This window comes from Papaver somniferum, chromosome 3 (assembly GCF_003573695.1).
Source record: "Papaver somniferum cultivar HN1 chromosome 3, ASM357369v1, whole genome shotgun sequence".
NCBI lineage: Eukaryota > Viridiplantae > Streptophyta > Magnoliopsida > Ranunculales > Papaveraceae > Papaver > Papaver somniferum.
Genome location: NC_039360.1, coordinates 161222540 through 161366718, shown reverse-complemented (window position 1 = coordinate 161366718; position 144179 = coordinate 161222540). Strand labels below are relative to the sequence as shown.

Sequence of the window (144179 nt, the reverse complement as noted above, 5' to 3'; positions counted from 1 at the left end):
ATGTAGTGAGTTTTCCCACTTTCTGCAAGTTGAACCCATTTTTGAGGACTGCCCATTTTCTATTTTTGTTTTTTTCTTTTCTTTTTAATTAAGGCTGGTGGGATATGGTCCCGATTCGGGGACAACCGATAAAATTTGAATGGCGCAGAGAAGATTAGCATTATCCCTGTGCTGGGATAACAAGCACAAATCGAGAAATGGTCCAAACTTTTGTCGATATAAAAAAAAAAATTCAAGGATATAATCAACTATGGTAGATTGCCTTTTCACCACTACACATATATATCTGAAACCTAAATAATTTATTTTTTCTTCTTATTCAACCTTTAAACCATGTGCAACCCAAACTGCAGATGAAGTAAATGGCGGTGTCTAACTACAACAACAGTTGTTGGGGTTACAAATAGGAGTGGTCCTGGAAAGGGATCCCAAATTCCCAATAACAAATATGCCTGAATCAACCACAAGAGCAGATAACATATAACTCATGGGCGTGGCAATAATGACGTCCTGAAATCATTTTTTGAGAATTCGAATTTAATTTCAGCTAAGTGCGTTCAGCTAATTAAGGGGGCATGAAACCTACAGCAACATCACTTGTTGACAATGGTGGAAAGGCATCATTTGCCTTCTTTTAGAGGTGTAGGAAAGTAGGTTGGGAATGGGTTGAAGCTAAATGCAATAAGAATCCAATGAGTAAGAGTGGTAAAGCTGACAAAATAGGGACTCCTCAAACCAAAATCCTTTTTATCATGTTATGTAACTTCAGGGAAGAAAGTTTCTTACTACCGGAAGCAAGGTGAAATTCCGAAGATAGAGTTACAATTTCAAGATTATATGGAGGACTATCAAATATAAATATTATTTTGCATAGTTATTATTTTGCCTAGTCAATCAGGTTGTAAATCATAAAATAGGTGGCTTTCTCTTTTTTAGATTAGGCATTACCGTTTAAAGGGGTGTTGGAGCCCAATTTATAGCTCGACTACTGACCACCAATATTTAAAAGATCTTTTCTATATTTTCTTTAATAAATATGATATTTTTATTATTTTTTATTATTGGATAAAGAGTTTATGAAAAACTAGTGGGAAGTTCAATGGGCTGAACTCCGACATCATACCATTATATTAGTTGAACAGGTTGCCTACATTAGTTATTATTCAACATGATTTTTATTAAATTTATGAAAAAGATGACAAACATTGATACATAAATATTTGATACAATAAGCAGCTGCATGATTAAGAGGACAAATGTACACAAAATACCATCCACACACAAGAATTACAAGGGTATACATAACATAGACGTATAAGCGTATGAATCAGTACTATCAGTGTCCGATAGGTAATTTAAACAGTACAGCATCTTGGGCAACCACCGCAGGACGGATGAAACATCTGGTAAGAACCACTTGGGCATTCAAGCACAACCTGTTGTTCTGTGCATTCTTGGAACTGAATGCAAGCAAGGTCTTCCATATCCGGGCAGACATCTACTACTTTATAATCCCCCTTGAGTATCACTTCTGAATGATATTATTAATTAGTTGAGAATTAGATATACGAACAGAAATTGAATTAAAATCATTCCTCTGTAATAAAAACTGAAAGATTTTGGACCAGTGGAAAGTAAACTTACCGGTCGAAGAAGAGCAGGTTGGCATCGCAATCAAGACAAATAAGATGAAAATGAGGATCATACTGATCTTGGCCATGGTTGATGATTACGTACTTTTAATTAACTAACCTCTCTCTGTATATAGGTAATGCACAGATTCAATATACTAATTTTGAAAACAACTTGCAGTAGCAAATTCAACTATGGAATAGTCTTTTATCAATTGTTTGGTCTATCCGTGCACACGTTATGATAACGTATAAATGTTCCAACTCTCTGTTTAAATTTTCTTGGCTCGCCACATAACTTTGACTTTTTACGTTTGTATTATCAAATATGATCTGTGTTTAAACTGCAAAGAATCCATTCAGCAGTTGGAGTTGAATTTTGTTAATATTCACAAACTGTTTGGAGTTACATTCTATAGGACAGAGTGAGGATTATGAGCTCAAACTTAAAATTCGTAGATTCTTAGCCTCCATCAGCCTCCTTCGTTGCGAATTGCGCTGAGATATAGCAAATTAGGTGGGATCAAGATCATTCTAATGTTTAGGAAATGACTAACTTACAAGAAAAGAAATTTTGCTCATTAAGACAGGCTTTAAGATACTTGTACAAGTGGGAACTGGATAAATGATGGGATTATAGGTTACTTAGGATTAGGGTAATCTTATGGAATAGTCTTTATGTCTTTATGAAATGGGTTTATAGGTTACTTAGGATTAGGATAACTCTTATGGAATAGAGTTTATGAAATAGTCTTGTAGCTTATCGCCGGATAAGTCTAATTCAGGATGGCATTTTTATGGATTAGGACATGCTTAGGATTAGGATAACTCTTATGTTTTAGTTATCTAAAACTCTAGTTTACGTATATGTTTTCTTTTGTTCGGTAAATTATTTGATTTACTGAAAAATGCAGAAACAAAACATTCTCTGCAATAAATTTTTCTTCCGATCAAATCCTGTTTAAGCGTTAATTGCAGTATTATAAAAATTTTATTTGATGGGGACTGTCAGTTAATCTTAGGTGGTTGAAGTATTATTATTAAAATTTGATACTTCGGTGATGATAAATTGTAAGCAATTTGGAAGTTTGTGATGAAAAAATTGACCAAATATAACATAATCAGGATGAAACTGAGACAAAATTAATTCTGAGGAGAGAACCAGCCAGCACATGCATATCTTAGTCACCGTATATTGGACTTCCTTTCAGCCAGCACATGCATGACAGGACAGTATTGTTGGAAAAATTGCCGAACTCACTTCTTAAAAACAGACCGAAAATTAGAAATGAGAAAGTCAATAGCAAAAATTCCTGGCAACTTGTACTCCAACAAGGTGCTTCTCACCATTGTTTCCAGTAAGCACTGATTTCTGATGGTGCTATCGATCAAAATTGCCGCAAGTCAATCAAACATTAAATTCTATGAAATATCTGGTACTAGACGCAATTTAACACAACACAAAACGCAAGACACTTCAAATTTATGGTAGAAAATACAAACATGCATATACATAAAAACATATGATATGGTATACCACATCAAATTATTTAGAGGAGAAAAGTAAACAGTACCATCCACACACAAACAACAATTACAAAGATACATATATATATATATATATATGTCACCGTACGTAATATGTACGAAACGGAGTAGAATCAGTCGTTTCTGATAGGACAGCATGTTACGCTACAACTGCAGCACTGCTTGTAGGAGTACTGACCTAATGGGCACACAAGCAAAAGTGGTACGCAAAAAACTTGCGGGTTGCACACAACTCCGTCGCATGAGTTAACTCCTTCTGGGCAGCCACTTACATCCTCCTGAAGTATCATCCCTGGTTGATATTCAAATATTCAATTAATAGATATTTAGATTTACGAACAGAAATTAAGAAATGGTGATCATTATTTAAACTTTTAGAAAGTACACTTACTGGTAGCAGAAGAGGTCGGCATGGCAATCAAGGAAAATAAGAAGAAGCAAAGGAACAAACTGGTGGTCTTGGACATGATTGAATAAATGAGTTTTCTTTTTCGATACAGTTGATAGTCTATGTGCTTTGTATTGACAAATCTGATTATTTTTAGGTAATGCTGACTAACTTATCTCTGTCTATATATAGTACAAATTTAAAACATTAATTTCGATAACAAACACTAATTTTAAATGGAAATTCAAGGTCGGCCTGTATGAACAACATGGGTTGACACATGACAAATGTCAGTTTTATTGGAGAAAATGACAGAATCATATGGTATATCCTCTTCGAATACTAGTACGAGCTTGCCTCAACAAATTATCATATATGGATTCTGGTTTTTTGAGTTGGAATATCTCTAAAAACAAGTTTGAACTTAAGGTGTAAACACATACATGTCAAAATATGCCTTAACATAAACTGAACGAATCACGGTATCTAATTTATTCGGCCGCCAGATTGAGCCGACTGATCGAGCGAAGCATGGGATTATAAGTTTTGAGCTTGTAATCTTGACTTCGTGAGTGGCGGATAGAATGCAACTTCAAACAGTGTGTGCATATAATTGTTGTAGTTACAGGAAATTCCACAACTAACACCCATTAATAATTTCTAGATCTAAACATAAAAATGATGATTAGAGTGCTAAAATGATAAAATGGACACAAGAATTTTTTTTATATGGTTCGATCAATGTGATGTACATCCATGGTTTTTCACTATGATTGTTGTAATTACATGAATGTTACATTTAGAATGACCATTAATGATTATTTGGAGCTTTAGATCTAGTTTTAGGTGATGCAGGAAGAAGATGATGTGTCTCCCTTTCAAAATGTGTATCCCTCCTTTCTCTCTCTCATGCCTTTCTCTTTATATATGTGTTTACATAGTGGAAGACATCTAATAAAGTGCTTATTTTCGGATCTAATGTGTGATGTTCTCGCACGTGCTCTTTAACTTCACACAACTTCCACACTTTACTCGTTACGTCATCAGTTTCGTCATCCAAGGAATGTTGTGTGCGATGGAGCTCGCTCCTGTTTAATGTAGTCACTTCGCATGATAATTAAGTGTGCGATATTTTTCCCCTACAATTGAAATTCACATCAACTAAAGAATGGAAGGAGGACCCTCTATATGGTCTCTTTTTTGTAAAATATAAGTGATCATTTTCCCCTACGTATCATGAGATAAAATTCTTCAGAAACAGATGAAACTTCATTTTTGGATTTGAGTAAGTATATCCATGTAGTACGAGACCAATCATTTATAAATATAAAAAAATATTTATACCCATCATACGAATCAATGGGAGTAGGACCCCATAAGTCTGAATGAATTAACTCAAAATCCATAGTAGATCGAGACACAGAATTAGGAAATGATAAGCGAGACTGTTTTTAGGAAAATTGGCAAATGTCAGAACTTGAGAGTTAACAGAAATTGAAGGAAAAATCTTAGACAAAATAAGACCGGATGGATGCCCGAGCTGTTTATGAAAAATAGAACGTTGATTAGAGCTTTCGATAAGACACGCGTGTCACTGCAACTTAACATGTAGAGTCAACGATAATATATGCCTTTACCAATTGTTTTTCGTCTTTCGATCCTGAAAGATGACCGAAGTAGGAGTAAATGTAACATCACAATTCCGAGAATTAGTGATCTTTCCTAGAAATAGTAACTGAGTAGGAAAATATGGAACAAAAAATGCATCAAAAGGTGGACACTTAGAAAAAAAAATAATTTTCCCACTTCCTAGCACAGGAAGTGTGGTACCATTTGCAACAGAAACATGTTTATGAGAACTAGGAATAAAATGATGAACCAAAGAAGAATCAATATCCATGTGATTTGTGCTTCCGAGTAAATAATCCAAGAACCAAATTTTGAAGTAGTCGATGTAAAAAAAGCAAGCAAGTTACCTAAAGCATGGGTGGAATTTTGATATGATTTATTACCCCACTGTTGAAAAAATTCCTTCAATTGTCTCATGGTAAATGAAGTATTACCAGCAACCGCAGCTTGGGCAGTCTTGTTCTTTTCAAAATTAAATTTAAAATGATGATAAATCTACCAATATCGGTCCTTGCTGTGGCCATATTTATTACAATAATCACAATGAAAAACTTCTCACTTACCCTTACCATGAAAACCTTTTCCGTTCTACACTCTCAACGCTCTTCTCTTATATATTTTTGGATTAAAAGGGAACTAGATTCAGCTGCATCCAGATCTGATGTGCCTTTATGAATAGGATTCATGACTTTGTTTCGTGTTTCTTCACGCTGCACAGTCACACAAACACTAGACAGGCTTGGTAATTCAGCACTCGTGAGAATATTACTTCTTAGAGATTCATATTATGGTTTGAGGCTACTAACCACATCAAAGATTTTATCTTCTTCAACCCTTTTTAAATGGGATTTCGCATCAGTTGTGTGAGGACGATAACAATTTAGTTCATCCCACTTTTTCTTTAACTACCCATAATGCTCAGTAAAGATTTTATCACCTTGTTCGGCTTCAACAATTTTACGTTTCAGTTCAAACACACGAGCGACATTATTTTTTAAACCATAAAGGCTAGCAACATAAGTCCAAATCTTTCGGTGATTCAGAAAATGAAAAAATGTCTGAAATATGTGGTTTCATCGACTGAAGAAGCCATGTTCGTACGAGTTGATCATCAACAACCCAATCTTCATATTTTGGATCTTTAGCATTTGGAAAAACACTTTTCTCACCAGTATATCCAGATTTTCTCTTACCCTCGAGAGCAAGAGCAACATCCCTTGACCAACTTACACAATTAACATCGTTCAAGAGAAAATAAGTTCACCTTATACAAGTATTATTATCAGATTGTTCCATCATAAAAATAAAAAAAATAAAAAATCAAGAGAGTATTACTTGACTGTAGAATAATGACCAGGATTGTTGATAATCCCCTGATACCATGTATCAGATTAGAAGAATAAACACTCAACACAGTATTTACATGGTTCGGCAATAGCCTACGTTCACGAGAGAAGAAAGGGATTAGATTTTCTTATTATGTACAATGGAAGTTACAAGTCTTATAAGATTACAACATATCTATCAATAAGAGGACTAGAGAAAATACATGCAATATATATTCTTACAATAAGTATCAACCATATACATAGAAGTAAAATATAACCAATTACTCTTCTCTGTTCAACATATATTATTACCAAACTTCTAGACAAAGCATTTATTAAGATTAGAAGGTCAAATCAACTGTCAGGAGACACAACAAAACTTTTATGAAAATGGAAGTTACGAAGTAATAATACGAGATAAAAAATTTAAAAAATAAAGAGTATCGAAGCGAAGAGAAGTGATCTCAAAGGAAGATAAATGTTGAGAAAAAAATTCGGGAAGCTGTACATACAAACCCACGGGGTTAACGCGGAAATAAAATAGAATTTAATATATAAATTAGGAGCAGCGAAGTAAAAAGAAGATCACGTGAATTCTGTGAATATCAGCCAAGTAAAAGATGAGTTGTACTCCGCTTCACTGGTTGTGTATAAAAGGGAGCCTTAGGCTGGGTTTGTTAATGCTTTTATTTTTCCAAAAGCACTATCAAAACCTACATATGTCAATAATTTGTGAAATTTTTGTTTGGAAAAAATAAACTAAAGTGTTTTTCTTATCAAAAGCTCGGGAGGAGGAGATTTTAAAAGATACAAAAAGATAAAATTTGGTAGTGATTTCATACCAAGAATCGTCATCTGATCAAGGGAGATTTACGGAAACTAGATCTTGTATTTTATTGCTATAATTGGTATTTTTAAAATTATTTGGGTCTTGGTATTCGAAAAGAACACGCAATTGGGAGGTATCAAAACTAATTAGGGGATAGAGGTAAAAGACAAAAACTGGATCTAAATATCAAATCAGGGTCACCCCTTATCTAGGTATTTTATAAAAATTCCTAATCTACCCCGTACTAACCATGTTTAGTGGTTTATTATAATTAGAAAAATCATTAGATTATTTAATAAATGATTAGTGTGTATTTTTATTTGTATTTGGGGGAGTGAGTTGAGAGTAGAAGGAGGGGAAAAAAATGAGAGGGATTTTTTTTTGGTAAAAATGGAGGATGACTGTACAAGCACACCCAATACTCAAGTAAATGTGTCAATGTATTGAAAATTTGATTATTTTTTTTTGAATCCACCATTATTGCATCTTAAATAGCTCGGTGCCGGCATGGACGTATTATTAATACAATGTCGGCAGCAGCCATACCGGTATGGTATTCGTACCATGTCCATGCCGGCACCGAGCTTATCCCCCATTTTGAAATTCAAGCTGGCATGGTATTCAACCAAAAAACTATGTCGGTACGCTATCCAGGGGGTCTTCGAGGCGTATCCCCTCCCAGCGGTGTTCAAAATTGAAATTTTTCTGTTTTTTAAAAATCTACTGCCGGCACAGTCAGTTGATTCTCGATCATGCCGGTAATGCTAACGGCATAGTATGTTGAGTAAATTTCTTTGCCGGCACATGATGGAAAGTATCCAAAAAATTATTTTTTTTTCACTTGACTACCGGCATTGATAGATTTCAATCGAGCATGCCGGCATTAAGTTACAGCATTGAATATTAGTTGTCAAGCATTCCGGCACCATTTTACGGCATGGTCTTCATCAATTCCGGCATGGTCTTATCACTTCCGGTGATGTAAGAAAAATTTATTTCTGGCATGGTCTTCATCACTACCGGCATGGTCTTCATCACTTCTGGCATGGTATTCATGGTCTTCATCAATTCCGGCATGGTCTTCATCACTTCCGGCATGGGTATCATCACTTCCGGCATGGTCTTCATCACTCCCGAATGTAAAAAAAAAATATCGTTTTCAACGTGGAGAAAATAAAGGTTTCAAATTACTAGCCTTAACGAGAATGCCGGCATTGAAGATGAAAATGGAGGATGTGATTTTGTTTTTTGATTTTAAGTTATTAGATTTTTATTATTAGGGAAGGGTATTTTAGTATTTTTTTTTCCTCCAAAAATTACCTTAGCAAACACTATTGGTTGAGGGAAGTAATTCATATCCCCAATTAGTTTTCATATCCGCCAATTGCACGTTCATTCAAAAAGAGATTGCGCCCAGCTTGTTGCTCGGTTATGGACTAAAGCTTTATAGGAATCATAAGTTATTTTTCTATAACAAAATATAATTAATAATTATTTTTTTATATAAATAATATTTTTGGTAAAGAAAAACGAATTTTGGAATTTAATAATTAGGATAATTTTAAGAATTGTCTAAAAGTCTAAATCAAAGTTTTAATAAGTTACAAAATTGCTTCAAAGTAGTAGATAAGTTTTTTATATTTGAGGTTTTTTTATGAGAAATTATCTATATAAGGAGCTCCAAAAAAGAAACTTAGTTAACTGTTTTGATTAATTCAATTATATTTATTTATTTAAATTTGTTGAGTTTATTGATTCTGGTTTTTATTCATAATTGTGTTTACCCGAGGTTCGAATGTCAATCTCATATCTATAGTCGTTATTTATAAGGAATTAACAAGGTCCAGATAAATCATATTTATAGTCGTTATTCATAATAAACGTGGTCTAGGAAAATTCGTAGATTTTATGATATATGGCTGAAGGTCAACTAACTTCTATCAATTTATCGATTTCTATCCAATTTATTATATTTTCAATACGCTGCAAAATGATTATGTCTTTAAACGCTTCAAAACTGCATTATCATCTCTTCTTAATGATAACAATTTTTCTTTTTATCATCAGGCTTAATTGTATTGTCGTTCATATATCATTTGGGTGTGCTCTAGGAATTCGTGCAGTTACATTGATATAGTTGAGATTGCCCGCGGCATAATCACTCTCTGCATCTAATGATATTCTAGTTCAAGTTTATATCGATTATATATGTACGGATGATACTAATGATCGATATCAACTTGTATCCATTATACAATGAAATACAGTATGCAGTAGGAAATGGAATAGGCAAAACATTATCCATATCAATTAAAACTAGGAACAAGATAAGAGAATGCCCATAGCGATTAAAACATCCGCCAGGCACCTTTTCCAAGTATCGGTTCATCCTTCATTTTTATTTCTATCGTAAAAACATTATTTCCTTAAAGGATATTTAAATTGAAGTTTGGTGAAAACTTAATTACCTAGTACGTACTTTCTTTCCTGTTAGCCCGAAATTCAAATAGTACATTCTTAAAGCGCGTCAGCCTGTCACTGCTACCTCTTACGGAGGTTGAATTAACATACCATTATGTCGCATGTGAACCTTATATAAAATCCTAACTATCTTTGAAAGATCCTGTAAAGTAACATGTTCATATATAATATCTTTTCAACGGCGATGGAGGGGTAAAAAATGGAAGCGGAAATAGCAAAAATGATAAATCTTCAATCAAAGTTGACGGAAAAAATCGTGATTTGAAAGCCTAGTTTAATTGGGGCCCTCACTACAGGATAAAAAAATGGTCACTAAAATCTAATTTGAGCCATCAGTTATCCAAATTTTTTAAATGACTAATTTACCCTTATAAAATTAGTGATAATCATAATTAATTATTGATAATCTTACTTAATTAGAGTTTAACTTTTTTTTAAAAAAATTTTTGTTTGGAATTTTTTTTTTGCCCTGATTTGTATGAAAAATCGTTACGGTATTGAAGTTTTCAATGACGCCCCTAAACAATCGTTAATTTTGCAGTCCTTTCATTGACGACTTTAAATAACCGTTCTTGTCTAAAAAAGAGTCGTTATCTTCTTCGAAGTCATTAATGGCGGAAAAACGATGCATGTACGACTGTTTGGAGTCGTCATATATATAATCAATTCCTCGACGATCCTTTGAAAGGGTCGTTATTGTTTTTAAAATGTCGTCAGGGAATTGATTATGTATATAGACGACTCACAACAGTCCTTAATGTTTTAGAAGTGTCGTTCATGGACAGTCTTTATTGCCTAAAAAGGTTCGTTATGGTCGAAGAGTCATTAATGAAAGAAATGCATTAAAAGGGTCGTAATACTGTTGAATACGACAATGACGATCCTTAAAAGTCGTTATTTTCTTTGTAGGGTCGTTAATTTGAGTCGTTATTTTGAAGAAAAAATAAATTTCAAGAATAAAATAGTATTTTCATATTCGGATTAATACGACTCTAATATATTTTATATGCGGTGCAAATAAAATGTCACGGCCCCAATTAATATTTATGGCCCCCAATTAAAAGTGTGAGTGATATTTCTAGATTTTAAAAGTGTGAAAGGTACCCGGCCGCAAGCATTGGTGACCAGATTTTAAAAGTGTGAGTGATATTATTACTAGTTCCACAAGAGTAGTAGAACTAGAAATATTGTATGAGATGGGCTTGACATCTTTGTACCCGATCTTAAACCTGAATTTTATTTAAAAAGTTTGCATTTTATCAAACACAACTACACCCACACGCAGTCCACTTCAAATTTAGGGAATAAAAATACAAACATGGGTACATAAGACTATGATGTAGTAATCTACATCAAATTATTAAGAGGAGAAAACACAATACTATTGACACACAAACAACAATTATAAAGGTACATATGTATGAACTGCGGTACAATGAGCCTGAAGTCTCTAATTTGCGAGGCATCTTGATCTGCCACAGTTGCTCCTGCACGGATTCTGACCTTCTGGACATGTAAAATCTGAGTTCCAGGGGGTACCGCATCGTAGCGCTGGGTTATATTCTGCACAGAAAGGTGCCAGGCATTTTGAAATTCCACAGTTGCTCCTGCACGGATGCTGACCTGCTGGGCATGTAAATTCTGGGTCCCAGGGAGTAGCGCATCGTAAATCTGGGTTATATTCTGTGCAGAAAGGTGCTAATTCCTGAACCTCCTGGAGTAGCATCCCTGATTGATATTAAATTAACTAACGATTAGATAAATTAAAAAAAAATTGTATAATTAGTGAACTATAAATCTATCTATTTATAGTAATGTACACTTACTGGTCGAAGAAGAGGTCGGGATGGAAATCAAAGCGAATAAAAAGAAACTGAGGAACTTGCTGATGTTCTTGGCCATGGTTGAATGAATGATATTTCGAGTATTGCTGTATATAGCGTTCGTAGATGATGCAGGTATATTGATGAAGATGGTGATCAAGTAATACTAACTAACCTCTCTATATATAACATTGTGGTACCGATATTTGACCAATGTAGTGAGTTTCCCGCTTTCTCCAAGTTGAACCCATTTATGAGGACTGCTCATTTTCTATTTTTATTTATTTTCTTTTTTCTTTCAAAGGCTGGAGGATATAGTCCCGCTCTTAGTAACCAGAAACGTGAAAGGGCGTATCGAATTTTCTTAAAATTCGCGAATTTACATTACCAAATAAGTTTCGTATGAGGAACGCCATCTTAACATGTAAAAAACGCGCTCCCAACTTGTCAGAAACATGACCTCAAGTTCCAACCAATCCCAACATGAACTCAACAGAATGTATCTAGATTCCGGACCCGAACATTTTGGGTTTACAAAGTCAAGTCGGTAACAATTGATATGAATCAAACAAGCAAAGTCAACCATGGGATCATAAACTCAAAATCCATGTCTTCCCCCAAACATTACATCAACACCAACTGACATCAAAAAATATGTTACAAGGGACTAAATCATTCTTGCCAAAAAAGTGAGAATCTGGTTTGACGATGAAGATTGAGGGAATAAAATGAATTGACCCAACACACAATTTGGGAATCTAGAATAAGCATGTGCATTTCGGAGGGGGGAAAACACATATACAAGTGTGAGGCAGTAAAACTCTAATCTATCTATACACCAAAGGATCAATGTAAGATGAGAATTTCTTTGGAAAAAATAGTTTTATTAATTGTTGTTGCGGTGATTGATGTTTCCATTAAGAAACTTAATCTCCACGTAAACTTAACTCCAACGTGAAGTTAATTCTCACCGATTTCCAATATTTAGTTTCTTGTAATCAGATAAGAAATTTGATATCGTTGATATCACTTCAGATCTTACTCTATATTAGATGTGCGCCCGTGCGCTGCACGGGCTCATATTAGTTACTCATTTCTTAAATGTACGTAGCCCGTGCAGTATTATTTTACATTTTGGATTATTTAAGCCCCTGAGGTTATTAGTGTTCTGAATTTTGTAAAACAATTTCCTATTTGTCTAAATATTCTCTGTGGGACTAAAAGTTATAGAATTTATTATTAAATATTTTAAACTTTGTATAAAGATTTCTAATTGGTGTAAATATTCTCCGGTGTGGCCATAAGCTCTAGGAAGAGTATTTTTCTAATTGGTGTAAATATCTTGATACAACTTTTAACCACACCAGAGTATTTTCTCCTGAAACTATATATATATAATAAAGTCGTTACTCATACTTCCATAGTTCCACCAAACAAATTCTTTCTCTTCTTCTTTTGTTATTCTACCGTGGATATATCTTCAAACTCAATGATAAATATAGAAATGGATGCTGGTGGCCAAGCACAAAGTCGAGTTGGCTCGTAACAAACACAAGGGGCAAAAAAAAAGTCAATGACTGAGAAATACTCTTGCACATTATTAACATTTTTTAAAATATTTAAGGTTTGACTTATTTTTTGGTTACGAAATTGGAAAACTAATAATATAATTAAGATTTCTGAAAAAGAGTAATTTGCGTTTTCAACTCATTTTCCGAATATTTTTTTTTAAAATTTTTTTACGATTCGTATTTCCGTCCCTGTTCTCGCTTCCGGATACTACGGTCCGCTTCAAGGACAATCGATAAAATATGAATGATGCAGAGAAGATTAGCATGATCTCTGTGCAAGGATAACATGCACCAATGCGAAAATGGTCCAAACTTTTGTGGATTTAAAAGAAAAAAGAGGTTCAAGGATACAGTCAACTATGGTAGATGAAAAAAAAAAATCAATGGTAGATGGATAAAACAGTATATCTTAGTGATTTGATTTCCCTGTCACCCCTACACACGTATATATATGTGAAACCTAAAATAATTTATTTTTTTCTTTTTTTTTCCAACTTTTAAACCATGTGCAACCCAAACTGCGGATGAAAATGGCGGTGGTCTCACTACAGCAATAGTTTTTAAGGTTACAAATAGGAGTGGTCCTGGAAATGAGAGCAATGATAACTTACAAATAGGAGTGGTCGCTGGCTGTTTTGAAAAAACCGTCCCTAAAGAAGGATATTTGGAACGGTGATGGCCTGATCGTTCCTAATAGTCATAAAATATTTAAATCAAGGCTAAAATATGTCCGTTCCAAAAAGAAAACATGGCCAAATAGTAATAATGACGGTGGAACAGGAGACGGTACATAAACCGTCCCTAATATCTTTTGGGATGGTTTTCTGTCCTCTTAGGACATTTTTTGGCCGTCCCAAAAGGCCTTCTGTTTTGTAGTTTTAGTTTTTGAAGTAGTTGAAGTATCCCAATAACAAATATGCCTGAATTAACCACAAGAGCAGATCAACATATAACTCATGGGCGTGGCGATATTGACGTCCTGACATCATTTTTAGGGAATTCAAATTTAATTTCAGCTAAGGGGGCATGAAACGTACAGCAGCATCACTTGTTGACAATGGTGGAAAGGGATCATTTGTCTTTTGCAGACACAGATGGGAGACTAGGGCGTAGGAAAGTAGGATGGGAATGGGTTGAAGCTAAAGGCAATAAGAATCCAATGAGTAAGCGTGGTAAAGCTGAGAAACTTGGGACTCCTCAACCCAAAATCGTTTTGGGATATTTTGACTTTGGTGTCTATAAAATGGTATGTCTTTACGTTTAGTGCGTAATTTTGTCCAACTTTGAATTTGGTGCCCAGTCAACCGATTGATTTTGTTTGACCATTGTTGACCATCCATTTTACACTTAAAATCGTGAAATGACTAGATGAATTCATCAAAGTTCTTTGTTGGCCAAGAATGGTCGAACGTAGATGAATGCAAAAATTATTTGAGGGACCTTGAATTTCACAATTCTAAGTGTAAAGTGGATGGTCAACACGGTTAAACACGGTTAAACAATGTCAATCGGTTAACTGGGCACCAAACTCAAAGTTGGACAAAGTTAGGCACCAAATGCAAAGGCACACCATTTAATGGGTACCAAAGTCAAAATATTCCAATCGTTTTTATCATGTTATGTAACATCGGGAAAGGAAGTTTCTTACTAGTGGACGCAAGGTGAATGCTCGTACATGAAAATCGGAAGATAAATTTACAATTTCAAAATTATATGGAGTATCAAACATAAATATTATTCTGCACAGTTATCATCAAACACAAATTTATTAAATTTATGAAAGAGATTACAAACATTGGTTCACAAATATATGATATAATAAGCAGAAATTACAAGGGTTTACATAACATAGACATATAAACGTATGAAACACAGTATAATCAGTGTCCATAGGTAATTTAAATAGGGCAGCATCTTGGGCAACCACCGCAGGACGGATGGAACAGCTGGTAAGAACCACTTGGGCATTCAAGCACAACCTGTTGTTCTGTGCATTCTTGGAACTGAATGCAAGCAAGGTCTTGCATATCCGGGCACACATCTACTACTCTATAATCCCCCTTAGAGTATCACTTCTGAATGATATATTCATTTAGTTGAGAATTAGATATACGAATAGAAGTTGAATTGATTAATTAATTATGAAAAAACATTCCTGTGTAATAAAAACCGAAAGATTTTGGACTAATGGAAAGTAAATTTACCGGTCGAAGAAGTGGAGGTTGGCATGGCAATCAAGACAAATAAGATGAAGCTGAGGAATATACTGATCTTGGCCATGGTTGAATGAATTATTTTTCAAGTATTGTTGTACGTACCGTTTTTCTCGAGGTAAATTAAATAATGAAGATGATGATGATTAGGTACTGCGAACTAACCTCTCTTTATATATATAGGTAACGCACAGGAATAGTCTTTGTTCAATTGTTTTGTCTATCCGTGCACACGTTATGATAACGTATAAATGTTCCAACTCTTGGCTCGCAACATAACTTTGACTTTTTACGTTTTTATTATCAAATATGTTCTCAAGATAACATTGTGATGGTTGATGTTTATTTTCAAACTCCGAAGAATCCATTCAACTGTTGATGTTGAATTGCAATTATATGCACAAACTGCTTGTAACGGAGTCAGGATTATAAGCTCAAACTTATAATTTGTAGATTCTTAGCCTCCATCAGCCTCCTTCGTTGGGGATTGCGCTTGGATGTAGCCCATTAGGTGGGATCAAGGGCATCCTAATGTTTAGGAAATGACTTACTTAGAAGAAAAGAAATTTTGCTCATTAAAACAATCTTTAAGATACTTGTACAAGCGGGAACTGAATAGATGATGGCTTTATAGGTTACTTATAATCAATAAAAACATATCATAATCATGGTTGTTATCGTCTTATCGAACCTATCTTGATTCAATACGCTAGCCACTTTTTCAAATATAAGCTAGCAGCTAGCTAATTAAAAAAAGGATCTTCTCTCCTTCCTCTCAATATAATAGAAAACACCTCTTCATCTTTTCCCTTTTTTACTCATATGCGGTCTCTAAAGGACCGGATCAGATCTCTTGCTTTTATAGTTAATCGTGATTTAGAAGTTGATTATAATAAATTTCTTTGCTATTAGAGCGATTTTCTTGTCGCTATTGAAGTGATTTTATTTTCGTCATTTGGGCGATTTTATCTGGACTTTCATAATGTTTCTTTCTTTAGATTTGTTCGTAATAAAAAATATAAAATTCCACCATCTCGATATTAATAAGATCCAAACTCATGCCACTTGATGCATTAGCAAGGGAGCTTATATAATTGAAGGTCTAAAGTCATAGTTGGACAAATAGTCTGGTGGCTTAATCGCCGGACAAGTCTAATTCAGGATGCCATTTTTATGGACTAATTCTTAGGATTAGAATAACTCTTATGTTTTAGGTATCTAAAACTCCAGTTCATGTATATCTCTTTGTTTTGCTCGGTAAATTAATTAGTTCATTTATTGAAAACCGCAGAAATAAAAATTTCGCTGGAATAAATTTTTCTTCCGATAAAGTGCTTTTTATGCATCAATTGCCGTCTTGCTATGAACTTTTTTTCATTTGATGGGAACTGTCCGTTTATCTTAGGTAGTTGAAGCATTATTATTAAAATTTGATACTGCAATTTGGAAATGTTTGATGAAAAAATGACCGAATATAATATAATTGGGATATAATGAAGACAAAATTTTGAGGAGAGAACAAGCATTAATCCACTAAACATTTTTGTCATCGTTTAATGGACTTCCTTTCAGCCGGCACATGACAGGGCAGTATTACTAGAAAAATTGCCAAACTAACTTAACAGACCCAAAATTAGAAATGAGAAGTCGAGAACAAAAATTCATGGTAACTTGTACTTCAAATCGGTGCTTATCACCGTATCCTATCCATTAAAATTATTGCATGGCAATCAAACATTAAATTCTATGAAATTACCTGTTATCAGACGCAATTTTAACACAACACAAAAGGATAGACGTCACACTTCAAATTTATGGTAGAGAATACAAACATGGAATTACATAAAACTATGATGTGGTAAACTACATTAAATTATTCAGCGGAGAAAAGTAAACACAATACCGTTCACTCACAAACAACGATTAGAAAAGATACATATATGTCGCAATACCATGTACGAAACGCAGTACAATCAGTACTTTCTGATAGGACAGCATGTTTGGCCGCATCTACAACACGGCTTGTAGGCGTACTGACCATCTGGACAGTTAAGAACAAATAGTGGGCAAAAAACTACTGGGTCGCACACAACTCCTGCGCATGACGGAGCTCTTCTTGGGCACCCACTTACACCCTCCTGAAGTATCATCCCTGATTGATATTCAACTAATTGATATTTAGATATACGACAGAAATTAAGAAATGGTGATCAATATTAAAACTTTTGGAAAGTACACTTACTGGTAGCAGAAGAGGTCGGCATGGAAATCAAGACAAATAAGAAGAAGCAAAGGAACAGACCGGTGATCTTAGTCATGATTGAATGAGTAGCTTTCCTTTTTCGGTACTATTAATTCTATGCAAGGGCTCTCTGCATCGATGATTTAGGTATAGATGAATGTGTTTTATGATCAAATAATGCTCACTAACTTGTCCATATATAATAACTCCACAAATTTAAAAAATTAATTTTGATAACAAATACTACTAATTTTAATGATAATTAAAGGTTGGTATGTATGAACAAAATGGGTTGACACTTGACAAATGTTGGAAAAATTGACGAACCGAATCCTATAGTATATCCTCTTGAAATACCAGTACTTACCTCAACATATTATGAAATATGAATTCTACTTTTTTGAGTTTGAATATCTCTAAACCAACTTTGACCTTAAGGTGTAAACACATACATTTCAAATCATGCCTTAACATAAACGATCGCACGCATCACTGTATCCAATTTATTGTGTTTGATTCGTTTTGACGGTCTATTTTTCATTAGTTAATCTATGTTGATCGATCTTGTTCATGAAAAAACGATGAATGAGGGATGTGTTTTTTAGTGAAAACATTATTTTAAAAATCTACTCCCTCCGTCCCTAATTGGATGACCAATATCATAAATAAGTGAAGTAATAGATTAGCATTATTATAAGAAATACGTAAAATTTGATAGCCACATTTAAATTCATTAGGTAGGTGTTTTGAAATGTTTTCCATACAAAGTTTACAAAAATCCGTTGTATAGTCCGAGAGATAAATCATTTCTAAGTTTACTAATAAATTTCAACTAAGTCATTTAATTAGGGACCTAGGTAGTATTATTTATCAAAGAGGCCTTAATTCCTACCTACAAATCCAGTTAGCTAATCAAAAGATATCCTTTCACCCCGGATAACATATAAGTAGGATTAATCAAACCCATGCCACTTGATGCATGAGCAACGCTGAGCAAGTGGAATTTATACAAATTATTAAGCTCTAAAGTCTAAGTTGGACAATATGGTATATGGGAGTATGGAACACTCTAGTGGGATTATTGCACCATAGGTTTTACTGATAGGGAGAGATATTAAATGAATGAGATTTCAATACGAAATGTCAGGTAATTTAGATATAACGGGAGTTGTTTTCTCGAGCTCTTCTCTTCATTTTTATCTATAATCATCTTCTCGTTAAAAGAAGAAGATGGCTAATCGTGATTCTGTGCCAAGAAAAAGGGTAGAGAAATCCGTATCTAAACTAAGATACTAAATAGTACGCATCCAATTTGGACAAGCATAGAAAGAAAGCTTGTTTTCTTTAGATAAGCGGAAACAACATAAATAAGTACAACTGAAAGCATTTTATTGCATTTTATTGTGGTTCAGAAGGTTACATATACGTACGGTTTACTACATACACGTACGGTTTATTACATGGGATGAACATCCAAAACCTGATAACATTAAAGACACTTATGCAACAATACGTTTTTGGTACATGTATATATGATACGCATGCTGTACATAAGATCGGTGCCGGATATGTATCTAATGATAAACAGGGCAGCAGGTTGGGCAGCCACAACACGGCGTATAATTTGGGCATTCAAGCACCACCTGTAGGCAAAAAGCTGGTTCTTTGCACTTAACGAAAGAGCAATCAGGCGTCGGGCACTTGTTTACTGGTTCAGCCTCTTCGAGAATCATCCCTGAATGATTTTCATTTAGTTGATATTATATATATGAAGGAAAACACAATTAAAAGATCTTAATCTATAGTAAAGTAGACTTACTGCCAGAAGAAGATGTTGGCATGGCAATCAAGACGAATAAAAGGAAGCTAAAGAACATGCTGATCTTTGCCATGATTGAATGATTGATTTTTCTTCTGTTTTTCCTTTGATAATGATAATACTATATAGTACCCTTGGTCGATGAATTTGGTGTTGATGAATGATGATGATCGAGTAATGCTAACTAAGGCATATTTATAGTAATATACAGATTAAATATTAATTAATTTATATAATATCAAAAATCTAAAGACTTAAATGCCTAGAAAAATAAACCTCTCAGGTTGAACGGTGAGGAAACCTTTGTTTCCCATTGGTCGAAATAGGTTTTTTTTTGAGTTTTGTGAAACGAGCGTTTTGGTGAGGACACTTGGCAACGTATAATTGATTTAAAAAGAATAGGAAAAAGATTAAAAAAAGAAAACCAAAATTCAATTTGGAATTCATAGAGTGACAATATTTAGGTGAGGACACTTGGCAACATATGATTGGTTTAAAAATTACAAACTTAAAATAAAAACATAACTTACGGTGTTTGGAATTTTATGGAAGTCCAAATTCAACATGGAAATCGAGTAATTGGGCCGACCGACTGGAGGACCCGAAGGACCTGTAGGAGGGAGTCCCTCTTATGGCCACTTTTTTGTAAATTGAAACCTAACAAAAAAGTTCAATTTGATAAAAAGATTGGAAATGAATTTGGTGGTATTCTTTGCGACATGAAAAGCCTAAAATGTCCCACATTTTAGTCTAATTATCAAATCCTATTTTTTCAGGGTTATAATTGGCAATCAAACTTTAATATAACATATCTAAAAATCCATGTCTTAGAATTTTACAAATTTTATATCATTGGGAAGGATTTTAAAAAATCTAAGCAATGAGTACAAACAACAATATAAAATTTATTGTTTTTATGAAAAATTTGATATTGACTTTTAAAATTTAATGCATATTTGTTATGCAAAAAATCACAAAGGCTGCATAATACATGAGGAAATTGGTGCAAACCACCACAAAGGATACATAACACATGGGATAAATTGATGCAAATCACAAAAATGGAAAAATTTATGTAAACTACCATGAATTGAATGCATATCAATTTTAGCCTTATAACACCATTACATATAACGGTGTTTTGATTTTCTTCGGTCAGCCCTCCTTACCGTGACAACGGTCATCTAGTTACTATGTTAGGACTATTTTTTACAAACTAATATGTAAAGGAAAAAATGAAGTCCATGTATTGTCAAAATTACAAACTTGGACGGAAAACCTAACTTACCGTGTTTGAAATTTTATGGAAGTCCAAATTTAAATTTTGAAATTGAGTAACAGCTATATTAGGATCTTTTTTTCTCCAAATTAATATATAAAAAGGAAAAAAATTCATATATTTTTCGCGAAAATAAAAGGAAAAAACAAATAAAATCTGCATATATTCTCTTCTTATTTAATATATTTTCCCTGCCACCCAAATAAAAAAAAACAATGCCACGGGTGGGGTGAAGTCCCGCGCATACCAAATAAAAAATGCATTGCCGCAGGACGGGGCGAGCCCCACGCGCACCAAATCAAAATTGCATTGACACGGGGCGAGGCGAAGCTAGCACAGAGAAAGTAACAAGAAAAAAGAAATTGCACACATCCTCCACCTATTTAATGTATTTTCCCCGCCACACCAAATCAAAAATACATCTTCACGGGACGGGGCGAAACCCCGCGCCCACCAAATCAAAAATGCATTGCCACGGGGAGGAGTTAAGCCTCCGCACACACCAAGTTAAAAAAACAAACAAACTAAAATATGCACATATTTTGCACCTATTTAATGTGTTTGTATCGGCACACCAAATCAACAATACATCGCCACGGGACAGGCGAAGCCCCGTGCTCACCAAATCAAAAATACATTATCATGGGGCGGGGCGAACCCCCGTGCACACCATATCAAAAATACATCGCCACGGGGTGGGACGAAGCACCACGGCCACGAAATTATAAAGAAAAACATGTCCGGTGCGTAGCACGGGTACTAATCTAGTAGTATATGAAAGTCCTTGCAAGTCCTTGCATACATGCATGCTATTTATTATGTGTTCTCTGTTAAGTTTTATTTTTTTATTCTGAATTCCTAGTTATCTCAGTTTAGTTTTTGTCCTTGGCGTTTTTGTTGGCTCTCTTCAAATCCAAATACAAATCCTTTTCTAGTAACAAGTATCGGGTCGGCTAGAAAATATATCTCCTAAAAGTCGAACATAGGTTTTACGCAGGCCTGTCCAAGCCTTGTACAACTTGCACTACCGCAAGCAAAATACTTGACGCTACCCGCGTCGCGATGGTTTTGTTTTGGACCAGATGAACAGTAATCACCGCGTTAATGGGATTACGAATTCTCGACCATTAATGCGGATATACTTACACCATGTCCAGGTTGCAGAAGTTAAGGGGTGTTTCCCCTTCACAATCCTGCCAACTACAGCGCTACAGGGGATTCCCCCTTCACAAATTGCAGGGCTGCCTTTACGTGTTCGCTGATTTGAGTTGTAAAGAAATTTATAGGAAATAAAAAAGAGGGGTTGTTAGTCTACATACCTGAAACCTACCTCTTTCACGCGTATCGCCGCCCTCCATATCTGTTTGTCCAACGCCTGCTCTGGTGTTGGCTTTCTTATCAATAAATTTTTTGATGTTGTTTCACTTGTTTGCATTTTGCTGTTGGTTTTCTATTTTGATCGTTAAAAAATTTGATGCTGAGCTGATAAGTTTTGAACTAATGTTATTAACTTTATCAACGTACGACAGCACTACAGTGACATCTAGTTTTGCCATTTTGTTCTTCAAACTCTGACTCGATCCCTTGATTAAATGTTTGTTGTTTGTGTTTGGAACTCGGAAGTCTTAAGAATCCATTCATCATTTGATGTTGAATTTGCGTTTATATTCACCAAGTACTCCGAGCTACGTTATGTTGTGCAGTTATGGAGCCAGGATTAAATGAATGATTATGATCGAGAAATGCTGACTAATTTCTCAGTTATGGAGTCAGGATTAAATGAATGATTATGATCGAGAAATGCTGACGAACTTCTCTATATAGTAATTCTACAAATTTAAATCATTAATACTAATTTTAATTTCAATTGAATATCGGGATCGTTGAACAAAATGGTTTGACAAATAATGTTGGTAAACATTATCAAAAATATTGCTAGCATTTTTATAGTATATCCTCTTGGAATACTTGTTGTAGACTGTAGCTTACAGCAACACATTATGAAAATACAAATGGTACCGTTTTGAGTTTGAATAATCCCCCTAAAACAACTTTGACCTTAATGTGAAAACACATACTTGCAGCTTTTCCTACCGTGTCTAATGAATTTATTATGTTGAACTCGATGTGATGGTCAAACTTTCATTAATTAATCTCCTATGGACCTATGCCGATCAAAACTTTGGTCGTCTCTTCTACAACTGAATGAGCGATGGCTAAAAACTTACAATCTGTAGATACACATCATTTTAATAAACCTACAAATAAAGCAAGCCCATTTCTTTTCGTTTTCAATATACGGTAAAAGCTCTATATATTGATACTCCATATATTACTCCCTCCGTCCTAAATTATTTGTCCGTTTTGACTAAGTCAAGATATTAAGGAGATCGGAGAAGTATACAAGATTACCCCTATTGAAGGCTATGTGATTACCAAAACTAAAAGGAGTGTATGGATTATAGAGTATGTAACAAAATACATATTTGGTATAACATTTGGTATCTTTTTATTATCACCATCAAGATTATCTCCTTTATTTTCTTGTCTAATTCCTCCGTTCTTCGATTATAGCATATACGACCTGTTGCTCATTTGGATGATTAAGGAATGCGTTCATATACATTATCATTTACATAATTTAATTAGCAAAAAATAAAATAAAATTGGTGTACCTCTCTATATTAATAAACTCCATATATTAATAGTTTTGTGAAGTCCCAAAAATATTAATATATAGAGTTTTTACTGTACTAACAAGTAACAACCCCTTAAAAAAATTGTCAAAATCACTGTTTTGATCATCTCTTCCTAAATTCAATTCAGAATTGTAGAAATACATGGGCCTTAGAAAGCTTACAATCTATAGAAACATATCATTTCAGCAAAAAGAAAAATATAGACTCGGTATAGTCGAAAATTTCCATGTACCAACCCCCTTAGGCAGATTGTGAAATCAGAATTTCTGCCAAACCGATTTCAATTAAATCAGAATTAGATAAATGATGGCTCTACGGGAAATTACAATACATAGAAACATGTTATCAAACAAAATTTAACACAACTCGCAAACCACTTCAAATTTGTGGAAGATAATACAAACACGATTACATGAAAGTATAATACAGTAAACCACGTCAAATCCAAAGGACAAAAGTAATTACAATACCATCCACATACAACAATTACGAAGCTAACATATACGTGACGTGACAATAATATGTGTATGAGACTCAGTGCAGTCAGAGTCCGACAAGTAATTTAAACAGGTAGCATATTGGGCAGCCACAACAGTGCAGCCTCCTGGGCCGAGTACCAATTGGGCATTCAAGTGGTGAGCAGTCTTCAGGTACGCAAGGGCACGGTAAAAGTTGGGGAGACTCAAGTACTCCTGGGAACTTATTAACCACTTCCTGAACCTCCTCGAGTATCATCCCTGATTAAAATCCATCTACTTGATTAATACATATACGAAATTACGAGATTGTATATCATTATGAGCATCAGATATTGAAAGGTGTTAGAACTATTTAAAGGAAAGTAGACTTACTGCTCGAATAAGAGGTTGGCATGGCAATCAATACAAATAAAAAGAAGCCAAGAAACATACTGGTTTTGGCCATGATTAAAAGAATGATGTGTTGGAAAAAATACAGTTTTATGTGAATAAAAATTACTAATAAAAAGGTTTTTCCAAAAATAAAAACACCTTCCAAATTTATCTCTTAGTTTTTTACGGGATAAGTTTACCATATATTTTTTAGATTTGGGTTAGGGTTTTATACATGAAGAACCTTTTTTTGATGCCGATATATAAAGAAAAAACCTCTTTCATGTCCCCCTGGGGTTGAGTACTTCTTCTTCGTTTTTCGATGTTTGATATGAGGGTTTTAAGTGCTAACGATTCGTGAGTTTTTCGCTGCCAAGTTCTAGAAGAACAAATTTGAATGTGCTATTCAAGCTTGTTGAGATTGTTGTATCTTGGAGGCAGATGTACCCGTAGGGCTATAGCATCATCTTTTTCAGAGTGTAGCCGGGCATTCTTGTCTTAAGGACAGTATGTTGAACATGCGCCTCAATCTACCATTACCGTTTTCTTGTTTCCATGGTGTGTAGCAGGATTTTCAAGACATTAACAGTTGACTAAGGAGAACACACAAAAAATCAGATAAGTGCCTCTTATATTATTTAGTTGATTGATTAATTTTTAATTGTTATTCGCCAACAATCTTAAGACAAGAAATCTTTTCAATAACAATTAAAATAACGGATTTGGTTTAATAACTAGGGCAGTGAAGTTGGGTGTTGTTCACGGAATATTGGTCGGTTTATCACCTTATTGTTGTTTGACCGTGATGAATCCATGATTGATTAGTTTATGCATGGTTTGTAGATTATATATGTGTATCAGCAAGACATGGAATCGAGCTAGAGTTGAAACTTTATTATTATGTAAAAGATTGAGTTTATATGCATTACATAATTGATTATGAATTAGTATTCAGTCTACTGGACAAAAGATTAATTCAAAACCAATATTGATATCTCCAAGCATGTGATGTAATCCTTGTCAGACTCATAAAACATGATATCATGAGATAAAGTAAAAGCTAAAATCTTTGTCACATAGTTGTTTGGTACCTGGCTTATGAGAAACTGTATATAGTCATACCAATTTGAAAATTAAAACCATAAATTTAATTTGTGTTGGTTGAATGGTGCGTCATAAGTCCAGTTCTGATCAGTTTCATGACCTTAAATCAGGTGTTCAACTTTTGGTCAGCAGAAAGCTACCACGTATGGTACCTTCACAACTTAATACCAGTGAGTAAAGATGACATCAACAAGCTATCATCCTGTACAGTACCTACACGAGGGTTCTGACTTTATACACATGCTAAAGAGATGACATATGAAGAATGGAATGAGTTGGTGTTTGCAGAAGCAAGAGTGCTTCTTGTTTCCTTCACTTCTATGGGGTCCATTCAGGTACAACAGGTGGCATACAAGAATGCGCACAAGAACTGTAACCATCGGAGTTGATGGAGAAGATAGGAGAAGCTCTGTTTGGAGAGTCTCAGTTTATAAACGATGGTGCCTCAGAGCATCAGTATGTGTTGGCAGTCATTAGAAGTGGCTGTTGATGCAGTTGTGATGGGATGATTAATGGAAGTGAAGGTCTGGTAGTATAAGTTTGAGCTAAAGGGATTGTTGGCTGTTAGCAGCGAAGGAAGGAGGAAACTGTTGTTTGGCAGTGACGAGAAGCTGAGCTATGAACAAAGTTAGAGACAGGGAAAGAAAATGCATAGCTGACCGAGTTTGAAACTCAGAAGAAATTAGTTCTCACGGTAACCAGACTGTCCGCGGAAGTATTTGGGGAGTTTTGAAACACAGAGAGAAGAACGCCGACCAATCGAGAGAGATGGGTAGAGTTATCAAAGCTCAGCGTAAGGGAGCTGGATCTATATTCAGATCCCATACTCATCATCGTAAGGGAGCTGCCAAATTCAGGAGCTTGGATTTTGGTGAAAGGAATGGTTACTTGAAAGGTGTAGTTACTTAAATCATTCATGATCTAGGAAGTGGTGCACCATTAGATAGAGTTACCTTCCGTCATCCATTCAGGTATAAGCATCAGAAGGAGTTGTTCGTTGCGGCTTAGGGTATGTACACTGGTCAGTTTTTGTACTGCGGGAAGAAAGTTGGTTTGATGGTTGGTAATGTTTTGCCATTGAGATCAATTCCTGAAGGAGTTGTTGTTTGCAACGTTGAGCATAAAGTGGGCGATAGAGAATCAAGCTTCCTTCTGGTGCTAAGAATATTGTACCGAGTGGTTGTCGTGCTATGATTGGCCAAGTTGCTGGTGGAGGTAGGACTGAGAAGCCCCCACTCAAAGCTGGAAATGCATACCACAAGTTCAAAGTGAAGAGGAACAGCTGTCCAAAAGTTCGCGGTGTGGCTATGAATCCAGTTGAGCATCCCCACGGCGGAGGTAACCATCAACATATTGGACACCCCAGTACCTGGAATCTTACATCCTGGCGTGGCATCATCTTGGGTGGAGTATATGATGCCTCCTAACTATTAAGACGGACATGCTGCGGGACGAGCATATCCTTACCCAGATCCTACTACAGAATTGTTTTTTTTCATATGAAGATTGAATCATGTTGAAGAGCACATTATATGTTAATGCTTAGAAATATCATGCTATCCTGAGACGCCGCCAATCTCGTGTCAAAGATTAGTCAGCAAACAAATTGTTCAAGTCCAGGAAGGTAAATAACTTTCCTACAAAGATGAGGTGATAGATGTGGAACTGGAACACTAGATTTTGCGAATCGAAGTGCGTGCTCTACAAACAAAAGCATCCGTGACGGTACTAGTGAGTATTGTGCAGCAATCATCTCCTTCAAATAATTATGAAAAGGTACAGTGGAACTCGTTTCAGGTACCAACCCACATCTTGAGATATATCTTTGATTAGGTAAATCTCTTCTTGGAGTAGAAATTGATACTCAGGGTTAGTTATCATTCCTAATACAAGTCTTGTATGAGATTTGCATTGAAAACTATATTGGTAGTATACCTTTATAATGAGAATGTAGAATAAGAACATTCTAAAATATACTGGGAATTTCATCTAAAAGAGAAGAGGGTTGGTTTATCATGTTGGTTTACTATCCTAGTTTCCATTTTAAACTTACTGGAAATACTAAAATGTGGGGGGACATTTGGCCGTAGTCATACTTGGACGAATTTAAGGCATTTTGGCCAGTTGAGTTGATTGTGCATCTGTAGGCTAGTGAACCTTGTTTTCCCCAAAAGGAACACTTGACTTAGGTAATGATACATAAGTAGATGTGGAGAAAGTATTCTTAATGGTTGTGGGACAAACTACAAGTTTTGGAAATATGAAATGTATCTGATATAACCATATTATACATACATGTATAAACCTAGATACTTATCGTACCACATGTCTCTATTATGATATTTTGGGATGTGATGAAATCTTGTGATGTGACAAACATATAACTGTTTTACATCTACTAATAAATCGTTGTTGTTTAAGATTTGACAGGAAACTATTATGCGGTTGAAGTGGTCTAAAGGATCAGTAGGTAACCAAAATAAATTTTGAGGATATAGTTTCTGTCTAACGCGTTTAGTATGTGCTGTAAAACAGATTTGCATCCGCGTTCAACCTGGGAAATCACAGGGATGCTCTGACTAAAGGATCAGAGATTGGAATGCATGAGGTACATATGTAATTTCACATATGTGATATATATTTCACTAACATTAATCTTGAGGAAGATGTAATTAAAGAATGTACTACTGAATAGTACATGTATTTTTTATATGCTTTACAACCACCTATGAAATATGTGATATTTACGACTTGACTGAAAGACCAATTGGTTGATTTGATCTAAAGGATCGAAGGGAACCATAATATATTCTGAAGGAAATGGTCTTTGTCAAACTCGATGCATTTAATGTGTGTTGTAAATGTGCAGTATATCATGTGTATACAAATACCCTTGTACCTCAAGAGAATTACTGGGTTAATCTGATCAGAGACTTGCAATACGACTTGCAATACTTGAGATACATATTAAATTGTGTATGTGATACATATTATACTGACCTTAAGAGATGTTGTTGTTTCATTCTATGTAAAATTTTTAGCCTATGTGTATATCCTCTTAAGGAGTGTCTGTCTAAGGAAGTCCTTAAAACAGACAAGATGAACTTGTATATTGAAGAAATCAAAGTTCGTGTGCTTTAATTCAAGCATAAGAGGAAGATGAATGATTACTAAGATGCTTCTTAGAAGATATTCCTCTGTGACCGAAGCCTGTGGCCATCATTGCAGAAACTCAATTGACTATGTGAGTCTAAATTAAATGAGCAAAGACAAAGTCTAGACATACTCGGAGAAGGCTAATTCGGTAAGATAACTATACTATTTAATGAAGTAATTTTAGTTGACTCGTGAAGTCAAAAAGAGGTCTCAGTAGACATGTAAAGTCAAAAGAGAACCTCACAGACTTAGGGAAGTCAACAGAAAAATTAGTGGTCCTTTGACGAAAGGATTTTCTAAAGAGATAGTTCGTAATTATACATCGAGGGGGAAGTGGGACTTAAGGCTCATATAAAATAAACTTGCCATAAAGGATACTCAACCTTGCTGTCTGGAGATCCCAAGATCAAGGTTTCGAATGAGACAACTAATTTATGGCGGGTAAAGGTAAACACTATCAGAGAATTATATTCTTTGTCCCTTCCCTATGGTGTAGATGTGATAGTGTGACTGCATGTGAAGGATGACTTTTAATAAGTTTTAATGAGTTCCATAGTTTCAATTTAAGATTGAAGTGGGGTGTAGCAGTGAACACTCTTAATGGAACTCACCTATCTGAATGAGGAAGTGGGTCGCTTTCTATGAGAATGTGAGCTGATTCTCTAGAGCATTCTGAGAAACAAGACGTCCACGGCCAAAATGAACACAACGGCGGAGCTTGGTAGCAACCTTGGAGATATCATGTGTGGTTGTTATCGCGAGTTACACCAAATGTTAGACAGTTGAAGACCTAATGGACACTGGCTAATAAGTAGTTCAGGTAACCTCTCACTAAGCAAAGGTTCAAGACCTTATGGACACCTATGCCTATTCGTGATATTTCTTGTTTTCCGTGTTTTATCGTATTTTTATTCATGTGGGGGATTGTTGGAAAAAATACAGTTTTATGTGAATAAAAATTACTAATAAAAAGTTTTTTCCAAAAATAAAAACACCTTCCAAATTTATCTCTTAGTTTTTTACGGGATAAGTTTACCATATATTTTTTGGATTTGGGTTAGGGTTTTATACATGAAGAACCTCTTTTTGATGCTGATATATATAGAAAAAACCTCTCTTATATATCCCCTGGGGTTGAGTACTTCTTCTTCGTTTTTCGATGTTTGATACGAGGGTTTTAAGTGCTAACGATTCGTGAGTTTTCCGCTGCCAAGTTCTAGAAGAACAAGTTTGAATGTGCTATTCAAGCTTGTTAAGATTGTTGTATCTTAGAGGCAGATGTACCCGTAGGGCTATAGCATCATATTTTTCAGAGTGTAGCCGGGCATTCTTGTCTTAAGGACAATATGTTGAACATGCGCCTCAATCTACCATTACCGTTTTCTTGTTTCCATGGTGTTTAGCAGGATGTTCAAGACATTAATAGTTGACTAAGGAGAACACACAAAAAATCAGATAAGTGCCTCTTATATTATTTAGTTGATTGATTAATTTTTAATTGTTATTCGCCGACAATCTTAAGACAAGAAATCTTTTCAATAACAATTAAAATAACAGAATTGGTTTAATAACTAGGGCAGTGAAGTTGGGTGTTGTTCACGGAATATTGGTCGGTTTATCACCTTATTGTTGTTTGACCGTGATGAATTCATGATTGATTAGTTTGTGCATGGTTTGTAGATTATATATGTGTATCAGCAAGACATGGAATCGAGCTAGAGTTGAAACTTTATTATTATGTAAAAGATTGAGTTTATATGCAGTACATAATTGATTATGAATTAGTATTCAGTATACTGGACAAAAGATTAATTCAAAACCAATATTGATATCTCCAAGCATGTGATGTAATCCTTGTCAGACTCATAAAACATGATATCATGAGATAAAGTAAAAGCTAAAATCTTTGTCACATAGTTGTTTGGTACCTGGCTTATGAGAAACTGTATATAGTCATACCAATTTGAAAGTTGAAACCATAAATTTAATTTGTGTTGGTTGAATGGTGCGTCATAAGTCCAGTTCTGATCAGTCTCATGATCTTAAATCAGGTGTTCAACTTTTGGTCAGCAGAAAGCTACCACGTATGGTACCTTCACAACTTAATACCAGTGAGTAAAGATGACATCAACAAGCTATCATCCTGTCCATTACCTACACGAGGGTTCTGACTTTATACACATGCTAAAGAGATGACATATGAAGATGATTTAGGGATTGATGAATGAACTATTATCATCAAGTAACGCTAGCTAACTTCGCTACATATAGTGTGCTAGAATTTAAAAGAATTCAAAATATTGATTTCGATAAGATATGCTAATCTTAATGATAATGAAGGGTCGGGATCGTTGAACAAAAAGGTTTGACATGTAATGTTAGTATCATCGGAAAAATATGCCAGATTCCGAAATGTTTAACTCAAATATAAGTTCTACTGTTTTGAGTTTGAATATCTTGAAAACAACTTCGACCTGATTGTGAAACAAGTTTGAATTTCAGAGTATGCCATAACATAATCAATCTCTTAATAGACACATTAAAGCGCTGTTACTCAGTTGGTCCATAAGTGTTGTTTCATTTAGAAATATCAAGTTTGAGGATTTTGTATTCGATCAGGCGAGCTTATTTAGAGAGCACTACTTATGTTGTAAGCTCTCAATGATCGTTTTTTTGACTTAGCAAAAAAAATATCAATGATCGTTTAGTATAGAATTGAAAAATAACAACACTAGCTTGTTAAAGCACCAAAAAGAGAATAAATACACAAATGAAATTGAGATGCCATCCACTTATCTTGGACTTTGTTAGTAATAGCAAAGGCACCCAGGCTGTTAGCAGTGGAGTTAGCCCCGGCTTGGGAACGAAGTTGAGAACCACTTGAGATATACTTCTGCACTTTGCCTTAATGTCGTTGATAATCTTGCATACCCTTCATGGGGATGAACTAGTCGTATCTAGGTGAATATTCACTATCATTTGGCAGTTACCTTCGATGATGATATTCGTGAGACCCAACCATAGAGCAACCACAGTTGCAAGAAGGAAGCCAGCAGCTTCGACAACCACTGGAAAGGATGAATTTCATAGTTTGGTGCTAGCACCACAATAGGTCCCATTACTAACTCTAGTAAACGCTTCACAAGCATACGGTGCCCATTTCTTATAGCTGCATCTACATTGGTTTTAATGCACTAAGGAGGCGGAGGTAACCAACTTGGAATTGGAGAATGCGGCTCTGCAGTCTGGATATTGGAGTTGGGTTCAGTATCAATCTCACTCTGCAAGTTAGAAATTTATAAAAAATTAAACCAAAAAAAGACCATCTTGAGGATTCCTTGGAAATTTAGCTGTTTACCTTCAAAAACCTAAGAATTTGTATATTTCCATATGCCCCATCACATGGTTGCACCCAAAGAGAAAGTGTATCCATTTTCTTGATATTTGAACCATTGCTCCACCGGATTTAAAATAGAGTCTGTCTTGGCCTCTTAGACTACGAGAAGAGGAAAAACAGACTGCTTGGGATAAACACTTTCAGAAACCTGTTTACACATTCTGCAATCTACGGATACTTCATCTACATACCTGTCAATTCTATGCATTTCCCCAAGTCCATTACGAGTAGCTATCTAGAGAAACATTTTTGTTTTAGGGGCAACACTCTTCTTGGACCAAAAAGTCTTCCATGGAAAGATGGATTCGCTAAATCCTGAATATTCTCCATGTTGATCCATTAACACTTTCTAGAAAGTTAACACTTCCTGAATCTCCAAATTAATTTATCATTAGCTTCACCGTTAAAATTAAAATTCTATGAAATTTTAATCCGTTTATTTTTTTGATCGGTAATTGCATTTTCTTATTATTTATTTATTTTCTATCGGTAAAAGAATTTGGTTCCCATGATTTTCGAACTCTTTAGTGCTGGAGAGTTTCGAACTCATATCTCTTATGTCGTCGCTTAGGAAAATTAATTAATCTGTTATCCGAGACAACTTAGAACAGCACAACACGCAAGCACTTTGAATTTGTGGAAGTAAATTGAAACACGGATACATAAATATACGGTATATCTAGTAAGCTACATCAAATTAATTAAGAGGAGAAACACAATAGCATGCACACACAGCGGATACAAAGGTCTATATATGTAACATTAAAATACATGAAACCCAGTACAAGCAGTCGAAAGGATTTATTTTATTTTTTATAAGAAGAGAAGATGTATTAAGAAAAAAGGAAGTACAATGAAGATCTACCAGCAGTCGAAAGGATTTATCCCCGGCAAATTACGCAGCAACAGGGGTCCATGGTCACACCATATGCGCATTCACGCACATCTATTGTTCGGCATGGAGCGAAGCACTGAGCGCATTTATTACCTACTTTCAGAACCTCCTCGAGCATCATCCCTATCGGTATACAATTAGTTAATTATTGCAATTCATAAAAGTATAAGATTTTAAAAAGTATAGTACATCGGAAAGTAGACTCACTGCTAGAAGAAGAGGTTGGCATGGCAATTAACACAAATAAGAAGAAGCAGACGAACATGCTCATCTTGCCCATTATCGATGAATATATGCATAAATGTGTGATTATGATCGATTAGTGAAAACTAAGTTCTCTATATATAATAACTCCAGTTACTCCACAAACTTAAAATATTGATATTTTGACAACAAATACTAATATTAACGATAATTAAGAGTCGGGATAGTTGAACAACAGTTGCTTGACAAACAACGTAAGTTTTACCGGAATAATTGTAGGAATCGTACAGTATATCCTCTTGGAATAATAGTACTAGCTTACATCAATCCCGTTAAGAAATAAAAATTCTACTGTTTTGGGTTTGAATATCTCTGAAACAACTTTGACCATAATGTGAAAACACACATACACGTCAAAGTATGACATAATATGAACAATCGCTGGCACTGTCTGCCTTATCTAATTGATTTGTAACATTTGATTCGAATCATTTGATGGTCCAGCTTTCATTAACTTTCACTAAACAATCGCTGGCATGGCTGAACCGCTGATCTTGTTAAGGTGCTTCTCATCGAAAATGATGCTTTTTGCAATATTTTGAGGGGGTCTCTTATGACTAAACCCAAACTACAAGCTATAGGACAATTTCCGGACAATTTACTCGTCTAGGATTCTATATTCGCCAGGGAAAACAAAAATATATATCACAAAATTAGCTAAAAAGACCAAAATCAACAATTCATGGGTGAAACGGACATGCAAAATTTGATACTGTTTAAATGGACGAAACTGTAAAAAATGCCAGAATGTGAACAGTTTCATTCTACCAATTTTAAAATGTTTTTTCTTATTTTTAATTTGTATCAGGATGCATCCAGTTTCATCCTCCTTTTTTGAGTTTAAGTCAAGATGAATCCAGTTTCATTTTTCCTATCTTTTTTTGTCAATTTCACCCATACTAATTTTTATTCGTCCATTTGAACCATGTTTTAAAAATATTTGGAGAAATGAGCCATTTTCCGAATATATATTGAGTGCAACATACGGCTTTGGTTGATAAAATCAAATTTCCCAACTAATACGTCCACCTCAATAAACCTACAAAAATACCATGCGAAATCACATTGTTGGTCATATTTTGTATTTGAAACTGTAAGAAAAAGACGATCCACTGTAGAGGTATAAAATTGGTCATGTCAACAAGAACATAATCCGTCCTAGTTAGCATGCTAAAACTTGAGACACATCCAGTGCATCCAAGCACCAGTGGAAAATGGGTTTTTAACCATTTCTTGGGCTTTGAAGATATGAATTCCTTAGGCCAGCATAATTACGGGTGTTGTGAGAAAGTGTGGTTTTGTTAATAAAAAGTTAAACTGGTTGCATTCGCAGTCGTTACTTTAGTGGTATCTTTATAAATATCATGATATTAAATAGAGTATATCAGCTAATAATCATTTGGATCTTCTCCACAACTTCAGCACTCAATCAGGTTAAGTAATAAACTTTGATAAGTCTTCCATACATTTCAATAAGAAAACTAATCCTGAATTGGTTGATTCAATCACTCAGCTAATGGGAGTCAAGCCTATGAGTTCTAAAGTAAAATACCTTGGTTCTCCATTGCTACTGGGTCATTCAAAGCAAGAGGCTTTCAAAGCTATTGAAGACAATTTCATGAGTAGATACTCCACTGGTCATGTACTTCTCTTACTCAAGCTGGCAGGTCTACCATGATCAAACATGTTCTAAAACAGTACCAATTTATCAACTGGGTACTTTCAAATTACCTACACAGCTCATCAACAAGTAACCACTATACAAAGAAGATTTTTCTGGGGACATAGTTCTAATACTGGCTCGAATCCAATAGCTTTGCACAAAGTTTTTATCCCTAAAGAATTAGGTGGTGTAGCCTTTATAGATCTTGAGAAGCTAAATTTGGCTCTTCTTACAAAGATGGCATGAAGATTGTGCAATGAAAATGATGCTCTCTGGACTAACATCATGGGAGCAAATACTTTAAAAATGGTGATATTCTACACCAAGATTTGAAGGTTGGAAATGACTCATATACTTGGAATGGAATTGTCAAGGGCATTCAGGTGGTAAAACAAAATTACTTCATGGAAGTTAATAATGGTAAGAAAACCAAAATTTGGTTAGATAGATGGATTCCAGGCATGATTTCTCCTCATGTCCCTATCAATGATTTCTTCAGATTTTATCAGAATGTTGAAGAGTTTATACTTCCTGAAACTGATATATGGAATGCTGATTTGCTATACAAACTCTTTGACAAAAATACTGTCAGAAAATTATGAGTATTTTTCTTGATACTTCAAAAGAAGATACAATGTTTTGGATGCCAGCAAAATATGGTAAGTTTTCTGTGAAAAGTACATAAAAGAAACTTACAATGACTACTTCAGTTGTTCAGGTTAATGGCAGAGTTATTCAAAACAATATCTGGAGATCACTGTGGAAAACAAGTATTGCATACAAAATTAAACTGTTTGCCTGAAAATACATCAGAGATCTGCATAATACCAGATATAAATTGTCCATCTATGATGAGCACGTTGCTCCTCATTGTGCTATCCGTGGAGGGAGTGCAGAAACCATAGAACATCTAATCTTTGAATGTGATCATGCCAAGAAAATATGGAGGCTTTCAAATGTAGATATTAAAGCAGTTCATAGTGTTCATTGTATTGTGTAAGAATGGGTATAAAACTGGTTCTTAGATCACATCATATATAAAGATAAATCAAAGATCTATACTTTGATAGTTACAACTTGGGTTATTTGGAAGGACAGGTGTGTTGCAGTTTTTCAGGGAGTATCTCTCAACCATGTTAGCTCCAAGCATAAAATAATTTATCATCTGCATTCTCACTTACATGAACCTTTAACTAACAACATTAATCTGATTTCAGTTTAACCTCTCAATAGAAACCACCACTACATGATATTCTTAAGTTTAATGTTGATGCCTCATTCTGCTTTGGAAGAAGATAACGTTCCTTGGTTTGCTAGGCAAAGATGGATGGAATTTAAAGGTTTATATGGTTCAATTCGTTTTGAACATTCCTTTAGAGAGGCAAATTTTGCAGCTGATACCATGGCAAAGCGTGGTTGTTTATTAGAGTATGGGGTTGGTATTCATTTTGAAGGTCGCCCAGTTTTCTTAAGTTCAATTGAATTCCCAAATGTAATTTATTATCGTTTTAAATAGGTTTTAGGAGTTTTTGGGATCACATTGATCTCTTTTCTCCTATATCTATCTTGTAAATATCTTTTTTATCAATGCAATTTCTTGACTTAGCAAAAAAAAAAAGTTGATGCCTCCTTCTGTCATAATACTAAAACACTTGGAACTGGTGTTGTTTTGCGAATAGGAGATGTAATTTTGAAAGTGGTAAGTAAAGTATTGTTCACTCGGATTTGATGAGATTCGGGTTTAAGATTTAAAAACAAAATAAAGAAATTATACACAAAGATTGTCACAATATCGAGAGGTACTGAGACTCAGGATTCCACCACTCATTCATTCATGCGATTCAAATATTTATTTTAAACAATTATAGCTCAAATAATAATAAATATTGACTCTAATTATTTGCTAAGGTAGAATTTAGAATATTGACTGTAAATCACAAGCATGACGCATCAAAAGTACTTAGACTAAGCATGCGACATCAAACAAAATCACGATCAATTAAGAAAATCATAAATCGATTAATAATAGTGCAAATAGTCATAAAGAAATTAAATACAATTACCACATGTGTGAAGAATGGCTTCGTCCACCGTCCCAGTGTTGGGGTTTAGCTCATGATGTCGAACACTCGCCCAAAATAATAATCTATAGCTCAAAAAGGTGTTTTATTGAAGAAATATTGGAAAAGGAATAAAACAGCGAAACTGCAACACTTATAAATGTTGCAGAGGGACTTTTACGAAGATTACAGTTAAATAAGATTGCGAGTTTGCGACTGTCTTCTGTGTCGTAATACTACGATGCTTTTATAATTGTCCTTAGGAGCTCAATGTTCTTCAACAGAAGCTTCTTCTTCACCAACAGACAACTTCTCTGCAACTTCTCTTCTTCGCACCGGAGCTCCACCAGAACCTCCTAAGACTCCCCAACTCTCGACACTATCTCTAGGACTTCATCCAGGCCTATTTATACACCTCAGGGATACAAAACTTCCCGAATATATCTTCTTTTCTTCCCTGCAAGTCATGGATATTTCTCCTTTTTAATCTCGCGCGTCTCTCTGTTTTAACCCAACTTCTCTCGGAAAAGTGAAACCAAATCTTCAGAATATCTTCTCCAATTCTTTGCGCACGCAAATGCCAATAATAGCACAATAACTTCTCTCTTTCCGCTCTTTCCCTGTTTAACCAAGATGTAACGATATATTCCTTTTTAATCGCAACCAACTACCTTACCAACCATCTTTCACCGAATCAGATTGGTACTAATCCAAACCGTAGAAAAACTCGCATACAATCTTTCCAAATTGTAGCCAGACCCGAGAAAGTTTCCACCTCCCCTGTTTCACGTAAACCCAATGATACAGCCCAATTCGATTGGTTCAAACGCTTGTACCAGGCCTGTTTTGCTAAATCAAGTCCATATTAACAATGTTTGTTGATTGAATCTCTCTAAAAAGTATCAAAATACAAATCCAAAATCTGTTTATACCCTGTGACATTTTCCCGCTAATTTCAAAAATTCAAACGTATGCAATAATCCCTTAAACCCCTAGGTGGCCCTAGTGGCCGAGTTATAGTCTCGGGAGGGCTTACAAGAGATATACTCACAAAACCTTTATACTCCAGACCATAGCTATCTACGCAAAACCTTGGAAGGCACTAAAGAATCTCTTTGGTTGACATACTTATTGACTACAGGAGAAAGTACCCTGATGCGAAATTCTAATTGTTGTACACGAGTTTACACTCAAACATACTATTCATATATAAGTGATTGAGCTCTACTCAGATAGTTTCTGGACATCATAACCGTAATCAACAATCACATGGATAAATTAGGAAGATGGATATAGACAAAAACATAGATGGTTTTGATGTTAACTAAGGTGAATGGTGTTTCCCATATCTGTCTGAAGGCCACTGCCAAAACGAACCTATCCTATTGGACTGAGATACCGATTTGACTAATACCAACACTACTAGAATATACAAGGGAACCAGTGGTCGATAATCCTAAATCTAGGTCAACTCGGCTGGCATATAAAAGGGTACCAGTGGTCGACTTTATTGAATTTATTTTGGTTATACTGATGGTCTGGTCTCATTTTTTTTATTTTTTTTTTGGTAACTCAATCACTCTATTTCACCCTAGCAGTGGTAACAACTTGATTCGTGTGCCCATCCAAATCACTTAGAAACATATTTAAAATAAAAAAATAAAAATAGAAGTTAAAAGGATTCATAGAAATATGGAAAACTACCATGTTTTTTGTAAATTCTAACACCTGAGATCTGTGCTTTTATGAATAGACTCTTTAGATGTTTCCATCTAATCAGATTGGTTCCTCAACTCCTACAACCAATATGTTTCCATCCACTTAGATTAGTTAGTGCCATCCTTAATAAACATAAATTTCTAGGCTCTGAAGTTTATTTATAATGCAACTAAAATGTTTCTCCCATACCCCCAAACTTAAATATAACATTGTCCTCGATGTTCTAAAGATAAAATGAAAAACATGAACAAGGAGAAATTGTTACCATTTGAAGCAATAGAGTTAAGGAAAGATATTACTGTATCGCATGAATATTGGGTTACCTCCCAAGAAGTCCTAAGTTTAACGTCTTCATCTAGACTAAGAAAGGATTAGTCACCTCATAAAATCATAAAGTAATAGCCGAAATATTTGTGGGTCATCAAAACCAAATAAAGGTAGCACCAATAAAAGGACTCTACAATATGCCAAGAAAATTAACAAATAAAGCACACACTTGTCTAGTTTCCTGTTTAAGACAACTACACCTAGCTATGGTTCAGGTTCTATAACTGGGTCTAGATAAAATATTTTCATGGGTTGCGTTTCCTCATAAGTTAGATCCGAATGTTCAGGTCCTAGAGTCGGGAAAAACACAACTAAAAACTTAGAAGCACATAATAATAACTTGAATAATTGAGGATCCTCTAAGTCAATCAGGTTTCACCTACACAGCTGACCACAATAAGAGTGGTGGTCTTCCTTAAACAAATGTGTCGATTCTAATCTCTTAAAGTACTTAGGTTTAGTCTCGAAACTAAATAATTGACACATCTGAAGCTTATATGTTCCCACAATAGGTTGAAAAATATTTGGTGGGAAAACAAAATCAATCTGGGTATCATAGCCTGAGTAAACCACATCAACCAGAGGATGGGTTTCTAACAACTGAACATCCTTATGGACTTCACTAGGCTCAGAAAAACGTTTATGAAGATAATCTTGTAAAATGGTTGAGGCATGTAAATAAAGTCCCAAGTGAGGTATCTTTCCAAAAGTTAAATCACATGGAGAATGATAATTACCCCCAAACTTAGAGTTTTCAGTGTCTCTTGATAGACTAGTCACAATCTCCATAATTTCTAGGTCATCAGATTCCTGAAATTGGTTAGTTGATTCTTCTAAGCTAAAATCGTGTGGTGCATCCTCACTCATAGTTTAAATCTCTTTGAATCTATATTCTTTGTCCAATACTAATGTTTATAAATCGCTAGATTCAAAAACAATATTCTCAGAATAAAATCGCTCTTCTAAACCATTATTGGCTTCGTAATCAAAAGGGAATACTACATCGTCTAAAATGGTGGTATCTCTAGTCAAATCCTCGTCCTTTTGAATAAGTGAATAATTATTAAAATTATCTGGATCTGAACTAAAAATAATATTATCATTGTAAAGCTCAATCGGAGTGACAAATTCCTGATCACTACGCGTATATGTGTCTGATTCTTTATACACACTATCCTCATCATAATCATCATAACATGAAAATGGTCGAACCTCATCTAAAAAAGTAATGTTACCATTTTTAACCTCTTCATCTTGATTATAAAAATTATCATTATTTCCACGGGTGATATAAGAAAGAATGTATTGACAATCAAGAGTAATTCAAGCAGCTCTTTCTTCCGTCTCTAATTTAAGCCTACGTATTGACCCAGCAAACTCACGTGTTGACTCATCTAATTTTCTGAGGTTATCTAGAGGAGAGGAATTAAAACAAACTCGCTCGTATAACCGGTAGGCATGTGGATAGTAATTGGACTCACCATGGTATGATCCATAACCTTGAAAAGATTGGCGTTCCCAACCACTATTTACACTATTGTCAAAATTGTAACGTCCATTTTGAAAATCAGTTGGATACTCATTGTATTGATTATTGTAATACCAGTTCGACATTCTATTGCAGGGGTGTTAGTTGTCACACAAAATAAAACCCACTGACAGGAGATTCGTGGGTGGATATAGTCTTACCTCCCTTACCAGACGGGCGATGAACCTTTGAAGTCGACTCAGGCCACCGACTCCTATGTCAGTGTACGAACCCGAGGGGGCGAGACAGTATCATAATTGTCTTCCTTCCCTGCAAACAGTTTATATTTATTCTTAACCCTTCCTTAGGGTTTAAAAATAATAATGTCCAAAGTCCAAAAATTTAAATGTCCAAAAATATAAAGAAAAATTACAAAAAAATAAAACCTTATTTACAGTTTCTAAAAATAAAATAAATAAAATCTAAATATATACAAAATCTTTTTCACTCCTTTCGGACTCCTCTTTTCTTTCCTTCTTTCGCGATGATTTCCTTTTATAGCGATTTTTCTTTCCTTGTTGCTCCTCTCCAAATCTGAAAAAAAATAGAAAAATACCAAAGGCGTAAAAGAGAACAAAAAAAAAATCTAAATAATAATAGAAATCTAAAACCTAAAACCTAATATAAATCCGCTTCGGCGGCGCCAAAAATTGATGTAATTTTGAAAGTGGTAAGTAAAGTATCGTTCACTCGGATTTGATGAGATTCGGGTTTAATATTTAAAAACAAAATAAAGAAATTATACACAAAGATTCTCACAATATCGAGAGGTACTGAGACTCAGGATTCCACCACTAATTCATTTATGCGATTCAAATATTTATTTCAAACAATTATAGCTCAACTAATAATAAATATTGACTCTAATTATTTGCTAAGGTAGATTTTTAGAAGATTGACTATAGATCACAAGCATGACGCATCAAAAGTACTTAGACTAAGCATGCGACATAAAAAAAAATCACAATCAATTAAGAAAAATCATAAATCATTTAATGATAGTGCAATTAGTCATAAAGAAATTAAATAAAATTACCACATGTGCGTAGAATAGCTTCCTCCATTGTTCCAGTGTTGGGGTTTAGCTCATGATGTCGAACACTCGCTCAAAATAATAATCCATAACTCAAAAAGGTGTTTTATTGAAGAAATATTGGAAAATGAATAAAACAGCGAAACTGCAACACTTAAAAGTTGCAGATCGACTGTTACGAAGATTACAGTGAAATAAGACTGCTCTTTTGCGACTGTGTTCTTTGTTGTAACACTGCGATGCTTTTATACGACTGTCCTTAGCATCACAATGTTTTTCAATAGCAGCTTCTTCTTCACCAGCAGAGAACTTCTTTGCAACATGTCTTCTTCGCACCGGAGCTCCACCAGAACCTCCTAAGACTCCCAAACTCTTGACACCCTCTCTGGGACTTCATCCAAGCCTATTTATACACCTCAGGGATACAAAACTTCCCGAATATATCTTCTTTTCTTCCCTGCAAGTCACAGATATTTCTCCTTTTTAATCTCGTGCGTCTCCCTGTTTTAATCCAACTTCTGTCGGAAAAGTGAAACCAAATCTTCAGAATATCTTCTCCAATTCTTTACGAACGCAACTGCCAATAATAGTACAATAACTTCTCTTTTTCCGCTCTGTCCCTGTTTAACCAAGATCTAAAGGTATCTTCCTTTTTAATCGCGACCAACTACCTTACCAACCCTCTTTCACCTAATCAGGTTGATACTAATCCAAACCGTAGAAAAACTCGCACATAATCTTTCCAAATCGTAGCCAGACCCGAGAATGTTTCCACCTCCCCTGTTTCACGTAAACCCAATTCGATTGGTTAAAACGCTTGTACCAGGCCTGTTTTGCTAAATCAAGTTCATATCAAAAAAGTTTGTTGATTGAATCTCTCTACAAAGGCTCAAAATACAAATCCAAAATCTGTTTATACGCTGTGACATTTTCCCGCCAATTTCAAGAATTCAAACCAAGATGATGACCTCCCCTTATCCAGATCAGGGGTGCGAATATCATGTGGTCTTGGGTGTGTCCTGCGTGTGCCCCTTAGTAATTAGGTTACCCCTTATCCAAACTGAGGGTCCATATAGTAATGTTCTCCCACAAGCGCAAAAACCTCTTTTCGAGCCAATTTTTCCGTAAAAGCTTATTTCTCCAAAAACACCTACAAAGACATAAAATAACCAAATAAGTACAAAATCGAGCACTAACAATATATACAATTGAGATGATATAAGACACAAAAATGTGTCTATCAACAGGTACAGGAAGATGTGAAGGAATCAAAGGAAGCTTCTCAGATGGATTTCTGAGTCCAGAAGATGGGTAGTGCACGACCATACATGAAGCTTTAACATGCGCAACAGATAAGAAGATCTTGAGGATTAGCATTGAAGCTGATGCACAACTAGTTATCCAGTCCATTACAGATGAGGTTCTTCTTATACAATGGGAGAATAGAAACATCTTAAGAGAGATAAAATAATTGAGTTTAAATTTTGAGCTTTGTACTTTTTCTTATGTTAGTAGGAGAGATAATCAGGTTGCAGATGCAGTTGCTAAATCTGTTACAAGCACTGCTATAAACATCGATCTGTCTAATAATTTTCCGGCTGAGTTTTGTAGTCTCATGGCAAGAGACTATCACTTTCAAATCCGTTAATACAATTTCTTATTTTATCAAAAAAAAAAATCAACTACTATGGCGCAAATACCAAAAAAAAACAAACTACTGTGAGCGAAACTAGTTTCTATAGCCCCAGATTTAGAACCAAGGGTTAAATGTAAGTTAGGGAATATTTTGACGGTGATGATGAAACCTCGTTTCTATCGAGATATTACTATCTTTACTTTTATATCTGTTTCTATTGTATCATCACAATTCCTCTCTCCAGTTCAATTCAGAGATCCAGTTTACAAGAAAAAAGAAATCAAGACATAAATCTCCATGATCAATTAGAAGCAAATCCTAACTAGCAAATGATTTAAAACCATTATTCCTCTCCATATCAATCAAGCGTTTTTTTCAAAACCCATTTCTTCGGAGTTTCCGTTTTCAATATTTTTCAGGTAACCCCGCGGGTTCACAATTTCAGTTATTTTTCGCTCATTTTTTGAAGGTTGGGTTTTTAATTTAATTTTTGTTTCATTTTTGTATGTAGAATACCTTCAGGTGGATTTATTTTCAGGTATAATATCTCCATCACTTTGATTCAATTTATTGGTGTTACATCGCAATTATGGATTTGTTGGTGTTGCTGAAGTTCTCAGATTTTATTTTTATTATGTAAAATGGTTTCTCTTAAGATGCTAATGGTTGAACAAACTTGTATCTGTTTGAATATTTTTTTTAGAGATTTCAATTTTGAGATCTATTTTTTTATACTTTTCTTTGATTTTCGTTTGGTGTGTAATCGTGATGCTTTTACATTTGAATTATTTTCTTTTCTATGTTCCTTCTGTTGAATTTGGGTTTTGAGATTTTTATGAAGCTTCGTGTTCTACTTTGAGGTACTTGTGTTCAGTTAAGGAATTATGTTTGTATTATCAGTATTTGATGTTTGTATTCAAGTTTAAGATAAATCTAAAAGGTTAATAATTTCTAAATGTTATTTCGGACCAAGTCTTTGATATTTTTGTTTGGGCATGCATTTAGTTTTAAATTAAATTATTTGCTGAATAAACTGCAACTGGGAGACTTTTTGATAAACATTGTGATGTAGCTATCTGATTTTTTTCATATGATTCTGGTATGCATATGAATTTGGATTTTGTTTGGTTTTTATGAATGATAGTGATGAATCTGTGATAGCTTAATATGAATATCACAAAAGATTCTAGTTGTTGCATTTGAAATTCTTCTTGATCCCAGCAAGAAGAAACCTGATTTATATTGTTGTTCCTCTTCGTTCCAGCATGATTTATAATGATTAGGTTGCATATGCTGAAAGACTATGTGTAGATGTATTTGAGTTGAAGGTTTAAAGTGTAGTTTTGTACTTAATATGGATTGTGTAAGATGCTTAGAACCGTTGCTTCATTGTTTAAATGTATATTGTTCGTGCTATAGAGGTCTCTTATATGTAGGTTTTATATTATGATACTGAGAAGAAATTGTTTAATCTCAACGGATAAATATTCACTTTGCATTTATCTGCCTTGCTGTAAGTAAATGACTTGTTGCTTTTTACGTAATCCGTTGGTTGTGAATTGGTGTTCGTGTTGAGAATTTTTTCTTCCTAAAAGAAACACTTGTACATTTCTGGTTCCTTCAATTTTCAACAAGTCTTGAGCTCTTATGGACCAATAAGAATCGGTTTAGTGCTTGTGTCTGCTGGCCACACAGATACAATGGTACTGATATTGAACTTCAAGAATTTTTAAGGACTCTGTTGTTAGAACTTTGTTATTGACCAGTTGGGCAGCTAAGTCCATATTTTTGTTGGTTTATAGCTTGATCGTTGATTGCATGGTTCACACCCTTCTTCAATTTTTAAAATTCAAAGATTTTTCACAGCACACCTTTAAATTAGACCAGAACAAGACACAATTGTCAATTGTCCGACAAGTTCTCATATTTTCTTCTCATGATTGAATCTTTTATGTATAAGTACTATGTTTCAATTCATTTTGTTTGAATTTTTTGTAGGTGGAGTGAAAGTTTGGTCATAGAAAAGGTAATAGATGCAGCTATGGACCTCCATACTGAGTGTGAACTGTCCAGTCTGCTGGGTAAGGATCTAAATTGACGAAGTTTGTGGATTTTCTCTTAAGAACTTTATCGATTCACTGTGTATGTTTTGGTTCAGTATCTTAATTTCTTCGTGAGTTATGGATGATATATTTTTCATATGAAAAGTAGTTGTAGTTCGTATGTCTTTAAATTTCAATTTGAGTATTTGTACATGTAGTTGTAGGCCGTGCTATTTCTTGTCTCGTTTCCTCTTTTTTTCTATTGTTAATTGCTATAGTCTTGATTTTGTTTGCAGCTTAGGGCTGGAGTAATGGACCTGGTTGGAGATAGTTTTTCGAAAAATGAAGGCATAGATGGTAACATCTTACCTTCAACTTAGTGTTGAAGCTTTGATCTGGTCCTTATGCTTGTAATAGGAATATCCGAATATAGGTTAAGCTTTTCCAACTTAGTGTTGAAGTTTTTCAGACTTGGAACTTGCAGTAATTTAGATAGTTGATATTGTAAACTGAATAAACTTTTCAATACAACTTGATTTTTAAAGTCATTATCAATTTGAAATCATTATAATTTAATTGTGATTCAGCTTTTAGTTTTAGATTCAGTTGAATCATTTATTATGATTAAGCTTTTAGTTTTAAATTCAGCTGAATCAGCTTTGGATTCAGTTGAATCCATACATTTTTTTTATAAAGTATGACCAACATATACTACTGTGTGTGTCAGTTGTACCGATGGACTGTTAAAGAAAGTAGTTTTTCTAAAGGATTCAACGAATCTCAAACACAGTCGTTTTAAGTAAAACCACTCATATATTAGAGCTGATGAACACAATCGTTTTTATCAATGTTACTTCTTGTCCTGACAGTGGTTTAACTTCTATTTTACACTAGTGAAGTACGACACAACACGGTAATTTAGTGAGCTACAATGGGCCAGATTATTCGGCAAATCGTCACAGCATCAAATGGCACGTGCTACGAATAAGCATGTGGCACAATATAGAAAAACACGTTAAAAAAATGTTATAACATGTATAAAACACTGTACGACATGGCACAATACATCACATTTCACAAAAAAGTCTTCACTCTAGCCTATTTTTAGCATTTTATCTCAGTTATGTTAAAATCTTTTTATAACAACACATGGAAAAAAATTTCTTTTGAAAAACATAATTTAAATGTTCCCAGCAGAGACAACATGTTTTCCAACACGACATAATATGACACACTTTAATCTTCGACACAGCACAACGCGACACAAAACACATAAAACACGTGATTTGTGAGTTGGGCTGGACTGGGTCGGCACATTTTGCACCTCTATCCCATTGGATGGTTTACCTTGGATTAATCACTTTTTTCACAATTTTAGTGGACTAACTTATTTAGAGAGTTGTCCAAATCGCAACATTGGTCATACTTCTACTTTAATTCAAGCCAGAACCTGAATAATAGCTTTTTGGAAAGCTTTTAAACTTATGGTAATACATGATATCAAAATGATGAAACAACTTCAAATTTCCAGTGTTTTAAACATAGGGAATTTATTGAATGACAAATTTGGTCATATATTTTCATTTGAAGTCTAAGCTATTGGAAAATGGGTAATCATAAGATGAAATCTAGAGAACAAAAAAGAATGTTGTCTCACTTAACATTAAGGTCTTGCGATTTTTTTCAGCAATTATTTGACCCTTCCAAATAATTTGTGAGTACAACCAGTTAGCGAAATATTGCTTTTCAGATACAATGAATACCTAACAACGTTGTTGGATTCAAAGGTTGTACTCCCTTGACCCAACTAAAAACACACAGTTATAGAATATGAAAATTCTTAGTGAGAGATTTTGAAGTTTTGCAATGGGAGAAAGCCTTCGCTATTTAAAGAGGAATTCATGCCTTTTGTAGATGTTTTTGACGCTTTCAACAAGCATCCATTTATGGTATATCTTGTAAAGAAACCCTATGGGAAAAAAGATGCACGGTCGATAGAAATTTCTGGAAACTGATAGGTTTTTATATACAAAACAAGAAAAAAAATTCTACGAAATAATGTTTCGCACTATACAAAGGGGATACCCCACCCTCCCCCTCGCGGACCCCCGGATCCCATAGATAGCGGAAAACACTTATGAAAATATTCAACATAAGCTAGATGAACGATGAATCCAAAAGTTCAAAAATAACAATTTCTAATAATACGCAAAAAAAAAAAGAGCGAGTAAACTTAGTTATTCCTTTGCTTCAGCAATGCAAAATTTATTTTACTTGCTTCCCCGACTGCTAAATTCAGATTCCACTGAGATATAATTGTGTACCTTTTATTACTTTTTTCCTTTATATATATGTATATTCCTCGTAATTTCATTAATATGAAATTTTGATTCCATCATGATCAATTATATCAGAAAATATAAAATAACAATGAATACTTAATTTAAGAACTTCGAAACTTAAAGAAATGAAAAATGAAAATTGTACTAAGATTTTACATTCTTCTGAAGAAATTTTTATACCGATAATGGTTTCAAACCATTTTGTTTCTTGATCGTTTGAATCTTTTTTTTTTTAATATTGATCATTGCCATCATATATGTCAGATACTTCCATAAACAAGAAGTAGATCTTTTGAATCAATATTTTTCTTAATCTTGATTATAATGCAGCACCACCACTGGAAAATGCCAATAGGGCTACTATATAACAAAGCTTGATAGCATAGATATTTCATCAAACGAATCAGGAAAAAAAAAACTTAAACTTAAAATCATAAAAATTATGATTTTTTTATTGTAAGCATTAAATAGTATTTACATAAATCCAAATCTACACGGAAAATCTGACATCTCAGATTATATCCGAACAAATCTAGGTTTGGAGATGTAGAAAATTAACGAAAAGAAGTTTGGGATAATTACTTAGTTACATATACGCATTCATCATATCATATAAGTACATTACCGTTGACCTAAATACAGTAGTAACATTACGTTTATATGAACAAAAAAACATGTAGAATGTAGAACGATCAGTGTCCCATAGGTAATTTAAACAGCAATGCATTGTGGGAAGTTACATATGCACTCCTTTGTTGATATGGTTATTGTTTTTTTTTCGTTGTCGCCATCTCACCAATTCTGCACGGTGGGCAAGAGCATACAAATGTCAGGCATTTGTCTACTACCACCACCGGATCCTCTTCCAGTATCATCCCTGATCGATATTCATTAGTTGATAATTAGACATAGTTATAAGAATTGAAACTGAAGTTAAATTATTCTAGACTATGTGAAAGTCAACTTACTGTTGGAAGACGAGATTGGCATGGAAACCAAGACAAACAAGAAGAAGCAAAGAAACATACTCATCTTGGCCATGATTAAGTATATGATTTTTCTTGCGATACTATTGATCCTATAAATGTAGGAGATCTTTGTTGATGAGTTAGGTATATCAATGAACCGAATGATTATGATCAAATAATGCTAACTAACTTCTATTTATATTGTAGCCCCACAAACATAAAATATCGATTTTCATAACAAATATTGATATTTATGATAATTAAGGGTCGTGATCGTTGAACAAAATTGTTTGACAAGTAATGTTAGTATATATTATCGGAAAAACGCCAGAGTCAGATTGTTTTCATTAGAACACTAGTAAACATCAATACATTATCAAAATACAAATTCGGAAAATGGGTCATTTGTTCAAATATTTTTAAATCACGGTTTAAATGGACGAGTAAAAAATAGTTTGGATGAAATTGCCAAAAAAAGAATAGCAAGGATGAAATTGGATTCACCCTATCTTAAATTTAAAAAATAGCAAGGATGAAACTGGATTCATCCTGTGTAAATTAAAAATAAGAAAAAATATTTGAAAATGGGCACGATGAAACTGGTTACATCCTGCCTATTTTTACATTTTTGTCCATTTAAACAATATCAAAATCTAACTGTCCATTTCACCCAGGAATTGTTGATTGTGGTCTTTTTAACCAATTTTGTGATACAAATTTTACTCTTATGAGTTTGAATATCTCTAAAACAACTTTGATCTTAATGTGAAAACACATACATGACGAAGAATGAGTTGACATAAACAATCGCCCGCATTACTGTATGCAATTAGCTTATTATATTTGACTCGATTTGATGATCTAAATTTTACAAATTTATCTATGCTGACCTTGTTAAGGTGTTGCTTCTGAAAAACGATTCATCAGCATATGTGCAACTGATAACTTTAGATCAGCCATAGGGAATTCCATGATCGGATTAGATGTCGAAAGTGTAAAACTGAGGTCCACAATACCATAATTTTCGTGTAAGGTTGATACCACCGACTCAAAAAAAATAAATCACGGGATTCTTTTCAGGGTTTTCCTTGGTGGGTGTAAGGCAATAGCCTTGTTAAACAACTACACCGTCACAATTGGTATTGTGACAGCAAACACTGTTGCATTTAGTGTTGCAAATAATTGCAACGGAAATTGTGATTTTTTTTGTCACAGAGGAGCAATTGTGACGGAAAACCAAGTTATTGCGTTGTTTCCTGAACTTCACAATAGGGCATCTCTTTTGTAGTGAAAGTCAAACCTGAAGGATGGAGAAACTTGTACATAAACGGTCAACTGTTAATAACAGCACATGCTATTTCTTGTATTCTTTTGGTGTTTTTGTGTGTGTAAATTAGACACCATTCGAAACAAAAAAAAGGTTACAGCAGGCTCGAATCCCTGTGGTTCCTCATCGCGCTGGCCACTTGGCAATAGTTTCGCACATGCAATTTGGACAAACACAGGAAGAGAATCTATTTTAGATCAATCCGAATGGAATCTATTGCTATTAGTATTACTACTAATTGATACGAAGAAAATAGTTAAATTTCTTTGCATATCTTAACCAATTTGAGTAGAAGAAGTAGTACGTAGATCATTGTGTTGTTTTCTGATACTTTGACAATCAACTTAGAATCATTTATTGAAGATTTTCAATAAGCTTAGGAATTTAATTCATTTTCAAACATGGAACTACATGCATTTTATTACTTTCTGAAGAAATTACGTGCATATACGTATGTTCTATTACATCCAATACGCTATTAATACCAACAATAATACATTATATTAAGAATAAAATATGTGATATACTACGATCAGTGTCCCTCAGGTAAGCTAACAGCATCTTGGGCAGCCACAGCACGGCTTATATTGACCATTTGGGCATTCAAGCACAGCTTGTGGGCAAAAAACTGTTTGTGGACACACAACTTGTAGGCACAGAACTTTGGGGCACTTGTGTTTAGCTTCAACTTCCTCGAGTATCATCCCTGAATGACATTCAATTAATTACTAATTAGATATACTAGCACGGAATTGTTTGATTAGTGAATTACACATCTATTTGTAATTAACGAAACCAAAAGATTTCAAACTATAACAAATTAGTAAACTTACTGCTGGAAGAAGATGTTGGCATGGCAATCAAGACGAACAAAAGGAAGCTGAGGAACACGCTAATCTTGGCCATGGTTAAATGAATGATTTTCTTCTTCTTCTTTTAATGCTATGTGCGTACGTTTTCCGATGATTTAGATGTATTGATAAATGATGTTGATGATGATCAAGTAATGCTAACTAACCTCTCTATATATAGCACATTACAAATTCAAAATATACTGATTTTAGCAACAATTAAACAATGGAAAATGGAAGTCTTTGTTCTAGTCTTTCGTCAAACTTTTTTTTTTTATTTTATTCAACACGTTATGATAACGTATATGTTACTGCTACATTTTAAGTTTGAAGTCCAACTTATGGTTTTATCAGTACGTTCATGGGAGGTGTGTTCCTCGTCGTGTTGTTTATTTCTCACCTGAAATTTCCATTCAATTTCAACAGCTTCACTTTCTCGTCTAAACGTTTGTAGGCGAGTTTCATTAATAAATGTTATGAGACTTTTATATGCTTCAACTTCTATTATTAGGACACCAAGCCGAGCAAAAAAATTTTATTAGGACACCAATTAGTACTTTGATCAATTAACATTATTACAAACCGCCGCCGCGTATATGTAAACTTCATCATAAAAATATAAACACTGAATTCACGCAGATTTTTTTTTTTTTTTTTTGAAGCGTTAATACAGATAATACATCAAAATATCAAGAGGAGAAAATACAACACTTTCTACGCCAGGTAACGCAATACAGTGGGTACGCTTACATGATGATGATATGCAGCGCTGGACCAGGATCCAAATTGGTAATTTAAGATGGTGGACAGCATCTTTGGCAGTCACAGCATGGCTCGTAAAGAACAAAACCTACTCTGCAGTTAACAATTGGGCATACTTTTCAGGGTTTTGGACACACAACTTTTGAGCATGACTGATTTTTAATCACTTTTGGGCACTTAACTTGTACTCCCTCATTCTCCTCTAGTACCATCCCTGATTGATGTATAAAACAATATAATTCAATATGATAGATTTATGTATGATAAAAACTGATAGAGATTTTTGAATATAAGGGAGTAAACTTACTGCTTGAAGAAAAGGTTGGCATGGTAATCAAGACGAACAAGAAGAAGCTGAGGAACATACTGATCTTGGCCATGGTCGAATGATAGATTTTTTTTTAATTCTTCTTTGATACAGTTGAAAATGATCAAGTAATGCTAAACACCTTCTATATAGATATATAGCATAGTACTTAATCTACAAAATGAAGATATCTATTGAAAAAAATAGGATAAAGAGGAAATCTTATCCTTTAAATGCAATGAATAAGAAAACCTCTGTATTCTTCAATGATGATGGATTTAGTTTCCGTTTTCTTTTCTGCAAGCACCCGACAAGTTGTCATTATGTGAATTTAGCCACCAGTATGTACCATTAATGGTCCAATATTAATCTTGATTTCCAGATCAATAATTCTTGATTCACTGATAGAAATTCTGTGTGGGTTCACGAGGTAGTAGTAAGTGTTGGTAGGATGGTCGAGGACTAGATTAGGAAATCTAGTTGGTTAAGGAAACCAAGTACTTGTGTCCTAAGTATAGAAGCTTAAGAGGTTTGTTCTTAGAGATAAGTTAAGAAATCCAATACTTGTAGGAAAAGTATTCCTTGTTAAGGAATGTGTCCACTCCTATTGATGTGTGTAAATAACCATAGAGAGAACCAGAGAAAACACACCAGAACTAAGTAAGAGTTCGTCTAAAGGCTTTGTATATTCCAACCTATACGGTGATATATAAAATTGCTTATTCATTCCTGAGGATTAAACCTCGTTAAATACTTGTTCTTCTTGTGTGTGTGATTATGTTCTTAGCGATATTGAGATACCTCGTAGTAGTGCAAACCTAACCCTTCCGCAGGCTTTGGCGCAACAATTGGTATCAGAGTAAGGAGACGCTCTTGGATACGGGTACTCAAATTGAAGTTGAAGTGAAGGTATTTTTCTGAAGATTGCTTGAGGTAATGCTAATCTCAAAGGTTCTGTTTTTTATCTATATTTGGTTGTTTAAAAACAATGGTTTACGAGGATAAACTAGTTGATCCGAAAGATCCTTTAGGAGAACATTCGGAGTCCACAAGTAAAGATAAAGAAACAAAATAAGAAATACTTCATTTACATAGATCACAAGTCAAGGTAGTAAAGTTTACAGGAACCAATAACTTTGGTTTATGGAGAATGGACGTAATGGATGCTCTTGTTCATCTTGACCTAGAAGAAGCTCTAAAAGATCATCCAGTTGAGATGTTTGATAAGTAGTGGAACAAGATGAATAAGTTATGTCTTGCTTCGATACGAGGTTGTTTAGCAACTGCAGTAAGAGTTAATTATCAGCACGAGACTTCATCTAAGGATCTCTGGGAAAAGCTAGAGAAGGAATACCTTGTGAAGAACGTGGCCAATAGGATACATCTTAAAAGGAATTTGTATCTCTATAACATGAAGAGAGGTGCAACCCTAACCGAGCACCTAGATTCATATAAACTTCTTGCTGAGTTGGTTAACTACGATGAAATATCAACGACGAGGAACAAGCTTTGTGTTTGATAAACTCTCTTCCTGAAAAGTATGAACCCGTGATTAAAGTTTTAATGCACGGCAAGAATAAGATGACATACGCTGAGGTCACAACAGCATTGGGTAGTGAGGAGTTCAGGAAGATGGATCGTGAAGACCTTGCAAGTGAAGCTAATAATGCTTTGCTTCTTGCAAGAGGTCGTTCATCAGACAGGAGAAAGAAGAATGGTGGTTATGGTAAAGGTAGAGGATGTTCTAAGAGTAGTACGCGAATGCAGAAAGATGAGTGTGCTTGGTTTCATGACTTTGGTCATTGGGCTAAGGATTGTACCAAGCGTAACGCAAGAGAAGGAGATAATAGTAATACCGAGGTGAACATTGATAAAGGTAATGAAGAATCAGATGATGCTTCTGATTTCTCGCTAACTGTGACACCATCAGCTTGTACTATTACAGATGGTACATGGGTATTAGATACTGGAGCAACGTATCATATATTTCCAGTTATGCATTACCAGTTATTGAAGATGGTACTCCTACTTCATATTTATAAGTTGTACGTAGTACAGAGTGTAAAGAATGAGAAGGTGCAATGCAGGACGAGATGGAGTCTCTTTACAAGAATGGCACATGGATTCTTATGAAGCTTCCGAACGGTAAGAAGTCCATAGGGTGCAAGTGAGTATATGCTAAGAAAGAAGGATCTTCGGTGAATCAAGTTCGCTACAAGGCAAGGTTAGTTGCAAAAGGTTATGCCCAAAGAGAAGGGATTGACTACAATGAGGTGTTCTCTCCGGTGATAAAACACTCATCAATCCGTATTTTGTTGGCCTTGGTAGCATAATATGATTTAGACCTAGTTCAACTAGATGTTAAAAATTCGTTCTTAAATGGGGATCTAGAAGAGGAGATCTATATGACTCAACCGAGTGGGTTCAAGGTTGCTGGAAAAGAAGATTGTGTATGTAAACTGAAGAGACCGTTTTCCGGGCTGAAACAGTCTCCAAGACAATGGTACAAGAGATTTGACCAGTTTATGATAGGCCAAACATACACAAGAAGTCACTATGACCATTGTGTATACTTTAAGAAGTTACGTGATGGGTCTTTCATATATTTTCTCTTGTATGTCGATGATATGCTGATTGCATCGAATAACAAGAAAGAGATTGATAATTTGAAGAACAAGTTTTCATCTGAGTTTAAGATGAAAGATCTGGGAGAAGCTAAGAAGATTCTTGGCATGGAGATTCAACGTGGGAAAGAGAAGGGTAAAGTTTGTTTGTCTCAAAAGGCATATTTGAAGAAAGTATTACAGAAGTTTGGTGTCTAGGAAGGAACTAAATCTGTAAGTACTCCCCTTGCTGCTCATTTTAAGTTGAATGCTCGTATGTCTCCCACTACTGAAGAAGAGCGAAGGTATATGTCCCAAGTCCCATATGTTGAAACTGTTGGTAGCTTGATGTATACGATGGTATGTACAAGGCCGGGCATTTCACATGCAGTTAGTATGGTCATCCGTTATATGCATTGTCCTGGTAAGGGACATTGGCATGCTGTGAAATGGTTTTTGAGGTATCTTTATGGTACGGTTATGTTGGCGTGGAGTTTGTGAAGGATAAAATTAACAATCAGTTGTGTGTTGGGTATGTGGATTCCGACTATGCTGGTGATTTGGACAAAAGACGTTCAACTACAGGGTATGTATTTACCGTAGCAGGGGCACTAGTAAGTTGGAGAGCAATCTTGCAGTCTACTGTGGCGTTTTCAACTACGGAGGAGGAGTATATAGCAGTGACTGAGGCATTTAAGGAGGCTATATTTTTACAAGGTTTGCTAGATGATTTAGGAGTTGTGCAAGACCAACTTCCTGTGAATTGTGATAGTCAAAGTGCAATTTATTTGGCTAAGAATCAAGTGGATCATGTTAGACCAAACATATAGACGTACGATTTCACTTTGTGAGAGAAATTCTTGATGAAGAAGACATTCTACTTGTGAAGATCAATACCAATGACAATCCAGCTGATATGTTGACTAACGTAGTATCTGGGATCAAGTTTTGACATTGTTTTAAATTGATCCACATCCTTCAAGTTTGGTGAAAGGCCCTTTTTGGGGTAAATGTTCTTATGAACCTGGTGAAGGTCTTCTAGCAAGGACATTTAAGAGAACTACGGTTGGGTTTGATTCCTATTGAGGATACATATGCAGCCAATGATGGTTCAATCGACGTTGGAAGATGGAGGTGATTTTGTATATTGATCGTCTCATGCGAGGTGGAGAATTGTTGGCAGGATGGTCAAGGACTAGATTAGGAAATCTAGTTGGTTAAGGAAACCAAGTACTTGTTTCCTAAGTATAGAAGCTTAAGAGATTTGTTCTTAGAGCTAAATTAGGAAACCCTATACTTGTAGGAAAAGTATTCCTTGTTAAGGAATGTGTCCACTCCTATTGATGTGTATAAATAGCCGTAGAGAGAACTAGAGAAAACACACCAGAACTAAGTAAGAGTTTTCTTCTTCTCGTCTAAAGGCTTTGTATATTCCAACCTATACGGTGATATATAAAATTGCTTATTCCTTCCCGTGTATTAAACCTCGTTAAATACTTGTTCTTCTTGTGTGTTATTATGTTCTTGGCGATATTGAAATACCTCGTAGTAATGCAAACCTAACGCTTCCACAGGCTTTGGTGCAACGATAAGTTTGTAAGATGGCTGCAAAAGTTAGATCCTAGTGCTAGTGCTAGTGGTTGGCACATGCATTTTACATTTTAACTTGATGCCACACTCCAAATAGATTTTTCACGGGATAGGAGTGGAAGGCTGTTGTCATTCTTTGCTTATTAGGCAAACGCCTTTCTAGTCCAAGACTGTTGAAGGCCCTTGGTTATTTAATATCAAACCATGGCGGCTTTTGCTGATTTTTATTTTTTCATTGGCGGGATCTGTGACAGAAATATATAAGAAACATTGGCAGAAAATCTTATAATATCATCTGCCCTTACATTTTTTTTATATCGATATCGGATTTTTTAGTGTTACTGTTAATTAAGAAAGCATAGTATGTACTTTTGTTTGTATTGGTTAATTAATTTGAGTAATAGTAGTAGTTAGTGACATATTATTATGTGAAGGAATGCATATGTAGCAACCTAATAATCACCTGTATATAAATATAATCATCACCTCCTTTCATCATTGCCGTCCACCATCTCCGATTACCACCACCTTCTATATACTTCTATATATATAGACAGACTAGTAATTAATCTACAAAATGAAGATATCTATTGAAAAAGTAGGATAAGGAGGAAATCTTATTCTTTAAATGCAATCAATAAGGAAGTCGTGGTATTCTTCAGTGATGTTCGTTTTAGATTTTGTTTTCTTTTTGACAAGCCACCGACAAGTTATCATTATGTGATATTAGCCACCAGTACGTACCATCAATGGTCCGTTATTAATCTTGAATTCCATGATCAATAATTCTTGATTCACAGTTGGAAATCCCGTTGTGTCACAAGGTAGAATTAAATTCGTGCGGTGGTTGCAAAAGTTAGATTTTACATTTTAATTTCAAGCCACGTTCCAAATAGATTTTTCACGTGAGAGCAATGGAAAGCGGTTGTTATTCTTTGCTTACTAGGCCATTGGTTTTTTAACATCAATCCATGGCGACTTTTGCTGATGAAGTAAAGACAGAAAATCTTACATCATTTACCTTTGTTTGGGTTCTTTTACTTTCGAGTCTCTATATGCATATGCGGTCTCACATACAATTCGACCAACAGGACAATCATTCGACGGAAGCAAATTTTAGATCAATTTCGGATTTTCTACTGTTACTGTTAATTAAGAAATTTAACTTCTGTTTGTATTGCTTAACCAATTCGAGTAGTAGTTTGTGTCAAGCAATTATGTGCACAAACATAACTTTACAGTATGCGTGCATATGTATATATGCCCTCTTATGATCATTCTCTCAGTATATGCAAACAGCAAATAACCGCATACATTAATCTACATCCAACAATTGATTATACACTTGCATCAAATTAAAAGGAGAAACATTACCATCCAAGTCCAAAGAACACAATACGTAGTTACATATACGTAAACTTTATTACATGCATCGGACATCTTGAAAATATCAGAATACAGTTACACGATACGGAATTACGAGAAGAAAATAGAAACATGGATACATATTTTATATAGCAGCAAGCTTCATCATACTAAGAGGAGAAAACAATAACTTAGGAAATAAAGATGTGATGAAACGCAGGACGATCAGTGTTGGGATAGATAATCTAAACCGGGCAGCATTTTGGGCAGCTACAACACGGTGTGTACTGACCCTTCTTGCATTTAAGCAGAACACGTTTGCATATAACTGGTCCTTTGCACTTAACACGAGAGCAGTCAGGTTTTGGGCACTTACTTATTGCTTCGATCTCCTCGAGTATCATTCCTGAATGGTATTCAATTAGTTCATATTCAGTAAGTTGATAATCAGAAGTATTTTTTATTTGTTTTTTTGTTACTCGGTGAATTATATATACATCTATTTTAATTAAATTAAAAGATTCTGGACTTACTGTTAGCAGAAGAGGTTGGCATGGCAATCAACAGAAATACGAAGAAGCAAAGGAAGATACTCATCTTGGCCATTATTGATGAATGATTCAGAGTTGTTATTTTCTTCTTTGAAACTAGTATACTTATATACGTATGCACTCTTTGTCGATGATGATGAATGATGATCGAGTTATGATGCTAGTGAACCTCTATATATAGTACTTTACGGATTGAAAATATCTAATGATCAAGAAATTAGGTGGGGAAAAGAAATATGCAAGTTACCTTTCTAAGTAGAAAGGTAAACTGGGTCTCCCGAAACGAACCCATCACATCGTGCAAATATTTGAGCACGATAGATCACAGAGGGAGACTCATTGGCGTAGTGACACACGCCGCACTTGTAACAACTAAGCTCAACACCACACATCGCACGAAAAAAGCACATCATAACAAGCATAAATTACTTAAACAACCCAGTAAAATGTTGGAAACCCGATATTTATAAGATGAAAGTCGAATTTCGTACCACAGACTTCAAGACCTTGCAATTCTTTTCAGGAATTATTTCAACATTTTTCAAAAAGTTGGCGACTATTATCAATCAATGAAATATTGCTTTCGGGGTATAATGAAGTCCGAATAACGTTGTTAGATTCAAAAGTTATACACCTTTACCAACTAAGAACACACAGTACGAGATTCTGATGATTCTTACAGAGAAAAGAAACCAAATATATCGATGTGTTGAATTAGGAGAAAATCTTCGCAATTATAGATATACCTTTTGGAGATGTCTCTTCATTCCAATAAACGCTTTCAAAAGGCACCCATTAATGGGAGGAGACCTGGTTATAGAAAATTCTTGAAATCAAATTAGGTTCTGAATTTCAAAACCGAAAAAAAAAATTTACGAGATGCAGCATCGCACTCTGTTAAGGAGCGCTGCCTCTAAACCACGCGATCTGACATTTCTGGTCAAATACAGCCGGTGGGGCCACCATCCCAAACTAATACATCATCTTTCAAGCTTATTTTGCAAAAGGGTCGTTATTTTAGTAAAAAACAGTTTATATTTTTTTCCAATATTATTGATTTTAACAATATTATACATATAATAACTAGATATCTAAAAATAGTACTTTTTTTAGGGAAGACTTAAAATAAATATGCGGGTGCCGGCACAATTATTTTTGTATCACACTTATAGTAGAATACAACACACTTATAGTAGCCCTTCCTTTAACGTAATATATAATAAAGAGAGCCATTGTAAATGATCACTCATGCTTCAATTTAATACTAATCATTGGAGGATCTAGAAAGCTAGGAATGGATGATTAACTGTTTTTACCCAATTAGAATTGGTATTGGTAATTTAAGGTGCCGGACAGCATCTTGGGCGGCCACGGCACGGCTTATTTTAGAAATCGCTGCATTTAATTTCTTGCTACGTACTTTGGGTGGACGCAGATAATATCTAGGCAGATAACTTCGGTTTTCTGTTAGACAAGCCGCCTGGCAATGCCAGCATGGTATCATTCTGAAAATTTTGCCGCCAGTACCTCCTACTATTAATTGAGCTTCAATTCCATGGTACAATCCGCCTGGCATGATATCATCATCTAAATTTTGACGCCAGTACCTCCTGCTGTTAATTGAGCTTCAATATCATGATCAATAATTGATGGACAGAACCATGACTTGAGTGTAGATTGTCGGTAACGTTTTAGGCAACGATTTTTTTCAAAAACAAAATCAATTTGATTCCAATTCGACCGATCATATTTTCTCAAATTTGATTTGATAATAAATGATTAAAAGTGCCCATTTTTTGTTAAACAAATCAAGTCTATTTAACCCGGCTAGTTTAGGGCCTAGTATGATTATTTGGTGTTTATGAATTTCTTCAACCAACCTAAACCGAAGGATACGAGGTGCCTAAAGAATGGTAAAATACTAAATTAACCTTCAAAGAAACCTTAAGTATTCTAATACAAAATTATAATCACTTAACTAACAAATACTAAATCATTAATCAAACTCATTTTTTTTCAATTTCCATCAAAATAAAAACTAAAATCTAATCAATCACAAACATTAATTGAATTTTAATTTTTTTTGGGGTTTTGAAAAAAACTCGAAAACAAACAATTCAAGTGATTGGGTTAAATCCATTCCTTCTAAGAGGAACCTAACAACGATTTAACTCTAAATCTTTGAAATTCAATCATTATTTTTTTTGAAAATCAACCCAGAATCGGTTTATGTGTGCACTAGTTTAGTCTGATTGTAGTTGATGTTACAAGCAATCAGTTTATATTATACACCTACATAAACCGATTCTAGGTTGACGTGATGAACATCAACCACAATCGGATTACGCTAATACTCACGTAAATCGATTAAGGATTCAAGTTCGGAATTATAGAGAAATAAAGAATCAAACTATTCATGCGTCTATATAGTCTTATTGTGATTGTTAACTTTTTTTTTTTTGAAATTATCGTCGTTTTTCCCTTGTGTATATAGAGAGGATAGCCTATTTTCTATCATTCACTACCTTATTCACAGAAATCTTTTCCCAATGTTCATTTTTTCATTCGGAGATGTCAAATTCATCATCATCAACTACCAACTCATTCAAACATATATTTGGAAGATGCAAACGAACTACTCCATCATCGTCAACTACCAATTCAATAGAAGACATAATTAAGAGAAGCAAACGAAGTACCACATCATCGTCAAGTGCTGCGATGAAAGACAAAACGTACTCCAGGAAAAGATTGAAGGATGTTGAGAAACAAACCGAATGGGTTAAAAATTATTAAACAGTGAAATATTTTCCCAAAGAACATCAACATGAAAGTATATTTTGGATCCAAGTTGGTTGGGGTCCTTTCATTCCAAACTTGGGAGATAAGCGCAAAACACCACGCTATGCATATGATGCATCCACGTTTGTTCTAAGACGCTTCACTTTATGAAATTGTGCACTAAGTATAATGAGTTTCTTATTAGGCATAGGTTTGTGGCACATAAGGATGCTTATACCGAGTGGAGGAAAGATTCGTTTTATCATTTCGAAGCCGCATTGATAGTTGAAGCTCACACTAAGAAATAGTGAGTTTTCATTTTATGCAGTCAAAAGATCAATGTGGTAGTCTAGAACTGTCCTAGTTTAAATTTTAAGAGTTTATGAAAAATAGAAATGGTCCAAAATCGTATCATGTTAGACCCTATATTCCACGGACATGTCACACGGTTACTACACGATAAGGTTACGGGGACATGCCAAATCTCCCAAAAGTGGGTTATGAGGACACGACATGGTTACGTTAGATGTATTACCTCTACCATTAAAAATGAGATTTTACAACAATCTGCTCAATAGAATAATTGTTCTTATTTGTAAAATACTTGATTGCTAATTGAAAAAATAATTCTAACTAAAATAATTAAATAAAATTAATTATAATAAAATAATGGTAAAGTTTTTCATGAATAATGCTTGGATTTGACTAAAAAGAGAATAAATTAGCATCACATTTAGTTTATTTTGAATTCTCATGCCAACATTAATCATTTAGGGCGTGTCCGAAAGTCTCTAATTAGTGTATGTAAAGTATCTAATGTCGGTTTTTATGCGATACGTGATGTGTCGTGTCCATCGCGTGTTGGCAAGTGTCGTAACAATGTTGTGTCTGTTCATGTGTGCAACACGATTGCGACATTTTTCTTGGCATGTCAGTGCAACATAGGTTAGACTATATGTAGTTCTATTATTGAATTAAATATCATCTGTTTGTGTGTAACTTTTTTATTCAGAATCCGATTAAATTTTCGCTGACATAGATCGATTCAGAATAAATCCCATTTTTTTTCATAATCGGTTTATAGTAACTCCATTGTAAAGTGATCACTTTTTTAATTCAGAATCGGTTTATAGTAGTTCCGGTGTAAACTGATTCTGAGAAATCTGCAGCTTTCTGTCTTTAATATCGGACTTTAAAAACGTATGAGAAGACCGATTATGTTACAAATTTCATGAGTCCAACGTACAAAAAAAAAATCATTTTCAAATTCATTAGGATTGGTTCAGTTTGCAACATACAACATATGAAAGCGACAAAATATAAGCATCTGATAGTTCAAGTTGTTAACAAAAGGAAAATAGCCATTCCAACACTTGGAGACCCTCCATTTGACCCGACTCGACTAATTCCTCCCTCCGCCTCATGTTGGGATCGTATTTTTTCTGCCGTTCCTTGGTGATCTCTGAGTCCTCGAAACCTGCACACCGGTGATAATGGAAAATCTTCATCCGCAGGTTGTACCTAACCCGGCTTCTTAGTTAGTAGGGCCGGGATAGAGTTATGGTTTTACCCGTTGGTAAGTAGGATTAACCCGTCTGACCCGAGGGTTAACCCGCCAACCCCTCAAAATAATTGTTTTTCTTTTAAAATTGTAATTCACTAGATATAAAACACCGATTAAGAAATTAGAACCCATTTTTCTCAAATCACCCAACAATCTATCATATCCATGAACAGTAGTTAAATTTTCAGCGTTCATTTGTGTTAAGGTTGTTCTTCTAATAACTCACACCTTTATTGATTAGTTCAGATCTATGGATGCATATATCAACAAGTATATTAATATCATCATTCAAAATGAACTCCAAAAAATCAATCAAAATTGAAATTTTTAGATTCATGAATCATGATAATGGATATGTAACATAGATAAATATTGAAAAGATGAAATGTTAATATAGAGAAACAAAGAAAAAGTAAATGATATGTTGCTCAACATCCTGTCTTGTTACACACAATATAATAAATACCCATATCGAAAGTTACAGAGAAATTAGTTTCTTTCTGTAAATCTTTTGACTCACTGTATAGTTCTTGTATAAGAAATTCATAAACAAAGAAGGGATAATAGTTTAGAGAGACAACGTTAAAGATAGTGAGGGTTGTAGATGACAGAGTTGTATCAAAAAAAAAAAAAGATTGATCTGTATGAAGAGAAGGAGAGACGGCGATGTTTGTGTTATAAAAAATATTAGGGAAAGATCGTTACCTAGTGGGTATTAAAAACAAAAAATTGGATATTCATACACATAGAGGCACAGTCGCTCAGAAAAATGAAGAAGAGGAGACGACACAGTGAAGGACTGAAGGTGAAGTCATAAAAGGTAGCTTAGGGTGTTGAAGTAAAATTCACTACACTAATAATATAAAATATTATCATAATACCACAAGATAAGTGAGTAATGGCATACGCAAGCACGTGGTGCAGCGGTTATGATGGTGCAATTATAACCATCATGTTCATGTGGTAGGTTCGAATCTCGCTTCCAACATAACTTTTTCTAGCTTTTAACAGCTGAATTCAAATTATAGGATGACCCGTCAACCTTCCGGGTTGACCCGTCCAGGGTTAGGTTTGACCAAACCCAACCTGTCAGATAAACGATTCAGGTTAGGGTTAACTGTGTTCAATCGGTTGAACTTTAACCCGGCCCGCTGCCAGCTTTACTTTCGGGTAATTGGTTCATTTTCCTTTGGTCCTTGTAATCTAATAAAAGTTTTATCAAATTTCACTTCACTTCTTTGTATTTTCTTGTATTTCCTTCTATCATCGTCAATATGTAAATTTCCTTGTCTTCTTATAAGTGAAGGCCATCATCTTTCTAAATTGTTGGCATTACGTTAAGTTATCATCGTCCGTCAAACTTATACGGCCTATTTGTTCCAACGCAACGTGATAACCACAATTCCCATCTGCATTCACGTTGTTGGTAGGTAACACATAGGGTTTAATGATTTCAGGAAGTTTCGAATAATATTCCTTGAATATGGTTTAATACCTTCGATGAGGTTTACCCCGTTCATCCCTAGGAGTTCTTCCATGAACGAGAGCGGCCCTTAGAGTCACCATAGAACCAATTGTCTTGCTTGTACCTTCCATGAAATTATCCTTGATACTTGTATTGTACTCGCTCGACTCTCTTGAGAATGAACGATGAGATCGTTTGGATTCTCATGTATGGTAGGCGCTTGATGTTCTTGAGAAGGATCGATTGGATCCTCATGTTGTGAAGGAGATATCGGATCACTTGAAAGGCTTATATGTGCGCTAAGTGTACCGCTTTCTCCCTTCTTTGGTCGACCCCTTTTCTTTTTAGTCAGTGCCTCTTCATGCTCATTTTGAGAAGGAACTATTGGATCATTTTTCTTGGTTTGTGTGCTACTTGTCCCATTTTCCCTCTTCTTTGGTCGAACCCTTTTCTTTGGAACAGGCGCCTCTTCATTCTTATTTTGGGAATGAACTATTGGATAATTTGTCTCGTCTTGTGCGCTACTTACCCCCCCTCACCCACTTTTTTGGTCGACCCCTTTCCTTTGGAACTGGCGCCTCTTCATATTTACTGTCTTCATACTCATGTTGAGAAAGGTCTCTTTTGTGACTCAACAACGGGTTTCTTTGGGTACTTATTTCAACCTTAAATTTTTTTTATCTTTCTTCCTTTCTATCCATGTTGGTAGGTGGTCTGACCATCGCCAGTGCACCGTTGTTCTCCAGCCGGTACCATATGGGGGTTAGAGGCTAGTTTTATGTCGTACATCAAAACTTGTTGTGCCAAGGCATCCTTTTTTGCGAATATCTCGATGATTTCTCTTTCATTATCCGAGTCCACCAAGGATTCGAGTGGTTCTTCGGTTGGGGGTAGTTTGAAAGTTTGTTGCTTCCAAAACGGATCAATGGTATCAAACAAAATTCCTTGTTGATACCTCACAATAATTTGACGAAATAGAAATCCCAAGGCCGCCATCGTCATATGTGAACATGCAATGCTCCTTCTACCGATCTCGTTATCCACATAATATTTGTAATCCTTCATCAAGGAAATGATTGTCCAGTGAGACACCCTATAATTTAATTTCTAATCAACCGATGGTAATACTTGTAGTTTTTGATGATTTTCATCCTATTCTCTTCCATTTGCGTCGTTATCTTGACAATATTGATGTAGTATATAGATAGTGGTAAAAGTGGTTCGATTCTCAGACTTGCGAAGGATAAAATATAGACTTAAATTCTAAAACTAAAATAGAAAACAAACAAAAAATTATCACAAACTCAATCAAAGATGATATCAATATTAAAAGAACATTGAGGCTAAGATTCCATTATTTTCCAAGTTCAAAGTGATTTAATCCCAATATTTTTATTTATGCAATTTTCTCGTTCAAGTTGATTCTAACTTGTTGCAACTAGTAGATTCTCAAAATAACAAGTGTAAATCCAAAGCATAGAACATCAAAAATCTAGGTCCAAGTATTGTCTATCAAAAGAAATAACAATTGCTTAACAAAAATCATTCAAACAATTTTCAACCAAGGCAAATAATCATAAAATAATTGCAAATAAATAAATAAAATAGGATATACCACTTCTTGTTGGAGAAATAACTTCCTCTATCCCCTCAGCAATGGGATTTAGCTCCTCATATTAATCACTTGCTCAAAATACATGTTTGTTGTTCAAAAGTTGATTAAAGATGAAAAACTATAACACTGGATGTTTGCAACGATGTATTGGCGTTGCAAGACAAAGGACTGACTGTTACAAAGAAGTCATTGTAGCAGCGTTATAAATTTGAGACGTTGTTCTTATTTGCAGCGGATGTTCTTCAGCAGCAGCAGCAGCAGAATACGGTTTCCTGCAACTTGATCAATATGGATCTGTAGTGTTTCTAACTCCTCTGCGACTGCTCCAATAACTCTGTTCCCTTTCCTGGGACTTAAACACACCTTTTATACTACTTAGAAACCTAAAAATAACGATTAATTCTCGCGTTTTCTTTATGTGCAAGTCACGACAATAATTTCTTCTGCCGACTTCCCTAGCCAATTCTGAGCTTTCCCGATTGTCTTAAACTCTTCCTTAGATAGAATACTACCTTAGGAAACAATCTCACGCCTTTAGTCTCCCTGAAATTCCAAAAATAATTCCACAAAGTTTTCGTGTTCACTTCAACCTCTGTTTCCTTTTTTCGGATTATACAGCCCAATTTTATCGATTCCAACGCACATACCAAGCCTGTTATGCTCAATCACGTCCAGCCCAACAAATTTCAGCGATTGAATCTCTCTAAAACACCTTCGAAATCAATCCCCAACTCTGGTTCGTCTGCAACATTTTTTCCCGCCAATTTCTGAGTTTAAAAACGATGAAGATGACCTCCCCCTATCTTGTGTTGGTCTCCCTTTAGCAGGTGCCTGGAAATGTATGCCCCTTAGTAATTGGTTACCTCTTATCCATTTGAGGGGTCTTAATAGCAAGTGTCCTCCGGGGGTGCCCCACGCAACTTTTCGAGCAGATTTTTCCAAAAATGTTTATTGGCCAAAAATACCTACACACACATAAAACACCATAATAAGTTCAAAAATGAGCACTATCAATATATAGAATCGAGATAAATTAGACACAAAAATGTGTCTATCAAATACCCCCAAACCTATTATTTGCTAGTCCTCGAGCAAAATAAAATAAAATAAAATAAAATCCTAACTCACTGACGCAGGCATCATCGATTGCATTTGGCGTATGCAATAATCCTTTAAACCCCTAAGTGTCCCTAGTGGTGGAGTGTTGTCTTCGGAGAGCTTACAAGAGGTATACCCACAAAACCTTTACTCCAGACCTTATATATCTACACAGAACCTTGGAAGGAACTAAAGAATCTCCTTGGTTGGCATACTTATTGACTACAGGAGGAAGTACCCTGATGCGAAATTCCAATTGTTGTACACGAGTTTGCACTCAAGCATACTAAAATTCATATAAAGTGACAGATCTCTACTCAGATAGTTGCACTATGGACATCAATATTGGGAGTCAAACCAATCACATAGATAGATTAAGAGATGGATATAGAAAAACATAGATCGTTTTGATGTTTACTAAGTGAACGGCGTTTCTCATATCTATCTGAAGGCCTCCGCCAAAATGAACCTATCCTAATGGATTAAGATACTAGTCTGACTAATATCAACACACTGTCATATACAAGGGAACCAGTGGTCGATAACCTAACTCTAGGTCAACACAACTGGCATATACAAGGGTACCAGTGGTCAACTTTATTGAATTTATTCCTTTGGTTAAATGGTCTAGTCTCATTTTTTTTTTGTTTTTTTTTCATCTCTTTTTTTATCAACTTTTTCTTTTTCATCTTTTTTTTTTGTCTCAATCACTCTAATTCACCCTAGCATTGGTAACAACTTGAATCATGGGCCCCACTTATCACTTAGAGAAACATAGTTTAAAAACAAAATAAAAATAGAAGTGAAAATGACTCAACGGGATATGGTGAAATTATCATGTTATTTCTAACACCTGAGCTTTGTTCTTTTATGAATAGACTCTTCTAGATGTTGTCATCTAATCAGATTGGTTCCTCAACTCCTACAACCAAAATGTTCCCATCCACTTAGATTAGTTGGTGCTATCCTTAATATGCATAAATTTCTAGGCTCTGGAGTTTATTAATGCAACTAAGAAGTTTCTCCCATACCCCCAAACTTAAATCTAACATTGTCCTCAATGTTCTAAAGATGAAATTAAAAGCATGAACAAGGAGAAACTGTTACCATTGAAGCAAAAGAGTTAAGGAAAGATATTACCTTGTTGCATGAGATTGGGTTACCTCCCAAGAAGTGCTAAGTTTAAAGTCTTCAGCCAGACATCAAGTTTCATAAAATGGCTAGTTACCTTTGAAATCATATATCAGTAGTCGAAATAACCGTGGGTCATCAAAACCAAATAAAACTGCCACTAATATGAAACAACTGCACAGGATCAGAAGAAATAACATAAGGAGAACAACCTCATTGAAAGTTTCTTGCAAGACAACTGGATTTATTTGGGGCACCCAATTGGGCTTCATATGAGTGTCTTGAAAAACAGATTCATCCGAAAAACGGGACTTTAATAGCTGGATTTCCTCCTGGACAGTATCAGGAGGATCGGGTTGTGGAGTCTGAATAGACTCAAGAGATACCTCATAAGCATTAGGATCTAGTCACAATATTCCTAATTTCTAGACCATCATGTTTCTGAAAAAGGTCGATTACTTTCTATGAGTTATAATCAGGTGGTTCATCCTCAAAATTCTTTTGAGGTATACTATCTGTAGGACTTATATGTTTCATATCTTGTATGGTCAACCCTAGAGTTTCCTTATTGTCTTGAAGCATGATTTCTAGCCTGTTGTCCTGATCGGATGCTATAATCACAGGAAAAGTCTTAGATGGCCCTAAGAATGCAGATTTAGGGTCCAACTTAGGAGGCTCTTCTGAACAAGGGATTAAGATAGACTTTAAATATTGTAATTGTTCGAACCTATCTTTCCATTTATCAATATCTAACATAGGAATGAATCCAACATAGCATTCACTTGTTCAAAATTGCTATCTTCGTCGAAATCCATGTTTAATCCGATGCTATATTGGGTAATGACTCCTGAATTAAGGTTCCTATCATGTTCACCTCTTCAATGCACGTGTAATCTAGCTCAGAATGTAGCTTATTGACATTAAAAATATTTAACTCAATAGTCATATTACCAAAGGATAGATTCATAATACCATTTCGACCATTTATGATCGCATTAGACGTAGCTAAAAATGGGCGACCTAAAATCACAGGTATCTGGTTCTCTGGGTCAGGGACAGGTTGGGTATCTAAGACCACGAAATCCACATGATAAACAAAATTGTCAACCTCAATAAGAACATATTCTATCACACCACGAGGAATCTTGACAGACCTATCAGCTAACTGCAATGTTATCTTGGTAGGTTTGAATTCACCGAAACCTAGCTTTAAGTACACATGGTATGGGAGTAAGTTCACACTGGCTCCTAAGTCAAGTAAAGCTTTTTCTAACCGGTGTTTACCTATTGTACAAGCAATGGTTGGAGAACCTGGGTCTTTGTACTTTGGAGTGGTGGTGTTCGGAATGATTGAACTTACATGACTAGCTAAAAAGGCTTTCTTATGGACGCTAAGTTTTCGCTTTCGCGTACACATATCCTTAAGGAACTTGGCATAAGAAGGAATTTGCCTAATTGCATCTAATAAAGGAAGGTTTATGGTAACTTGCTTAAAAACCTCCAATATGTCATTAAAGTTCGATTCCTTCTTTGTTGATGCTAATAGCTGGGGAAATGGGGCTCTAGGCACAGAATCAGACCTCTCAGGAACCGAATTAGCATCATCGGAAATTTTATCAGTCCCCTCAGAAATTTTATCAGTCCCCTCAGTTAGTGGTCCTGAGGGATGAGATCCTGAGGGGTGAACTACAATATGTTCACTATCGGGCATGGTTACTTGATTATCTACTACTCTACCACTCCTAAGGGTTCTAATAGCATTCAATTGATTCGATGGTTTTGCACCTACTTCATGAACTCCTCTAGGTTTGGGGGTAGTCTGACTAGGGAGCCTTCCGTTATCTCTCTCACTTAAGGTCTTAGCTATTTGGCCGACTTGAAGTTCTAGATTAGCAAGACTCTGAGCACTAGTTTGAAAGTTCTGCTTGGTTTCATGTTGAAAACTGAGTTGGTTATGTGCTAACATATCCTGAGTTTTTGCTAACATCTTAATAGATTCCTCTAAGCTAGTCGTTTTGTTTTCTAGGCCTGGTGAATTCTTAGTGCAACCAAAACCTGGGGGAGCATTAGAATTACTAAACTGACCTTGACTCTGGCCCCTAGACCATGAAAGGTTCGGATGGTTTCTCCAATCAGGATTATAGGTTTCTGAATATGGGTCAAACTTCTGACGGTTATCATACCTAGTATTATTATAGAGAGCATTGGCTTTCTCTTCATTATTCTGTCCTTCCCAAAAAGGCTCCAATCTACCACTAGTGTGACCCACTTCTAAAGCTTCTAACCTTTTCTCTGTAGCAGCAATTTTGGCATCTGATTCAAAGCTTCCTTCTACCCTATTGACGTTTCCTCTGCCTAGAAGAATTGTTTTCTGGGGTACCCTATTGCTTTCCCATTGTTGGTTCTTTTCGGCGATTTCATGCAAATATGTCATCGCATCATCAACTGTTTGGTTTTCAAACCCACCTGTACACATGGACTCTACTGTAGTTGTGGTGGGATAATCTAAACCTTCATAAAGGATCTGAACTAACCTAACCTTTTCTAAACCATGATGAGGACATTGGGCTAATAAATCATTGAACCTTTCCAAATACCTATACAAAGATTCTCCCTCCTGTTGTGTAAACGTGCAGATTTGCGTCCTAATAGACGAGGTTTTATGCCTAGGGAAAAAATTGTTCAAAAAGGCAGATGTAAGTTGTTCAAAGGTTTCAATAGATTCGGAAGCCAAACTATACAGCCACGACTTGGCTTTATCTTTTAAGGAAAAGGGGAATAACCTGAGTTTTAAAGCATCATCATCAAGGTTTCTAATTTTCAGGGTACTACAAATTTACTCAAAGTCCCTAACTTGGAACTAGGGGTTTTCATTTTCTTTTCGTAAAAAGATTCGGACCAACTGTATGGTTCCAGGATTAAGTTCATAATTTGCTTCAGTTTCAGGTAACCTGATACACGAGGGATGAGTAGTCCTAGTAGGGTTCAACAAAGCTTTCAAAGTTTCCATTTCTGGCACCATTGGACTATCAGGGATTTTCTCCTCAAACGGACGTTCAAAAACGGAATTTTCAAGAATCGGACTTTCTAAATTGAGGTAATCGAGATGCTTAGAACTACTAGGTTTCTCTTTAACAAATCTACCTAGGGAGTCTCTTTTACGTTCAGGCATGCAACAGAATAAGGTAGGGAATTCTATGCAAACAAAAAACAAGGCTGACTCAACCAAATCAAACCTAAATTTCTAACAAACAAAAAGCATGATGGCTCCACTTAGATTGTTTCTAGACCAACTTCTATTCTTTCGAAAAGGAACTCGTTACAATCTGAGCAAACCCTTATGGAATCAATCCGAGTCAAAGTAAGTTGAATCAAGGAGAGGGAAGCTTAGTGGAGCTTTGATACCCAAGGCCTCACCGGTTACAAGGCGGCGCAGTCACACATTTAATTCACAGAAACCATCAAGAACTTTGAAGTATGCTCAAAAGAGTAACCAATATTTTTCGAACGACTTTCCTATTAAGCTCGTTACCCTATAGGTCTCGTTCTAGTCAAAATTTTAGGCTTAGGTTCGCGTTTGGTTTCGTTTTCCTAAGGCGGGCAAGAATAGAACGGTGATGAAATCCGAACCCTAGTCCTTGCCCTATACTAGGAATTAAAAGCAACCGTATTCAAGTCCTCAGCATATATTCACCTTAAGGAATACAGTAAACCCGCTGACAGGGGATTCGCGGGTGTTTCGAAAAACTTACCTCCCGTACCAGACGGGCGAAGAACCGCTGAAGTCGACTCGGGCCACAACTCCTATGTTATGTACGAACCCGAGGGGCCGAGGTGATATTGTAATCACCGTTCTTCCCTGCACACAGTTTGTATTTAAACCAACCCTTCCTTAGGGTTTAAAAATAATAATGTCCAAAATCCAATGTCCAAGTGTCCAAAAAGAAAAGAAAAAATTACAAAAATAGCAAACCCTAATACAGTTCTCTCTCTCTTTTTTTTTAATAAAGAAAAATAAACAAACTCTAAAAAAAATTAAAAAAAAATATCTAAAAAGAAATTGTCTTCTTCTTCGTTCTTTTCGCTTTAATCTTTCGCTCCAAGTCTTTATGCTTTAAGTTCCAGTCTTTACGAAATCACCAAACTCCTTGGCTGAATTCTATTTATGATCCAAAAACCGTAGACAAAAGATAAATACCCAAAACGTAAAAAAAGAACAAAAATAATAAAAACCTAAAAAATAGAATAGTGAATTACTATTCTCATTAATAGCATTTAACCAACCGGGCAACCATATGCTTTGACCTGCATTGAATGTTGGGCCATTCGTTGAAGATAAAAGTACATCGAAGCCATATGAAGTCTTACCATGAGCAGACTGTATCCATTGGGCAAATATGGGTTCGATCAAGATTTGTTTCTCCGGAGTACCAAAAGCAAGCATGACATCGTTATGAACATAAAGTCCCAAAGTATGGAACCCCAGAAAAAGGCTGACCCAACTTAAATGGGATTTGATAGCTTCTTTATGGTTTAACATTCTTGCCAATACATTATCTTCATTCTGCTCCGGATTGTTTAGTTAGTAACGACGCTAGTAGTGGTTTTGGTAGCTTTATTTTTCATAGATTAGGAGTTGCTATTCAAAAAGGTGTTGGAGCCCAGCTTGTTGCTAGGTTACCAACCAAAAGCTTTGTATAATGATTTCTATAAAATGAAAAATAAAATAAAAATAAATAAATAAAATAAAACTAAGTCTAAAAACCCTAAAAACAAATTCGCGTCGGCGGCGCCAAAAATTAATGTAGTTTATAGACAGTGGTAAAAGTGGTTCGATTCTCAGACTTGCGAAGGATAAAATATAGACTTAAATTCTAAAACTAAAATAGAAAACAAACTAAAAATTGTCACAAACTCAATCAAAGATGATATCAATTTTAAAAAAACACTGAGGCTAAGATTCCACTATTTTCCAAGTTCAAAGTGATTTAATCCCAATATTTATATTTATGCAATTTTCTCGTTCAAGTTGATTCTAACTTGTTACAACTAGTAGATTCTCAAAATAACAAGTGTAAATCCAAAGCATAGAACATCAAAAACCTAGGTCCAAGTATTGTCTATCAAAAGAAATAACAATTGCTTAACAAAAATCATATAAACAATTTTCAACCAAGGCAAATAATCATAAAATAATTGCAAATAAATAAATAAAATAGGATATACCACTTCTCGTTGGAGAAATATATTCCTCTATCGCCTCAGCAATGGGGTTTAGCTCATCATATTAATCACTTGCTCAAAAGTTGATTAAAGATGAAAAACTATAACACTGGATGTTTGCAACGATGTATTGGCGTTGCAAGGAAAAGGACTGACTGTTACAAAGAAGTCACTGTAGCAGCGTTACGAATTTGAGACGCTGTTCTTATTTGCAGCTGATGTTCTTCAGAAGCAGCAGCAGCAGAATACGGTTTCCTGCAACTTGATCAATATGGACCTATAGTGTTTCTAACTCCTCTGCGACTGCTCCAATAACTACGTTCCCTTTCCTGGGACTTAAACACACCTTTTATACTACTCATAAACCTAAAAATAGCGATTAATTCTCGCGTTTTCTTTACGTGCAAGTCACGGCAATAATTTCTTCTGCCGACTTCCCTAGCCAATTCTGAGCTTTCCCGATTGTCTTAAACTCTTCCTTAGATATAATACTACCTTAGGAAACAATCTCACGCCTTTAGTCTCCCTGAAATTCCTAAAATAATTCCACAAATTTTTCATGTTCACTTCAACCTCTGTTTCCATTTTTCGGATTATCCAGCCCAATTTGATCGATTCCAGCGCACATACCAAGCCTGTTATGCTCAATCACGTCCAGCCCAACATATTTCAGCGATTGAATCTCTCTAAAACATCTTCGAAATCAATCCCCAACTCTGGTTCGTCTGCAACATTTTTTCCCGCCAATTTCTGAGTTTAAAAACGATGAAGATGACCTCCCCCTATCTTGTGCTGGTCTCCCTTTAGCAGGTGCCTGGAAATGGATGCCCCTTAGTAATTGGTTACCCCTTATCCATTTGAGGGTCCGAATAGCAAGTGTCCTCCGGGGGTGCCCCGCGCAACTTTTCGAGCAGATTTTTCCAAAAATGTTTGTTGGACAAAAATACCTACACACACATAAAACACCATAATAAGTACAAAAATGAGCATTATCAATATATAGAATCGAGATAAATTAGACACAAAAATGTGTCTATCAAATACCCCCAAACCTATTATTTGCTAGTCCTCGAGCAAAATAAAATAAAATAAAATAAAATCCTAACTCACTGACGCAGGCATCGTCGATTGCATTTAGCGTATGCAATAAGCCTTTAAACCCCTAAGTGTCCCTAGTGGTGGAGTGTTTTCTCCGGAGGGCTTACAAGAGGTATACCCACAAAACCTATACAATTACTTCTTATATTGCATTGTATGTCCCTGTGCAATTAAAATGCTTAGCGTCCATGAAAACCACCCCTTCAGTATTCATTAGTGATTGGTCTTTATCTGTAACTATGATTCTCGGAGTTTGATCACCACGGTTTATCTTCTTCAAGTCTCTTTCATCCAAGTAAAACTCACATCATTCTCCCGATCCATAAACCACCATGCCACCGTGAAAGTTTGTTTGTCAGAAGTGTGGCAAGCAATGTTGAACAACGACATGTTCTACTCGTTGGTATTGTATGTATAATCTATTAACAAAACTTGATAGAAGCATTGGGACAACTTGATCATCTTCGGATGCACAAAGAAAATATGAGTCACTCTTCTTTCCAATACATGCTTCCTCATGTGTATCCGTGTTGATCAAATAACCACTGATCTTGTTCCATAACCGCTCTACCATCCCATTCTTTCCTTCTAAAGCCTTATCTTGCCGCGTAAATTTTTCTCAAAGTGGACTAGTTATTCTTATCATCCTCCTTAATATTCCTAATGATGTCACTTGGTTTACACGTTTTAATCGACCTTACCGTTTTCAATTGATGTGTTTTCAACCCTCAAACGACAACGTGTAAGAGAATCTGGATCATTATAATTATGACCACTACACCAGTAGCGTCGTTGCTAATTTTAATTTCGGTTGCTAACTTCTCGTAACAATAGATTGTTGTAGATAATTTTGCAACCGCCAATTGTAGGTTGCGAATAACAACTGGTCTATGTTCAAGCGTGCGAAGTGCGCATGTGACCGGGAACACTAGGACTAATTTTTACGCCCAAGTCAAAATTCGTTCAAGTCTTCTTGTTTTTCTTTCCACCCTTCAGCGAAAGCTATCCTATATCCCCTGCCTTATAGTTTTTTCCCTTCTCATTTTTTCTCCGCCACAAATTCATATCTTTCATCTCCTTTCCATCTCTGAAGCTTCATGTCTTCTCCTCTGAAGTTTTATCTCCTCTTCATCTCTTAAGAACTGCGTGATTATAAACTTCATCTCTCTTTCATCTCTAAACCCACTGAAATCAACAGCCAGGGTACAATCGTTCGCATAATACTTTCGTTTCTCTTTATAGGGTTTATAGATTTTGATTTCTAGGGTTGGCATAATCTCTTTTTTAATCGATTTTAGGCTTTCCATTATGGATCTGCTTTTTTTGATTTTAGGGATTTTGATTTGAGGGTTACATCTATTAATATGCTATGAGAAAGGTAAGTCTCTATTTGTTTTTCTTCTCCATTTATTATTTCTTAACTTTAATATATGACTTTGATGAAATCCTATATTTTCTTGTGCTCAGCTTGAAATCGTTCCATCGATTTTATTATTGAATAATTTGTCTCAAGTAAATTAGGTCAAACAAGTTTTAAGGAGATTCAATCGAATTTCAGGTACAATTTTTATTGATACTCTTTAAAGATTTGTTTGTATTAATTGGTTCATTCTTCACCAACATTTTCATCATACATGTATATCTAAGGATTCTTTGGTGTTTGTTGGGTTCTACTATATGTTTATAATAGCTAAATTGGTTTGTAAATATACCCCATATAACTTTTTTTTGTAAAATACCCTTCATTTATGTCATAACAAATCTTATCAGTTATAGTATGAAAATAATGACAGACCAAAATTAACGTCAATAATTTTCTAAAAATAATAACTAATCTAATTTAAGAGAAGAAAATTTTGGCCAGAATTTTTATTTTTTTCGTTAAAGGTTTTGACCTGGCCTTAAGATTTTTAATTAACAAAATTTGCTTTCATTTCACCTGGCCTGAAAATTAATTATATACAATTGGCTCCAACCTAACCTTGAATCCTAATCAGATCGTGGAAGAACTAAAGATGTTCGAATCAGTTTAAATTAATCCAGTGCTAATCCCTTTGTTTTATATGAATGTGCTTTGAGGATTTTGATGATAATCATGAAATTAGAACCAATACATGGTTAACGAGATTCTTACTTCAAAGAAGAGGAAATCCAAACATCAAGATGTGAATTTTTCAGTCTACCCTTTTAATTATTATTAGTTCATGGACGTGAAAGATATTTTTTTTTCTTCCCATTTACAAAAGGTATGTGTTGATGTTAATTTAAGATTTTAGATACTTAGTTAACGATAATTTAGGTATGTTATTTCTTTTGGTTTATTGAAGGGTAATTTGAAAATATAAAATCCTTGCTTAATTTTGTTAAAAAACAGTAAGACAAATGTCCGTTTCTTAATGGTCCTCCATGCCCCCTTCAAGATTTGTCCCAATTAAAATTTTCTGGTTTATATTGACATAATCATGACATGGTTTGACCATTTTTTTTACAAAATCCAAGCGACAACAAGTTTGAAGCTAATTTTCTGGTGACATGTTCCACTTACAAAAATTTCTCGTTATATTGACATAATCATGACATGGTTCCACTAATTTTTTCTACGAAACTTCACGATCCACAAAATCTAATTTCAACCATTAATCTTCAACGATCGATATTCAAATAGTATATGGTAGTCTTATACGTCGAAGAATGCTCTTATGTTTAGTAGAAATATAGAGCTATATAAGAGGAACATGTCGTCAAAAACTTAGCTTCAAATACATTGTCGCTTGGCTTTTGAAGAAAAAATGGCGAAACCATATCATGATTATGTCAATATAACCATATCATTGGATCTTATCCCATCTTTTATACTATATTTGTTAGTTAATATAAGTTTTCTTTAAAAAAATAAATCTCTATGATAATATTTAGAATACAAAAATATGAGTATTTGAATACACACAAGAAAAAACCTTTGAAGCAAGCCAACAATTTTATTATTAGTATGTAAGTATCAATTCCAATTTCCATAATATCTCAATTGATGATGCTTCTGGCTCAGATTTTCCCATCAGAAAAAATGATAATATGATGATATTTGGATACACAAATACAATAAGCAAGCTCCAAGCAACCGAGAAACATAAACATAGGTACGTCAAATACATCAAAAGTTGCATCAAATTAAGAGAACAAAGCACAATATCATCCACGCAATTCAAAGGTTGCAATTGCTATGCGCTACAACCAATATCCTATTAGCTAAACTGCAGGACAGCATGTTGGGCATTCACAGCACCGCCAAGCAGAACCATTAACGCAACCTTTTGGAGGTGTGCATCCTTGTGGCGCTAACAGCACCGGCAGGGATTTGGTGGTCATGTATTTACTTTTTTATCTACTACAACTTCCTGATCATCCTAGAGTATCTTTCCTATAAATCCATTCAAAAACAAATAAAAAATTAATAATTGTTTTACATTTACATGCAACTAAAAGAAATTAGACTAACTATAAGGAAGTAGACTCTTACTACTGGAAGAAGAGGCTGGCATATCGGTCTTAAAGGAGAAATTAGAGGAAACAAATATATTCATTCCATTTGGGCATTATCTTTCCTAATATTAGAGAAATTAGGAGTATATCTTATGTTCATTAAAAAACTTAATTGAGTTGATCATGGTTTGATTTGATAACAAGATTAAGAAACTTTTACTAATATGATTAAGCTAAAGACACCATTCATGTCTTCTCCAAGCAGAAACAATTTTTGATTCAACCCACGACCAGTTGAACAAATATCTTTGCATACACTCGCTAAAATAAAAGTTGAACATCTCTCGCTTATTATCTAGTACATATTTAACTTACTAGATACAAGTTGTGAAACTCTTTTCTTGGAGCCCCTATCATCTAGTACATATTTAACTTATGTAGCATTAGCAGATACATACGTTTATTTCACAAAAATAACATAAAAGATACGTTTATTTCAGATTATGAACAAAAATTTCTTAATAAGGTGCTAAGATTGGATCAGAGAATTGTTTTGATGGATTTTCATTGCAAATAAAAACACTGATGTCTATTTGGTTGTCGCAATGGAATGATCGCCGGATTTTAGATCTGGTCAGAAGTTGAAGACATTGATCATCATCATACATGAGTACTGATTCTACAGAGAGTAGTTTTTTAATTTTTAAGATAAACTAATCCAATTTAGGAAAAATATTTGCTTTCAGGCACAGAGGATCTGCACCCCCTACCCAACGATCACCCATACAACAAACGTCCATGTATTAGTGGCCCATAGAGGGTGGCCCACAGCTTAGGGGACGTGTGGAAGATACTAGTCGCCTATTTTTAATATCCCTGGATAAACTTATAATATATATATATATATATTTGATATGAAAACACCTTTTATTCAACAACTTAATTTATAAAATTTAAATTGATAGATTTTCGATCATCTCAAACAGCCTTTTTGAAATTTTCTGGGATATCACAAGAGTAATCAAAAGAGGACAGATTTAGAAGTTTTAGCAATTATATAAAGAACATTATTAGCTGCTATTTTAACATGACTTATTAAAACACAGGAAAAGCCAGAAAAACTAGAGAGTAGATACCGTATGTCTTCTATGATACCAAGGTTGTTCCACTGAACTAAAGATTTTATCTTGTTGATGGAGTTAATTACATTCAGACTGTCACTTTCCAAAATAACTTGTTGAAGATTGCAATCTCTAGCCTACGGTAAAGCTTCTTTCATGGCTAGATGTTCTGCATTTTCTGGATATATTCCTCAATTGAAGTATCTCCCTTTGATGGCTCTGCAACTACCTATTGAATGGCGAATGACTAGCCCAATTGCATATTCAGGAGTGTCATAATCAAAAGAAGCATCTATATTAATTTTAAGAACTCCATTGGTTGGGGAAATCCAAACTTGCTTTTGTTTCTGCTTTCCTAAGGTGTAACAGGTACACACTGATTCACCATGTACATGATAGAATGGAGCGTAAACAGAAATTTTGATTTTTGTTCTCATAAACTTTGGCACATATATTCTTCCAGATAAGCCATGCATTAGTCATAAGAATTATGACCCTATGATTCCAATCATAAGTATCAATAGCATTAGATTAATGGAACCAACTAGAAATCCAGTCACTCTCGATATTTGACTTTCTATACAAGCAGTGTTCACATTCATCGCAAGCCATATAGATATGGAGTGATCACATTGTATAAGCAGGTGTTGAAGTGTTTCTTCATCTTGAGAACATCGTGGACAAATTGGATCTATATCAGAATTACATTTGCTTAGTTTGACTCTAGTTGGCACAATTCTCTTAATACACTTCCATATGAACAATTTAGCCTTGTGTGGAGTTGTGATTTCCATAGTTTTTCCAAGTTAACATTTGTAGTACTTCTAGTGATGGGTCTGAGTCAGGAGACGCAATTGTTAAATCTCTATAAGTATCTTTAACTGTGAAATCACCTGTTTTACTAGGCTCCCAAATTAACTTATCTGAACCATGATGACTTATATACATTCTTAAAATTAAGAATGCAATATCATCTAAAGTAAATTCTTAACAAGTTGTTCATTCCATCTTTTTGGATTTTGTAACATGAGATCTGAAACATAAACTATTCTAGCAGGTTCTTTAAAGGAGTCTTTTGGAGTTGGAGGTGAATCAATTCCTATTACTGATAGACACATTTTTGTGTCTTATATAATCTCAATTGTATATACTGTTGGTGCTCGATTTTGTATTTATTATGGTATTTTTTGTTTTTGCAGGTGTTTTTGGAAAAATAAGCTTTTGCGGCGAAATTGGCTCAAAATGTGGCATTTGTACCTCCGTAGGTAACGTACCAGAAGCACCCCAGAAATATCCCAGAGGAACCCAGAAAAAGTGTTGAAAACATCCCAAAAAAATTACTAAAGGAACCCAATGGATAAGTGTTATGCGGACCCAGCACCCTGGATAAGGGGTAACCTAATTACCAGGGGACACCATCTGCATGGTTTGAAAGAAACTTTTTGGAAGGAAAATTCTTCTTCTCACTGACAGTTCAGAGTTCGAATTTTTAGAGAATTAGAGTGAGATTCAATCTGGAAATTTTGGTGGGCTGGACTTCCTAGAGCATAATAGTGTTGGTATGGTTGATTTGATCGAACGAGTTGGGCTAAACAAGCTAAAAAAAGGAAACAGAGGTGAAACATATTTTCGGGATGCTGTATGGTTGATTTTTGGTAATATGATTAGACTAAAGGCCAGATAAGATTCTCTAAGATTTATATCAATCTAATGAAGGGTTTGGATTAATTGGAACACCTGAGAAGCGCGTGAATCAAATAGGGAAAGTGAAAGTTCCGTAACTTCCACGAAAAGAAAAAGTGAAATTTAATCGGGATTTTTAGGTTTCTGAAGTGTATAAAAGGTAGAGGGGAGTCCCAAAAACCGGTTCGAGGAATTTGGGGTCTATACGTAGCTTAGAGGAAGCTCAGGGACGAAGAAATCACGCTGCAAAGAAAGTTGCAACAGCTGGAAGAAGCTGAAGAATACGAAGAACGGACTTCCGAAGACAGTCGTTCTTCAACAGTGTTTACGACAAAGGGTTTGGGGTCGCAGCTGCAGTCTCAACAACACTTCGTATCTATTGTTCTTCTTCTAGCAGCTGAACAGCGCCTTTGCAATAGTTATTTATGTTGCGATTTTTCTGTTCAATTGTTTTACTCCCTTTTAATCAACTTTTGAGCTTTATACATGTATTTCGAGATCATGATTAATATAAGTAGCTAAACCCAAACACTGGGATGATGGAGAAATCCCTATTTCACGCATGTGGTAATTTTAATAATTCTTTTATGACTTTTTGCATTGATTAATAATTGTTTTATGGTTTTTATTGAATGGTTGTGATTTCAATTGATGGGTTATGCTTAGGTTAAGTCTTTTGATATCCCATGCTCTCGATTTACAATCATTTCTTTTCAAAAATCTACTTTTGGCAAAGAACAGAGTCTATAATTGTTATCTTTGGAGCTATGTCTAGAATTATTATTTGAATCACATGAATGGAATTTGGTGGAATCCTGAGTCTCGGTACCTCTCGATACTGTGACAACCTTTTGTATATATATTTTCTATTTTTATTATTAGTCTAAAATCGAATCTGAACAAGTCCGAGTTTGAACGATACTCTACTTAGTATTAAAAAACTACATCAATTACCCACTTATCATACCAAACTAAAAAAAATTCCTCATTTCTTACATCCCACTTGTGGAATTTATTAACATAGTAATGTCCTAGTTCTAAACCTTTCCAAATCCAAAAAGAGTTGTAAAGAGATTCTTTGAGATGTAAGAAGCTGCAATAAGGAGAATATTTATCCTTCATAATTTGCACCCGTTGTCTATTATCATCAGTACAAAGTCCAATCCTCCTTCACTCATATAAGAAGAAAGAGAATTCCAAGCCACAAAATTTACATCCCTATTAAACTTATGACCCCACCAAAATTTCCTCTGAGCAGAATCAAATTTACTAATTACTATTTTAGGAAGTTTGAAACTACTCATATAATGTGTTGGAATCGAGTTAAGAACATACTTCACTAAAGTTGTTCTTGCAGCTTGATTCAGAGTTTTCGAACAACATCCCTGAAATCTATTATCATAAGAATCTTGAATAGATTTAAAGGAACTTGTTTTTGAGTTACCCAAAAGGAAAGGAAGACCAAGATATTTATCCGAGGAACCTAACTGTTTAACTGCTATTTTCTCTGATAGCTAATTTTCTATATGTGACAGAACCCTGTAATAAAGGCCAACGATTTCGAAAAACTTATTAACGGACCAGAGAGCCCACAAATTTTGTGCAAACAACTTTGAATTTGATGGATACTATCTTTATCAGCACGAAAAAATAAAATATAATCATCCGAAAATAATAGATGATTCACCGATAAAAAGTTCTTCGTGACTTGTATTCCATGCAATATATTAAGCGCTTCAGCATTCATTAGTGATCTAGTTAGATATTCCATTGATATTATGAATAGGTAAGGGGAGAGAGGATCCCCTTGCCTAAGACCTCGAGTTGGAGTATACGACTGACTGTTACTTCCATTTAAACGAATTGATATGTTGTTGTCGATATACATTGATGGATTAGAATCCTCCAGTCTTCACAAAAACCCAAAGAGGATAACATTTTATCAATAAAAGACCACTCCACCCTGTCGAATGCTTTCGACTTATCCAATTTAAGAGCTACTAAACCTTGTTTTTTCTTAGACTTCTTCATTGTATGAACTAACTCATGTGCCATTACTATGTTGTCATTGATATATCTCTTAGGTACATAGGCATTTTGAGTTGGATATATTATGTTCTCCATCAAAGGCTTCATCCTTTTAACTAAGAGTTTCGAAATAATCTTATAAATTATGTTAAATAAACCAATTGGTCCATAATCACTAAAAGTTGTTGGATGTTTAAATTTAGGTATTAAACATGTGACTGCGTGGTTAATATTATATGGCATTGATTTGGTAATGAATAATTGTTGCACCAATTGAACAATATCATCACCCACAGTAGACCACTGAGATTGAAAAAATCCCGAAGGAAAACCTTCGGGACCCGGTGAATTCCAACTAGGGAGACTTTTAACCACAATATAAATTTCTTCTTCAGAAGGAATCGAGATTAACAGATATATGATTTATAGTTCTCCTCCTATTAGATAAAGATTGAAAGTAAGCGTATTATTTTCTGCATCTCTGACCAAACGATCACCTGACTGCTGCTGCCAAAAATCAGCTTCAACTTTCTTCCAGGAATGCAACTGTTGAATAGTTTGATGTATTTTTTTCGAATTCACATCACTATACGGTTGATTCTCGAGAGAAGATAACTGGTCTTTTAAGCATTTAATACGACCCGCAATTTTTCCAAAATAATCCATATTCCATTTAGAAAGCTTACTCCTAGCATTACAAAGTTTTAGAGATATATTCTGATTTCTTTCACAAAAAGCCCAAGAATTTATAATGATATCAGCACACTGAGGGTCTCTATGCCAACATCTATAACATTTCCAAACATTTTTAGGTTTAACAAAATCAAATTCAGAAAAGAAAAGAATAGGACAATGATCTGATCCTAGAAAAGGAAGATGTAAAAGTTTAGAGTATGGATAATCTCTAATCCAATTAGAATTGCAGAGAGCCATATCAATTCTAGCTCTATTATAACCCTTACCATTAATTTTGTTAGACCAAGTGTGTTTACTACCCGAGAAACTCAAATCCATGAGACCAGCATCATTAATCAAATTACTTTCCCATTTATCTAGATAAGTAATACTAGAAGAAGCTTCCCCTTTTGACAAATGAATGTTAAGATCACCAAAACATCCGAAGGTTGAAAAACATTTTCACTTAGTTCTTTAATAAATTTCCATTGTTGTTGTTTTAAATCTTGATATGTGGATCCATAAATACATGAAAGGAGTCACTCTTGCTTAGAGGGATTAGACTTAATCAATAAGTGAATCATGTTATCCTTGCTACACACAATATCACAAGGAAATCCATCTTTCCATAATAAAATTTAAAATATAATAAAAGAGCCACTACATTCATTATTAATTGGTTTTGAGTTCGATGTCGACGTACTTTGACTCGTTGTTCGTCATCAACATGGTGGGCGAGTCATTCGTCATCAACATGGTGGATGCTGCACCTTGGAATATGTATGGTATGGCTTGAAAGAGTTTGGATGTCCAGGTAATTAAGATATCAATCTAGTGAAAAGTAGGATAAGGAGGAAATGTGGCTCGAAAAAATTCGTTGAGATTGGATTGTCCCAGTGATAAAAGATATCTATTGAAAAGTAAGATAAGGAGGAACTGTTGTCATTAAATTCAACGAATAAGAAAGTCTTTGTATTCTTCGGTGATGGTTGTTTTAGTTTTTGTTTGCTCTTAGACAAGCCTCCGACATATTATAATTATGTGGATTTAATTATCCACAGTACGGTTCCACTAATGGTTGCATGATCAATAATTCTTGATTTACTATTAGAAGTCACACGGTGTCACTAGAGGTAGATGTAAATTTGTCCAATGGCTGCAAAAAATAGATCCTAGTGGTTGGCACGTAACTCTTACATTTTTCCTTGAAGCCACATTCCAAGGAATCAAACGCTGTAGTTATTCTTGGATTGCTAGGCAAACTCTTTTCTAGACTTTCCAAGGCTATTGAAGGCCCTTGGACTTTTAACATAATTCCATGGCCGCTTTTGCTGATTTTATTTTGTCACTGACAGAACCACATGTGAAGTAAAGACAGAAAATCTCGTTTCGTTTATCTTTGTTTGGGTACTTTAACTTTCGAGTTTCTGCATGCACATGAGGTCTCACATGCCCTCTTATGATCTTTTCTCAAACCTTTTTTTTTTTCTTTTTTTTAAAAAGGAAAAACCGCCGCAAAGGGCCTATTATTAAACCATAGAATTTAAGAATTGTACACATTTTTGGCCGGCAACCTAATAACCAGCTAGGTTAAGAATAGATAAAAGACCTACATGGAGTAGGAAAACAATCTCAACAACTACAAGCGGACAACCCAACTAAGGCGAGAGGAACAAGCTCTCGGCAGAATCCAAAACCCTCCAAAAAGACAGGCACAACAGTTACATTAAGAACTAAAACAAGTACTCCAATTGGTAATGATTGAATCAAAATCAATACCCTTCATAACTTCATCATTGGAACCCCAGCAGTAAGCTTGAATCTTCACCTGCTTAATGACCTCAGTCACATTAAAATTAATGTTTTCGAAAACTAAAGCATTCCTGGACTTCCAAATGGTCCAGCAAATGGCAGTAGGTAAAAGAGACCAAAGCTTAATGGGATGGATTGTTCTACATCTCCAACTTTTAATTACCGAGTCTATGCAGCCCGGTCCGCATACATTTACTCATTTATGCAAGCAACATATGACCGCATACATTTACTCATTTTATTATTACATCCAACATTCGATTGTACACTTACATCAAATCAAAAGGAGAAAACACAATACCATCCAAGTCCAAACTACACAATACGTAGTGACATACATTTGCAAGAACAAATTATACGGTATGCGGTACGATCAGGATCCAGTGGGTAATTTAAGCAGGAGGAGGACAGCATTCTGGGCATCTACAACACGGCGTGTAAGAACCAAATCTGCATTTAATTTGTGGACACACTTTTGGTGGTGGATTGAGGCAAACACTTACGCACTTAACTTTTGGGCATGTATCTACTACTTCTTGATCCTCTTCCAGTATCAATCCTTATAGATAATAATCAAGTAGTTTCATAATTAGAAATTAATATGGAGGAATTTGAAAAAGAAAAGAGTTTAGACGGTAAGGAAGTAGTAGTCTTACTGCTGGATGAAGAAGCTGGCATGACAATCAAGACAAACAAGAAGATGCTAACGATCATACTGATCTTAGCCATGATATACGTATAGTGATGCTTCTCTATTTCTTCTTTGATGAATGATGATGATGTTCCAGACTTCAAGTACTACTGACTGACATCTATAAATAATACTCTACAAATTGAAAGGATAAGAAAGTCGGTATACATCCTTCTATGGTCAAAATATCTCAGTTTTGGTGTTATACTATTGGATTGGAAAGCAACAGCATTGTCTTCCGAGTGGGATGCTGTTGATGACCAGCGGTTTTTGCAACTACTAAAAATCAAATACTTATACCAAATCTAAGATTATGGCAACAAGTTAAAGATCGCGTTAGATGTCAAGGACGCAATAACAAAATGAAGTTCTAATTCAATATGAACATAGATTTACGTGGTTCACGGTTAAAACCAACATCCAGGAGGGATTGGCGGATACCTTTACTATGATTTGGTGAAGGTTACAAGTGTAGTCAATCGGCTTTAACTCTCTAGACCAGGATGGGTTAGGTTAGATCAGAGAAAAGAGTCTCTCTATCATGTTCTTAAAAATAATTTGAAACCTTTAATTACGTAGTATACAAGTTCTCCTTTTATAGCCCCAAGGTTGCCTTGCCTTGTTATACAACAACGTAAGCTTCATTACATTTAAAATGCAATTAATACACTAATACAAACATAGGTGTAAGCAGCTACATCAAATTAAGAGGAGAAAGACACAATACCATTGCGAGGTACGTGTATATATATATGTGTAGAACTAATGATCGAAGTTACATGGGTATGCGGTACAACCGGGATCCGCTAAGTAATTCAATTAACAGAAGCACAGCATCTTGGGCAGCCACAGCACGGAGTGTAAGAGCCAAATCTGCATTTAATTTGTGGGCACACAATTTGTAGGCACTTAAACTTTGGGCAGTTGTTTACTACTCCCAGATCCTCCTTCAGTGTCATTCCTGACAGATATATTGAGTTAGTTGAAAATTCCTTAAAAATTATACATTAATGTGTTATATAAACTGAAAGATTTTTTTTTTACTAAAAGGAAGTATACAAACTTACTGTTCGAAGAGGAGTGGGTTGGCATGGCAATCAAGACAAATACGAAGATGCCGAGGAACATACTCATCTTGGCCATGATATACAGCAAATGTTGCTTTTCTTGTTTCCTTTTTCTTTTTCTTCTTTGATACTATTATAATGCAGGTACCCTTTGTTGATGATGACGATGGTCGAGTTGTGCTAATTTGACCTCTACATATAGTTATCTCGGAATTGAAAATATCTACTCTTATATCTAAAGATTGGATAAGATAATGGTAGGTTTTTAATGCAATGAATAAGATAGGCACAGGGTCTTTGTGCTTTTCAATGGTGTTCGTTTTAGTTTTTGTTTTCTTTTAGACAAGACATGTTATCTTTATGTAAATTTAGCTGCCAGTGGGTACCAATTCCATGACCAATAATTCCAGATTCACTGTTAGAAATCCCTTGCTAGATTCATTTGGAAATCCCTTGCCGTCACATAGTAGTATAGTACCTTTATCCGATGGCTGCAAAAGTTGAATCCTAGAGGTTGGCACATAACTTTTACTTTTTAACTTGAAGCCATGTCCCACAAAGATTTTCACGCGGGAGAAAATATAATGCAAAGGATATGGAAAGTCGAATCATGCTATTGTATGGACAATATGTTGCCATAAACTAAATTTGATCATGGATACAACTCCAAAATATCCCAATTTTGTTATATCATATTTGGCCAGCTACAAATCGAATTCTACACAGTTGCTAATAGGGGACAACAATTACTGAGAAAGTACAAAAATCAACAAAAACAATTTACTTGTGTTAATATGGATATTGGTACCAATCCACTGGTACTCCAACTAGTAGTGTTGGACTTTGGAGGACTAAACAATGCATGAGCGTGTAAGTCTCCTTCAATCCATATTTAAATGGCTAAATCCTGTATTCATTTTTTCGCTGCTCCTTTAACGAGTGTTAACTTGGAATTTTCATTTAACTGGTTAAATAACTTCATTATCACAGTGTTAAGAATTTCATCACTCATAATATATTTTCAAAAATTAAATCAAAATATGAAGTTGCAACATCACGTGAGTGTTCGTTAGAGCATGTACACAAATCAGGCTTATGAAAACCGAGTTCCAAATACCACAGCTGCCTGCATTTTATATATGGAAAGAAAGCCTGTCTCAAATCAGCGGACGGGAACAACATAGAAAACCGTATACATTTGATTACATTTATTTAAGTTGAGAAAATTGCATATACTTTACTTAGATTTTATTACATCATCCATAGAACACCGAAAATATCAGAATACGTACATTTATACAATACTTATGCAGGCTATGCAAAACTTAAACAACAATTCTACACCCACCCAAATAATGTATCGTGATTTATACCGAGAGAAATCCAATGGATATAGATCAGCGTTTTCTGTATTGGGATAGGTGTGGGCAGAATTGGGCCCTCCACCCCTTTTACACGGTGCTGATTTTGGTGGATTAGTCTCAGTGGATTAATCATTTCCGAAACTTAGAACAGAAAACAAAAACATGTAAACATAATATGTGGCAGCAAGCTACATCATAAAAAGAGGAGAAAACAATTTGTGCACCAAAAGATACACATTACGATCTAAACAGGGCAGCACTTTGGACAGCTACAGCACGGCGTGTATTGACCATTTGGACATTTAAGCACAACTTGTACGCAAGAAAATGGTTTGCACTTAACGAAAGAGCAATTAGGTTTTGGGCACTTATTTACTGCTTCAACCTCCTCAAGCATCATCCCTGAAAGATTTCATTCAGATGACAATCAGATTCCCTAGCAAATTAAATACTGTTTAGTTATTGAAGTATACATCTATTTGTAATATAAAACTTGAAAAATTCTGGACTTACTGCTTGAAGAGGAAGAGGTTGGCATGACAATCAAGACAAACAAGAAGAAGCTTAGGAACATACTGATCTTGGCCATGATATGTTTTTCTTTTTCTTGTTTGATTATTAAGAAAAGGATAATGCTACCTGACCTCTATATATATAGGATTCTACGAATGCACAATATCTCTTCAAAAAGCGGGTAGGGAAATCTTGTTCTGTTAATGCAGAGGATAAGAGAGCAGGTGTGTACCATTCTATGGTCAATATACATTATCATAAAGTAAACTTGGCCAAGAGTACGGTTTTAATTTGATATTTTAGTTTTGGTGTTATTCTTGGGATGCTGGAAATATAGAGGCGGCTTTTATGTCATTTGGGAAATTTTCCCAACTCCCTTTATTTTACAGTAAATTGGCTAAAGAGACCAAACTCAATTTTTTTGGGTGAAAAAAATATTTAAAATTTGATACTGTTTAAATGGACAAAAATGTAAAAATAGTCGGTGTGTAAACAGTTTTTTCTTACCCATTTCAAATACTTTTTCTTATTTTTAATTTACATCGGGATCCATCCAGTTTCATCCTCGCTATTTTTTAAGTTTAAGCCAGGATGAATGTAGTTTCATCTTTGCCACTTTTTTTGTGTCTATTTCACCCATATTAATTTTTACTTGTCTATTAAAACCATGTTTTAAAAATATTTGGACAAATGACTCATTTTCCGTTTATTTTATTTATTTATTTTTAAGAAAAGGGCCACGAATTTTTTTTTCTTTTTGGTGGTTGTTTTTGTGTGAGGCAATGCTACTGGAGTTTGCGATCCACCAATTTTATTTTGGTACAACCGACCTGACAAACTCAATCAAACTTCAACTTAGTGCTGATCATACTTCAAATTTTGTGCTTATTATATAATACCATCCATGACCCATACATGATACTGTTATTCACTTTGGCCGCTTTGAAATTTTCTGGTTCATCCCTGAAAGCTGGTGATCCGTATTGGATAAGGGAAAATTTGATGCCAATGAATACACCAACAAATTAACCGTGTCAAAATTAAGGAAACCCGAATTTTTCCTTTTTAAGTTTTCTTTCAGACCGACCTGCTTTCCCCGCTAAGTTATGGAAACCGTTTTCTAGTCCAAAACTGTAAATACCCGGAAGCAAAAATAATCCATAAATACTGTTCTTTGGTTTGCAACAACATCAAATCCAACTTCCGTGAAAATCACACGAGAGTAAACAAAAGCAGAAGAAGAACGAGCGTGGTAGTCAGATGGCATCAAAGAGAATTCAAAAGGAATTAAAAGACCTAGAAAGAGAAGCACCCACTTCTTGCAGTGCTGGTCCTGTAGGTGAGGATATGTATCATTGGCAAGGCACCATAACGGGACCAACAAATAGCCCTTTTGCTGGTGGTGTGTCTCACATCTCCATTAACTTTCAAGCGATTACCCTTTCAAGCCACCAAAGGTTGCTTTCGAAACCAAAGATTTCCATCCAAACATCAATATCAACGGGAGTATCTGCCTCGACATTCTCAAAGAACAGTGGTGTCCCGCCCTTACGGTATACAAGGTTCTGTTGTCCATTTGCTTACTGCTTACCGATCCAAATCCTGATGATCCCTTGGTCCCTGAGATTGCGCAAATTTACAAGAGTGACAGAGCCAGGTATGAGGCGACTGCTAGATCCTGGACCCAGAAATATGCTATGGGATGAATCCACTTAGTCTAATGCTGTTCATAGTTATGTCAATTATATTTCGTGATGAGTAGTTGTAGTAGTTCATATCATGTGATTATTTGCAGAAATATCACTTCACAATATGTGTTCATATTTTTAACTCTTATAATAACTCTCGAAGTACTCGTGATTCACTTCGATTAGTTGTGCACATTTCATATTCTTAAATCCTTATCATAGTATAGCATACCTTTTATTACATTCAACATTGGATCAATACACCAATACACTAATACAAAACGCTAGCTAGATAACACCATCATCAAATTAAAAGGAGAATCATACACTATACCAACCAAACATACAAGTTTATGGTACGACCAAGATCAAATACACAATTTAATTAGGAGGAGCACAACATCTTGGGCAGTCACAGCACGGAGTGTAAGAACCATTACTGCATCTAATTTGTGGGCATGGTTTTGTTGGTTTTGGGCACACAATTTGTAGGCACCTAATTTTTGGGCAGGTATCTACTACCTCCTGATCCTTTTCCAGCATCAATCCTGACAGATATATTCAAGTAGTTGTAAACGTATTTAATTAGTTAAATATATGTAACAATATGCTCCTACAGTAGAAAAAAAAAAGAAGATTATCAAGGAAGTAGTCTTACTGCTTGCAGAAGAGTCTGATGGCCTGGCAATCAAGACTAATAAGAAGAAACTAATGAGTAACATGTTAGAATATTTTCAACGCCGCTAACCAAAGGGGGGTCCTGGGGGGCATCGCCCCCGGAAGAATTTTTTGAACTGAAGGTTTTATTTGGCCGATAAAAGCCTGTTCGAAAATTTCGAATCCAAAAGACACCATTGATGTCTGTTGATGAAGGAACCTGACGTTTTGTGAATAGAAACCTGTTGGCGAATAAAAAAACCTATTCCCAACAGGTGCAAAACCCTTTATAAATAGCTTCTCCCAGTTTCGTTTAACATATAAGAAAAATCAATCTGTTTTCTCTGTTTCAAAAAGCATCATCAGAAATCTCTTTGTGTGTTCTTGATTGAATCAAGGGGTACAAACCTTGAATTCAGTTTTCGTTGCAGGGCTTTCATTGTATCCTGAAGGCAATATTTCGCATACCTGTTGTAATCGCCAGTTATTATTGGGAGGGTAGAAATATTTGTCTAAAAGAAATTTATACAAGCCTTGAAAGTTTTGGAGTGCAACAATTTCTTCTCTGTGTCATTCATCCTTTGTGAAACCCATTTTATTTCCAACAGTTTTTAGACAAATAATTCTGGCAATGGAGGGTGAATCTTCGAATTCGAATGCTACTGCTCAATCTCTGCAAGTGATGAACCAAACCTTTACTCGATTGGAACGTTTTGATGGTGAAGGTTTTACCCGTTGGCAAGAGACTGTGAAGTTTTTCCTGATCACCATCAAGTTGTGGTACATACTTGAAGATGGATTGGAGGAAATTCCTGCTGCAACTGACAATGACACTGAGGAATTGAAGGCTAGACGAAAGCAACGTCAGGAAGATGATTTCATGTGTCGTGGTCATATTTTGAATGCTCTGGACAAACATGTGTACAATGCACATCGGAGTATTGGGACTGCAAAGGGATTGTGGACTGCGCTTGACAAAAAATACAAGATTTCTGAAGCAAGCAACAAGAAATTCCTGATTTGCAATTTCATGGATTTTAAGATGGTTGACAGTAAGTCAATCATTGCCCAGGTCAGTGAACTTTTACTCATAGTTAATCATCTTAAGGATGCTGGAATTGATCTTGTTTCTGCGTTTGTTGTTGGGGTTATTATTTCTCGTCTCCCCCCTTCTTGGAATGGTTATAAGAAGAAACTTAAGCATGCTGAGACTGACTATGATTTAGAGGCCTTACAACGTCATCTTCGCATAGAAGAGGACTCTCGTAAGCGAGAACTTAAGGATAGTCCACATTCTGAAAACCATTCTAAGGTGAATAGCGTAGAAGAATCTAAAACACCGAATTCCTTGAAACCTAAGAATGATACTCAGTTTAAGAAGCATCCCAACAAGAAGAGTAAGAAGAAGGGCGCTGGCGGCCCTTGCTACTTCTGTGACAAACCCGGCCATTTTGCTCGTGACTGTCGTCTCAAAAAGAAACAACAGCAGAACCAGAAAAAGGAGGCAAATATGGTCGATGACAAACTTGTGATCGTGGTGCAAGCCGCCAATGCTGTTGCTGAAACTGGGGGTGGATGGTGGTACGACAATGGTGCAACCATCCATATCTGTAAGGATAGAAATCTTTACAAGACATACGAACCGGTTAGTGGAGAAGGAAACGATGTTGTCTCCGCAAACGGTCAACGCAGCAAAGTTATTGGGAAAGGCACTGTTGAACTCTCGTTTACTTCGGGAAAGACTGTGACTCTTACTAATGTTTTACATGTCCCTGACATCGTGAAGAACCTTGTTTCCGGCGACCTTGTTATGAAGGCTGGATTCAAGACGACCTATGAGTCTAATAAGTTTGTGTTGTCCAAAAATGGTGTGTTTGTTGGACAAGGATATGCTTGTAATGGGATGATTAAGCTTAATTTAATAAATAATGGTTCTGCTTATATTGTTGACTCTGTTAATTTATGGCATGGTAGATTAGGGCATGTGAATTATGGTTCTCTTAGAAACATGAATCGATTAGGCTTGATTTCTGATTGCAATTTTGATCATGCTTCTAAATGTGAAATATGTGTGCAAGCAAAGATAACTAGAATTTCCCATAAGTCTGTAGTACGAAATTCTTCCTTACTTGAATTAGTACATAGTGATGTGGGTGATTTGCATGGTTCTGCCACTCGTGGTGGAAATAAGTATTATGTCACTTTTATAGAAGATAGTACTAGATATGCTTATACATATTTAATGAAATCTAAGGATGAAGTCTTTGATAAATTTAGGATTTATAAAGCAGAAGTAGAGACACAATTAGAGCACAAAATTAAGATTTTACGTTCTGATCGTGGTGGTGAATACTTTCCTACTGAATTTAATTCCTTTTGTCAAGAGCATGGTTTAGTTCATCAACGTACTGCACCTTACACACCTCAACAAAATGGTATGGCTGAAAGGAAAAATAGAACTTTGATTGATATGGTTAATTGCATGCTTATAAGTTCTGGTTTGCCTAATTCTTTGTGGGGTGAAGCTATGTTGTCTGCATGTTATATTTTGAATAGAATTCCTTTGAAAAAGAAGAGTGTTTCTCCTTATGAGTTGTGGTTTAAGAGGAAACCAAACTTGAGAAGACTTAAAGTCTGGGGTTGTTTAGCATATGTTCGAAAGCCTGATCCCAAAAGACCAAAGTTGGGAAACAGGGCTTATAAATGTGCTTTTGTGGGATACTCTCTTAATAGTATCACCTACAGATTTATAAACCTTGACACTTTTGAGATTATAGAATCTGTAGATGTGGAATTCTTTGAGAACTTAAATAGGAACAGTTCTCAAATGCAACCCATGGAGAATCCATTGTTACCTGATCTAGAACCTATGGAGATTGATAACAATGATGAAAATCCCTCTCCTACTCATGACAATGATATTTCAGTGCCTACTGAAGATATCGAACCTAGAAGGAGTAAGAGAGGAAGGATTGAGAAAAAGCCTGATCCAAACTTTATTTATTACCTTGTAGAGGCAAATAAGAATAGAATTCTTAGTGTTAACCAGTATGTTATGCATACTGATGATGACCCTAAAACTTATGCTGAAGCCATGAGTTCTAGAGATGCAAATTTCTGGAAAGAAGCCATCAATGATGAAAAGCATTCGCTTTTGACTAACGGGACTTGGGTATTAGTAAATTTACCTCCTGGTGCTAAAGCAATAGGAAGTAAATGGATATTCAAGAGAAAGTTGAGAGCTGATGGTGAAGTTGATAAGTTTAAGGCAAGGCTAGTTGCCAAGGGTTATAAACAAAGACATGGTATTGATTACTTTGATACATATGCTCCTGTTGCCCGCATCTCATCCATTCGTTGCTTGATTGCACTTGCTTCTATTCATAAGTTGGTTGTGCATCAAATGGATGTCAAAACTGCTTTTCTAAATGGGGATTTAGAAGAAGAGATATATATGGAACAACCTGAAGGTTTCATATACCAGGCCAAGAGAAGAAAGTTTGCAAGTTAGTGAAATCTCTCTATGGTTTGAAGCAAGCCCCTATGCAATGGCATGAGAAGTTTGATAAAGTAGTTTTGTCATATGGTTTTGTGGTGAATGATGCGGACAAATGTATCTATAGTAAGCATGATAGTTCTGGTTGTGTGATTCTCTGTTTGTATGTTGATGATATGTTAATCTTTGGGTCTGACATATCTGTTGTGGAAGAAACAAAGAAGTTTCTTAGTTCTAACTTTGATATGAAGGATTTAGGAGAGGCTGATGTAATCTTGGGAATTAAGATCCTAAGAAAGGGAGATGAGTTGGTTTTAACTCAATCTCATTATATTGAGAAATTTCTCAAGAAATATGGTCACTTTGATGACAATCCAGCACCTACTCCTTTAGACCATACTATCAAGTTAATGAAGAACACCGGCCGTACTCATGCTCAACTTGAGTATTCTAGTGTTATTGGGAGTCTTATGTACGCTATGCATTGCACAAGACCGGACATAGCCCAAGCCGTGGGAATATTATGTCGTTTCTCAAGTAATCCAGGATATGAACACTGGAAAGCAGTTTCAAGAGTTATGGCTTACTTGAAAGGAACAATAAATTTTGGTTTGCATTACCAAGGCTATCCCGCTGCACTAGAGGGGTACAGCGATGCTAACTGGAACAATGTAGAATCAAATTCCAAGTCAACTTCTGGATGGATTTTTACATTAGGGGGTGCTGCTGTGTCTTGGAGTTCCAAGAAGCAGACTTGTATTTCTGATTCAACAATGTTGTCAGAATTGATAGCTTTAACTGATGCATGTAAGGAGGCAGATTGGCTTAGAAACCTACTTATGGAAATTCCTTTTTGGAAGAAGCCAACTCCGGCGGTCTTGATTAATTGTGATAATCAAGCTACAATCTATAATGTCTCTAATAAGACTTATAATGGAAAGTCTAGACATGCAAGTCTTAGACACTACATGGTTAGGCAACTACTCAAGAGGGAGTAGTTACGGTTAACTTTATTGAATCAAAGAGGAATTTGGCAGACCCATTTACGAAAAGTCTACCAAGTTCAGTGGTTTCAATAAAAAGGAAATAAATGGGACTAAGGTCTGTGAAGGAAGTTTGATCTCCCATAGCAGAAACCCAACCTATGTTTTGACAAGGATAAACAAGGTTCAATGTGGTACCAACAAGTTATGGATGTAGATTATGGAGCACTAATATAAAAACTTCCCATTTCTTATTAGTGCTGGTTTCTGCAAGAAAATAGGATGGATGTAAATCCTTAATGAGTCTATGATTAGTAAAAGGTGTATCGCAGAAACACCTTCGAGACTTACCTATATGAGTATGGAAATAAGGCCGTTTCCTAAGAGAAGAAGACCGTTCTCTAAAGAAGACTCATGAACAAGGATATAAGCACATGGCCATTAACGTGCTTGGCTACAGAACACATGATTTTATGAAATCAATATGTGTGGAGACTCCGGTTTTATCATAAGGGGTACTTGGTTCAAGACTGGTTTCACCATAGAACCTCGATAAGGCTTTGAGTTTCTTACACTAAGTGAAGGTTCAAATCCAAAAAATACCTATCATTTATGTGTTGATTTCAACGATGATGCTTAGTCTCAATTGTGCTTGAACTACGTTGGCTTGATCCCACTCGGGTACGTAGGCAGTCACTTCGGTGATGCAGTCACTCTGATTTAAAAGTTTTAACTTTGTTTTATGGTTTTTGAAAATAGGGGGAGAATGTTGGAATATTTTCAACGCCGCTAACCAAAGGGGGGTCCTGGGGGGCATCGCCCCTGGTGGGGGTTTCAAGGAGGCATCGCCCCCGGAAGAATTTTTTGAACTGAAGGTTTTATTTGGCCGATAAAAGCCTGTTCGAAAATTTCGAATCCAAAAGACACCATTGATGTCTGTTGATGAAGGAACCTGACGTTTCGTGAATAGAAACCTGTTGGCGAATAAAAAAACCTATTCCCAACAGGTGCAAAACCCTTTATAAATAGCTTCTCCCAGTTTCGTTTAACATATAAGAAAAATCAATCTGTTTTCTCTGTTTCAAAAAGCATCATCAGAAATCAGAAATCTCTTTGTGTGTTCTTGATTGAATCAAGGGGTACAAACCTTGAATTCAGTTTTCGTTGCAGGGCTTTCATTGTATCCTGAAGGCAATATTTCGCATACCTGTTGTAATCGCCAATTGTTATTGGGAGGGTAGAAATATTTGTCTAAAAGAAATTTATACAAGCCTTGAAAGTTTTGGAGTGCAACAATTTCTTCTCTGTGTCATTCATCCTTTGTGAAACCCATTTTATTTCCAACATAACACACTGATCTTGGCCATAATTTACTGAAGTGATTCTTTTCTTCTTCTTCTTTGATGAATCATGATGATGCTGGAGTAATGCTTAACTGACTTTTATAACTACATTAATATGATAAAATATTTTTTTTATATTGAAAGATAGGATAAGAAAAGGATAAGAAGGTCGATGTATGCCATCACTTCTATGGTCAATAAGTTGATTTGATAAAGTAAATTCGTCCATGTTTGCTATTTTGTTTGAATTCAAAAATATCGAGTATTGGTGGGTAGGCAGGTAGCTACAAAACGGTATTCCTAATTGGAGGCTGTTGATATATGACATCATGATCCATGGTTTTTGTAACTAATAACATAAGTATATGCTATGCACACTTTGTTATCTTTTCGACTGTTATTTCTTAGTAATTCGTTGCATTCAGCAATTTTTTTGTTAAATGGAATTTTATTCTATAGGCTTGTTATGATTTTAGAATAATCTTTACCTGTTCGACATGTCAGTGTTTATGTTTGTTTTTAGATTTAGCATATCTTTGGTATGTGTGTTATGCAACTCATTGTGTTATTATTCGCCACAAAATAATCCATGGTGTGATGAACCAGAAAGAGGTTTTCTAATTGGCAGTAGTGATTGAACTTACATATTCTTGTTATTTACAGTAGTGACAGTAGTAACTGTGTTATTATCTTTGCATATTCTTGTTTCAAGAGGACACCTGTGTATCAGATGCCATGAATTACATTTCTCCTAATTGACACTGTGTATGTGAATCTGGATCGCCAGGAACTACAGCTGGTTTTCATTCTGGCGTCAATTACTCCAAACTTAATATAACAGTTACAACCCTTGCGGTTCTGTGTTACGCCCACAGCCACATAGGATTGAGAGAGGCTTCATAGCTTGCTGGTTCTCAGACCGCATAACAACCATTCCAAGGAAACCTGTTACTGCTAATTAAGAAAAAACAACATATATGATACTCCTTCCTGTTCTTGAAAACAGTTATTTTTACTTTTCAAATTTTATGCATTGAGACAAGATTCTAAATAATCATAATGGAATTCTTTTATTATTTATCAAATTTGGTTACAAGATAATACAATGACTTTACTTGCTCTCCAAATAAACTTTCTCTCTCCTACTTTCTTGTCTAACATATACTGAAGATCTCTCTTTTACATATGGAGACTTCCTCCTTTTATATAGGATTCTTTATAATGGATGAAAGCTAAGAGATCCACTATTTTCGGAATCACTGTGTGCGTTACATTCGCTCATATACATTCACTCACTCTCGCACAGATTATGCTTCGCATAAAATATCATATTTTACTCGTGACTTTGCTGAGAACATCTAATTCGTCATCTTGAGTTTGATGTGCGCGATTGTTATGTGCTATATTATACTCCTACATTTTGCCTCTTCTCATTTCTGTTATTCTGTTGAGTGAGCGATATGAGAAATCTCTATTTTTTAATATCGCACAAGCTTATCTCTTCGTATTCCATCTTGCCGATACTTCTCCAGAATTACTGTTTTCTTTAATTACACGTGTATTCTTAACCACCTATTATCTGACACGTCTTTTTAACTGCTTATTCTTATCTGTTTATTCTTCGCATTAATGAAATCAAATCACGAAAAACGGGACTAAATTCTTATTTTTCCCTTTATATTTTCTTTTTTTCCTCTTTTACTTTCTGCTTTTATCTTCTTTGTTACTGATCTTAATCTTCATTAATCAGTCAATCAATTTTATCTCAATCATCTTCATTCTCATTCTTTAATGGCTCCTATTGGTAAAAAGATGGAAGCGGAATTCAACAGACTAAAGAATGAACTTCAATTGAGGGGTTACTCAATTTCTCTTCCTTCATTATCTTCTTACTCGTCCAAACTCAATTTGGATCTGATCAATTCTGAACAGTGGAACAATCAAAAGATTATTGGTTCACTGGGTCAGATGCAAATTCTTCCAATTCCTTTGTATAATCCAGAATCTCCTCTCTTCTATGAAATTCTTGCTGATAAAAGATTCGCACGGTGAGTTTTTCAGTTGAGTAGTGAGGCGATTAGAATAGTACTAGAATATTCTCGTCGTGTAGCTGGATTAGAGACCTCTTACTCTTATGATGTGCGAAATGAACTGTACCGTGATAAAGCCATTGATTCTAGTGAGTACACTCTTGATAATTTATTCAAGAATTACTACATTGCGGTTATGAAAGCGTTCGATCAAAATGGGTTGTTCGCTTAAGAAGAAAAGATGGTGTTGCTGAAGATAACAGAATTATGCGAGATGTTGATTGGAATGATAAGTCCAATAATAGGGCTCGCAGATCTAATGATTCAAGTTTGATTAATTTCCCTGTTATTTTAGAAGGTCCTTACATCTCTGGATGTGGCCCTGATGTTCTTCTTCTTGAGAAATTTTCTTTTTATCAACCTTGGAAGTTCGCATTGTCTGAAGTTGAGATGAAAAAATGGTACGAGAATTTTACATACGCACTTTTATATTTCACATAAATTTATTTCAAAAAATTCATTTCTTAATTGTTTCAAAAAATAAATTTCTTACTTGTTTACTCCTTTCTTTTCGAGCTATTAAGAGAAGCAATACTTCGCACAATGCATCATCTTCGCTGAATAAGCAAGTAAGAAATATTCTTTCCGTTTCAACAATAATGTTTCCCCTGTTTCTTATATGTATTATTCGCGTAGGTGAAATCCCTGGGTGCCAAGGTTTCGAGTAAGGGTAAGAGACTGACAGCTAAAATCTCATCCAAGAAGGTTACCGCGATGGATAAACTCTCAAAAAAGCGCAAAAGATACAATTCTTCTTCAAGCTCAGAGTCTTGTGAAGAGGACATTTCTGCTTCTGAGGATTCATCAATTGATTCTAACATAAAAGATTTATCTGAGCTTTTTGATGGACATCTTTTGATTGTTGCTGGCAAGGACAATCTTAATCGTGCTTTTAAAATGGTTTCCAAGATTTGTGATGCCCCTACTTTGGATAATCCATCTCTTCGCGGGGCTTGTTCTGCGATAAGTCCAAATCTCCAGTTTACTCTTGGTTCTTTGGTGATATTTTCAACCTTTTCTTTTGTCTTTCCTTTAGTTTTACTTTACTTCTCACCATAATATTTTCTTTCTTCTTCACAGGGCGCACGTTTGGCTTATGTAATCTCCTTAGATTACCGAAGTAAAATCTCTAAACTTGATCGAGAAAGTGCCAAGCTTAAGGATGAAAGCTCTCAACTTAAAGACGAGAATTCCAAGCTTAAGGATGAGAATTCCAGGCTTAAAGATGTAAACTCAATTAATCTAGAACTGGTTCGCAAAGCTCGAGAAAGGAACAATGAACTTATTGGTATGTATTTCTTATCCTCGTTATTCTTATACTCGTATGCGATAATTTGTATTTCTTATTTTATTATATTCGCAGACCTTTACAATCTTTCTGATGAAGCTGCCGATCTCCCTGCTGATGACATCCTCTTTGAACATCTTAATTCTTCTTTAAATAATTACCTGATCAAGGATTTGAAGATCTGAGCTTGGAAGACTTAAGATCAAGATATAGTACTCTTAGAAGAAATCATAGGTTTGCATTAAGTTCGTTTAATAACTTTAAACAACGCCTTCACGAAAATCAAGAGGAAGTTCATCTTTTATAAGCGAAGAAGAATAAACTTATCTCCGAAAAAGATGACATAGTTCTTAAGGGTGCGAAAGCACTAGAAAAATTCCAAGAATCCATTCTTGAGGTTCAAAAGGAGCGTGATTTAGCCTTAAACGAGAAGAGTGCACTTGTCAAAGAAAGAAACTTAATTCGCTCTCAACTTCTCATAGAGAGCGAAGCTGAATTTAGCTGCGCTGCTAAGGTTTTGGGTAATGCTAGTAATGAACTAGCTGTAAATGTTAGTCTTCATGCCGAACATTCCGCAATGGTTAAGGACATTGTTTTCCAATTATGAAGGTCATACGTTGCTCTTTTAATTCTTGTTTCTTCTTTGGGAATAACATCTTCTTGCATTTTAAATTACTTGTTCAAATTTCGCAGAGAAAGAGAAGGATTATCTTAACCAGATTGAGTATTTTAAGATTCGCTTGGCTTCTAAAGAAGAAGAGTTGTTCGTCTGTAAAGGAGAGTTTTCTGTCCGTAACTTCAAATATAGCCAATTGAAGAAGAATTTCGTTATAATGGTTCAAAATAATAGTAATGACGCTAATGGTGCTCGTGAGGCTGCTGTTAAGAAGGTTTTCCTTGAGAATAATATCCCCCTTTCAAAGTATAAATTTCCAGAAATTCCCAATAACGAGCCCATTCCTGAGATCTTGGACAGTGAATAAGAAGATGAAGATTATGAGGAAGAAATAAGCGACTCTAAGGTTGAGCGAGATGAAGAATGTGATTAATAATCTTCCCTGTTGTAATTTTTATGTAATTATTTTCACTTTTCGCAGTGAAAATTTTCTTTATTCGCGCTCATGCTTAAGATGCCATTCTTTTTCGCATATGTTATCAGGCTTTCAAATGAGCCAAATAACATTTCTTTTGCATTCCCATTCTTACCTCTGTTAATTGAAACATTTTGATAGACTGAATATGATTTCCTGTAAATCAATCATTAGCTTCTATATTTACGTGAAGGTCTTATTTTTCCTTCTTATGTAGAGGTCTTATGTTTCCTTATTTGTATGCGATGAGATCGCAGGTGGTCTTTACATCTTAATGTATCGACCCATTGATCTCATCTTATCTATTTCTCGTATTATTTCTTTTTCAGGTTTTTTCGCATAAATATGATAAGTCTTAATACTCCCATGAGTAAAAAGTCTTATGACATTTACATCTTTTGACACAATTCAGCTCCCTAATGGAGGTTGTCGTCCTAATCTTCCCCCAGGTTGCCCTTTCAAGGAAGATTACCTATACCGTGTTAAGGTTATGTCTCTTCCCATCCAGTAGTTCAACAACCAGTTGATTTCGCAATCTCACAATCCACTACGGATATGGTTTATGTATGCGAGATCGCACCCTAAGTGGGGTATCTTCGGACCGAGTGCATCATAGTCAGGACTTGTCAAGAGTGGTAAAGAAGCTCCAATGCCCCCTCGCACTCTTGACTCAACCGTGTACCTCGGCGCCCTGATCGAGTTTCTGCACCCCTAAGGAGAGACTTTCTCACCTTGATCTTTCAATCTAAGGTTTTTCACTTAGAATGAAAATTTAAGGCACCTCTCCCGGATGGGCATTATCGTTTTTTCTCACCCCAAATTATCCATGACTCAATTTCCAGGCTCGGTTGCATTCCCTTGAGTCATGCATTCTAGGTTTCTCCAGCTATGACGTGCGATAGGTCTTACTATTTTGCCTCTGACACATCACATTTGGATTCCTAGCAAATCTAATAATAAATATCATTTTTGGTGCCTTTTGTTAAGGTCTTATTTTTAATTTTGTTATCTTTTCCACACATGAAATTTGAGCTGATACATCTCTATTTCAGACCTAAATCTTGTGATCCTACAATTTTTCTTTGACATGTACTGCTCAATTTCTTCCATACTATTCCTTTACTCATTGTATATTTTCAATTTCCTTAAGCTCGTAAATGCTTCTCAAGATGTTATCTAACATGTATCTGTTATGCTCCTCTGTGTGATAACCATTGTATTATTCATTAATTTTTCGCTTAGACTCCTTCTGCCTCTGCATTCCTTCATTTTCTGTAGAATAGACATTTCTGGTTCTCTTAACTTTATCAATCGCAGAAAATCGGACTTCCATATTCTGCTTATCCTTGTTGTCGATCTTGTATACCTCATCCACCATTAATCTTTCAGCTTTTTGGCTGTCTGCAATATGATTCTTCTAATGTCTTCATTTTCCTTCTCTTTCTTCGCATCTATCAACGTCGATTGCCTGACAGTTTCTACCTTCAACTGTATCTCCTCTTATTATTCCAATACCTTGTGGTAAAGGAAATTTTATGCATTGGTGAAATGTCGATGCCACACCCAAAATATTATGTAACCAACGTCTTCCAATTGGAGCATTATAGGGTGACTCTACATCCACAACACAGAAAACAATTTCCGTTGGAAAGACTTGAAAAAGAATTCTCATTGTCATTTCTTCTTTTGTCTTATTTGCAATTCCATTGAAGTCATAGATATTATATGTTGAAGGAATCAATTCATCATATCTTCCGCCCATTATTTTGTATGTAGGATCGAATAGAATGTCCACAGAACTTCCCGGATCTATGAGTATTCTGTTTACCGTGAAAGTGTTCGCTTCATCTTCTTCATCATCCTCCACTTTTGGTTTCGGATTAATCCCTAGTTTCACAACTAATGGACATTCATGCGATTCCTCTCCACCTGGTGTTTCTTCCGCACTAAATGATATGACTTATTTTTTCCAGTCCTTTAACTGCGAAACTTTGGTAAGATTTAAAATTTCTTTTCCATCAACATCCCTCGCATACACCCGACTTAACATGTTATCATGGAAATCCTTTATGTTCTTGAAGGAATGTATAATTGAATTACAATATAACTTCTTTTCTTTCGCGCCTACTTCAATTACATGTACAGTTTCTCCCGTTTCCTTTTCATGTACTTTACCTTCTGGTAGGGGTGGTAAATTCTTTTGTTGTTGTGCTATGAAATGGTCCAACTTTCCCTGTTCAATCATTCGTAATACGATTTTCCTTACATTTCTGCAATTACTTGTTGTATGACCATGAAAGCGATGATGAATACAAAATTCTTTACTTCTCCTTCCAGGTGGTGGTTCTTCTCCTACATTGTGCGGCTCGAGGATTTCTTCCATTAGAATGACAACTTCCCATACTTTATCTATCATAGTGTTCAACTTTGGTAAGTTTATTTGTTCGCAAACTATTCTTCCAGTTTTCTTATTATAATTTGGTTGTTGTCCTCCATAACCTCCATATAGATTGTCCATTCTTTGAACTTTATCACTATCTTCTCGTTTTTGGGACTGTTTCTCTCTACGTTCCTTTTCAAATTATGCTTGATATGCACTTTCTATTGCTACTTGCTTATGTTCCATATCTACATTGTTTCGTCCTTGATTTCCTTGCGAAACATTCGCGGCCGAATTTCACATTCTTGGTAGTAAACTGGCATTTCCCCCTTTTGCATCTGGTGCCGCCATTGGATAAGACTCCATATCCCTTTTATTTTCTTCAAGCGCTATGTATTCTTCTTGAAACTCGCGCAACTCCGTCATTGTTGTTGTATCCTTTATTTTGAATATTTGTTGTACAATAAATCTATAGGGAAAAGAGCATTAATAAATGCCAGAATCAAGTATCGTTCATCTATGTGTCTTTCCATTTCACTACACATTGTTCTCCAACGCGTTGTCAGATGTCGTAAACTTTCATTGACCCTCCTGCGAAGTTCAAATACTGTTTCAATTCCCGGTCTTGACATATTATTGCTTATATATTGTCCTAAGAAGATGTTCTGCAGCTGATGAAATGAATCAATGGTCTCTACTGGTAATCCTTCAAACCTTTTCAAAGCTTCTCCTTCCAAACTAGCAGAAAAATATTTACAAATCAGCGCATCATTCTTTTCCCACTGCAATAAGGATCGAGTGTAAGCTTTCACATGTTGTATCACACAGGCACTCCCATCCAATATGCTGGTGAACACGGGTAAATTACACTTTGGTGGTATGGCTGTCATTTGAATTCTCCTTGTAAATTGAGTTTTTCCCGCTTCTTCCACTGTTTCTTCTAATTGTTTCCTACCACCATTTTTTCTCGTAGTCATCATTTCCCTCAACTCCGCCATTTCTTTAAGAAGTTCTGCATTCAAAGTTTGTTCTGGGTCACCTCGCATTGACCTCTCTAATTTGGCTTGCCTCAACCTATTCGCATGATTATTCTGACGGATTTCCTCTTGTATTTCATATTATTCAGCTTCTTCTCTTCTTCTCCTACGCCTATCAATGTTCGCACATGTCTGTGCATCATCAAATTTTTCTTCTTCGACTGGGCGATCATATCAATGTCTTGTCCTTCCTCTTTCTTGTGGTATAATCGTACCCTGATTCGTATCATCTATGCGATAGTGCTCGCGCTGCCTTAGGCGATTATCATTTTGATGCAATGTTTCCTACAATTCTCTTCTTCAATGTCTTCTCTTCGTTGTCTATGTCTTTATCTCAACAGTTCTCTTCCATGTAATATCATCTGTCCCATCCTTGGATCCTCTTCTTTTCTTTCAAATTTATTTTGTGTGCGACAAAAAAGTTCACGCGGATGTATATATCTGCTAGTTCCCAAATCCTGAGCTATATTTCTCACGTTGGTGTTGTAGGTTGTCACCTTTTTGTAGATTTTCTTCAATATTTTCCATGCGATCTCTTTGTATAACATCACTTTGATTAGATTGGATTTGTCTTGATGAACCCCCACTTGGTCTTGATATTGACCGCGTTCTAATTTCCGATCTCTGTTCTCTCAATCTAAGATTCTCCTCTCTTAATCCTTCATTCTGACGTATCAAATTTTCACGTTCTTCCTCTTATCTTTGACGTTCTGCTATTAATCATTTCATAAATTCCGTGATTGTCATGTTCTCATCATATCCATCATTTCTCCCAACATTCTCAGTTCCCTGCACTTCCTCCTCAGTTGAATTTGATCTCCACATATGAACACTCACTCTATCAAGATCATGATTTCGCTCTTGTTCTCTTTGAGGTTCAATTGGAACCTCATTTTCTTGATTTTCTTATATTCTTCCATCTTGTCTTCTGGATCTGTATTTCTCCTTCGTACAACAATTCTGTTACTCCTTCTTGCTGGTACTCCTTGTTCATCAATAGGTCTGAGTATCACCACCTTGAATTTCGAGATCTCAATTTCGTCAAGATCCTATGAATTATCTATTAAGATTTATCACCCAAAAGCTGTTTCTAGCGCCAAAAATGTAGTTGCAGGAAATCTTACAACCATATCCCCAATGTATTGAGACAAGATTCTAAGTAATCATAATGGAATTCTTTTATTATTTATTAAATTTGGTTACAAGATAATACAATGACTTTACTTGCTCCCCAAATAAACTTTCTCTCTCCTAGTTTCTTGTCTAACATATATTGAAGATCTCTCTTTTACATATGGAGACTTCCTCCTTTTATATATGATTCTTTTTAATGAATGACAGCTAAGAGATCCACTATTTTCGGAATCACTGTGCGTTACATTCGCTCATATACATTCACTCACTCTCGCACAGATTATGCTTCACATAGAACATCATATTTTACTCGTGACTTTGCTAAGGTCATCTAATTCGTCATCTTGAGTTTGCTGTGCGCGATAGTCTTCGCACGTCAGAACATTTTTATTTCACATTCATATTGTTATGTGTGATATTATACTCCTACACAAGAAATTGGACCTGCGCACCTAACGAGAGAGCAGTCAGGTTTTGGGCACTTATTTACTCCTTCAATCTGCTCAAGTATTATCCCTGAATGATATTCAATTGGTTGAGAATCAGATTCATAAACAAATTAGTGAAGTATGCATCTATTTGTAATTAATAATAATCAAATACTTTTCACTTACTGCTCCCAGAAGAGGTTGGAATGGTAATCAAGACAAATAAGAAGTAGAGAAAAATATCGATCTTGGCCATTATTGAATGAATTTTCTTCTTCTACTTCGACGATACTATTAGCTGTATATGTGCACCCTTTTCCGATGATATCCAGCAGTGCTAACTAACCTCTCTATATATATATATGTTTAGTAATCTACAAAAAGAAATATCTAGTGACAAAAATAGGATAAGGTCAAGGAAATGCTAGGTGACCTCTATATGTATATAGTAACCTTTCTTTTAATGAAAAGAGTCGTTGTATATACGTTATCTTGGAGTCCACCGTAAATGATCATCCACACTTCAACTTAATCGACATAGGGGGATGCCGCTGGGAATGGAGCCACCTCGAAATCAAGTGGTTTGGACCACCACTAAGAACTTGGGTTCCTCCTGATCAAGTACCACTGATAAATCATCCATCCATGCATTGAGATTTTTCGTATTCTTTTAGACTTGCCGCCAACATATCATTAAATTTGGCCACCGGTACGTACCATTATTAAGCTTGAAAATTCCATGTGATCAATAATTCTAAGATGCAATGTCAGGAATCTCGTGGTGTCCCGAGGTAGTAGTACATATGTCGCGATGGCTATATGGGCTTAATGTGGCCTTATAAAGTGGACGTTATAGAGAGGATGTATTTTTACAATGGTTCTAGGCGTGCCACCTCACCAAACAACTCTAAAACAATTAGGACACAAACAGGTGGACCTCTAGACTGGGAATTTATAGTGAGTCAGGATTTTGGGTCCTACCTGTGAGAGAGTTGTTTTAATATTGTTTAGAAGGACCGTATGCCAAGAATTTTTGGTAATTTTATAGCTCAGCTGCCCCATTGTCTACTACAGGTTACAAGCTGGTCCCTATGGATAATATAGAAGCCAATTATTGGCCAGGAAAAGCTTAAAACTCAATAAAAATATATGAGAGGAAATGTTTCTTTTACATTGAAATCATTCTCTCCCGTATGTTTTATTGTATTTTAAGGCTTTGTCATGTAAATAAGTGGCTCTTATTTTGTGCATATATGAATAAGATAAAAAAAACCATATTTATAGCTCGATTTGTTTTTGAATAATTTCTTCCTTAATTCAATTTTAGGCCACATAATGCTTTTTCCCCTGCTTCGATTTTATTTTCAAATAATTTGATTCTTAATTCAATTTTTTACAGATTCTTGTTAAATTGCAACTTTTTATTAATTTGATTAGCCAAGTAATTTAGCTACAACATGTTAAGAGTTCATCACTAGTAAATCAAATAATGAAACTAAAAATGTCACTTAAACACTCATCAGCGATTTGCACAAAATCAGATTTAAGAAATCCCCGTTTGAAATAACCACATCCTGCACAGACATTATATCTGAAATAAAGCTATTTTAGATCGGTGGGCGGACGCAAGCAACATATATAATTGCACACATCTTATTACATTTATTTGTGAGGAGAAAATTGCATGTACGTGCATTTTATATCACATGCAAACAACCCCGAACACTGCTTCAAAAAGAAAAAAAGACCCGAAGATTGAAAATATCACAGAAGTGAAAATTAAAGATGGGCACATAAAAATACGATATGGCAGCAAGCATACTAGGAGGAGAAAATTATTTACAGCATTTTGGGCAGCTACAGCACGGCGTGTACTTGCCCTTTGGGCATATAAGAAAAACTTTTGGGCAATAAATTGGTAATTTGCATCTAACGAGAGAGCAGTCTGGTTTCGGGCACTTATTTATTGCTTCAACCTCCTCAAGTATCATCCCTGGATGATTTTCAATTAAATGATAATCAGATTCACCAACAAAAAATGTTCAATTAGTAATGTATACATATATTTGTAATTAATAAAAGTTAAAAGATTCTAGACTTACTGCTGGACGAAGAGGTGGGCATGGCAATTAAGACAAACAGGAAGAAGCTTAGGAAAACACTCATCTTCTCCATCAAATCTAGACTTACAATGATGCTTTTCTTTTTCTTGTTTGATGAATAATGACGATGATCGGGTAGTGGTACCTGACCTCTATATATGGTAATACTAGTCTATGAATTAACAATATCTATTCAGAGAATAGGATAAGGAAATCTTGTTCTTTTAATAATGCAAGGGATAAGAGAGTCGTTGCATACCATTCTATGGTCGATATATGGATAGAGGCGGCTTCTATGCTATTTGCAAAAACTAACCCTGATGAAGTTTGGCTTCGAGTCCTAAACTTTTTGGCACGATCGTGCTCGACTAACTTAATTACTACCAATGAAGTCCACCATAAATGATCACTCATACTTCGACTTAGTGTTGGCCATCAACATAGGAGACGTTTTTTTTTGTTCTTTTTCTTTGGACAATCAACATATTTCAATTCATTCAAATGAAAACCTAATTACATGTTCCCTTACAAAAATAATAAAAACATCAAAATACAAGACCATCAAGATCTTAATACAAATAAGGACATCAATTACAAGTACACCGCGAAGAGAAAAATAGGACATTAAAATAGGAGATGCTGCTAGTGAAAGAGCCACCTTGAGATCAAAAGCCCCTTGGACCATCCCTACAAAAGTGAGTTCGTTTATGTTTTTGATAGCACATTTTGTGCCAATTATAGTACTATTGACAACCCATAATATATGAATATATATCATGCACTGTTTTCCTCTTTGGCCGCTTTGAAGTTTTTCTGGTTCATCCCTGGATGCTTGCCGCTGATATAGAATGATTTGTATCGAACATGCATGGAAAATCTGATGCTAATGCAAACACTAATGCAGATGCACAATATATATTATAAAGGCATGCAGTGTTATATAACACACCGTATAACCTTCTTCTATATGCATTGTCAAATTAAAGTGTGGACGTTGCTAAAAAAAATTTATGATTATACGAAATCTATTTAGAATCTGAAAAATAATGAACCCTAATGAAGGTTAAAGGGGAAAAAAACATTGGGAAGATGACGGTGGGCGTTTTACTACCCATATAAGGTATAAAAAAATTAAGGAAATCAAGGCGGTCGCTGACATATCCTAACCAAGGCTAAATTAAGGAAACTTGAATTTTTCATTTTTGGGTTTCTTTAAGACCGACGTCCTTTCCAGGCTAAGTTACGGAAACCCTTTCCTAGTCCAAAATTGTTTTGATAAAACTTATAAATACTGTTGTTTGGTTTGCAATAACTTCAAATCCAACTTCTGTGAAAGTCACACGAGAGGTAAAAACAGCATACGAAACTCTGGTAATACGATGGCAGCATCAAGGATAATTCAAAAGGAATTGAAAGACCTAGAAAGAGATCCGCCAACTTCTTGCAGTGCTGGTCCTGTAGGTGAGGATATGTTTCATTGGCAAGGCACCATAATGGGACCAACAGACAGCCCTTATGCTGGTGGTGTGTTTCTCATAGATATTCACATTCCAAGAGATTACCCTTTCAAGCCACCGAAGGTAACTTTCAAAACCCATGTTTTCCATCCAAACATCAATAGCAGCGGGAGTATCTGCCTCGACATTCTCAAAGAACAATGGAGTCCCGCCCTTACCGTATCCAAGGTGCTGTTGTCCATCTGCTCACTGCTTACTGATCCAAATCCTGATGATCCCTTGGCCCCTGAGATTGCGCACATCTACAAGGTTGACAGAGCCAAGTATGAGACGATTGCCAAATCATGGACATATAAATATGCTATGGGATGAAATAATATGAATCCACTGAGTCTGATGTCAATTATCACCTCTATGTTACGAACTTCGTTTTTATGTTTCTCCATCTGCATGTATCTTTTTTATCTTTTTCCTAAGTACATTCTGAATCAGATTTTCTAATGAATAATAATCAGTTTTCTTCGTATATCCTAATCAATTTGAATAGCAGTACTAGCAGCTGTTACATGTAATTAACTGAATGCAGAAGAATATAACTTAAGAATACGTGCATGTGTTTATGCACTCTTGTGATCATTCTTTCAGCATCGTAAGTCCTTATGACTCACTTTGATTTGAGTGCACATTTCATATTCGTGATCACTACAAACAACATATGACCGCATACAATTATTTATTACATCCAACATCAGGTTAATACACTACTTACTACTACACGGAGTTTCTTACCTTCAAATAGCGAGAAAATACTAATATAAAGGTACGTAAAATACAAATACGATTTAGCAGCAAGCTACGTCAAATTAAGAGACTAAAACAGAATACCATCCAAGCAATTCAAGGAACATATATGTAGAATTTTGGTATGTGGTATCCAGGATTCAACAGCATCTTGGACAGCCACAGCACGGCTTTTTTTTTTTTATACATAAACGAAAAGATAGATTACTGCCTTGAAACCAACATACAGATGTTTTGTGCCTCCCAGATTTGAGGACTTTGAGTTTTATCACCTAATAAAGTAAGATGCTGAAGGTCTGAAAAGTTTTTGGACTGATTGAATGTCCTTACTACTATCTGGTTTGTCGCACGTACGGTAACGAGGGGGGTTCGCGTCTTTGGGCCTAAAGGATCTTTAGAAACTCATACGTCCTACAGTCGAGTCTCTAAAGTGCCTCTCGCATACGCTCGAGTCCCAAGTAGTCTTTCTTCGGCCACCTTGCATAGTGTTGTTTATTAGATTCTTGCTGGGGCCTATAAGGTTGAAAATTCTGCAGTTCAATACAGTTTCCCCTGGAGTGCATTTTGTGACGCTATGCAATGCCCTTCCTCCTTGCTATGAGATCTTACTCCTCTGATTCTTCTTCCAATAATGTCTTTAGGGGACCCTGAAATAGTCACACTTACACCAGTTAGACCTGTAACTGAGTTAAATATAGACATATAAGCAAAGGTGGTGAACAGGTTATGGTTAACACCAGGATGTCTGGCATTATCTATATAAATATTTTCAGGGGCTCTTGTAACTATTTTTTGATAGGAGATTAAATGTTGCCGAATGAGAGTTGCAGTGGCATTTTGGGTTAGGTGTTAGACCCTGGAAAGTAACATCACACCTTGCTATCCAAGTAAACCAGCATAAAGTATAAACTACATTTTCCCATCCTCCCCAATGGGTGGTTGGGTGGATTACAGAGAACCAAGAGGAGCACCAGTTGGTAAGAGTATCAAAATTCAAAGCAGAAGCATTCAAATTTAAAGAACAGTGAGCCCAAACTGCTCTTATAAAATTGCATTGCATTAACAAATGTTCTCCTGTTTCAATATGAGTCCTGCACATCACACAAGTGGGGTTAATATGAGGGATATAAGTATAGATATGCCCATTGAAAGGAAAGATTTTCTGGTGCAATAATCAGAGGTTATTAAATAAGTCAAACTGACGAATATACTATATTCGGAATCCTATCGGTTACCCAAAACACATGATTTATGCAAATGAATGTATACAGTTTACTGAGTGCAAAAAATGATATAATCGGAAGCTAAAATATATAGTAAAACAGCCGAATATAAATAACCGGGAGATAACTTTAATCGATAAACATCCGATTTTCAAGTTTTCGGAAATTTTATTTTGAGGCCACTGTTATATTCGGCAGTCAAATAATGTTAAACTATTACCGATTGTAAAGGATAAGAATACTGAGTTTTGAAAATTTTTGAGGAATTCGTTTTTGGGGCCATTCGGGGGTAAATAACTCTACATAACTACCGAATGTAGATTTTTTTGGAAAACCAGTTCGGGGTTTTTTCTCATATTCGGCAGTAAACTTCTATCTTGGAACTACCGAATATACATATTTGGTACTCAGTGTGTTATATTCGTAAGTTTATTCGAGAAATTATCTACCGAATCTGGATAGTTCATGGCATTCAATGCATGCAATAATCGGTTTTTCTTGTTTACAAAAGCACACAAACGCATGCAAATCGAGTATTTGAGTTTCTTAACACAATACCTGTGTTTTACATGCATCGTTAGCTTCAATATCAGGCGATTCTCCATTTTCTTCCATGAAAGGGTCGTCTAGGTTTTCCTCTCCACAAAAGTTTGGATCATTCAATAGATACTCAAAATCGTCTTCTCTAAAGGGTCGTGAACCCTCAACATTTTGTTCTTCGCCATGATTATCACCTTCTTCTTCATATCCATCCATTTTTGTAGTGATAAAATGGGTTATCTTTTTTTCCTTCACCTTCTTCTCTATAACTCTAACAACTCAAAAATGAAAAAGAAATGGGAAAAATGGTACAAAACTCATTCTAATACTGCACCGACTACAATCGGAAGTCTGGGTAATATTTTGGCTTCCGATTGCAATCGGAGGATAAAAATGTTATCATATCCTCCAAATATATAAGGGTAATTTCGCCATTACGAATTACGCGAGATAAGGGTTGGCTACATTTTCCCTTTGGGTGACCTTTTTTGTTTTATTGTTATCCCCTAAATCCTTTTGAGTGGCCCCTAAAAACGCGAGGCATTTTCCATGTGAAACTTTTTATTCTAGGTAAAACTTTCATGTCCCATATTTTTCCAGTCAAAACATCTTTTTGTTGAAGCTTTTTCTTATCCATGCAAACATTTATTATTAAAATTGCCTTGTGGATTGTCCATCCCGTCAAAGTATCTTCATTGTCCTTATTAGGGTGAATTGTTAGAATTTTACTAATAATGTCCCAATAAAAGAGAAGTTGTGAGGTTTGAGTATTCCAACCATCTCAGTCAAGAGATCTGAAACAAGATGATAAGGACCATCAATCCCATTCCCATTAAGAGTGATAGGGTTTCCTTCCGGATCAGGTATCCATTTATCCTTCCATATGTGCACCTTTTTTCCATTCCCAACTTCCCAAATCCTATTCTCCTTAATTAACATTAGACCTTTATAAACTCATTTCCTTGCCCAAGATCATCTCTCATTACATGAGGCATGGAAAGCAGGAAGAAGCTTTGGAAAATACTCATCTTCTCCATCAAATCTAGACTTACAATGATGCTTTTCTTTTTCTTGTTTGATGAATAATGACGATGATCGGGTAGTGCTACCTGACCTCTATATATGGTAATACTAGTCTATGAATTGACAATATCTATTCAGAGAATAGGATAAGGAAATCTTGTTCTTTTAATAATGCAAGGGATAAGAGAGTCGTTGCATACCATTCTATGGTCGATATATGGATAGAGGCGGCTTCTATGCTATTTGCAAAAACTAACCCTGATGAAGTTTGGCTTCGAGTCCTAAACTTTTTGGCACGATCGTGCTCGACTAACTTAATTACTACCAATGAAGTCCACCATAAATGATCACTCATACTTCGACTTAGTGTTGGCCATCAACATAGGAGACGTTTTTTTTTTGTTCTTTTTTTTGGACAATCAACATATTTCAATTCATTCAAATGAAAACCTAATTATATGTTCCCTTACAAAAATAATAAAAACATCAAAATACAAGACCATCAAGATCTTAATACAAATAAGGACATCAATTACAAGTACACCGCGAAGAGAAAAATAGGACATTAAAATAGGAGATGCTGCTAGTGAAAGAGCCACCTTGAGATCAAAAGCCCCTTGGACCATCCCTACAAAATTGAGTTCGTTTATGTTTTTGATAGCACATTTTGTGCCAATTATAGTACTATTGACAACCCATAATATATGAATATATATCATACACTGTTTTCCTCTTTGGCCGCTTTGAAGTTTTTCTGGTTCATCCCTGGATGCTTGCCGCTGATATAGAATGATTTGTATTTGAACATGCATGGAAAATCTGATGCTAATGCAAACACTAATGCAGATGCACAATATATATTATAAAGGCATGCAGTGTTATATAACACACCGTATAACCTTCTTCTATATGCATTGTCAAATTAAAGTGTGGACGTTGCTAAAAAAAATTTATGATATACGAAATCTATTTAGAATCTGAAAAATAATGAACCCTAATGAAGGTTAAAGGGGAAAAAAACATTGGGAAGATGACGGTGGGCGTTTTTCTACCCATATAGAGGTATAAAAAAATTAAGGAAATCAAGGCGGTCGCTGACATATCCTAACCAAGGCTAAATTAAGGAAACTTGAATTTTTCATTTTTGGGTTTCTTTAAGACCGACGTCCTTTCCAGGCTAAGTTACGGAAACCCTTTCCTAGTCCAAAATTGTTTTGATAAAACTTATAAATACTGTTGTTTGGTTTGCAATAACTTCAAATCCAACTTCTGTGAAAGTCACACGAGAGGTAAAAACAGCATACGAAACTCTGGTAATACGATGGCAGCATCAAGGATAATTCAAAAGGAATTGAAAGACCTAGAAAGAGATCCGCCAACTTCTTGCAGTGCTGGTCCTGTAGGTGAGGATATGTTTCATTGGCAAGGCACCATAATGGGACCAACAGACAGCCCTTATGCTGGTGGTGTGTTTCTCATAGATATTCACATTCCAAGAGATTACCCTTTCAAGCCACCGAAGGTAACTTTCAAAACCCATGTTTTCCATCCAAACATCAATAGCAGCGGGAGTATCTGCCTCGACATTCTCAAAGAACAATGGAGTCCCGCCCTTACCGTATCCAAGGTGCTGTTGTCCATCTGCTCACTGCTTACTGATCCAAATCCTGATGATCCCTTGGCCCCTGAGATTGCGCACATCTACAAGGTTGACAGAGCCAAGTATGAGACGATTGCCAAATCATGGACATATAAATATGCTATGGGATGAAATAATATGAATCCACTGAGTCTGATGTCAATTATCACCTCTATGTTACGAACTTCGTTTTTATGTTTCTCCATCTGCATGTATCTTTTTTATCTTTTTCCTAAGTACATTCTGAATCAGATTTTCTAATGAATAATAATCAGTTTTCTTCGTATATCCTAATCAATTTGAATAGCAGTACTAGCAGCTGTTACATGTAATTAACTGAATGCAGAAGAATATAACTTAAGAATACGTGCATGTGTTTATGCACTCTTATGATCATTCTTTCAGCATCATAAGTCCTTATGACTCACTTTGATTTGAGTGCACATTTCATATTCGTGATCACTACAAACAACATATGACCGCATACAATTATTTATTACATCCAACATCAGGTTAATACACTACTTACTACTACACGGAGTTTCTTACCTTCAAATAGCGAGAAAATACTAATATAAAGGTACGTAAAATACAAATACGATTTAGCAGCAAGCTACGTCAAATTAAGAGACTAAAACAGAATACCATCCAAGCAATTCAAGGAACATATATGTAGAATTTTGGTATGTGGTATCCAGGATTCAACAGCATCTTGGACAGCCACAGCACGGCTTTTTTTTTTTTATACATAAACGAAAAGATAGATTACTGCCTTGAAACCAACATACAGATGTTTTGTGCCTCCCAGATTTGAGGACTTTGAGTTTTATCACCTAATAAAGTAAGATGCTGAAGGTCTGAAAAGTTTTTGGACTGATTGAATGTCCTTACTACTATCTGGTTTGTCGCACGTACGGTAACGAGGGGGGTTCGCGTCTTTGGGCCTAAAGGATCTTTAGAAACTCATACGTCCTACAGTCGAGTCTCTAAAGTGCCTCTCGCATACGCTCGAGTCCCAAGTAGTCTTTCTTCGGCCACCTTGCATAGTGTTGTTTATTAGATTCTTGCTGGGGCCTATAAGGTTGAAAATTCTGCAGTTCAATACAGTTTCCCCTGGAGTGCATTTTGTGACGCTATGCAATGCCCTTCCTCCTTGCTATGAGATCTTACTCCTCTGATTCTTCTTCCAATAATGTCTTTAGGGGACCCTGAAATAGTCACACTTACACCAGTTAGACCTGTAACTGAGTTAAATATAGACATATAAGCAAAGGTGGTGAACAGGTTATGGTTAACACCAGGATGTCTGGCATTATCTATATAAATATTTTCAGGGGCTCTTGTAACTATTTTTTGATAGGAGATTAAATGTTGCCGAATGAGAGTTGCAGTGGCATTTTGGGTTAGGTGTTAGACCCTGGAAAGTAACATCACACCTTGCTATCCAAGTAAACCAGCATAAAGTATAAACTACATTTTCCCATTCTCCCCAATGGGTGGTTGGGTGGATTACAGAGAACCAAGAGGAGCACCAGTTGGTAAGAGTATCAAAATTCAAAGCAGAAGCGTTCAAATTTAAAGAACAGTGAGCCCAAACTGCTCTTATAAAATTGCATTGCATTAACAAATGTTCTCCTGTTTCAATATGAGTCCTGCACATCACACAAGTGGGGTTAATATGAGGGATATAAGTATAGATATGCCCATTGAAAGGAAAGATTTTCTGGTGCAATAATCAGAGGTTATTAAATAAGTCAAACTGACGAATATACTATATTCGGAATCCTATCGGTTACCCAAAACACATGATTTATGCAAATGAATGTATACAGTTTACTGAGTGCAAAAAATGATATAATCGGAAGCTAAAATATATAGTAAAACAGCCGAATATAAATAACCGGGAGATAACTTTAATCGATAAACATCCGATTTTCAAGTTTTCGGAAATTTTATTTTGAGGCCACTGTTATATTCGGCAGTCAAATAATGTTAAACTATTACCGATTGTAAAGGATAAGAATACTGAGTTTTGAAAATTTTTGAGGAATTCGTTTTTGGGGCCATTCGGGGGTAAATAACTCTACATAACTACCGAATGTAGATTTTTTTGGAAAACCAGTTTGGGGTTTTTTCTCATATTCGGCAGTAAACTACTATCTTGGAACTACCGAATATACATATTTGGTACTCAGTGTGTTATATTCGTAAGTTTATTCGAGAAATTATCTACCGAATCTGGATAGTTCATGGCATTCAATGCATGCAATAATCGGTTTTTCTTGTTTACAAAAGCACACAAACGCATGCAAATCGAGTATTTGAGTTTCTTAACACAATACCTGTGTTTTACATGCATCGTTAGCTTCAATATCAGGCGATTCTCCATTTTCTTCCATGAAAGGGTCGTCTAGGTTTTCCTCTCCACAAAAGTTTGGATCATTCAATAGATACTCAAAATCGTCTTCTCTAAAGGGTCGTGAACCCTCAACATTTTGTTCTTCGCCATGATTATCACCTTCTTCTTCATATCCATCCATTTTTGTAGTGATAAAATGGGTTATCTCTTTTTTCCTTCACCTTCTTCTCTATAACTCTAACAACTCAAAAATGAAAAAGAAATGGGAAAAATGGTACAAAACTCATTCTAATACTGCACCGACTACAATCGGAAGTCTGGGTAATATTTTGGCTTCCGATTGCAATCGGAGGATAAAAATGTTATCATATCCTCCAAATATATAAGGGTAATTTCGCCATTACGAATTACGCGAGATAAGGGTTGGCTACATTTTCCCTTTGGGTGACCTTTTTTGTTTTATTGTTATCCCCTAAATCCTTTTGAGTGGCCCCTAAAAACGCGAGGCATTTTCCATGTGAAACTTTTTATTCTAGGTAAAACTTTCATGTCCCATATTTTTCCAGTCAAAACATCTTTTTGTTGAAGCTTTTTCTTATCCATGCAAACATTTATTATTAAAATTGCCTTGTGGATTGTCCATCCCGTCAAAGTATCTTCATTGTCCTTATTAGGGTGAATTGTTAGAATTTTACTAATAATGTCCCAATAAAAGAGAAGTTGTGAGGTTTGAGTATTCCAACCATCTCAGTCAAGAGATCTGAAACAAGATGATAAGGACCATCAATCCCATTCCCATTAAGAGTGATAGGGTTTCCTTCCGGATCAGGTATCCATTTATCCTTCCATATGTGCACCTTTTTTCCATTCCCAACTTCCCAAATCCTATTCTCCTTAATTAACATTAGACCTTTATAAACTCATTTCCTTGCCCAAGATCATCTCTCATTACATGAGGCATGGAAAGCAGGAAGAAGCTTTGGAAAATACTCATCTTCTCCATCAAATCTAGACTTACAATGATGCTTTTCTTTTTCTTGTTTGATGAATAATGACGATGATCGGGTAGTGCTACCTGACCTCTATATATGGTAATACTAGTCTATGAATTGACAATATCTATTCAGAGAATAGGATAAGGAAATCTTGTTCTTTTAATAATGCAAGGGATAAGAGAGTCGTTGCATACCATTCTATGGTCGATATATGGATAGAGGCGGCTTCTATGCTATTTGCAAAAACTAACCCTGATGAAGTTTGGCTTCGAGTCCTAAACTTTTTGGCACGATCGTGCTCGACTAACTTAATTACTACCAATGAAGTCCACCATAAATGATCACTCATACTTCGACTTAGTGTTGGCCATCAACATAGGAGACGTTTTTTTTTGTTCTTTTTCTTTGGACAATCAACATATTTCAATTCATTCAAATGAAAACCTAATTACATGTTCCCTTACAAAAATAATAAAAACATCAAAATACAAGACCATCAAGATCTTAATACAAATAAGGACATCAATTACAAGTACACCGCGAAGAGAAAAATAGGACATTAAAATAGGAGATGCTGCTAGTGAAAGAGCCACCTTGAGATCAAAAGCCCCTTGGACCATCCCTACAAAATTGAGTTCGTTTATGTTTTTGATAGCACATTTTGTGCCAATTATAGTACTATTGACAACCCATAATATATGAATATATATCATACACTGTTTTCCTCTTTGGCCGCTTTGAAGTTTTTCTGGTTCATCCCTGGATGCTTGCCGCTGATATAGAATGATTTGTATTTGAACATGCATGGAAAATCTGATGCTAATGCAAACACTAATGCAGATGCACAATATATATTATAAAGGCATGCAGTGTTATATAACACACCGTATAACCTTCTTCTATATGCATTGTCAAATTAAAGTGTGGACGTTGCTAAAAAAAATTTATGATATACGAAATCTATTTAGAATCTGAAAAATAATGAACCCTAATGAAGGTTAAAGGGGAAAAAAACATTGGGAAGATGACGGTGGGCGTTTTTCTACCCATATAGAGGTATAAAAAAATTAAGGAAATCAAGGCGGTCGCTGACATATCCTAACCAAGGCTAAATTAAGGAAACTTGAATTTTTCATTTTTGGGTTTCTTTAAGACCGACGTCCTTTCCAGGCTAAGTTACGGAAACCCTTTCCTAGTCCAAAATTGTTTTGATAAAACTTATAAATACTGTTGTTTGGTTTGCAATAACTTCAAATCCAACTTCTGTGAAAGTCACACGAGAGGTAAAAACAGCATACGAAACTCTGGTAATACGATGGCAGCATCAAGGATAATTCAAAAGGAATTGAAAGACCTAGAAAGAGATCCGCCAACTTCTTGCAGTGCTGGTCCTGTAGGTGAGGATATGTTTCATTGGCAAGGCACCATAATGGGACCAACAGACAGCCCTTATGCTGGTGGTGTGTTTCTCATAGATATTCACATTCCAAGAGATTACCCTTTCAAGCCACCGAAGGTAACTTTCAAAACCCATGTTTTCCATCCAAACATCAATAGCAGCGGGAGTATCTGCCTCGACATTCTCAAAGAACAATGGAGTCCCGCCCTTACCGTATCCAAGGTGCTGTTGTCCATCTGCTCACTGCTTACTGATCCAAATCCTGATGATCCCTTGGCCCCTGAGATTGCGCACATCTACAAGGTTGACAGAGCCAAGTATGAGACGATTGCCAAATCATGGACATATAAATATGCTATGGGATGAAATAATATGAATCCACTGAGTCTGATGTCAATTATCACCTCTATGTTACGAACTTCGTTTTTATGTTTCTCCATCTGCATGTATCTTTTTTATCTTTTTCCTAAGTACATTCTGAATCAGATTTTCTAATGAATAATAATCAGTTTTCTTCGTATATCCTAATCAATTTGAATAGCAGTACTAGCAGCTGTTACATGTAATTAACTGAATGCAGAAGAATATAACTTAAGAATACGTGCATGTGTTTATGCACTCTTATGATCATTCTTTCAGCATCATAAGTCCTTATGACTCACTTTGATTTGAGTGCACATTTCATATTCGTGATCACTACAAACAACATATGACCGCATACAATTATTTATTACATCCAACATCAGGTTAATACACTACTTACTACTACACGGAGTTTCTTACCTTCAAATAGCGAGAAAATACTAATATAAAGGTACGTAAAATACAAATACGATTTAGCAGCAAGCTACGTCAAATTAAGAGACTAAAACAGAATACCATCCAAGCAATTCAAGGAACATATATGTAGAATTTTGGTATGTGGTATCCAGGATTCAACAGCATCTTGGACAGCCACAGCACGGCTTTTTTTTTTTTTATACATAAACGAAAAGATAGATTACTGCCTTGAAACCAACATACAGATGTTTTGTGCCTCCCAGATTTGAGGACTTTGAGTTTTACCACCTAATAAAGTAAGATGCTGAAGGTCTGAAAAGTTTTTGGACTGATTGAATGTCCTTACTACTATCTGGTTTGTCGCACGTACGGTAACGAGGGGGGTTCGCGTCTTTGGGCCTAAAGGCTCTTTAGAAACTCATATGTCCTACAGTCGAGTCTCTAAAGAGCCTCTCGCATACGCTCGAGTCCCAAGTAGTCTTTCTTCGGCCACCTTGCATAGTGTTGTTTATTAGATTCTTGTTGGGGCCTATAAGGTTGAAAATTCTGCAGTTCAATACAGTTTCCCCTGGAGTGCATTTTGTGACGCTATGCAATGCCCTTCCTCCTTGCTATGAGATCTTACTCCTCTGATTCTTCTTCCAATAATGTCTTTAGGGGACCCTGAAATAGTCACACTTACACCAGTTAGACCTGTAACTGAGTTAAATATAGACATATAAGCAAAGGTGGTGAACAGGTTATGGTTAACACCAGGATGTCTGGCATTATCTATATAAATATTTTCAGGGGCTCTTGTAACTATTTTTTGATAGGAGATTAAATGTTGCCGAATGAGAGTTGCAGTGGCATTTTGGGTTAGGTGTTAGACCCTGGAAAGTAACATCACACCTTGCTATCCAAGTAAACCAGCATAAAGTATAAACTACATTTTCCCATTCTCCCCAATGGGTGGTTGGGTGGATTACAGAGAACCAAGAGGAGCACCAGTTGGTAAGAGTATCAAAATTCAAAGCAGAAGCGTTCAAATTTAAAGAACAGTGAGCCCAAACTGCTCTTATAAAATTGCATTGCATTAACAAATGTTCTCCTGTTTCAATATGAGTCCTGCACATCACACAAGTGGGGTTAATATGAGGGATATAAGTATAGATATGCCCATTGAAAGGAAAGATTTTCTGGTGCAATAATCAGAGGTTATTAAATAAGTCAAACTGACGAATATACTATATTCGGAATCCTATCGGTTACCCAAAACACATGATTTATGCAAATGAATGTATACAGTTTACTGAGTGCAAAAAATGATATAATCGGAAGCTAAAATATATAGTAAAACAGCCGAATATAAATAACCGGGAGATAACTTTAATCGATAAACATCCGATTTTCAAGTTTTCGGAAATTTTATTTTGAGGCCACTGTTATATTCGGCAGTCAAATAATGTTAAACTATTACCGATTGTAAAGGATAAGAATACTGACTTTTGAAAATTTTTGAGGAATTCGTTTTTGGGGCCATTCGGGGGTAAATAACTCTACATAACTACCGAATGTATATTTTTTTGGAAAACCAGTTCGGGGTTTTTTCTCATATTCGGCAGTAAACTTCTATCTTGGAACTACGGAATGTACATATTTGGTACTCAGTGTGTTATATTCGTAAGTTTATTTGAGAAATTATCTACCGAATCTGGGTAGTTCATGGCATTCAATGCATGCAATAATCGGTTTTTCTTGTTTACAAAAGCACACAAACGCATGCAAATCGAGTATTTGAGTTTCTTAACACAATACCTGTGTTTTACATGCATCGTTAGCTTCAATATCAGGCGATTCTCCATTTTCTTCCATGAAAGGGTCTCTAGGTTTTCCTCTCCACAAAAGTTTGGATCATTCAACGGATACCCAAAATCGTCTTCTCTAAAGGGTCGTGAACCCTCAACATTTTGTTCTTCGCCATGATTATCACCTTCTTCTTCATATCCATCCACTTTTGTAGTGATAAAATGGGTTATCTCTTTTTTCCTTCACCTTCTTCTCTATAACTCTAACAAATCAAAAATGAAAAAGAAATGGAAAAAATGGTACAAAAATCATTTTATACTGCACCGACTACAATCGGAAGTCTGGGTAATATTTTGGCTTCCGATTGCAATCAGAGGATAAAAATGTTATCATATCCTCGAAATATATAAGGGTAATTTCGCCATTACGAATTACGCGAGATAAGGGCTGGCTACATTTTCCCTTTGGGTGACCTTTTTTGTTTTATTGTTGTCCCCTAAATCCGTTTGAGTGGGCCCTAAAAACGCGAGGCATTTTCCATGTGAAATTTTTTATACTAGGTAAAACTTTCATGTCCCATATTTTTCCAGTCAAAACATCTTTTTGTTGAAGCTTTTTCTTATCCATGCAAACATTTATTATTAAAATTGCCTTGTGGATTGTCCATCCCCGTCAAAGTATCTTCATTGTCCTTATTAGGGTGAATTGTTAGAATTTTACTAATAATGTCCCACTAAAAGAGAAGTTGTGAGGTTTGAGTATTCCAACCATCCTCAGTCAAGAGATCTGAAACAAGATGATAAGGACCATCAATCCCATTCCCATTAAGAGTGATAGGGTTTCCTTCTGGGTCAGGTATCCATTTATCCTTCCATATGTGCACATTTTTTCCATTCCCAACTTCCCAAATCCTATTCTCCTTAATTAACATTAGACCTTTATAAACTCATTTCCTTGCCCAAGATCATCTCTCATTACATGAGGCATGGAAAGCATTAGTTTTAGAATATTACCATCCATTCATAGTTTTAGAATACACTGAGTTAGGCCGGTGAAAGAGACATCGTCCATTCCTCGCAATGAGAGACATGTTAAAATGGTCCAGGTTTTTGAGACCATTACCAATCTTATCTTTCTGTTTACAGAGACCCTGCCAATTCTTCATATAAAAACCCCTTTTACAATCATGTTTCCCCCACCAGAAATATCTAATTATACCATTAGCTCTTTAAGTGGTTTTCTTAGGGAGAATAAAAGTATACATGCTAGCACCACTTTGGCCATAACATCTTTTCCCGGAGGAGAAAGAGTTTTCCCATTCCAGCCCTTAGCTCTACCTTCCATTTTTTCTAAGATATTTGCAAAACCTGTTATTTTAGATTAATTGGTGAAGAGAGGCCCCCTAAATATTTATCATTAAGACTGATTTTTTTTACTTTTAAGATATCAATTATTTCTTTTCCAAAACTATTACGAACATGCGAAGTGAAAGAAATACCAGATTTAAAGAAATTTATCATTTGAACAGAAGTCTTACCATAATCATCAAGAACTTTCGACAGATTTCTACCCTGAGAGATGAAAGCCCTAGTGAAAATAAGACATTCATCTGCAAAAAGAAGATGGCTTATAGAGGACAATTTGTATTAATTTTGAAGCCCGAAATAAGTCCACTGAACTCAGCATGGTCTTTGGTTCTTGAAAAAGACTCCATACAATTGATGAAGAGGTAGGGAGATAAAGGATCTCCCTGTCTAAGGCCTCTAGAGGGTTTACAACTCTTACCAGGCACCTCATTTATCAGAATACAAGATGAACTAGTACTTATGCATTTCATAATAAGATTATACCAACCCTCACAGAACCCCATCTTTTTAAGAAGAACAATTAGGAAGTCCCATTCTATCCTATTAAACGCTTTCTACGTATCAATTTTGAGGCTCATATAGTCATCATTATTCTATTTTTTCCTCATTCCATGGATTATCTCATGAGCAACAAGAATGTTGTCTGAGATAAGCCTTTGTTTGAAAAAATCCGATTGGTAGGGAGAGATAAGCCTATCTAGAAAAGGATTTAGTCTATTCGCAATTACTTTAAAAATTATTTTGTAAACAATATTACATAGGATAATAGGTCTATAGTCACCTGGACTAGAAGGATGAAGAACTTGGGGATTAAAGAAATGTGAGTCTGATTTAGTTGGGTAAGCATATGTCTACTAGCAAAAACAGATTGTACAGTTTTAGTAACATCAGAACTAACAATAGACTAATTTTTTTGAAAAAAACAAGCAGAGAAATCGTTCGGCCCATGGATAGAATTGGGAAGCATACCAAAAACAGCATTGTGTATTTCATCAATAGAAAGACAGATCATGAGTTCAACATTTTCAGCATCATCAATAGAAAAGGTACAAGATTTATAATTTCATAATTAAACACAAAAACATAAGTAGTGAGAAGAGATTCAAAGTGAATATTTAAACAATTAGCAATTTCATCTTTTTCTTCTATCCACTTATTATTATTATCATAGAATCCAACTATATTATCTCTCCTTTGGCGTTTAATCGCATTCTGGTGAAAGAAATGAGTGTTCTGATCTCCTAATTAGATAAATTTTTCATTACCCTTAATCTTCCACATCTCCTGTTTATAATCACAGAGTTTACATATTTCAGCAGTAGTAACCTGACTGCTATAATCATTCAGCTTATTATTATGATTAGATAAAAGGTTTTCCAAAGTGTGATCTAGATAGGTCAACTTGGTCTGAATATTACCAAACTCATTTTTATTCCATTTCCCAACATCTATTCTAACAGTTCTAAGTTTATTAGCTAGGACAATGCATGGGATCCCTGGAAACTAGTGTCCGAAGAGGATTTGATGATTTCTCTATAAGCAATTTCTTCTTGAAAGAAGCCAAAGTATTTAAAAGGCCTACAACCTTTCTGAGCAGGAATATCAGTGGTCAAAAAAATCGGAGAGTGATCAGATCCTTTTGGGTATAAATGCTTAACAAGGGTATTAGGAAAAATAGTGAGTCGGGGCCCATTAATCATCCCTATGTCTAACCTTTTTCCACGTGTGTTTAGTTCGCTCTTGATGGTCGGACCAAGTATACGGGAAACCCAAGAACCCAAAATCATGCAATCCTATGTTGTTGAAACCAGTATTAAAATTTCTTATTTCCATATCATTGGCAGCCTTACCACCTCTGTTTTCATCAGAATGCAGGATGACACTGAGATCTCCTAAGATAATCCAAGGATGTATCATATTTTGACCGATATGATTAACCATTTTCCAAGAGTTGGCTTTTCTATAGTCTATATTAGGACTTCCATACATACAAGTGAGAACCCAGTCTGATTTAGTTTTTTCATTCCAAATATGGCAATTTATTTGGTTATCATCCTTGTATGAAATGGTTAATTTGAAAGAATTATCCTAAGCAACCACAAAACCACCAGCAATACCCATTGGAGCTTGACAAGCAATATTATAAAACATGGATTGCTTTAGGATATCTTTGGGCACACAACTAGGCTTGTAAGAACCAAATTTGCATTTAGGTATTACCTTTGCGCACACTTTTATTGGTTTTGGGCACACACTTGCCACTTAAATATTGTGCACTTATTTACGACTTTCTGATCCACCTCCAGTATCATTCCTGACAGGTATATTGGATTAGTTAGTTGATAATAAGATAATTGTGCATTTACATGTGTGCTAAAAATCGAAGATTTTTTCGAAGATTTCTTAATAAGGGGTATAAGAAAGTTGTGTTACTGCTCGATGAAGAGGCTGGCATGACAATCAAGACAAACAAAAAGAAGATAAGAAACATACTGATCTTGGCCATAATGTACACAATAACACTCTTCTTTTGATGAATGATTATTTGTATACAAGTATATAAATATCTACGAATTCAAAAAACGGGATAAGGAAATCCTCTCCTTTTAATGAAATAGGTAAGACAGTCGTTATTCTTGGTTGCTTGACATATGGAGGCGGCTTTTATGCAATTTACAAAAATATTTCTTACCCTTATGTAACTTGGATTTGAGCCCCAAATATTATGGCACGATAGGGCCTGATCAAGTGTTAAACACTTAAGAGTCCACCATAAATGATCGCTCATACTTCAAGTCAGTGGTGATAATCTACATAAGAGATGCTAATATGGATGGAGCCCCCTTAAACACTAATGGATGGAGCCTACTATGAGTGGATACCCCTTCAAGTCAGTTCTGATTAGTGTTTTATGCTATTTTGAATGGTGTTTCTACTATTCCGCCACTACATTTCCATCCACGATTCCAAAAGTATAGGTGGTGTGAAAGATAAAAGAAAAACTCTTCCACCATAAGACATGCTCAGATACTAATGCAAGTTCTAAATCTTTATCAATGATCTGGGTATTGATTATTGATGAATAATACTAAGTAATAATCTCTTTATATAATCATAAATTCTGAATGAACCGCATGTTTAATCATGCCAAAAACCGCCCCCTTACAGTTTTGAAAAATGGAACCAAATGGACCCTTGCTGACTCCACGGGACATTGGATCCGCCTCTATGTGAGGAGGCGGTTTTTAACTTGTTTACACGAGCGGTCTGCTAGGAACTTCTCTTATAATTATCTTTTTACCCTCTCTCTGTTATTCGTTATTTGTTTAATTTTGTATGAGTCAACACGTTATGATAACGTCACAAGCATTGGATACCTACTTATACTAATTAATTTACTAAACGCTAGCTATGTCAAGAAACAAACACCAAACATCCGTATACAAAATAGTAAATATCATATAACAATCTACATCTAATAACAAAACATAAAACAATCCACTCAATAAAATAGTTGACATATTACATAAGAATTAAACATATGATATTATGCTGTTCGAGGAGAATTCAATAGGTAATTTAAGGTGCACGACGACAACATATTGGGCAGCCGCAGCACGGTTTGTAAAGAGCACTACTACATTTAATTTCTGGGCACCCATCTGGTGGATGAGCGCACGTAAAAGGGCACTCATCCGGTGGCTGAGCGCACGTAAGACCTTTGCAGATAGCCTTTTCTGGGCATGTAACTTCCTGATCCTCCTCAACTACCAGCCCTGATAGATCCATGCATGCATTCAATAATAAGTAACAAAAATAATATTAATAAACTAGTTACGTAAGACCTAGGTGTTGTTATCGAAAAAAGGCGTTGGAACCCAGCTAGTCGCTTGGCTATCAACCAAAAGCTTTGTATGAGTTTAAATAAAAATATAAAATAGTTAATAGGCCTATGAAATAAGTAGTTGCTCCTCTCTCTCCTATCTCTAAAATCTTTTATTGAAGAAAAAAAAAAGGAAAATTGGGAATATGTCCCGTATTCACTGATTGGTTTGGGGATCTATCCCATAACGGAAAAAATTAAAAAATTCATCCCACCCATCCAAATATTCCGTTAGGTAGTTTCTATGGCACACATGCGATTGCTCACGTGAAACCAAAAGACTATTAAGCCCTCAATTTCATATCTTCTAAAGATCGAACTGCATATTCTTTCGTGTCTTTGTCATCTCCGTCTCCCTAATCAAAGCAACTCTCCCCAATTTTCCCTTACTTAGGGAAATGATGTTTTTGTTGTAGATAAATCATCCTATCTATCATACATTTTAACGACGGGTGTATTTAATTTTTACACAGCCATTGATTAACGAGTGCAGAAAAGAGGGTAGTTGTGTTTAATGAAGCTATAGTTGTGAGTATTCACCCGGTTGAACATTAGACATCAGCGAAGGATATCTTTATAAGCTTGGCATCCAGAGACGTGCAACAAATCCAAATGACAGACAAAGATTTTGGATTGCCATAATTGTATCATGTCATCAAGTATACATATGTTGTGAAGATGGTCACGGAGGGGAGATGTATGAATTATTTAGTTTAATTTACATCATCAATTGGGATTATCATAATTAGATGTTTAAAGTGATTGATTTGTAACAACAAGATGATAAAACCATATTTGAGTTGTCAATTGAAGTTGAACACAAAGAATTGGAGTCTCTGCCATGGTTATGGCTTCGGTTAAAAATGAAGAACTCGGAAACTTTGATGACAAGGGTATACAGGGAACTTTGGGAGGGTCTTATATATTGCCAGGTGATATTTTGACCGGTCAACAACTAATACTGACTACTTAACCGAATATTTGGATGGATAGAATACATTTCTTAATTTTTTCTGTTACGGGATAGATCTCCAAACGAATTGGTGAAAATGGGACATATTCCCAACTTTTCCAAAAAAAAAACTCATCGTTCATAGCTTTCCCCTGCTCAGATTTGATCTTGATGACCAGATCTCAGCAGGTTAATATTATTAGCTTGTTTGTTGTTTGTTTTTTAGTTTAGATTATTGGTTTCTCACTCTTTTTCTCTGATTTTTTAGTTATTTTTCCTTTCTCCCTTTTCCAGTCGGAATCAAAATTTCAACATCAGTCTAGGTTGTTCATAAGTTTTCAGATCATGATGGTGGTGACGGCAGTCTGATTTCAGTTGGGGTTTCTAGTTTGCATTCAAGCAGACGATTTTAGATGGAAGTGTTCTTGACAGAGGGTGGTGGTGATTGTCGGAAAACCTGCTTTACATCCGTTTTTGATGATTTCACTGGGGTTTCTGTGCTTATGCAGAGAAGAAGTCATCAGGTTCTTGATCTTGTTTCAAGGTTCCTGTTATTGTTGAAGTGTTGGTTTTTGTTCTTGTTTGTGTTAATCCATAAAAAAAAATCCTTTGTTTTCAATCAATACCATTCAAAATCACTTAGTTCTTCGATCAAAGGTACTTGTTTACAACGAAGAAAAGGTAGCGACGATTTTGTAATGGTGATTTGGTTCGAAAGAGGATTTGCTTTCCATCGATGGATTGTTGCAGGTGGGAGTCTGGTGGAAGTAGCGGCGGAATTAGGGATTTGGTGACGGGAAGATACCTACTACCTTAGCTATTTTTTAGGGTTTTGGTTTCTTTGGGCTTTTATATGGGTTTTTCATTTTGGGTCGTTATTAGTTGATGGGTTTTCTTTTGTCCTATGAAAATTTGTACTGAGGGTTTCTACTTTCTATGTGGGTTTATCTCGTATGAGGGTTGGGCTATTACTTATTGTACCTAACAATTCTATATTATCTATAAAAATCGATCTTTACCGATCAGAAAAAAATTAATAATTTTAAAAAAATTTAACTAGATGAGGATGAGGTATCTATGACCCTCATCCAAGCTCATGAGTTCCATTTTTTCAATTTTCAATTCAATTGGAGATGGCTATGCATCTAAATCTTTTTGTGGGCTATACTAATAAAATTAATTTTAATTTTTATTTATGCGTAGTATACATATTGAAATATCATTTTATTTTATTGTCGCCGAAAGTAGAAAATTTATAAATTAAAAAGAAAAGGGATAATCCCCATAATACAGATGTAAAATCAGTTTAAGTATTAACGTCACAACTCCATAGAACCATTCTTTGCTTCGTCAAAATCTTAAGCTCACAACATCCATAGGTCTTTTAGTGTTAATTTTATACTTTATTTCATTGATATAGTACTTAATTTGTTACAACGGATGGTTCCACTAGAGCTCTTGGCAGGAATTTCATCTCATCACATACATATCAAAATTAAATTATAAGATAAAAGTAGTTGAATTTTTTTCTTTTTATATAAAAAGTAGTTGATATTGTCATGTATATATATACTCCCTAAAAAGTACGTACAACTCGGACTCTTACAAAACTATATAAAACATAGTTCTAAAATGAGAAACAATACAAGTTCTGAGGGCACCTACTGTTGGATAGGTGTCATGTAGCTTGCAAATTCTTCTGTTGTTTTAATAAATTTGGACTTAACCAAAAAAAGAAAAAGAAAATATAAAAGAAGAAAACTGAAATAGTGATCTTAATTCTAAAAGAAAACAAAATTAAGAGGAAAAACAATTTGGTAAACAATTGGACTAGGAAATTAAATAGACTTACACCATGTTTGTTTACTCCTGACTTATCTGAGTCGTCTGGATCTGAATCATCTGGATCTGAGTGAAATCGCCTGACTCATCTGGATCTGAGTCGATATGTTTGTTTTGAGTCAGATCTGACTCATCTGACTCGGAAATAAGTGAGTCAGTGGTTTGGTCCCATGAGTCAGGGGTATTTTGTTACCTGACTCAGATGAGTCCGAGTCAGGGGTTATGTCTGAGTCAGAGGTCGAGTCAGATCTGACTCAAAATGGAAAACAAACGGTCTGACTGCTGACTCGGTCCGAGTCAGGGATTGACTCAGATTCAGACGCCGAGTCAGCTGCAAACAAACAAGTTCTTACTGCTCCAAGAAGAGGCTGGCATGGCAATCAGGAAAAATAAACAGATGCAGATGAACATAATGATCTTGGCCATGACACACTGAATGATACAAGTTCTGAACCTTTGTCAATGATTTGGGTATTGATGAGTGATGAATAATACTAAGTAATCTCTTTTTATCAATTTCTTTGTACCCTTCTCTCCGTTCCTCGTTGATTTGTTTAATTTGTTATCGGTCAACACGTTATGATAACGTCAATTTGATTAATAGAATTTTTAGTTTGAATTCCAAGATATCTCCAGACTTGATGATGCACCTGGCTCGACATCTCTCTCTTAAAAATTGTATCCGTAATTTTTTATATTGGACACTCAAAAATGTGATAATTTTGAATACACAAATACAATATGGAAGTTCCAACCACCCTGAAAAAAATACAACATATGTATTCGGAAAATAGATATAGCAACAAGATACATCAGATTACAATACGGTCCAAGGATTTCAAGTAATTAAGATTACAAATATCGTAGTTACACGAAATCCTACAACTATATCATGTTAAGATTTAGTGAAATTATCTAAGATATCATAAGGGAAAAGCTTTTTATTAAAATTTAGAACGACAAATACAAAGATGAGATGAGGAACCCCTAACTTGGAAAACAAATAAATCTTTCTCTCTATTAAAAATGTTATCCCAGCTCACAAAAAATGTCTCTCTCTATACAATGGTGGTTGGCTCCTTATATAGGAGTTTACATAGTGGAGGACAGCTAACAAAGTTCCTATTTTCGGATCTGACGTGCGTTAATGACGCACGCTCACATTGGTATTTCTCGCACGTGCTTTTCACTACCGCACGAATCTTCATGCTTTTAGTGTGACCTTGTGACGTCATCTTTGATATGCTTTATGCATTCGTCTTCGCTTGATGGTAAAACGACTATTTCGCTTAATAACAAGGTGTGCGATATTTTACACCTACATTTTGCCTCTTCTCGCATCGCTCTTTCTGGAATGAGAAGCGGTAAGAGAAATTTTTCGGAATTATTTTGACGCACCATTTCATCTTTTTATATTCTTTTAGTTGTAGCTTTTTCCAGATTCTCGGCATCGCAGCCTGCACGTGTTATTTCCTCCACTAGCAATCTGACACGTCTCTGTTAACCGCCTCTTCATATCCGTCCGCTTCTAATCAACGTACAGATTTGGGAGAAATATCTCGAGAGTCGGGATACAATTCTTTATTTATTGCCATACGCTTTTTTTTTCTTCTTTTTACTTTTCTTCTTCAAGTTCTTCTTTTCTATGCAACTTTTTTTTTCTGATGTTGTTCATTTCTTTCGATCCATCCTTTTGTTTCTTCTTCTTTCCTACTATCTATTTCGCATTCTCTTCCAGTTATATCATCCATATCTTTCTCACCCCTTTTAGCTTTTATTCTTCATCATCATCTTGATCATTCTGATCATCTTGATTAAAATTTTTGTTGGATTTTTCTCGTAACTTATTTCCATTCTAAATATGCCACTCAAAGTCGGCTGGAAGAATGTTAAGGAATTTTAGATGAAAAAAGATTTCAAACGTAGGGGATTTACATTAACAATTCCCCTTGGATCAGAGCCCGTTACTTCGCTCGGACCTAAGTGGTTTTCGCTCGACCGGTGGAATGATCATAAAATCATTGTTTCGCTTGGGCAGCTCTCCGCTGGTCTTCCCATTCCTTTTTACAACCCTCAAAATCCTCTTTTTTATGAGCTTCTTTCTGACGCGAGGTTTTCGCGTAGTGTAGTCCAACTGAGTGGTTATTTTATCCGGATAATGATGGAGTATGCTCGTCGTGCGGCAGGGTTAGATCTGCTTACCCAGAAGAAGTAAGGAATCCGGAACGCGCACATAAATAAATTGTCCCTTCGGAATACACAATTGAGAACTTCTTTATCCAATATGAGGTGGTCATCGTGAAGAATGAATCACACCGCTGGGGAATTCATTTGATGAGAAAGGATGGTCTCGCAAAAAACAATAGGATCATGCGGGATGTTGATTTTCATGACTCCTTCAATAACACCGCTCGTAAATCGAAGGATGATCGTTGGGTGGATTACCCTATTATTCTTGAGGGTCCCTATATTACCGGTACGGGTGCGGATAGATCGATTAATCCCCTCCCTGAGAAATTTTTCGCTGAAAACCCTTGGGAGTTCAGGTGGCCTGAGAGGGAAGATGTGGTATGTTAATATTGACTTCGATCTTTCATTTTATTACCTTTTTTTTCCTCATTACCTTCCTTGATTTCAGATTACCAAGCTGAGGAGTAATTTTAAGTCGACTGGGAAGCAGAGTACGTTGGAAGCGTTAAATTCGCTCACAGATGAAATAAGAAATATTTTCTTTTAAATTTTAACAATATTGTTGCTTCTATTTCTTATCTTTATATATGTGCGAAGGTTGAAGCTGGAGACACTAGTGATCTCGGTAATGGAGATTATCCTTTGATGAATGAGGATGTTCCCTCAAAAGTGAAAGTTAAGGGTATGACAGTCGTCTCTAAGTTTTCTGCGAAGAAAACCTCTAACAAGAGGAAAGCACCTTCTCCAACTCCTTCAGAATCGCATGTTCATGTCGATACTTCTCTTCTCCCTGATAGCTCTGCATCCAAATTGGCTATAGAGGATTTTTCGAGCATTTTATCTGATCCAATAACTACAATTGGTGATGACACACTAACTCGGACATGCGGTGCGATTTTTAAAGTATGTAAATCTCCTTCTTTGAATCATGACTCTCTTCGAGTAGTCTCATCTTCTTTAACCCCAAGTTTTCAATTCGCGCTTGGGTCCTTGGTGAGTTTTTCTTCTCGTGCGTTAATTTTCATTAGAGCCTTGTGTTCCTTATTCATTGTGCCTTATATTCCTTGTTGTTGTAGTGTGCTCGCATATCATATGCAGTTACCCATGATTTGCATAAGAAGGTTCGCCATCTCGAGGTGAGAATCAGAAAGTCAACGATATGCTTTCCACTTATATAAACAAAGTGGTTGAACTTCGTAATAGGAGCAATCATCTAGCGAGTACGTATTTTTCGCTCCTTCTTGTTAAGATATCTTCCAATTGTATTTTTCTTCCCTTAATTACTTGTGTTTGCATAAATTTACAATTTGACCGATGAAGCGTCTAATCACCCTGATGATGAGGAGCTTCTCATAGAGCACCTTAACTATTATTTGAATAACTTTCCCAATGATGGGTTAGATAATCTTAGTTTGGAGGAACTAAGGTTGAAATATGAGATCCTTAAGTGTGAACATAGATCCATGTTATTTGTAAATAACGGTTTTCAACGCCTCCTCCATAGTGATAAGGAGACAATTAAAAATTTGGAATCGAAAAAGAACGTGCTTATCACTGAGAAGGATAAGGCAGTCCTTAAGGGTGCTGAGGCTTTAAAGAAGTTTCATGAGGCTCAATTCCAAATTCAAATGGAAAGAGATCAAGTTATAAGCAAAAGGGATGCTTTGATTGATTGAGAGAATGTAATTCGTTCTCGACTGCGTATAGAGAATGATGATGAGTTTGAGTGGGATGTTAGGTTTATTGATAATGCTAGGATTTGTTTAGATACAAATGTTAGTTTAGAATCTGACCATGCTTCTCTAGTTAAGACTATCCTTTCTGAAAAAGAAGGTTGTTTATAATTCTTGTCCTTTTGCTATTTCTTCGATGTTTATTCTCCCAATTTTTTTCTTTCGCAGATGCTGAGAAGAATTATCTTGAGGAAATTGAAAGTTTGAGGGCGGAATTTTCTGCTCGCGACTCTCAGTACTGCAGACTCAAGAAAAAGCTGACTGTCACTGTTTCCAACTTGAGTAAAGATGAGGTTCGCTACGTGATGCGGCTATCAAGAAAGTCTGCACTGATAACAACATCCCTTTGTCAAAATATAATTTCTCTGAAGTTTCTCCTAATGAAGAAGGCTCTGACATCTGATAGTGAAGCAGAGTATGATGAGTATGAAGAAATTGATGAGGAGGACAGTGGTTCTGAAGCTGGGGAAAATTACTTGGGTGGGAAATACCTGCATTTTCTAAAGAATTTTCTTCATTATTACTTGTAAAATTCTTATCTTCCTCTTGTACTATACTTTTCACCGTTTTGTACACTTTATGTTCCCTAAATTTTGGAAGTTCGTCTTTAAGGTATATTCCTTTTCTTCCTTTATTTGTATGTCTCTACTCTACATATAATTATTATTCGAAAGCAAAATACTATCTCTTCTAGTATTTAGTATTAATCCAATGGTAACATATTGCATAAGTTTATCATATTTAAGGCCTAAGTCTATAATGTAAAAGGCGAATAACATTTCTTTTTGATTTTTATATTCCCATTCTTACCTCTATTAATCGGTTTACATGATTAATGTTGATATACTTATCAATCTTTAAAATCATTCCTATAAGTGTGATTTCTATAGTGCAGAATTTATTTTAGTTATATGTGCATTTATATTCGCACCATTAAAATTGTATTTTATACTTGTCATACCTAAATTATTATTCTTTTGGTGCTATTCCTTCTTTCTTATTTTGCCTCGGCTCTTTTTTTCAAGCTATCTCCTTCGCATTTGTATATTTTTTTCCTTCCTTTGGTGTTTGTATTGGTGCGTTGGCCTCTCTTTTAATTTGCGTTAACTTATCGTTGTTTTTGTTTATTCTTGTGAGGATATGTTTTTATGCAAAATGATATTAGTAATGTTTCTATTATATTACCACTTGATTAGTATTTTGTGTTTAATCTGAGGTCTTATTGAGCCTTTCTAAGTAGAGGTCTTAATCAACCTCCCCTGTTGTTAGGTCTTATCCATGCCCCAGGGTATTCATTTTGGTCGGGCGTCAAAATCGCAGGCGCTCTTTATACTTTCATGTAACGACCCATTGATCTTGCCTTATCATCTTTCATATTATTGCCACTGAAGGATATATTGACGCGCCAATACGACAGGTCTACACTCTCCTTTGAGTCATAGTCCCAAGATATTGACGTATTTTGACACAATTCAGCTCCCTAATGGAGAGTATCGTCCTTATATTCCCCCTGACTGCCCCTTTAAGGAAGCTTACCCCTACCGGGTTAGGGTGGGATCCTCTCATCCAGTGATGCAACAATCAGTTGTTTTCGCGGCCTCTCGTCCCTCTATCGATATGGCTTATGGTTAGGAGACCGCACCCTAAGTGGGGTTTCTTGAGGACTGAGTGTATCATATTCAGAACTTTCCATGAATGGAGAGGTACTCTCCGGACGCCCCAAGAACTCTTGGCTCAGCCGTGTATCGCGGCGCCATGATCCAGTTTCTACACTCCTTAGGAGAGATCTTAGTACCTTAGCCTTTCGAATAAGGAATCTCTGCCGGATAATCTTTTGTTTCTTCCCAAGTATCCATGATTCAGGTTTCAGTCTTGGTGTATCTATCACCCGAGCCATGATATCTAAGTTTCCCCAATTAGGACGCGCGTTAGGTCTTATTCTCTCCTCTTGCTATTACGCGAACTAGGGTGTACACCACAACTGGATGCCTAGCCTCCCTAGATAGAGGTTTTAATTTTTGTTGACTCCTATTAAGGTCTTATTATTTCCTCATTCTTCTGCTTGTTTCCTTTTATGGAATATTCGATTTTTGATGAAATAAAAAAATTTCATTTCCATCCATATCTCGAATTCGTACATTGTAGATTTCTTATTTCTTCATTTATTCACGTACATAATAATTATTTTAAAGATTGTTCATCTTAAAATAAGTTTTCTGCTACTTGTATTTTGTTTCTCTTCATTAGATTCGCATAATGATAATCTTCATTGTATGGGATTGTCTTCGTATGACTTAATTGTGGTATTTCTTCTTGTACCGCTACCAATGTTGATCGAGCACGTTGATAGACACATTTTTGTGTCTAATTTGATCTCAATGCTGTATATTGTCGGCACTCGAGTTTGTACTAATTTTGGTGTTTTATGTGTTTGTAGGCACCTTTGAAAATAAACATTTTTTTGGAAAATTCGGCTCGAAAAGTTGGTAAAAGCTCCTGGAGGACAAGTGTTATTCGGACTCTCGCTTTTGGATAAGGGGTAACCTAATTACTAAGGGGCACCCTCATGACACCCTAAGGATGATGCTATTCGCACCCCTACTCTGGATAGGGGGATACCAGTTTCTTCCCTGTTTGAACCAAGTTTTGGCGGGAAAATATTTCTTCACCTGCGTAAATTTGGAAGCGAGTTTTGGACGTGATATAAGGAGATTCAAGGGCTCGTTTTCATTGGATTGGACTTGTTATAGCCTAACAGGGATGGTATGGGTGTTCGAATGGATTTATTTGGGCTGGATAATCGTTGGGATGCAAAACAGGGAAGATATTCTCAAAACAGGGAAGGTGATTTATTTTCCGAAGTTTTGGATGGAAGATACGTGCATGATTCGACTCTATTGGTTCGAAACAACTTCTACAACTCAGAGAATACGCGTGAAAGAGATAAAATAGGAAACAAATCCCTAAACAAGTCAGGAGAATAAAAAATATCTCGAAAATATTCTCTCTTCACTGCCGGATTATTTTGGAGTTATTACAAGGATTTTGTCGACCTGTTGAGTATAAATAGGTTGCTGGGGTTGAGTAGAAGAAGCTGGCGAGTTTGGGAGAAGTTTAGAACACTACAGAGCAAGAAAATTGAAGTTACAGGAATTCTGTTCTGCTGCTGCAACAACGAAAAACACGAAAAACAGACTCCAGAAGACAGTCATTCTTTGACAGTAACAGCGACAAATAGCTGTGGGTCGTAGTTTTCCAACGACTACATCACTAGAAAAGTATCGTTCTTTGTAAAAGTGATTTGCAACGATTAAAAGCGTTGCAAACACTGGATTTTTGTCATTTTTCTCCATTCCAATCATTTGCAAGCACCATTTGAGCAATGAATACCAATTTTGAGCAAGTTTACACAATGATGAGCTAAACCCATCCTCTGGGGCGACGGAGGAAGCTATTCCGCCGATGAAAAAGTGATAATTTCTATTTTAATAATTTATGCAATTTAATTTATGATTATTTGCCTAGAATAAAAAGTTTTTCCAAAGATTTTTATATCGGAAGATTGAGAGGATTAATCGATGAGCACAACCATAAGAGAAGTATATTTCCGCACAACCACATCCCAGCAACAATTAGAGATGACAAAAACCCATCTATAAAGAGATAGAATACCTAGATCTAGGAACTAATTGGTTAATCTAGCAGCAACATCAGGCCGGCAAACCGCCGGATTAGCTAAAAATTATCGAAGAAATTATGGAGATGGGTTGGGAGGCGCTAGGTTTTTTGAGAGAGAAGGTAACACGAAGGTTCTATCCCAGTTCCTTCAAAACCAATCAACAATTAATGGAGGGAAGAGGCCAAATTTTCATCCTTTTTTGGTTGGCTGATAGCCCATGCCGGGCTATTAGTTGAGCATTCGGACCACTACTGATTTGTTGAATATAACTGGTCCCATTTAATTAAGATTATGTGGATGGTTTAAATGCTTGTGATGCTAAAAGTATAAAACTAGAACACCGCTCCCACTGTGGGAGGGGCGACCGGGAAGAAGAAAACGATATACCGCTGATTGTATAATGTTTTATATATCCTTTTGACGTTGAAATGATATTTTTGGGGCCTATACATTGTTTTAGTGGTTGCATAACCAAATTAGTAGATGCATGAACCAAAATACGACTGCATAAATTATTATGGATCCTTTGTGGTGGCTGCATAATTCATTATCCATTTTTTTTGTTGGAATGATATTTTCTGGTATATACTACCTCCGTTTGAGAAAAAGAGATGCTTTCACAGTTTCATTTCTCATTTTTTCCTAAAATAGGCAAAGTTGAAAAGTTGAAAGTATCATTTTTCCTGACAGGGGGTGAAAGTATCAATTTTCCTGACCTTCCTGACACGGGGTTAAGGTATCGTTTATCCTGAAACGGGGTGAAAGTATCATTTTCCTGGCATGGGGTGAAAGTATCAGTTTCCTGACACGGCGCGAAAATATCATTTTTCGTGATACGAGGCCAAAGTATCGTTTTCCTGAAACGGGGAGAAAGTATCACTTTTCCTAAAACGGGGAGAAAGTATCACTTTTCCTGACACGACGCGAAACCATCACTTTTCTTGACACGGCGCAAATAATCATTTTTCCAGACACGGCGTGAAAGTATCACTTTCCTTAACACAGAGTGAAAGTATCATTTCTCCTGACACAACACGAAAATATCATTTTCCCGCACGGGGTGAAAGTATCATTTTTCCTAAAGCGGGATGAAAGTACCAATTTTCCTAACACGGAGTTAAAATCACAAGAAGAAAGTATAACTTCTCGTGAGATGTAACCAAAGCATTACTTTCCCTGACATAGAGGGAAAGTATCTTAAGAAAAAATAGAATACATAAGGAATTATGTGAAAAGACTTCACCAAAAGGAGCCTCACCAAATCCAATCTTTTTATCAAGAGAAAATGGGATACATAAAGAGTTATGTGAAAAGACTTCACCAAATAAAAGCCTCACCAAACCAATTTTTTATCAAATTGTATACTCGCGTTAGGTTCCATTTTACAAAAAAAAAATGGTCATAATAGGGATTCCTTCTAGACGACCCAAAAAATAATACTATTTTTATTTAGTATGCAGGACTTTTCCCCGCTCTATGTTGATGCATTTTTAATTTTGTGTGGTAGGACTTTGCACCGTTTCGACTCGATTTATTAAATAGGTGGAGAAAAAATAGGAAGTATGTGCAGATTTTATTTATTTATTCCGTAGGAAGTGTGAAATATTCGTCCATTGTTTTGAACACCATTGAACTCTACTGGTAATGTAATCACAACGGCTGAAACGAAATGAGAGGCAGAAGATTGAACACACTTAACTTTCAAGTATTACTTGAACCTAGATATGGACATGTCTCTTCAACACCTGTATAAAAAGGCATCAACAATCCAGATACCATGGATGGTTAAAATCTTTGAATCTGAGATCAAAACAGCCCATGTAGCTAATTTATGCCTTTTTAAACCAAAGCAGTTGCGTACTGTCTTTTGCCTTTACTCTTGCGGGTTATATCACTAACCGAAACATATGTTTAATCCATCGCATTTGAATATCAATCAGATATTCAACAAACCCCAATAGATTAAATACACAGATGAAACGAGTAATATGATGCCGTTATGCCTTGGTCTAGTCGGGTGTATTCTAGTCGCTGCTTTCAACAACAAAATAGTGAGCGACGTAATAGGCTTCCCACCTCCTTTTCGCAACATGTACGTCTGAATTTGTTATGCTCTATTATCTCATGACAAACAAACCTTGTTCAGTTGGCCTAATTAATGGGTGACAAATTCAGAAGTACAAGTACATAATTCCAAGAACTTACAATGACATTATTATTAATTAAAGACAGTACATTAATCAAGAGAACAATAACACAACACGAAATCACTTGATACAATAGGTTACACCGAGTCTTTCAGAGGTTCACAAGACATTCTCAGACTTCTGAAAATGCGTCACAAAAGGTTTGTGGGTGTTCACAGTTGAGTTTCTCAAAAGTAGGAATACATTCAAGGAACTGGATTAGGAGGGGACCTTTATAATAATGCAGCACTGGCAAACGTTATTCGCGCATTTGCCTTCACCCTCCTCTCCGTTTCCACCACAATAACTGTTACACCACCGTTTGCAACTATCGGCTCCACTTTTAAACTCTTTGCTTTTAGTTAAGCTACCATCTGCATTAGTAAGAGGAGTGCAGTCCTTTCACCTCTACCTGTGCAGATACCATTTCTGAACTCGGACAAGTATATATAGTATTAAATTGCGTTTATTTGATGGGTACCGACAACAAATAATGTTTCTCTAAGTAAAGTAATAAACTCACAAAAAATTAATTCTAATTAACTGTCGTTTTATAGGAGATATATAATATAGGAAAAAAACTATATAAATGTAAAGAAATACAACCGAATGCAAGGCTAAAGAATATCAAGTATGTGTATATACTTACTCGGTACAAGGGATGAAACGACAATCAAAAAAATCAAGGAGCAGAGGAAAATGTTGATCTTTGCCATGATTGATCAGAGAACTAATGTGATATCTTCTTCTTCTTCTTTAATGTGTACTTGTTTTGATGTTTATGATCAAGTACTAGAAGCAACATGTATTTATAGGCACCAAGCATAATACATATTAATAGAAAAATCTATTAATTTTGGATTAATCATCTACCAGCTATAGATGATATGGACTCAACATACCATGACATCCCTCCCTTGAACTATTTAGTATGGAGAGCACGTTCTATAATCTAGCTAGTGTGAAGAGCACGTTCTATAATCTAGCTGTGTGACTAATTTCGCAGGTGTCATACAATCAGCAGAAATTCTCCAAGAATAAACAATATGTTTGTGCCGGCCATCTCCAATCCGAGATGTAAGAATATTTATTGGCACCTAATGGGATACCAATGGGGCGTTCCAATCCTATATTTGGGACATGTATCTGCCCATACACCCCTAAGAAATTTAGTATCCCTTGTTAGCAAGTTTGTAGATAATTAGTTAGACATGAGAGGAAATCTAAGGATGAGAAGCTTCGAACCAAGAAGCCAACAATCTCGTAACATTTAGTCCCAGTTGCCAATAGGTATACTATCGCAAAAGTGTTTATAAAGTCCATATCAGAATTTCCACCAGTAAGTATATCAGGACTAGCTAACAAGTACTGCTAAATTATCTGCCATCAAATTAGCTACGATGATAACATTGATTTAATATATCGTGTCGTGACATGACTGTAACTGCAGAATAATCGTATACATGGCACAATCATGATAAAGGTGCCGCAATGTTCGAAGCATCTGGAATCGTAGCTAAATTATGGGTCCAGTTGAAATCACCTAGCGATGGATCGTGGATGCAACATAACAGGGAAGGGTCGTTTTGGACACGTGCTGGGGCAGTCCCCTCATCACCTGCACAACCAGGCACATGGTGGATACCCAACCGATCAAGCACGGTCGACGACTATCGAGACCCGGCCCATGAAGCAACATTAGCGGTAGCGAGAGCGCCTAGAGAGCCCCACACGAGACTATATAAATAGAGGGTTGGAAATCTGAAGAGGGCCGGCTTGGAAGGTTCGGGAAAGAGAGCTGGGGATAGAGTGACGATGCTTGTGATACCACACTAAAATCTCTTATCCAGTCACAACCTTGTAAGCACCTATAACAACTATCATTGAAATTACCCGGTGGATGTAAGCTCCGGCTGAACCTCGTAAATCACCGGTGACACTACTTTACATCTTTCTTTTTTAATTATTGTTTACACTTATATTTACGTTGTTGGTCTGATCTGGAACCTTTTTGACCTGACCTGCTTTAAATATACGAAAGAAACCGAAATTTTGGCTGACCTGTTTTATATAAATAGGAAATATCTAATAGTCCTAGAAATAATATAATTGGATGAGTCTAGTCCCGTTAACTCAGTCAATTGTCTGTTTGGTCCTTTTTGAAAAAAAATATATTATAGTTTGGTCCTAAAAATTATGGTTTGGTTTTAGGATGACATCACAGATGATGTAATTGTCATCTTGTAGTGGCAGAAATACCCTTTTGGGACCATTATACCATCCATGACGTCATCCTAGGGATTTATACTCAATTATCAAGAGACAGGAAATCATTTTAATATTAATTTCTCTCACCTCCATATTTTAAGATCTAGTTTCTCTCTCTCTCTCTTTAATTTTTTCTTCTTTTTCTGCTGCTCCATAAAAGATGAAGATTTGTGTGATTTTTAGGGTTTTGATTTTGCAGAGATGATGAAGACGATTTGCAAAGATGATAAAGATGGTGAACAATATTTTTTGCGACGATTTGCGACGAAGATTCTTTGTTTTCTCTCTATTTTGATGATGCTGCGGCTGAAAATGATGATAAACACGATGAAGATGATGGAGACGACGATAGATTTATGTGTTTCTTCGTCACAAGATTTGATGTTAACGTTTTCTTCTGCTGTCAAAGAAGATGAAGATTGAAACGAAGACGATTTGATGTTTGTTGCTGCTACTTGATGACAATCGATGCTGCTGCTGCTGTTCAAATCGATGAAGATGATGAAAAAAAATGAAGATTTGTGTGTTTAGGTTTTTATATGGAGTTCCTTTCTGAAATGAACTCTGTTTTTTTTAGATTTTTATATGGAGTTCATTTCTGGAATGAACTCTGTCTTTTTGGTTTTTTATGGAGTTCATTTCTGGAATGAACTTCGTTTTTTTTAGGTTTTAATACGAAGTTCATTTTTGGAATGAACTTTGTTTTTCTTAGGTTTTTATATGGAGTTCATTTCTTGATTGAACTCTGTTTTTCTAGGTTTTTATATGGAGTTTCTCTGGGTTTTTTAGGTTTTTATATGGAGTTCATTTCTGGAATGAACTCTGGTTTTTTTAGGTTTTTATATGGAGTTCATTTCTGGAATGAACTCTGATTTATATGTTTTTTTTAAATAAGTAGAAATTAACATGAGTTCATTTTGACGAATGAACTGCTACAATAAAATAAGTAAAAGTTAACACGGAACGGTAATTTTTTCTGTTATATATTTCTAAATTATTATGGACCAAACAATAAAGGTGTTTCTCCAAAGGACTAAACAGACATGGGACCACCTAAAAAAGGACCAAACGATATTTTTATCTGTTCATTAATATTGGCCCGACCTGGATCCTTTTTGGCCTGACCTGCTTTAAAAATACGAAAAACTCGAAACTTTTTAGCCTGACCTACTTTATATAATGAGTTTTGGGTGAGCTTTGGGACGCGAAACAAGTGCCTGCTAGGCTTTTAGGCCGTTGATTATGGTGCTTGTCTGACCTAGCCTGGAGTAGGAATCGGACCAGGCTGCCCAATTTACACCCTAAAGCTGCATAATAAAAAAAAGAAAAAAAACAAAACAAAAGGAAGGAGCTTTTACCCCGTCCCTTCACCGTAACGTGGGAATGGCCTGTGGGACCATATGTACCCGACTCACCTTAGTCCGCTCCGCTTCTAACATATTTTGAGTCATGTCACTGAAGACGATGAGGGCAAGGGTCATATTGGCACGAACTCATCGACCACAAACAAACCCTAGAAATTGGTTTCAATACACACAAAATCAAAATCGCCTCTTGACCAGAACTTCAATTTCATCGACACCGATCACTCTTAACTCAGCTGAACTCTTCTCCAGCTCCTCCTCCACTTCACTTTTCACTACACTTTCAATGGCGTCTAACGGTGGCGGAAGTGGAAGCACTGCCGATGATGGTTGTAAGGTTTTCAAAATTTCTTCATCAAGTAGTCTCAAAATTCAAAGAGGTGATATCACAAAGTGGTCTGTCAATGGTACTTCTGATGCAATTGTAAGTTTTCTTAAATTTTGTTAAATTTCTCTCTTTTAGCTCAAGTCAATTTGATTTATTTGAATTCCCTCTGTAATTTCTAGCGTTGGATCAGAAATTTACTGATTCCACGGGTTTATATCTAGTGGGTTTAGTGGCCTGATAGTGGTGGTGGTGGTCAGAACTGTAAACCCCACTTTAGGGGTTGTGATGGTGGTGCAGAGGGGGTTTAGGTAGTGGGATCGGTCAATAGAAACGTAAACATCATTAATTGTGAATGTGGTTCTCAGAATCGTAGACCTCATTCTGGTGGGGGTGGGATTGGTGATTCTGATATGTAAACCAAACTGTGGAGATGGTG

The 144179-nt window shown here is 35.6% G+C and overlaps 2 protein-coding genes, 13 long non-coding RNA genes, 2 other non-coding genes and 6 pseudogenes across 21 annotated transcripts in view; 12 read left to right on the top strand and 11 right to left on the bottom strand.

The window, feature by feature from the left end:
• Positions 1–107: 107 nt before the first annotated feature.
• On the top strand, positions 108–212 carry LOC113362329. Its single transcript, XR_003365700.1, has one exon. It is a non-coding gene; the product is annotated as a U6 spliceosomal RNA (small nuclear RNA).
• A 944-nt stretch (positions 213–1156) lies between these two features.
• LOC113361799 lies at positions 1157–2346 on the bottom strand. The gene is made up of 2 exons (XR_003365332.1): positions 1645–2346; positions 1157–1531 (listed from the first exon to the last, which is right to left on the bottom strand). It is a non-coding gene; the product is annotated as an uncharacterized LOC113361799 (long non-coding RNA).
• Positions 2347–11252: 8906 nt separating this feature from the next.
• Positions 11253–11782, bottom strand: LOC113361798. Its single transcript, XM_026604914.1, has 2 exons — positions 11661–11782; positions 11253–11562 (listed from the first exon to the last, which is right to left on the bottom strand). Exons 1-2 carry the CDS (start codon positions 11734–11736, stop codon positions 11285–11287), a joined length of 354 nt encoding a protein of 117 aa, XP_026460699.1. The 5' UTR covers positions 11737–11782; the 3' UTR covers positions 11253–11284.
• Positions 11783–13441: 1659 nt separating this feature from the next.
• Positions 13442–13545, top strand: LOC113362326. The gene has a single exon (XR_003365698.1). It is a non-coding gene; the product is annotated as a U6 spliceosomal RNA (small nuclear RNA).
• Positions 13546–17213: 3668 nt separating this feature from the next.
• Positions 17214–17865, bottom strand: LOC113361797. The gene is made up of 2 exons (XR_003365331.1): positions 17684–17865; positions 17214–17593 (listed from the first exon to the last, which is right to left on the bottom strand). It is a non-coding gene; the product is annotated as an uncharacterized LOC113361797 (long non-coding RNA).
• A 1182-nt stretch (positions 17866–19047) lies between these two features.
• Positions 19048–19661, bottom strand: LOC113361796. Its single transcript, XR_003365330.1, has 2 exons — positions 19503–19661; positions 19048–19418 (listed from the first exon to the last, which is right to left on the bottom strand). It is a non-coding gene; the product is annotated as an uncharacterized LOC113361796 (long non-coding RNA).
• Positions 19662–26203: 6542 nt separating this feature from the next.
• On the top strand, positions 26204–26862 carry LOC113360247 (annotated as a pseudogene).
• A 5769-nt stretch (positions 26863–32631) lies between these two features.
• On the bottom strand, positions 32632–33232 carry LOC113361795. The gene is made up of 2 exons (XR_003365329.1): positions 33091–33232; positions 32632–33006 (listed from the first exon to the last, which is right to left on the bottom strand). It is a non-coding gene; the product is annotated as an uncharacterized LOC113361795 (long non-coding RNA).
• A 10096-nt stretch (positions 33233–43328) lies between these two features.
• LOC113361794 lies at positions 43329–45704 on the top strand. Its single transcript, XR_003365328.1, has 4 exons — positions 43329–43532; positions 43625–43651; positions 45112–45194; positions 45452–45704. It is a non-coding gene; the product is annotated as an uncharacterized LOC113361794 (long non-coding RNA).
• Positions 45705–48223: 2519 nt separating this feature from the next.
• LOC113361793 lies at positions 48224–48610 on the bottom strand. The gene is made up of 2 exons (XR_003365327.1): positions 48466–48610; positions 48224–48374 (listed from the first exon to the last, which is right to left on the bottom strand). It is a non-coding gene; the product is annotated as an uncharacterized LOC113361793 (long non-coding RNA).
• Positions 48611–50156: 1546 nt separating this feature from the next.
• On the bottom strand, positions 50157–50800 carry LOC113361792. Its single transcript, XR_003365326.1, has 2 exons — positions 50626–50800; positions 50157–50498 (listed from the first exon to the last, which is right to left on the bottom strand). It is a non-coding gene; the product is annotated as an uncharacterized LOC113361792 (long non-coding RNA).
• Positions 50801–70021: 19221 nt separating this feature from the next.
• LOC113362383 lies at positions 70022–70121 on the top strand (annotated as a pseudogene).
• Positions 70122–74858: 4737 nt separating this feature from the next.
• LOC113357847 lies at positions 74859–80589 on the top strand. 5 transcript variants are annotated; one of them, XR_003363961.1, is made up of 4 exons: positions 74859–75174; positions 75264–75354; positions 79455–79484; positions 79597–80589. It is a non-coding gene; the product is annotated as an uncharacterized LOC113357847 (long non-coding RNA). The 5 variants fall into 5 exon arrangements; XR_003363959.1 differs by having other exon boundaries at positions 78023–79484; XR_003363960.1 differs by lacking the exon at positions 79455–79484.
• Positions 80590–84745: 4156 nt separating this feature from the next.
• On the bottom strand, positions 84746–86557 carry LOC113361791. The gene is made up of 3 exons (XR_003365325.1): positions 86354–86557; positions 85252–86247; positions 84746–85154 (listed from the first exon to the last, which is right to left on the bottom strand). It is a non-coding gene; the product is annotated as an uncharacterized LOC113361791 (long non-coding RNA).
• Positions 86558–87524: 967 nt separating this feature from the next.
• LOC113361790 lies at positions 87525–88390 on the bottom strand. The gene is made up of 2 exons (XR_003365324.1): positions 88231–88390; positions 87525–88119 (listed from the first exon to the last, which is right to left on the bottom strand). It is a non-coding gene; the product is annotated as an uncharacterized LOC113361790 (long non-coding RNA).
• A 1091-nt stretch (positions 88391–89481) lies between these two features.
• LOC113357846 lies at positions 89482–89936 on the top strand (annotated as a pseudogene).
• A 184-nt stretch (positions 89937–90120) lies between these two features.
• LOC113361789 lies at positions 90121–90639 on the bottom strand. Its single transcript, XR_003365323.1, has 2 exons — positions 90577–90639; positions 90121–90466 (listed from the first exon to the last, which is right to left on the bottom strand). It is a non-coding gene; the product is annotated as an uncharacterized LOC113361789 (long non-coding RNA).
• A 16828-nt stretch (positions 90640–107467) lies between these two features.
• Positions 107468–108091, bottom strand: LOC113361788. Its single transcript, XR_003365322.1, has 2 exons — positions 107948–108091; positions 107468–107838 (listed from the first exon to the last, which is right to left on the bottom strand). It is a non-coding gene; the product is annotated as an uncharacterized LOC113361788 (long non-coding RNA).
• Positions 108092–109326: 1235 nt separating this feature from the next.
• On the top strand, positions 109327–109776 carry LOC113361786 (annotated as a pseudogene).
• A 4536-nt stretch (positions 109777–114312) lies between these two features.
• On the top strand, positions 114313–114762 carry LOC113361785 (annotated as a pseudogene).
• Positions 114763–119299: 4537 nt separating this feature from the next.
• On the top strand, positions 119300–119749 carry LOC113361784 (annotated as a pseudogene).
• Positions 119750–127657: 7908 nt separating this feature from the next.
• On the top strand, positions 127658–129196 carry LOC113361783. The gene is made up of 2 exons (XR_003365321.1): positions 127658–128342; positions 128448–129196. It is a non-coding gene; the product is annotated as an uncharacterized LOC113361783 (long non-coding RNA).
• Positions 129197–143496: 14300 nt separating this feature from the next.
• The window catches only part of LOC113357845 (macro domain-containing protein VPA0103-like), a 3201-nt gene continuing 2518 nt past the window's right edge, over positions 143497–144179 (top strand). The window contains exon 1 of the mRNA XM_026601336.1: positions 143497–143839. Coding sequence (XP_026457121.1) covers positions 143501–143839 — 339 coding nt within the window. The 5' untranslated portion in view covers positions 143497–143500. The remainder of the gene's footprint in view (positions 143840–144179) is intronic.

What these genes read in the sequence shown, in the direction of transcription:
- LOC113361798 (XM_026604914.1), bottom strand. Translation starts at nt 11,736, where the DNA reads ATGGCCAAGAACATCAGCAAGTTCCTCAGTTTCTTTTTATTCGCTTTG. An exon ending in CCCGACCTCTTCTTCGACCA is followed by an intron (nt 11,563 to 11,660) that starts GTAAGTGTACAT and finishes AATATCAATCAG; the next exon opens with GGATGCTACTCCAGGAGGTT.